The sequence below is a fragment of the Neoarius graeffei genome, chromosome 13, assembly GCF_027579695.1.
Source record: "Neoarius graeffei isolate fNeoGra1 chromosome 13, fNeoGra1.pri, whole genome shotgun sequence".
In the NCBI taxonomy this organism is placed as follows: domain Eukaryota; kingdom Metazoa; phylum Chordata; class Actinopteri; order Siluriformes; family Ariidae; genus Neoarius; species Neoarius graeffei.
Window position 1 is genome coordinate 20,515,742 of NC_083581.1, and position 110,056 is coordinate 20,625,797.

Here is a 110,056-nt window from a genome sequence, read left to right on the forward strand (position 1 = left end):
TACCCCGCCTTTCGCCCGTAGTCAGCTGGGATAGGCTCCAGCTTGCCTGCGACCCTGTAAAACAAGATAAAGCGGCTAGAGATAATGAGATGAGATTAAAAAAAAATCCCTGACTAAGAAATAATTATTTTTCATGAAATCACCTGTTCCACAAGTATTGGCACCCATGACAATTCCTAGAAAATAAATGTAATTGAAGCATTTCTCTCATTTCTACTGTAGTTTATAAAGTTGATCAGAGTATCTAGGAACCTTTAATTAGTAATTCATCACATCACTCACTTACAACCATAAACTTAACCGTCTTGAGTTTGCTAAGCAGTACTGGGACTTCAACTGGGACGGTGTGCTTTGGTCAGATGCAACCAAGATAGAGCTTTTTGGCAACAAGCACTCTAATACATCACAAAAGATGAGTATGTGGAAAAGCACCTCATGCCCACTGTGAAGTATGGGGGACGATTGGTGAAGCTGTGGGCCTGTTTCTCTTCCAAAGGCCCCGGGAACCTTGTTAGGGTGCATGGCATCAGGAACTCTTTGAAATACCAGGACATTTTAAATCAAAATCTGGTGGCCTCTGCCCGAAAGCTGAAGATGGGTCATCGCTGGGTCTTTCAGCAAGATAATGACCCTAAACATGTGGCCAAATCTACACAAAAATGGTTCACCAGACACAAAATCAAGCTCCTCCCATGGCCATCTCAGTCCCCAGACCTCAACCCAATTGAAAACCTGTGGGGTGAGCTGAAGAGGAGAGTGCATTGGAGAGGACCCAGGACTCTGGATGATTTAGAGAGATTGTGCAAAGAGGAATGGTCGAATATCCCTCTCTCTGTATTCTCCCATCTTGTGAAATGTTATAGGAGAATATTAAGTGCTGTCTTGTTGGCAAAAGGGAGTTGTACAAAGTATTAACATTGGGGTGCCAATAATTGTGGCACACATGATGTCGTGTAAAAGAATTATTTCTTAATGTCAGATTTTTTTCCCACTGAATAAATGCACTTGAATTAAAGATTGGATTTTTCTCTTTTTTTGCATTGTTGTCCTATATTATTTAAAAAAAAATGAATTCATTAGAAGCCTAAGAACATACCTTAACGAGGGGTGCCAATAATTGTGGAGGGCACTGTGTATATATATATATATATATATATATATATATATATATATATATACGAGTGATTCCACGCTTATGGGTACTGAAATGGGGACATGAACTTATTCACCTAAAACCATTTCTTTTTTTACCATCAGGTCACAAAACATGTAATCTTTAATGAATGATATGTTAAAAGATAACTTTAATTTTCTGAGATGTAATAAAAACATATTTATATGCCAAAGTCAAGCCTATGAGTTCCAAAATGATGTCTGTTACATTACTTCTGTTACGACTGTCCATCTTGCGTCTGTTACAAATTAATTACAATCTAGCTATATACCATGTTAATCTTATTGAAAGAATGTGTATGTTTATTCTACTACACATGTTTATTAATTATATGTGCTAAAACATCACCTTCCTATGTTTCAAAAAGTAATTCTACATTGTTAAAATTGAGAATATATATATGTCCACAACACTTCTGTTACGTTCTGACTTTGGCATATAAATATGTTTTTATTACATCTCAGAAAATTAAAGTTATCTTTTAACATATCATTCATTAAAGATTACATGTTTTGTGACCTGATGGTAAAAAAAGAAATGGTTTTAGGTGAATTTTTAAAAATCAGTTCATGTCCCCATTTCAGTACCCATAAGCGTGGAATCACTCATATATATATATATATATATATATATATATATATATATATATATATATATATATATAAACACAGAGATGGTTCTAAAGATAAAAAAGGATGGATCAGCAGTGCATATTCCAAAGAATGGAGTGAGTGTTAAGAAAACTGGTGGCAATATTGTTGGCCCTGAAATGGGTAAAAGAAATTGCAATAAACAATACAGTCATAATGTCAGACTGTTATTCAGCACTAGAAAGTATTCAATCTGGTAAATCATTTAGAACAGATATAATCAATTAGATCTTTATAACATTGCTTAAAATGGATTCCAAGGGCATATCAACTAGTTTTCTTTGGATACCTGCTCATGTGGGTGTGGAGGGAAATGAACAGGTTGACAAGCTGGCTAAGCAAACTCTTAATAATAAAGAAATAGAATTGCAAATCCCAATAAGTAAAGCAAAGGCTAAGATTTCTATTAAGACCTATGTAAAATCAGTCTGGCAGGAGTATTGGGATGGCAGTGAAACAGGGAGACATCTATATAACATTCAGAGACAGGTTAATACTGGAAGGATAGGGGGCAGGAGTCCGAGAGAAGAAAATATTATCACCCTTTTAAGAATAGGACATACAGGAATTAACGTTTCTTTAAACATAATAGGCAAACATCCTACTGGAATATGTGAACATTGTAGCAATCCAGAAACTGTAGAACATGTATTACTTCACTGCAAGAAATATGAAGATGAGAGGAATTAGCTTTTCTATCACTAAGAATGGTAAAACAATTTCACATTACCTGGTTTATTAGGGATATATATATTTATATATATATTTTTTGCCTAATATCTCCTGTTCCGGGGCGGCACGGTGGTGTAGTGGTTAGCGCTGTCGCCTCACAGCAAGAAGGTCCTGGGTTCGAGCCCCGGGGCCGGCGAGGGCCTTTCTGTGTGGAGTTTGCATGTTCTCCCCGTGTCCGCGTGGGTTTCCTCCGGGTGCTCCGGTTTCCCCCACAGTCCAAAGACATGCAGGTTAGGTTAACTGGCGACTCTAAATTGGCCGTAGGTGTGAATGTGAGTGTGAATGGTTGTCTGTGTCTATGTGTCAGCCCTGTGATGACCTGGCGACTTGTCCAGGGTGTACCCCGCCTTTCGCCCGTAGTCAGCTGGGATAGGCTCCAGCTTGCCTGCGACCCTGTAGAAGGATAAAGCGGCTAGAGATAATGAGATGAGATCTCCTGTTCCACACTCCAGCCCAGTCGCTGGCGGTAATACACCTTTAAGTCGGTTTGCCAAGTGCCATCAAACCTTAAAGAAGAAGAAGTGACGTCAGCAGAAGGCAGAGTGAACAGACGGATGAAAACAAGGAAGTAGCCAGGAAGCGAATTTTGTGTTTTAATTAATTTGTATTCCACGAAGAACAATGAACAACAAAGGTGGGTTTGTGTACGTGGTCTTCTCTACACCGTCCTAACTGATGAGTTAGTCACATCCTACCCTGGCTTTAAGGCCACTCTGAGGGGTAGCGGGATTGTTAGCATACAAACATCTCAGTCCAATAGCATTATGTATTTCAGTTCACTTCTTCACACGAAAACGATTTATAATCTAATGTCAATACATCCGTACAGATCTACTTTGTTTACAGTTTATTTTAATAATGATCAGACGAAATTCTTGCTGGCGTTGTGAATAAAAAGGTGACCGTGAACATGGCTAATTAGCTTACTAGCTAATCAAACTCTGACGCTACAGTTTGAGTTTTACTAGCCTGCTATAGGCTAGTGCTAGTCATTGGTTTTTTTTTTTTGTTTATCTTGACTGAAAGCACAATTTTCAGGTTTAATTTGATGTTGATTGTCAGCTCAGTGACGAACCTGGTTTTTTATTGCTTATTTAATTTGTATTTGTCCGCAGTTTAGGATTTAGGCCTAATGTAATATATAAAATAATGGATAAATTCACATATTCCCATTAAAGGAAATATCTCGTCAAAGCCCTACAGTAAACTGGCTGACCCTATGAAACTGTAAAACGCAGCCTTAAGCATAACTAGAGCAGCGGCTACAATTATCGACACCTTAACGATCTTTTAAGAAGAAAGAAGAAGAAACCTTTGTCACATACACACTTAAAGCACAGTGAAATTCATCCTCTGCATTTAACCCATCTCTGAAGCAGTGAACGCACGCACACACCCAGAGCAGAGGGCAGCCACACTACAGCGTCAGGGGTTCGGTACCTTGCTCAAGGGCACTTCAGCCCAAGGCCGCCCCACATTAACCTAACTGTATGTCTTTGGACTGTGGGGGAAACCGGAGCACCTGGAGAAAACCCACGCAGACACTGGGAGAACATACAAACTCCACACAGAAAGGCCCTCGCTGTCCACTGGGTTCGAACCCGGAACCTTCTTGCTGTGAGGCCATTGTGCTAACCACTACACCACCGTGCAAAAGTAGAAGAGACTTTCAATACATAAATTGTGCATGAATAATTACTCAAACTTCCACTGGGGGGGAAAAAAAAAAAGAGAGTTGATTCCCGATTACTTAGCGTAATCACGTGATACCGTTCCAGAATTATCGATATCCAGATGATTGATTAAAAAAAAACCCGGTATGTGGTATTAAGTTAACAAAATATAGTTTTTATTTAAAAATTGTTTTACATAGGCTTATATTTAGTACAAAATATATTTTATATAAATATATCGACGGACGCACAGCTTGTGAACAGGCAAGGCAGGCAACTGCTTGGGGCCCCCTGGCCCAGGGGCCCCCCGAGAGTCGGGGCCCGAGGGCTTATTTATTTTGTTTTTTATTGTTTTTATTGTTCTTTACCATTGTATTTTCACATTTTGAATTTTAAAAAACTTTGGTTTCATACATTTTTCGTTGGTGTCAGATTATTTATAACATATTGGTGATGAACACTGGTCAGAAGGGCCCCCTGGAAATTTTGCTTGGGGCCACAACAGACTCTAGAATCGCCTCTGTATATCGATGTCAGTGCTTATGTAAATGAAGTAATTCTAATGTTTGTAAACAAACGAAGTGATAATGCTTAACCTGTCAAAATCTTTGTTCCACTTTCTACCCACTTTCGAAGTATTTTCATAGATCATATTTTGTTCATCATTTGTTGTTTGTATTAATTTCTAGTTTTGTAGTTTACTAATAAATGTCAACAGGCAGTTGACATTGTACAATTTAATTCTGGTCTAATTCTATTTATTGCAATAGGATTCCAAATACTCTATAAGCATTCCATTATGAATCAGAAAAAAATTATAAATCACGGCACTTTTATTTTCTTTTAAAATACTTCATCTACTTCAACAATGTTACACAAAGACTGATACATAAGTTGTAAATGTCACTTAATTCCACAGGGTGTTGATAATGGTGGACACCGGTGAAAGTGATCACTATTATTGACACCTCACGTGACTTCTCAAACGCGTGTTTAGATACAAAATGGTGACTGTCAAATGAAAGAGTAAGAAACAAAGTAGGTTCCGACAAAGAGATCAAATTCACTGATGTTTTCATGATAAGTAAAGCCTGTCCATGATCTTTCCACCATGCTTGCTTGCAATGATAACGTCCGGGTTTTCCTCAAATTGCTGATCGTGCTAAAAAAATTCCATCTCAGGTAACAAGCTGTGTCATCAGACAAGATGATCAAAGGGTGAGAGAGTATTCCGGTTGATTGATTAACCAATAATAACTGTTGTAACTGAAACTCACCTTTTATAAAATTTGTTTTTTATCGGTAAATCTGAAAAGATGTTGATAATTATGGACTGTCGATAATTGTAGCCGCCACTCTATTTTGCTGTCATAGCTATAGACTATTTTATTATTGACAATATCTAAAATAAAATGAGATCACTTTAGGACCTTGTTGAAAGGGCCAGTGAATTTATTCTCAAACTTAATTTAAGTAAAAGTAGTTGCAGATTTCAAAAATCAAACTTTCATTTTTGGAGACCAAATAGTCTAGGGTTTTGAGAAAAATGAATTTTCTTTAAAATGTCAGATGGGCTTCCTGTGGTGGTGGTGGTGATGTATGCGATGACGTCATGTAGCAGTCGTTTGGAGTAACTCAGCTCTTTACATTGTACTTTTTGCTAGTTTTATAAGTATTTTACTGAATTTTAGTTTTTAAATAAGTCTGTCTCATTGTGTAACACACAAATGCAACAGTGATGCTCAAAAGAAAGCACAAGCTGGAACTAGACTACATTTCCGCAGAGAAAATGCCAACTGTGCTCGATCAGCTGGAACAGTCTGTCACTGACAGAAATTGGATCAGGCATGAGACCTCGCGCTGCAAAATCTTTTTTAGATGATCTGTATGGTGCTGGTTCTGGGTAGATTGAGTGAGTGTGTGTAGTGTGTATGGCTGCACGCTCTAAAATCTCAGTTTAAAATGGCTTAACTCGCAGTGCAACATGACACTTTGTGCTTAAAAATCTTTTTGTACATGATCTACATGGTGCTGGGTAGATTAACGTAGTGTGGCGTGATTTAAAACAAGATTTTCGGGGGCAAAGCGTGCAGCATGACTGTTTTCTCCCGAAACTCCATTCATTTGAATGGGATAAAAATGAATGGAAGTGAATGAGGGGGAAAGGGATCAGTGAAAAGAAAGGAAAAGACAAGTGTAGGTCAGAACTGATTGTATGTATGTGTGGGGGGGGATCTGGTCTGAGGTATAACATGAAGTTTGGTGGTTCTCCAGTGAAGTGTGTCTGAGCAGGACAGTTCAATTTGTGAGCCCCATTCATTCTCTGTGGGGGGAGAAAAAAAAAGAACAACGAGAGAATGGGTGCATCAATCCAAAAACTGTATACAAGCACACTACACCGGTTCAGGCTGGATGTGTCAGAGTTGGAACGGTGTCTGTCTGTTTTTTTTTTTAAGACAGAGTTCTCATTTTACAGGTCTCTGTGCTATGCAGCTTAGACAATTCACTTGGGTGGACTCATGGCTGTTTGGGTGGGGAAAACAGTAAGGAGTTATTAGTGTGCTTGCTAAGCACAAAGCACCGTGAAGCACACTATTGTTCTTAAGTTTACTTTGTTATTATTATTATTATTATTATTATTATTATTATTATCCCCTCCTAGAACTGCCACCTTATTGTGGTGGAGGGGTTTGCATTGCTTGAATGATCCTAGGAGCTATGTTGTCGGGGGCATTACGCCCCTGTTAAGGTCTTCCAAGGCAGACAGGTCCTAGGTGACAGGCCAGACCAAGAGCAGTTCACCAAAACCCTTATGGATAAAAGACCAAGGACCGTGATGTTGCCCGGTATGGCGCAGCCGGGGCCCCACCCTGGACCCAGGCCTGGGGTTGGGGCTCGTATGCGAGCGCTTGGTGGCCGGGCCTTTGCCCATGGGGCCCAGCCAGGCTCAGCCCAAAGCGGTGACGCGGGCCCGACCTCCTGTGGGTTCACCGCTCACAGAGGTAGCTGTAGGGGGCTGGTGCAGTGTAGATTGGGTGGCAGTCGAAGGCAGGGGCCTCGATGGCCTGATCCCCAAACACAGCGACTCGCTGTTGGGACATGGAATGTCACTTCGCTGGGGGGGAAAGAGCCTGAGCTTGTGCGGGAGGTTGAGAGGTACCGTCTAGAGATAGTCGGGCTCACCTCCACGCACAGCTTGGGCTCCGGAACCCAGCTCCTCGAGAGGGGCTGGACTCTCCACTTTTCTGGAGTTGCCCATGGTGAGCGGCGGTGGGCTGGTGTGGGCTTGCTTATAGCTACCCGGCTCAGCCGCCATGTGTTGGAGTTTACCCCCATGAATGAGAGGGTCGTCTCTCTGCGCCTTCGGGTCGGGGAGAGGGCTTTTGCTGTTGTTTGTGCCTACGGGCCGAATAGCAGTATAGAGTATCCGGCCTTCTTGGAGTCCTTGGGAGAGGTACTGAGAGGTGCTCAGACTGGGGACTCCATTGTTCTACTGGGGGACTTCAACGCTCACGTAGGCGACGACAGTGATACCTGGAGGGGCGTGATTGGGAGGAACGGCCTCCCCGATCTGAACCCGAGAGGTGTTTTGTTATTGGACTTCTGTGCTAGTCACGGTTTGTCCATAACGAACACCATGTTCGAGCATAGGGGTGTCCATAAGTGCACGTGGCAGCAGGACACCTTAGGTCGGAGGTCGATGATCGACTTTGTCGTTTCATCTGATCTCCGGCCCTATATCTTGGACACTCGGGTGAAGAGAGGGGCTGAGCTGTCAACTGATCACCACCTGGTGGTGAGTTGGATCCGCTGGGGGAGGAGGAAGCCGGACAGACCTAGAAGGCCCAAACGTATGGTGAGGGTCTGCTGGGAACGTCTGGCCGAGCACTCTGTTGGGGAGGTCTTTAACTCCCACCTCCGGGAGAGCTTCTCCCAACTTCCGAGGGAGGCGGGGGACATTGAGTCTGAGTGGACCATGTTCTCTACTTCCATTGTAGATGCGGCTGTTCGGAGCTGTGGCCGCAAGGTCTTCGGTGCCCGTCGTGGCGGCAATCCCCAAACCCGGTGGTGGACACCGGAAGTAAGGGATGCCGTCAAGCTGAAGGAGGAGCCCTATCGGGCCATGTTGGCCTCCGGGACTCCTGAGGCAGCTGACTGGTATCGGCAGGCCAGGCGTGCCGCAGCTCGGGCAGTTGCGGAGGCAAAAACTTGGAACTGGGAGGAGTTCGGTGAGGCCATGGAGGAGGACTATCGGTCGGCCTCGAAGAAATTCTGGCAAACCGTCCGGCGCCTCAGGAGGGGGAAGCAGTACTCTGCCAACACTGTTTACAGTGCAGGTGGGGAGCTGTTGACCTCGACTGGGGACATTGTTGGGCAGTGGAAGGAATGCTTTGAGGATCTCTTCAATCCCACCATCACGTCTTCCATTGAGGAAGCGGAGGCTCATGACTCAGAGATGGACTTGTCCATTACCCAAGCCGAAGTCACTGAGGTGGTTTGCAAGCTCCTCGGTGGCAAGGCACCGGGGGTGGATGAGATCGGCCCTGAGTATCTCAAGTATCTGGATGTTGTGGGGCTGTCTTGGCTGACACGCCTCTGCAACATCGCGTGGTGGTCGGGGACAGTGCCTCTGGAGTGGCAGACTGGGGTGGTGGTCCCTCATTTTAATAAAGGGGACCGGAGAGTGTGCTCCAATTATAGGGGAATCACACTTCTCAGCCTCCTCGGGAAGGTTTATTCCAGGGTACTGGAGAGGAGAATTCGGCCAATAGTCGAACCTCGGATCCAGGAGAAACAGTGCAGTTTTCGTCCTGGTCGTGGAACACTGGACCAGCTCTATACCCTTCATAGGGTGCTCGAGGGTTCATGGGAGTTTGCCCAACCAGTTCACATGTGCTTTGTGGATCTGGAGAAGGCATTCAACCGTGTCCCTCGTGGTATTCTGTGGGGGGTGCTTTGGGAGTATGGGGTTCGGGGCTCTTTGCTAAGGGCTGTCTGGTCCCTGTACGAACAGAGCAGGAGTCTGGTTCGTATTATTGGCAGTAAGTCAGACCTGTTCCCAGTGCATGTTGGACTCTGGCAGGGCTGCCCTTTGTCATTGGTTCTGTTCATAATTTTTATGGACAGAATTCCTAGGCGCAGCCAGGGGCCAGAAGGAATCCTGTTTGGGAACCACATGATTTCATCTCTGCTTTTTGCGGAGGATGATGTCCTGTTGGCTTCTTCAAACCAGGACCTTCAGCATGCACTGGGGCAGTTTGCAGTCGAGTGTGAAGCGGCTGGGATGAGAATCAGCACCTCCAAGTTCTCGACCGGAAAAGGGTGGCTTGCCCTCTCCAGGTTGGTGCAGAAGTCCTGCCTCAAGTGGAGGAGATTAAGTATCTCGGGATCTTGTTCACGAGTGAGAGAAGGATAGAGCGTGAGATCGACAGGCGGATCGGTGCAGCCTCTGCAGTGATGCGGTCGCTTTACCAGTACGTCGTGGTGAAGAAGGAGCTGAGCCAAAAGGCGAAGCTCTCGATTTACCGGTCGATCTATGTTCCGACTCTCACCTATGGCCATGAGCTTTGGATAATGACCAAAAGAACAAGATCGCGGATACAAGCGGCCGAAATGAGTTTCCTTCGCAGGGTGGCTGGGTGCTCCCTTAGAGATAGGCACAGTCACTCGGGAGGAGCTCAGAGTAGACCCGCTGCTCCTCCACATTGAGAAGAATCAGCTGAGGTGGCTCGGGCATCTCTTTCGGATGCCTCCTGGACGCCTCTCTGGGGAGGTGTTCCAGGCATGTCCCCCTGGGAGAAGGCCCCGGGGAAGACCCAGAACACGCTGGAGGGACTATGTCTCTTGGCTGGCCTGGGAACGCCTCTGTGTTCTTCCCAAGGAGCTGGCCGAGGTGTCTGGGGAGAGGGAAGTTTGGGCTTCCATGCTCAGACTGCTGCCTCCGCAACCCGGCCCTGGATAAGCGGAAGAAGACGAGACTATTATTATTATTATTATTATTATTATTATTAATTCACCTGTTTTTTGGCATGTTACTCCTTCTACAGCTTTTGAGATCTCGACACTGTTCCAACTGTGACACGTCTGGACTGAACCATGTCTCACGCACTCTGTTAATCTACCCAGCACCATGTAGATCATGTAAAAAAAAATTAGTGTGACGTGTCATGTCACACTGCGAGTTGAACCATCTTAGAGCGCACAGCATTACGCTCCACTACAAACACACACACACTCTCTCTGTGTCTCTCTCTCTCTCTCTTTTTTAATCTACCCAGAACCAGTACCATGTAGATCATGTAAAACAAAGATTTATAGCACGAGGTCTCATGTCTGATCCAGTTTCTTTCGGTAACGCTCTGTTCCAGCTGATCAAGCACACTTGGCATTTTCTTTGTGGAAATGCAGGCTAGTTCCAGCTTGTGCTTTCTTTTTAGCATCATTGTGGCATTTACATGCTACACAATGAGGCATACTTATTTAAAAACTGATAACTTTTTGTTAAAATACTTGTAAAACTAGCAAAACTATGATGTAAACGGAGAATATAAACAGTTGAGTTACTCCAAGCAACCGCTATATGATGTCATAGCATACGTCAAGCCTGTCTGGCATTTTAAAGAAAATTAATTTTTCTCAAACGTTTTGGTCTCTGAAAATGAAAGTTTTGATTTTTGAAGTCTGTGACTACTTTTACTTGAAATAAGTTTGAGAATAAATCCGCTGGATGATCCCTTTATATATTACAGTATAGTTAATAGTAATACAGGAAGGGAAGATCTGATGACCCTGGAGGGATGATCTGACCTTGAGCAGTGAGGGCTCCATGGGGCCGACAAAACTCACTGACTCTTCTTAGCTGCTGTTAATGTAGAAAGAACATTTAACAATCCTGATCCTGCAGTTTAATGTTCAGGGCTCACCTCAGCACTGCTGCTTTGGATACAGTCCCCTTTGAAAGTATTGGAACAGCAAGACCAGTTCTTTAGTTTTTGCTAGAAGCTGAAGACATTTTGTTTTGAGATCAAAAGATTAGATCAGAATTTTCATTTCATATTAAGATGTGATTACTTAGAACGTGGCACTTTTTATTTAAATCCACCCATTTTTCAAGTGATCAGAAAAAATTGGAACTTGTGGCTGACAGGTGTTTCTTGTTGCCCAGGTGTACCCTGATTGATTGATTGATTTAAATAATTACTAGTTCCAAATGTGTACTTTTGGTTTGAACCCTGGGTTTCACCTGTGAAGACTGGGTTTTTATTTTATTTTTGTTAAAAAGGATAATCCAACATGTAGACCAGAGAGCTGTCTATTGGACAAAAGCAAGCCATTTTGAAGCTGATAAAAGCAGGAAAATGGATCAGAGCCATTGCACAAGCATTGGATATTGCCAGTATAATAATTTGGAATGTCTTGAAAAAGAAAGTACACCTGCGGTTTCTAACAGCCAGACATTGAACAGGTCAGCCAAGGAAAACGGCAGCAGTTGATGATGGAAAAATTGTGAGATCTGTCAAGAAAAAGCCCAAAAACAAGAGTCACTGCCATCACCATCAACCTCCACAGGGCAGGAGTGAAGGTATCACAATCCACTGTTTGAAGAAGACATTGAGAGCAGAAATATAGAGGCCATGCCACAAGATTCAAACCTTTCATTATCGATAAGAATCAGAAGCCCAGACTGGAATTCGATAAAAAACACAGATGAGCCAGAGAAGTTCTGCAATCAAGAATTTAAACCTCAACCAAAGTGTTGGAAAGGCTTTTGCCACCAGATTTGGCACATAGACTATGCTTGGCACCATAACCTGATATTAACTAACAAGATCATTCGCAACTTTGTAGAGCTACTGAAAACAAGAAGTGAGGCAATATATCAGCAAGAGCTTGACCTATTGCCATCAAATATAGTAGGATGGTCCCAACAGCTTTTGGTCTCCCTCTGCCTCTAAGGCCCAGAAAGTGCTCAGACTGTTAATCATAGCTTGCAGCTTTTGTTTTTATGTATCAATCTCTTTGAATTCTCTTTTCAGTCTCCCCAAAAATCTCCAGGAACGTTCCATTACGGGTAACTAAGGCTAATTACAGAAGGTTCCAGTTTAATCCCGGAATGTTAGCAACCCTGGATGTACTAAGCACGTTAACATGTTGCTTAAATTTTAGCTAGTTTCTAATCTACAGTTTCTGTCTCAGCTGAAATAAATGGTAGAAACTAATGTAATATTTGTCACACTGATTTCTGTGAGCATAGCCACTGACTTTTCTAGGTCTCTCGGTCCATGCTTGGATTATGTTCAGTGCTTGAGTTTGCATAGACAATACCAATTTAGACTGTTTATAATTTAGCATTTATCCCAGTCTTTAATTTACAATTTATTAATATTTATTTTTGTTTTTATATTATCAACCAAATGTCTTCAATACAGCACAGAATTGTGGTGTCTACTGTTACTGAAATAAATTCCTGATTGTGTCCATGCAGGGTCATATCCACAACAGGCTGTGTATCCTCAGCAGAGCACAGCACCCATATACCCTCCTGCTATGCAAGTGCCACCACCCCAGGTACCCCCATACACAGATGCCCCTCCTGCCTATTCTGAGGTAAGTAACAAGCAGAACTCGACACCAGCTTTGTGGATGGGGATGCCTCCACCACCAGCGAGTCTGGTCCTTTTGTGACACATTTATATGCCTGAAATACCCTTAAACTACACTTCAAACAGGAAGGGAGAAAAGTTATTTCAGACATTTGAACTTGCTTGGCCCTCTTTGGATCAATTCCAAAGTCTAGTCAGTTCATCTGCTGCTTACAATCATAATTCAATATAAATACAACAAATGTTTAATAACTTGTTCTTGAGATCACATTAAGAAGAATCTCACATTAACTGAAGTACAGACTGATGATGGCCGAGATCGTAGATAGCCAAAATCAGGCCTTGAGTTTAATACCAGTATGTAAGTAACATCTCTGTTTGACAAACAGGAAAGTAGCTATTGAAGAAAACCTTTTTCAGACATTTAACCTTGCTGTGACTTAGACCCTCTTTGGGTATCTAAACAATTGATCTCCTAGTTACAGTGAAAATTCCAAATTAACCCTACAAACATTCACCTAATTGTTCGTGAGATATCGTACTAATGAAAATCTTGGACACATGGACTGATGGACAACCTAAAAACAGTGCAAAATATTTGAAAATACAATCATGGCCAAAATGGAGAACGTACATAGGCTATAGTGGATTTATTCTGTTGGATAAATGACATTCTGCACTGAGCTTATGATGTCCTAAGTGCCAAAATCTAGTAAGACTAGGCCCATTTCTTAGATGTGATAAAACTTGGGTATAATACAACCCCGATTCCAAAAAAGTTGGGACAAAGTACAAATTGTAAATAAAAACGGAATGCAATGATGTGGAAGTTTCAAAATTCCATATTTTATTCAGAATAGAACATAGATGACCTATCAAATGATTAAACTGAGAAAATCTATCATTTAAAGATAAAAATTAGGTCATTTTAAATTTCATGACAACAACACATCTCAAAGTTGGGACAAGGCCATGTTTACCACTGTGAGACATCCCCTTTTCTCTTTACAACAGTCTGTAAACGTCTGGGGACTGAGGAGACAAGTTGCTCAAGTTTAGGGATAGGAATGTTAACCCATTCTTGTCTAATGTAGGATTCTAGTTGCTCAACTGTCTTAGGTCTTTTTTGTCGTATCTTCCGTTTTATGATGCGCCAAAAGTTTTCTATGGGTGAAAGATCTGGACTGCAGGCTGGCCAGTTCAGTACCCGGACCCTTCTTCTACGCAGCCATGATGCTGTAATTGATGCAATATGTGGTTTGGCTTTGTCATGTTGGAAAATGCAAGAGACGTCGTCTGGATGGGAGCATATGTTGCTCTAGAATCTGGATATACCTTTCAGCATTGATGGTGTCTTTCCAGATGTGTAAGCTGCCCATGCCACACGCACTAATGCAACCCCATACCATCAGAGATGCAGGCTTCTGAACTGAGTGCTGATAACAACTTGGGTTGTCCTTCTCCTCTTTAGTCCGAATGACACGGCGTCCCTGATTTCTATAAAGAACTTTGAATTTTGATTCGTCTGACCATAGAACAGTTTTCCACTTTGCCACAGTCCATTTTAAATGAGCCTTGGCCCAGAGAAGACGTCTGTGCTTCTGGATCATGTTTAGATACGGCTTCTTTGAACTATAGAGTTTTAGCTGGCAACAGCGGATGGCACGGTGAATTGTGTTCACAGTTAATGTTCTCTGGAAATATTCCTGAGCCCATTTTGTGATTTCCAATACAGAAGCATGCCTGTATGTGATGCAGTGCCGTCTAAGGCCCTGAAGATCACGGGCACCCAGTATGGTTTTCTGGCCTTGACCCTTACACACAGAGATTCTTCCAGATTCTCTGAATCGTTTGATGATATTATTCACTGTAGATGATATGTTCAAACTCTCTGCAATTTTACACTGTCGAACTCCTTTCTGATATTGCTCCACTATTTGTCGGCGCAGAATTAGGGGGATTGGTGATCCTCTTCCCATCTTTACTTCTGAGAGCCGCTGCCACTCCAAGATGCTCTTTTTATACCCAGTCATGTTAATGACCTATTGCCAATTGACCTAATGAGTTGCAATTTGGTCCTCCAGCTGTTCCTTTTTTGTACCTTAACTTTTCCAGCCTCTTATTGCCCCTGTCCCAACTTTTTTGAGATTTGTTGCTGTCATGAAATTTCAAAATGTCTCACTTTCGACATTTGATATGTTGTCTATGCTCTATTGTGAATACAATATCAGTTTTTGAGATTTGTAAATTATTGCATTCCGTTTTTATTTACAATTTGTACTTTGTCCCAACTTTTTTGGAATCGGGGTTGTACAAAAACATCAGTTGTCACATGGTTTTGATAAAATACTGATAGCTAGAAGTAATTAGGGTGGCACGGTGGTGTAAGTGGTTAGCACGGTCACCTCACAGGAAGAAGGTTCTGGGTTCGAGCCCAGTGGCCTTTCTGTGTGGAGTTTGCATGTTCTCCCTGTGCCTGCATAGGTTTCCTCCGGGTGCTCCGGTTTCCCCCACAGTTCAAAAGACGTGGTTAGGTTAATATGGGACGGCCTTGGGCTGAGGTGCCCTTGAGCAAGGCATCTAACTCCCAACTGCTCCCCGGGTGCTGTTAGCATGGCTGCCCACTGCTCTGGGTGTGTGCGCTCACTGCTCACGTGTGCGTTCACTGCTTCAGATGGGTTAAATGCAGAGAGGAATTTCACAAGTGTGTGATGAATAAAGTTGTGCTTTCTTGCTTTCTTTCTTAATTACACTGCTCACAAAAATTAAAGGAACACTTTTTTTTATTGGGCCTGGCATGAAATCAGTTAAACCTGTCTGATAATTTTCTGGTTGGTTAAGCAGCTGAGGGCATCGTTAATCACTTTCAGCTGTATTGGTGTTCATGGAATTAACAACAGGTGCACCACAGTGGCAACAATCAGAAAACCCTCAAAACAGGACTGGTTTTACATGTGGAGGTCATTTCAAGTTTCTCCCTCTTGATCTTTTTTGGCTGATTTTTCACTCGTGCTGGTTTTGGCTTGAGTAATTATCTCTACTGGCAGTATGAGGCGATTCCTTAACCCTACAGAAGTTGCACAGGTTGTCCAACTTCTCCAGGATGGCACATCCACACGTGCTGCAGCAAGAAGGTTTAATGTGTCTCCCAGCACAATCTCCAGAACATGGAGGAGATTTCAGGAGACTGGTGGTTATTCTCGGAGAGCTGGACAGGGCCGTAGAAGGTCCTCAAGCCATCAGCAAGACCGATACCTGCTCCTTTGTGCAAGGCGGAACAGGCTGAGCACTGCTCGTGCCCTACAGAATGACCTCCAGAGGGCCACTGGTGTGAATGTCTCTACCCAAACAATCAGGAACAGACTTCATGAAGGTGGCCTGAGGGCCCGACGTCCTGTAGTGGGCCCTGTGCTCACTGCCCAGCACCGTGGAGCTCGACTGGCATTTGCTGAAGAACACCAGAATTGGCAAGTCCGCCACTGGCGCCCTGTACTTTTCACAGACGAGAGCAGGTTCACCCTGGGCACCTGTGATAGACGTGAAAGAGTCTGGAGAAGACAAGGAGAACGTTATGCTGCCTGCAACGTCGTTCAACATGACAGGTTTGGTGGTGGGTCAGTGATAGTCTGGGGGGGCATATCCATGGAGGGACGCACAGACCTCTACTGCCTAGGAAATGGTTCTCTGACTGCCATAAGGTATCGAGATGAAATCCTTCAACCCATTGTCAGACCCTACGCTGGTGCAGTAGGTCCTGGTTTCCTCCTAATGCACGACAATGCACGGCCTCATGTGGCAAGAGTATGCAGGCAGTACCTGGAGGATGAAGGAATTGAAACAATTGAATGGCCTTCACGATCCCCTGACTTAAACCCAATAGAACATGTGTGGGACATTATGTTTCGGTCCATTAGGCGCCGCCAAGTTGCTCCTCAGACTGTAGAACAGCTCAGGGATGCCCTCACACAGATCTGGGAGGAAATGCCACAAGACACCATCCGTCGTCTCATTAGGAGCATGCCGCGATGTTGTCAAGCATGCATACAAGCTCGTGGGGGCCACACAAGATACTGAAAAGCATTTTGAGTTGCAGAAATTAAGTTTTTGAAAAAAATGGACTAGCCTGCCACATCTTCATTTCACTCTGATTTTAGGGTGTCTACACAATTGAGCCCTCTGTAGGCTGAAAACTTTTATTTCCATTAAAAGACTTTGCATCCTTTTGTTCCTAAGACATTGCCCTGTCGATATTTGTATAGATATCCAACTTCATATTGAGATCTGATGTATCTAATGTGTTTCTTTAAAGTGCTCCTTTAATTTTTGTGAGCAGTGTATTTTTTTAAAATTCTAGGGATTTACCTAACTGATTAATACTTGCACACTCGATTTTCATCCTTGAAAATGCAACACTGCATTCTGTAATTATGGTGAAGTGCAATATTTTTATACCACTTAACTGTTATGGTGTAGGAGTCATTTGAATAAATAGCTTAATTGTGAACTTGGTATCTTCCTCTTTCCTCTACAGATTTATCAGCCAAGGTATATGCACCCACCCCAGGTTACTGGGCAGCTACCTCCAATAACCACTGCTTACCCTGCAACTCAGATGTTTGTGCCCATGCCCCAGACTGTGCCCGTTGGCGCAATGACCCCTAATGTTCCCATGGGTTACTACCCCATGGGACCCGTGTATCCTTCAGGCTCCACAGTACTAGTGGAAGGGGGATTTGATGCTGGAGCTCGATTTGGTCCTGGTAGCACTGCTTCCATACCTGTGAGTACACCCATAAATAAATTTATCATAAAATGAAAACCATAGTGAAATGAATGATAATGTAAAAACACACCATCATGTTTTCAGGTTAACAAATGATGGTTATGTAAATTTCTCACACCACACGATGTTCTGGGTTGGGTTTAATGTAATACTTTTATTCTTTCATATATGAATTCTATACACTGTCTGGCCAAAAAAAAAAAAAGTCAGACTCCTTGGACCACGACTTTTTTCCATTGCTCTGGAGTCCAATTTTTATGCCCCCTAGCAAACTGAAGCCTTTTCTTCAGATTATCTGCAGCCACACAGCTGTTTAATCCCACTCGTGTGAGTTCTCATTACATTGTGTGGAAATGATCACAGTTTCACTATTTAAACATTGCTGTGAGTTCTCCTGTTTTGTTTTTTTTTTAATTTATATATTATTTAAAAAAAAAAAAACAATTCGACTTAACAAAGCGCAACTGATCGCCAATCTTGAACAGTCAAATTTTTTTTTTTTCCGGCCACGTTTCTCCCATGAAGTTGATGGTTCATCATTATCCTTCCAGGTTTTAATGTGTTGGGACAATTCCAGTCATTTCAGCTCAGCTCTCCTTAGTTGTTTTCTTTGCTTGATGCAGGCCAGTAATTTGACCTCCTTGAAACACAGTAACATCTTTTCCATGACCACGGGATACGTCTTCCAACATGATTGTTTAAGAAATGAGAAGCTACTCACTGTATTAGTTAGGATTAAAAGAATTGTTGGAGCTGAAACACATTAGGGGTCATCCATCATTATCATGAGTCTACAAAGAGTAGACTTTTGAGCAACCCCCCCCCCCCCCCCCCCAAGTGTACATTTAACGGACAAAAAAAATGATGGATCTGCGTGGAATAGGAATTCAAAATAAAACCATGTCTTGTATTACTTTTTATTAAAATTGAATGACAGGACAATACAATGATTCACAAGAGAAGAAAAGAAGACACAATACGGGTCCAGAAGTTTTCATAGAAAGCAGGCGATTCATTATTCAGTCCCCCCAGGCCTTTTTTGTGATTGTTGCGGGCTAAAATGTCTGATGTTGCGGGGGGTTTTCCAAAAAATTGTGATGAAAGTCGCGGTGTTTTTTAGGTTTTTGTTGCGATTACATTGCAGGAGGAAGTGAAAGTGGCGAGAAATTGTTGCGATTTTCTCTTTTTGTGATTAAAATTGAGTGATATGTTAAATATTAAGTTATTACTGAAAAACTATTGATTAAAAAAACAAAGACACACAGAAATGGTCCTATAAACATCTTTACCAATATAAAAGATTACCAGGACTACAAAAATGCAGAAAAATAGGCTTCACTTATCCAAATGCACCTGTTGGTTCAAAAGTTAAAGTGCATAGAACCTCACAGCACAACATGAAGTTACCTTAAAATATAACATAAATGCCACAGCTTTCATATAAGAAAAAAAAACTATTAATACTAGTACTGTGTGCAGGCAGTCTCTCCTGAAGACTAAATTAAACAATAATGATAAACTAATAAAATAAATGGCTCAGGCTTCATAGAAGAAAAAAAAACAATTTGAACTGAATCTCACAGTATGATGCTGAAGCTGCCTAAACAATGGAAAATAAAATACCATTTTGGCAAAAATGTTGGCATCCATTAATTTCTTGTATTAAGTAAAAAAAATAATGCAAAGTGCACACAGTCCTTCACTGTAAACATAACACTTTCAGTAACAGAATTTAAGCCTATATAAACACTGACTCGCGCATGCTGCTTCTTTTGAACGTATACACGGAAGTAAGCAGTGTTGCCAGATACTGCTGACGTTTTCCAGTCCAAAATATGTTCAAAACCCGCCAAAATGCACTTGAAACCCCCCAACTGGGCGGGAAACCACTCAATCTGGCAACACTGGAAGTAAGGCGGAAGGTAGTTTGTCGACGTCACCTCAAGACGACGCCAACGATTGGTCAAATTTGCGGGAAAGTTGCCGTGATTGGATATAATTGCAACACCGCCCTGAATTCGCGGGGATTGGTTGAATTTGCGTTGAAGTTGTAAATCTCAACATCGCGAAATCTTGGAGGGTCTGATTTCTGAAAATTAGGAACTGTCTTTTTAAGGGGAGCCGTTGCCTTTTGGCTTTGAAACGTTCGTTTTTGATTCTTTCCAAGCAGCCTGTCCTGCCCTAACTGCCTCCTGCCGCTTCTCAGATGAATGCAGGAAACAATAAATGTTTAAAAACTGCTCGTACTCGTTTGAAGGAGTCTTGTGAATAGCGGTATTTCTGCTATTCACAAATTTGTAAATGTGGTCAAAATCTGGGTCAGCCATTGTTGTTGTATTGAAGAAAGAAAGCGTGTTGAGCTAGCTGGCAACACCGATGTGGCGCGAAATTTTTAACATGGCGGCCGCCGATTCGCACATTGACGGATCATCATTTTTTCATTTTTAAAAAGTGTACGCCTGGTCATTAACCCCCTCCCCCCTGCATACAGTTTGTACGCTTGTGATAATGATAAATTATGGATGACCCCTTAATCACTGCAGTAATTATCCAGTCAAAGGCTCTTAAGTGTTTCAATTGTTTAAATCCAAATGGTGACTTTTTTGGGGCCAGACAGTGTAATTATGCATAACTTTTATAAACGCTGTTTTACAAGGCCATAATGTTACCTCATTTGCTTGTTCCGTTCAAAATACCAGCCCCCTCCTCCTGGACATGCTCCAAATGCAGCACAGCTGGCAGCAATGCAGGGTGCAAATGTGGTGATGACACAACGCAAGAGCAACTACTTCATGGGTGGTTCAGGAGGGGGTTACACTATTTGGTAACAGTGAGAAGGAAGTGATTGGACCTTGACTTTTCCCCTTGTCTGGTGGTCTCTCTCTCTCTCTTTTTTTTTTTCCCCCCTCTCTCTCTCTCTCTCTCTCTCTCTCTCTCTCTCCCCCTTCTCTCCTGCCCCTTCAGGGCAGCTTGGCTATGCCATGATAGTGATACAACAGAATGTAATGTTTTATAGTCCCCACTAACAGGACAGTCCTTTGTTGATATCTTTCAGTTTAAAATACATGATAAAACACTGCAAACTTCTTTTAGACCACGTTTGTTTATGGTTGGAAAACACATTTTTAGTTAATTTCTATCTATGTGGCAGATAAATGTTTTTTTTTTCATGTTCAACCACACATTTACTACTATTGTTCTTAAGTTAGCTCTGCCCCATCATTTATTTACACGTTGTAGCTATTAAAATGGCTTCTAATAATATATTTATTTTAATGACATACAATAACAGCAGTTATATAGTGGAATATTTTACCCATTCTAATTAGAGTACTGTACTTCTGGGAAAGATGAGAGAAATAGACTTGGCTGTCAAAATTGAGAACCACAACTTTAATATTACAGATTAAAATGCAGTAAATAAGCCCTCATATTCGATTCAGAATGTTGGTTGGCTTTTTAATTATGTCCACATCATGTCGGATACCCAGAACTGTATATAATCCTTGTTTAACTTTAGTTTAGTGAAAGTTTACTTCTCCCAAAGGGTTTGTTCGTCACAATTTAATTTCTTTAGCATTATTCTCAACGTTGAATTAATCAGAAGTTTAGAGGTTAAACAAGCCTTTTTTTTTTAATAAAGAATGTGCTTAAGCACATCAAACAGTTATTTCTCCCTCTAGTGAACATTGAAATGTATAACCAAGGAGCGGTTGTACCAAAGATCCGGATTAGAATGCACTAAAAGCTTTTAATGTGACTTGACATTCTTCTCTGAATAATTCTGCACATTATGATAAGTGATAAACATATCAGAAACATATTGATAACTGCATCATGATGGTTCTGCATGCTTTTTGCACTTTTATTCAAAGCTATTTTGTTTTAATAAAGATTTATCAGCAGTAATTTTTAGAAATACTACACATTAATGTGCACTGTCAACCAACTCTGCAATGTCAATTTTTTTTTTGTATACTCATGCTTTATACATGCAAATACAGTGTCTGTCATTAAATTTTGTTGTGTGGATGCTTTTTCAAAGTTGTTTCATTACATACCTTCCACTGCAAATACATACAGATTCTTATATGGTTTTCTGATCCGTTTGTTGTCTGCTGGGTTGACGCAATTACTTGTAACAGATTGGAACTGATGCTTTTCAATTTCAATATTAAAATCAAGCAATGGACTTGATACCAACTATCTATCAAAGAGATCCTAATGCTCTAACCATTAACCCCACCCAGAATACTGAATATGCATCTGTAGCAGGAAACCAGTTTTGTACATAAAATGCACCAATTTTACTAGCTGTTCAGCTGCTTGTACTGTGAAAGTATGTACTGATATTTAGCTCATTATACAGACCACCTCATGTTTTGTTAGTGTTCATTTCAGTTTTTTCCTGAAAACTTGCATTTAACAGCAGCTCTACTGGGTATCCGACAATAGGTCAGCCACATGATTGGCTGACTGGATAACTGCATAAATGAACAAGTGTACAATATTTAACAACCAATAGAACAGGTTGTTAAATATTTTACTCTGATGTATACATCATTTTAAAGAGGTTCATGCTAAAACAGCATAAAAGGCAGCAAAGGTTTCAGACCTGCACATGATTATAATTAGCATTGGAAAGAAGCATTTATGCAATATACCAAGATCACCAGTACCCCATACTCGTGACTTGCAGTGTGCATTTATGGGATCTAATATAACAAGGTTCAACAAATAACTGGAGTTCAGGGAGTTGTTTTTTAAATAGGTGGGTTATATTTAATATTTTTAAAAAGGTAAAACTCTACAATTACCACTAAGGTTTTTTTTAAATAATTACTAAACCTAATTAACAATAAAAGCTATTTTGGAAATTTAAACAAATTCTATAAAAGTTATTTTTTACTCAATGTTTTGATATTCATCTAAATGGTGATATGCTGCATGTTCTCCAGGACAGCAGACATCAATACTTTAAGTATATTTAGGCAGTAGCACATATCACCATTATATTCACACTCCATCCACTTTATTAGGGACATCTGTACACCTCATTTATGCAGTTATCCAATCAGCCAATTGTGGCAGCAGCACAGGGTAAAAATTCATGCAGATACAGGATAAGAGCTTCAGTTAATGTTCATATCAAACATCAGGATGGCTAAAAGTGTGATCTCTGACTCTAACCATGGCCTGATTGTTGGTACCAGATGGACTGGTTTGAGTATTTCAGAAAGTGCCAATCTCCTGGGATTTTCACACACAACAGTACATAGAATGGTGCAAAAAACATCCTGTGTGTGGAAGGTCTACAGCCTTGTTGATGAGAAAGGGATCAGAGGAGAATGACTAGACTGGTCTGAGCTGACAGGAGGGATACAGTACATTACCTCAAATAACCACTCTTTACAACCATGGTAATTAAAAAAGCATCTCAGAACGTACAAAACAGCAAACTTTGAGGTGGATAATCTACAAGAGCAGACGACCACAATAGGTTCCAGTCCTGTTCGATGTATTGTGCATGCTGAGATGCTTTTCTGCTCACCACAGTTCCAGAGTAACTATGAGTTACTTATATCCTGCCTGGTAGCTTAAATCAATCTGGCCATTTTCCTCTGACCTCTCTTCTCAACAAGGTGTTTCCATGCAGAGAACTGTCACTCAGTGCTTTTTGTTTTTCACACCATTCTGGTAAATTCCAGAGACTGCGGTGTGTGAAAATTCCAGATGATCGAGTTACTGAAAAACTCAAACCAGCCCATCTGACACCAACAACCAAGTCAAGGTTAAAGTCCCTGAGATCACATTCTGATGCATCGTGTGAACATTAACTGAAGCTCTTAACCTGCATCTGTATGATTTTATGCACCATACCGCTGCCACATGATTGGCTGACTGGATAACTGCATAAATGAGCAGGTGTACAAGCATTCCTAATAAAGCATGAACTTAACTTTCAATCTGATATTACAGCTTGATTATTGTCCTACTATTCAAAAAAAAAATTAGTTACTAGTGGGATTGCAGAAGAAAAAAACCCTGACATTAAGCACCAATTTTTGTGATTTATAGATACAGGAAGGGTGGCACGGTGGTGTAGTGGTTAGCGCTGTCGCCTCACAGCAAGAAGGTCCGGGTTCGAGCCCCGTGGCCAGCGAGGGCCTTTCTGTGCTGAGTTTGCATGTTCTCCCCGTGTCCGCGTGGGTTTCCTCCGGGTGCTCCGGTTTCCCCCACAGTCCAAAGACATGCAGGTTAGGTTAACTGGTGACTCTAAATTGACCGTAGGCGTGAACGTGAGTGTGAATGGTTGTCTGTGTCTATGTGTCGGCCCTGTGATGACCTGGCGACTTGTCCAGGGTGTACCCCGCCTTTCCCCGTAGTCAGCTGAGATGGGCTTCAGCTTGCCTGCGACCCTGTAGAACAGGACAAAGCAGCTAGACATAATGAGATGAGATGAGATAGATACAGGAAAATAAAAATAGACTCAATGCACAGTGTTGTCATAAGCTGGATATGTGAGTGAGTGTAATATTTTTAATAATAAACAGCCTTTAAAATAGCTTACGCATGCACAGAATAAAAGGATTCTCAAAATACCTTTTTTGTGTTTTCTTTTAGTGAGTAAATATCTAGTGTTTTGGTGGTAGTGATGGATTGCTGGATTTGGTTAGGTAACAACATAACCAAGTACATGAAGCCACAAATGCACAACTTAATATTTTCCTATGTTCCAATTCTAGCTTCACATTTGCAGACAATGCAGATGGTGTTGTACATGCAGCAGCCACACCTGAGGTAAATATCATAAGATGTCAGTCTTTGTATTTCTGGTTGTATAATGTTACATGGCTGTCAGCATCACTGGGTTGTACTGTATTAATTAAATATACACAGGTGAGAAGAAATTTACATATGCTCACCATAGACATGAATGTCATGTTAATATTGGGCTGTCAGTGATTTCTTTGAACTGGTCTTTTCCTGGGGAAGAAAGATTGTACAACATACATCTTTAAGAGAGAAAACAAGGATTCGGTGCACAAGTTTTAATTTATTTTAGGTTTTCTGAAATGAACACCGGGTCAGAATTATACACACAGGTTCAAAAATTTACATACACCCACACGGATTATTAATTCAGTGGTGCTGAAAGTTCCAAAATGTCTTAATTTGCCAAGGCATCTTAACTTCCTGTTATTGATGATGACTGACTCCATCTGGTAGCTTCTTTGTGTCAATATAAAAAGGGTTTGTTGGACAAGTACAAGTTATTGGGAGGAGAAACCACTTTGTCAAGGTCTAGAAAAAGACCCAAACTGAGAGGAAATTGGTTTGGATGTCCAGGAACCACCAAGGCCAGGCCTGTCATGAACTGTAAGCTGCTGAAACACTGTCTACAGTCAAGAGAGTTTTAAATCATCATGGACCGAGAGGCTGCCATTCAAGAAAGAAGCCCCTGCTCCACAACTGACACCTTCAAGCTTGACTAAAGTTTGCAGCTGACCACATGGATAAAGAAAAAGCCTTCTGGAGTAGTTTTCTGGTTTAAGTTGTTTAGCCACAATGACCACCATTTGGAGGAGTAAAGGTGAGGCCCCAAGAACACTGTATTAATTGTTAAGCATGGTTAAAGTGACTGAAATAATGAAGGACAACAACCTTAGAATTCTTCAGCATAACCTCAAATCATCAGCAAATTTTTTTTTTAAACTTGGACAAATTGTGTGTTCCAACAGGATAATGACCCCAAACGCATCAAAGCCGGTTGTGGATAAAGCAGGTTAACATTAAGCTTAAAACAAGTCCTGACCTCAACCCTATCAAAAAATATGTGGCCTGTGCTTGAAAGTAGCATCCATGCCAGGAAACATAAAAATTTAATTGAACACTACCAATTCTGCCAAGAAGAGTGGGCAAATATCTAACCAGAATTCTGACAGAAGCTTGCTGATGGCTACCAAAAGCATCTGGTCAAGGGGAAACTTGCTAAGGGACGTTTAACCAAATATTAGGTATGCTGTATGTATAATTTTGACCCTGTGTTGATTTTCAGAAAACTCAAAATAAATTAAAACTTGCACACCAAATTACTGGAGTTATTTTCTATTAAAGATGTATGTTGTACAATCCCTCTTATCCAGAAAAAGAAAAGTTCAAAGAAATCACTGAAAGCCCAATATTGGTTCATGCCCATGATGAGTGCATGTAAACTTCTGACCTCAGGAGTATGTGTGTCTATATAATACAGTCCCCTCTGAAAATACTAGAATGGCAAGGACTATTCTGTTATTTGTGCGAGACACTGAAGACATTTTGGTTTGAGATCAAAAGATGAATACAGGACGATCGATCAGAATTTCAGCTTTCATTTCCTGATTTCATTTCCTGACATCTAGACACCTTAAATAACTTACGACATGACACTCATTTTTCAAGTGATCAAAAATATGTGAACATGTGACTTACAGATGTTTCTTGTTGCCCAGATGTGCCCTGTTAGATTGATTGACTATGTATAACAGGGTGTCCCAGAAATCTCCTTACATGGGGGAAAGCAACACTTTTTAGCAAAATGTTTCCCAAAATGTTTCATACTTATACAGTCCCCCCCCCAGATGGCCTTGAAAGTACACACCCACAAGTGCCAAGTCATTTGCTAATGTGAAAGTAGGGTCAGCCACATAAGAAAAAAGCATTTATAAGCGAAAATTACCTGCCTTGTGAACAAAAATGTTTGAGAATGGTGTTGTGTGCTTATACGCCAAACATGCTCAACTAACTTGTGTATTTAACAGAGGTGGTGGTTTCATTGCATCTCACCACCACCAACAGGTCTCGGGTACATAAATAAATCTGTTGCACAGAGAGAAAAGGTTTGCTACACTATCTGACCAACTTACTGTGCTTCTGATACCGGTACGTAATTATGCATCATGATGTTGATAAAATGCCAAAACAAAATGCCCAATCATTGACTTAATGTAAACTCCTTAGCACACAGTCTGCACAGTGGCAATGCTCTCTCAGCCACAGCTTCATCAATCTTCTCAGCAAAAAAAAACCTATCGTAAATGTCATATCCATTCAGTATGACCTTCACTGCCAATGTATCCTTGGCAATCTGCATTACTTAAATGAAGTACTCCTTGTTTTCAGTGACTGTGTCATGGTAGACTCGGTCTGGGTCCACACCTGGCGCAGCCTCTCCTGCTGTCCTGTAGATGCCTTTGTTGTGACACAGGTAGCGATACAACAGGTACACCAAGGCAGCCAGTGTACACAAGACCAGCAGAATCACCACTAAAACAAACATGGAGGCAACAAAAGTCCTATTGGCATACAAAACACTAAACTGAAAGAATACAGACACTTTGTGGTATTACACAATTTAGATTTTAAAAAAAAGGGTAACAGCTAAAAATTCTGTAAAAATACATGCAGGAACAAAACCTCCTGCCAAATGAATTTGTCACAGAGCATGTCATGGTTGCTTTTTTAACTGTTTGTGCGAATCAGTACGACTTTGTTAAACTGACCATTTTCTGTGTAAAGTTTTATTAAATAGATAATATCAGGCTCCAACATGACATTTATCCAGAGAAGTAACTCACCTACTATGACAGTATGGTTTGGGGCTTCAGTTGTTGGCACTATTACTGTGACTTAAACAGGGGAAAATGTCAGTGTTAAAGAATCTACACATGTAGATTTGAAATTAGAAGGATTTTTAGGACAGGATAATAAACAATTTAGGCATCATGACAGTAATGAAATGAATTCCCTTAATTTCCTCTCCTTTCTTCTGTTAACACACATGGTGTTGCTTTATATAAGTCGTTTAATGTTCAATTTAATGCATATTTCTACAATAAGCAGGATTCTGCATTTGGGACACATGAATGTGTTGTGTTTACTTTTATCTTTGTGAGGAAAAATAATCACTTACTGTTTAAAGGTGATGATGAAGCCATGATGAAAAGTATTAACACCTAAACCTATACAAAAAGCAAGACAAGTAATAAATATGGATTAACTTCAGTGAAATGGAACATTTTAAATATGTGATTTTGCAATTTCTATAAAAGGAAAATGTGTTACAGCCTACTGCAGAAAATATGACATTGTTATTCATTTCACTTCACCTTAAGAAAAAACAAGCGATGAAACAGCCAGCTTTGTTTCTCTTAACATCTTTTAGACAAATCGAAACTCCACATGTGTAGCAGCTGTAGTAATGACACTCACACAGACTACAGTACTGTAGGACTCACTCACAGACTGTGGCACTGACTCTCACGCAGACTACAATACTGTAGTACTGACTCGCAGACTGGCACCGACACTCGCACAGACTGTAGTACCGTCAAGTCAAATTTATTTGTATACCGCTTTTAACAATAGACATTGTCATAAAGCAGCTTTACAGAAAATTAAAGGCTTTAAATATGAGCTCATCTCATCTCATTATCTCTAGCCGCTTTATCCTTCTACAGGGTCGCAGGCAAGCTGGAGCCTATCCCAGCTGACTACGGGTGAAAGGCGGGGTACACCCTGGACAAGTCGCCAGGTCATCGCAGGGCTGACACATAGACACAGACAACCATTCACACTCACATTCACACCTACGGTCAATTTAGAGTCACCGGTTGACCTAACCTGCATGTCTTTGGACTGTGGGGGAAACCGGAGCACCCGGAGGAAACCCACGCGGACATGGGGAGAACATGCAAACTCCACACAGAAAGGCCCTCGCCGGCCCCGGGGCTCGAACCCAGGACCTTCTTGCTGTGAGGCGACAGCGCTAACCACTACACCACCGTGCCGCCGATATGAGCTAATTTTATCCCTAATTTATCCCCCAATTTATTACTGTTTCTCATGCAGACTGTTGTACTGACACTCATGCAGAATACATTACTGTTGTACTGACTCACAGACTGGCACCGATGCTCACGCAGACTGCGGCACCGACTCTCATGCAGACTGTAGTACTGACAATCAGACTGCAGTACTGACGCTCACACAGACCGTGGCACTGACACACAGACTGCGGCACTGACACTCGCACGAAATGCAAGTGTGACACACGCAGACTGTTGTACTGTCTCTCGCGCAGACTGGAGTACCGACACTCATTCAGACTGCATTACTGTCGTACTGACTTGCAGACCATGGCACCGACACACAGGCAGACCAGAGTACCGACTCTCGTGCACACAACGGCATTGACGCTTTCACGCAGACCGTGGCACGACACACAAGCAAACCACCACCCTGACACTCGCGCAGACTGTAGTACTGTAGTACTGAATCACAGACTGCGGCACCGACACTCGCAAAAACTGCAAGTATGACATGCAGACTGAAGTACTGTAGTACTGACTCACAGACTGTGACACCAACACTCGCACAGACTGCAATTATGACACTCAGGCAGAATGTAGTCCTGAACCTCATGCAGACAGGAGTACTGTAGTACTGACTCACAGTCTGCAGCACCGAGACTCGCTCAGACTGCGGCACCAACACACAGACCGTCGTACAGAATGTAGCACTGACACTCCCACAGACTGAGGCACTGACACACATGCAGACTGAGATACCGACACTCACGCAGACTGTAAGTACTGACACTCGCGCAGACTGTTGTACCTTCTCTCATGCAGACTGCAGCACCGACACTCGCGCAGACTGCAATGCTGACTCTCACACAGACTGCGGTACTTTAGTACCCAGTCACAGACTGTTGTACCAACACTCGCGCAGACCGCGGCACTTTAGTACTGACTCATAGACTGTGGCACTGACACACAGACTGTCACACTGACTCACTGTCATGCTGATACACAGACTGTAGTACTGACACTCACCCGGACTGGAGCACCAACTCCCACGCAGACTGTTCTACTGATACACAGACTGGACCATCGACGCTCACGCGGACTGCCAGATGCGCAGCTTATGAACAGACAAGGCAGGCAACTGCTTGGGGCCCCCTGGCCCAGGGGCCCCCCCGAGAGTTGGGGCCCGAGGGCTTATTTATTTTGTTTGTTATTGTTTTTATTGTTCTTTACCATTGTATTTTCACATTTGGAATTTAAAAAAACTTTGGTTTCATACATTTTTCGTTGGTGTCAGATTATTTATAACATATTGGTGATGAACACTGGTCAGAAGGGCCCCCTGGAAATTTTTGCTTGGGGCCACAACAGACTCTAGAATCGCCTCTGCGGACTGCAGCACTTTAGTACTGACTCACAGACTGCAGCACTCAAGGGCGCAGATGGCACTGGGGGGACATGTCCCCCCCAGATTTATAGTGACCCCTACCTGCCCCCCCCCCCCCCCCCACCGTCCCTACGTAAGGCACCAAACATGGGTAGAAAAAGTGAGGATTAATGTTCCGTTAGTTAGGCTAACTTACATTGCAGCACAAAGTTGAAATGGCAGCAGCAGTAGCCTTGTCTGTGATCAATCCACATTACACCGATTCAAGAAGGGGAAAGGCTGGAGCAGATCCTTACAGAGTTGGGAAAGCAAGGTGTTCAATTTTCCACATAATTCTCGGTTAATAACACTGCACAGCTCATCCATTTGATAGCAACGGTGTTTCTGCTACGACTAATGGTGCGTTCAGTTGTATTCGTAAGTTGGAAGTTTGAAGTCGGAAAAGCATTGAAATCTAGCATCTACCAGCATAAACGTTGGGGTTTTCGTTTCATTTCATTAACTGTCCAATTTTTTCGAATTCCATGTTCCATGATGTCCCAGTTTTTAAACTGGGACGTGGCGGAGAGATGTTTTTGGGACCTACTGAGTCTGCTTCTAGACGGTAAATTTGTTTGGCTGCAGAGGGAAATTTTTTTTTCGATCAGTTTTGTTTATTGGAAAAAATACTTTTTTATTTTTGTGTGAATCTGTTGTTCAAGTGTTTATACTTCTGTTTTCATACACATTTTATGTTTCTAATAATTTACATGAAGGCACGAGTGTGAATCATTTCAATTTTATTTTATTAATTTTTGGACATTCCCTTTTTGTTAGAAGTTACAGTTAAAGTTTCTGTGATGAGATTCTTCATCCTGCTGAGATCAGCAAATGTTTAAATAAAACATGCAGAAGACATGAAGTTTTGGAGTGTGATTAACATACCAGACAAATAATAATTTGATCATGTATGGCTAGTGTTGACCAGGTAGGCCTTTGTCTACCAATGTTCATTCAGTTAGAAAACTCACAAGTCTAATGTATACTGAAGCTTCAGTATATATATATATATATATATATATATATATATATATATATATATACACACACACACACACACACACACAAAATGGAATCATTTGCTGACAGCTCAGTCCCCCCCCCAGTTCAAAAATCCTATCTGCGCCCCTGGCAGCACTGACACTCGCGCAGACTGTAGCAGCTCACAGGCCACATCACCGTATAAAACTCAGTTTCGAAGGAATGAAGCATTAGTTTGCGAGTGACAAAATCTCCCTTCCTCGTAATTACAAGAAGAAAAAAGTATAAAGCTCTAAACATAAAAACAGAGTGAGAGCGCAGTGTGTATCTCTCTTATTCCAGAGTCAAAGTGAACAGGAAGCGAACAGGAGGTTACACGGCGCAGGTTTACCAGCTTCACACCAAACTTACCTGACGGAGTGTGTGGTCGTCCAGAGGCATTTGTTCAAATCGATCGGTTATTTACTTCATTTCAGAGTTCTATGACGTTTTAAAAACAAACATTTCACGAAATAACACTTATAAATAAAGATACAATGAAAACAAACTCGTGTGCGTGCTAGTCGAGGTGATCTTTCGCGCTGTGTCCGGAACAATGAAGCTCTGAAACAGGAACGCGCGCACGCGCGCACGTACACACACACACCCTGTTAACCAACAGTTAAACGAACCTTAGAAAATCACTACCAGTTAATAATGGGTAACTAAACAACTATGTTAAACAGGTAATTAAATATTCTGTTAATAAAGAGGAAGAATCGAGATAAAGAACATGCTACTAACCAGTGGAAATATTCAAATTTATTAAATAATGAATAATCAGTCTTTTATCAGTGCACAAGTAAAAATCACATTTGTAACTAAGTGTATTTAGTACAGGAGCATAAACACCCAACACCCAAACTGACTTTAAAATGAAATCAGGAGACAACAAAACAGAGGAAGAAAATATTCTAATCAGTCAAAAATTAATCAGATTTATCATGAGAAAGTAAAGGGCTAAGTTTGATTTGAGCAACAGGTTGATTTGCATTTTGTCCCATTCTTGTTAATAATAATAATAATAATAATAATAATAATAATTAATAGGTGGTGTAGTGGTTTGCGCTGTTGCCTCATAGCAAGAAGGTCTGGGTTCGAGCCCCGTGGCCGGCGAGGGCCTTTCTGTGCGGAGTTTGCATGTTGTCCGCGTGAGTTTCCTCCAGGTGTTCCGGTTTCCCCCACAGTCCAAAGACATGCAGGTTAGGTTAACTGGTGATTCTAAATTGACCGTGAGTGTGAATGGTTGTCTGTGTCTATGTGTCAGCCCTGTGATGACCTGGTGACTTGTCCAGGGTGTACCCCACCTTTTGCCCGTAGTCAGCTGGGATAGGCTCCAGCTTGCCTGCGACCCTGTAGAACAGGATAAAGCTGCTAGAGATAATGAAATGAGAGATAATAATAATAATAGTAGTAGTAGGTCTCATTTGGTTGACAAGTTTGGAGTTAGATTAGATTAGATAAAACTTTATTGATCCCTTTAGGAGGGTTCCCTCAGGGAAATTAAGTATAGTAATATCCAGGTAGGTGAAGTATATTTGGTTTAAATGCAGTTCATCCCTATGAAAAGAAGCAACAGATGTAAAATAAATACCTTGACTAACTAGTAAGCATTCATATTATCGTACATTGAATATTAACCAAAATGAACGGTTTAGCTTCATATACTGACCTTCTTCTATACACTGAAGACAGTCCTGTGTTTCAGAATGTTTCTTCCTTAATTCCATGTATTTGATTCTTTAGGGCATTTTCCTTAAAAACAGAACAAAAAACACACAAACATTACAAAGTAGAAGGAAGAGCTATTTTTATATCAGGACACAGAAAAGGCAGTTAAGGATTTTCTTGCTTATGTACCTACCTTGCAAGAGACTCCAGGTCCTTCTACATTTGCTTTGCAATTTGTGTCTCTTCCATGTTCCATTCCAGAGCCAGATTCATTTAGCTCCTCAAGATGGACGTTGTGTTCATGATCTTCACTGGGTAAGGCCTGAGTATTAGCTCTTTCAGAATGATTTATGTTCAGATCCAGCTTGTTCTCATCACCAGTCTCTGCATACAAGTCACCATCCTGATCTAAACCCATCCTTTCTCCATCCTGCTCTGAGGCTGGCAGAGGTTCCCTTGCTTCTCTTTCAGTACCTTCATTCTCTTGTTTTGCTTCTTTGTTTGTCATGCTGTGCACACTTTCAGAAGCCTTTGTGTTATCTGTTACAGGTGCAGGTGTAGTGGAAGGTGTTTTCTCTGCTTCCGGGATGTCTTCACTTGTGGAACTTGCATCTGTCTCCTTAACCTCACTATTAGTGTTCTTTGGGGGCTTTGGTCTAGCAGGACTGGCCAGGACCCCTGGGCTGTTAGGCTCATATGGGGCCTTGTCAGGCCTGAAATTGGAAGTATGTTCTCTCCTGCAGCAGCAAAAATATTTAAAATTAAATATAAATAGGTAAATTTAAATTGTATTAATTAATGTAATTTTAATAAGCTGATGTATTAAACTGCATAATTACTCAAAGTAAAATATGGCCATTCAAAAACAAAGAAAAATCAGCTAATATTTGCCAAAGAATTTAACAAAATTACTTTTCCTTTTACCTCAGAGTACCTCGAGAACTGTAGCTCATGTGGAGCTCAGAGAAGCTGGCTCTCAGTGATCTGGGAGACAGTGCATCTTTTAGTGACCTCCTCTTCAGTGTCCCACTGCCAAAAGAAACGAAGAGATTCATATGATACATCTCAGGAAATGTGACAATTCACGGACTAACGCTTGACAAATTCACTTCTGACATGTACCCGGACATGCATGTGTAACAGAGTTTAGCTGTTGATTCCACTTGACACAGTGACAAGCAATCAGATTTGCTGTTACATACAATATGTATCATGGACACTCACTGGTTGCCATGGTTCCCCTCAGCACATAAATACTGGCTGTGACGTTACCTCAGTACCAGTACGTGAGGATTGAGCCCATGGTAGGTTACTCAAAGCACAGCACTGTACTGAAACTGTGAAAATAATGTAATGCAATAACACAGCTAAAATTATATTATACTGAAGAAGGTGGCGAACACATTGCACTTAACAGAATGAGTCAAATTGGTTGTGTATTGTTGTTACATATTGATACGATAGTTAGCTACCTTAGCTCAAAGGCTAAGCTAATATTTGCTAATTTCTTCCCATGAAGCTGTGCCGAGAGACTGCTGTATATGAACGTGACCAACCAGTGGGTTTCCTTGCTGTCCTACAGGTACATATGTTTATGTTTGGGTTTATGTTTGTTTATTAATTATTTATGAATAATCTGGCCAGTACGTGAGGATTGAGCCCATGCTGTGCCGAGAGACTGTTGTATATGAACGTGGCCAACCAGTGGGTTTCCTTGCTGTCCTACAGGCAATAAAAGTGCATTTAAACACTGAGAAAGTGTCGGCCTTTGTCACAGAAACACAACACAATGCAGACAGCGGTTACACATGCACGTGACAATTTTCAAGTATGGTTCAGAAAAAAGCAACACACCGGCTGAAGTTCTTCACCACAAAGTTCTTGTCAGGATGCTGGACTTTTAGGTTCATCATGATATTCTGTAAATCCTTGTTATTCTAGAGGAAACAGTTTTAAAAATATTTTATTCCCACAGTGGCTGAGGGCACACACAAAAATGACAATGTGAAAATTCAGCAGAACTTGAAAACATCTGAATTTACCTGAGACATTTCCTTATAGAAGATTTCTCTCAAGTTTGAGACAGCTTGGAAGACTGTTACATAACATCCAATGCGACTGTGAGAAGGGAATTACAGTGCAAACATTGTTTTTAAACTGTATATACTCCCATTATTTTCTAAGAGAAAAAAAAGACAAAATCATTTCTTGTTATTAAATCCACAAGTATGACCATTGGTGTTGTCACATCTCACCTATCATAGAGAATGGGCAACTCCTCTTTCAATTCCCTGTTCATGTCCTCAAAGATTGATTTGGTCATTTTCATCTCTTCCTGAGCCTGTAAAAAATAGACATATTCCAGGATTTAATCAACACATCATCTTCTTAACACCTCTTTAACAAACTGCTTCTTAACACCTCTTAACAAACCCCAACTGCAATGACCTACTCATTGTGCGGAACGAGAAAGAGAAGAACATTGCTGTAAAGTTCTATACATAGATGTAACATTTAGGGAGCTCATCTTAATGTCATTGCTGTTGTATAATTGTTACTTTTTTGCTATATAATGAAGCCTCAATAACAACTTAGTTGAACAATAATAACTTAGTTGAAATCAGGTTTCTTGAGGATTACCTACAAAACTTAATAAATATGAATTATCTGAAATGCTTTTGAAGTAACACAATAGAAATTAAAGTCCAGTTACAGATTAGCAGAATAATTCAGCACACCAAAGCTCAGCTTAATCATTTTTCTGGTTCCTGAGAAACAGCTATTTGAACTTAACTCTGCACACTGTCAAGGTCCATACCCCAAACTTTGCTTCCTTCTACATACAAATGGGCTGAAGATGCCTTTCTATACAACCAGTACTCAGTTACAGCTTGTTACAGCTAGTAAATCAAGCTCCGCCCACTTGGATTGATGTGCAAACATTATGGCCGCCACATGCCAATCCCAGCAGGTTTTTGATACAGTATTTTGACATCAAGATTGTGAAGACAGGCCAAAATTCCTAGGACTGTTTTGCAAAAGTAGGTTTGGCATATTAATCAGATTATAACAAATGTAATGTTAGTGGAGTAAACACATTAAACTAAAAAATAGTTTTCACCTTAGGACTTATTTTCCAAGAGATGTGCTTGTTTTTGTGTGCACAAACAATGAATAGTGCCCCACAGAGACTAATGTGAGTGAGATTGTATCACATGGGTTGCACTGTCTTTCAGAGTGTGTTATTGGTGTTAATGGATTAAAGTAAAACTGTCCCTGAATCTTGCTCTACAGATGCACTTTGGATAGCTTCACATTGAAAAAATACAGATTTTAGACAGAATGTCTAGATGAGAATTCATATAGCACTTGAAAAATGTTGGGTTCAAACAAAAGGTGCCATGTTTTGTTTAGATGTAAATTACAGAAATTGAAAGCTGAAGTTGTGATCTATCGCCTCATGTTCATCTTTTGATCTCAAACCCAAATGTCTTTAGTGTATAACAAAAACAAAAGAATTGGCCTTATTGTTCCAATACTTCCGGAAGTGACTAAAATTTTTTAGGGTTTCAGGCTAAACTTTTGGTTCTGTCATCTGTCCTTTTGTGTAATTTGTGCATTAATGAGACAATGTGTGCGATTAACTTTTAATCTATTAACTTTCAGTTTCTCCTCCAAATGCATTTTAGGGGAAAATAATGATAGAGTGGGGCGGCACGGTGGTGTAGTGGTTAGCGCTGTCGCCTCACAGCAAGAAGGTCCTGGGTTTGAGCCCCGGGGCCGGCGAGGGCCTTTCTGTGTGGAGTTTGCATGTTCTCCCCGTGGGTTTCCTCCGGGTGCTCCGGTTTCCCCCACAGTTCAAAGACATGTAGGTTAGGTTAACTGGTGACTCTAAATTGACCGTAGGTGTGAATGTGAGTGTGAATGGTTGTCTGTGTCTATGTGTCAGCCCTGTGATGACCTGGCGACTTGTCCAGGGTGTACCCCGCCTTTCGCCCGTAGTCAGCTGGGATAGGCTCCAGCTTGCCTGCGACCCTGTAGAAGGATAAAGCGGCTAGAGATAATGAGATGAGATAATGATAGAGTGCTATAAATAAACCACTCCCCATTACTAAACACGCATTGAGTCTGTAAACCTATTGATTAACAATGTTGTGAAACATTGGGGATAGATTAGGGATAAAATTAGCTCATGCTTAAAGTCATTCAAATTCTGTAAAGCTGATTTGCAACAATGTCTATTGTTAAAAGCGCTATAAAAAATAAACTTGAAACTTGATTATGGAAATATCACCAAAACGGGCAAGAATATTGGAGCTCAGAACTAAGGGGTGTGTCACTCTATGTAATTGTGTAACATGACACTCAAAATGACAACTTGCATTGATTTTTCTTTTACTTTTGAAAGCTGGGGGACCCTAAAAAGTCTAAAGTCTCCCAAATGAGCATGCAATGTCATCACTGTCCGTTATGACAGTTGACTTGCTGAGATCATCAAAGGCACAAAACCGACACCCATTCTCAGCACTGATCAATAAGCAAGAATCCTGCATTATCATTTACGTTGAAGCCAAGCTCATGTATATAGTGGTGGCCAGTGATTTGGTGATTTAACACAAGGAGTGCTATTCCAGTGGAAACTCTGCTGGAAAAATAGCAGAGAAGAAAACACAGCACTCCTTTTGGCAACAAAGTTTGTGAAACTGAATTAGTTAGTGAGTAAAAAACAAAACATTAACCCTAATATGGCTTGCTCTGACCCTAGTCTGCTCCTGATAATCCTACAACAAATTAAAACTACTAATTATTCATGTACTTGCCAGAGTGAACATGATAAGGAACTATGAAGAGATGAGGTAGCTTAGGATTTATGTTCGAAAAGGTCTTTATTTTGTCAGTAATAGCACTGAAAACCTGAGTTCAGAGCAGCCTCCAAATATGGCCGCTTCGGACTACAACTTCCAAGCACCACTGCACCCCTCATCTCCGAGATACTAGGAAGTGCATCTGTTTCCCATTTCCTCGTAATTACTTCCCTATGTAAGCCCAGCATTCACAAATACTGACTGCCAAGTATCGTTCTGTGCCCCCGTGCCTGATCATACCAAGCCTTTTGGCTTTCTGCCTGACTACCAGTGCTTTTGACTTTGTTTACATTTATTTCTGACTTCGTTTACTCGCCTGCCCTTTGACATTCTATTTGCAAATCGACTGACCCTTGTCCGACCATGACTTCAGATTGCTGTTTTGGATTTGGTTGCCAGTTCGTGACACACCCGCTCTCCCCTGCGCTTGCATCTGTAAGTGCCTGCACCCTGACAGGATACTTTGCCAGCAATGGATGCAGCAGAGGAAGCAAAGCAGACTGCTCTCAGTGCTCAGGGGTGACTGTTAGGAGAACATCAGCAAATGATAAGTGCACTTAACACCAGAATGTTGCAATTAACAGCTGTTGTTTTGCAGGCCAGCCTGACACGCCCTTTGTCCTCTTCCAGTGCAGCCCTGATGGTTCCATGACCCGAGAAGTATTCTGGGGGAGTTTCAGACTGTAAAGAATTTCTTCTTCAAAGCTCATTATATTTCACGAGTGGGTTAGTGCTGTTTGGGAGCATGGGGGCAAACACACCAGCTCGTATGATGAGGGTGTCAAAGTTGGTGAGAACCTGCTAACCATCAGACAGGGAGATAGGAGAGTGGCCAATTACGCGGTAGAATTTCGCACACTATCAGCCAGAAGTGGCTGGAATGAGCCCGCTCTCAAGGCCACCTTTCACCAGGGTCTGCGCCCTGAAGTGCTCACTGAACTGGCATGCCACGATGAACAACTCGTTCTCAACTCCCTCATCAACCCGGCCATCTGCCTAGGCCACCTTCTTAGAAACCGACCCTTGTTACAGTCACCTCCAGCTCTTCTTCCTACTCCGGCATCCCTGAGTCTGATGGAGGTCTCCCATGCTCGCTTGCAATGCTCAGAGAGTTGCAGCAGAGGAAGCAAAGCAGACTGCTCTCAGTGCTCAGGGGTGACTGTTAGGAGAACATCAGCAAAGGATAGGTGCACTTAACACCAAAATGTTGCAATTAACAGCTGCTGTTTTGCAGGCCAGCCTGACACGGCATAGGAGGCATAGTGAAGGGCTGTGCTTTGATTGCGGTGAGTCTGGCCATCTGATGGCCAAGTGTCCTGTTTGCCCACCAAACCCTAAAAGGGAGGATCTCACCCGTCAGGAAACCTGTCCATCCAGTCCAGTGAATCATGAATTTGTTCCCTCAGTCCGTTCTCTCAACATGCCAGTGCTGTTAAAGCTACCAGACTCGACCCATGTTCTCTCTGCCTTCATAGACTCAGGAGCAGAAGGGAAATTCATCAGTATAAATGCTTTCATCTTGGGGTTCCCATGACTCCAGCTTCACAATCCTCTAATATCCTGGCAACACAGATTAATTCTGCAATGGTCCCCATCCTGCTTCCAAACTGCCTGAAAATTCCACAAGTCTCTCTTTCATCCACCTCTGTGGAGAGCCCACTGCCAGGTACCTTGTTATTATGACCTCAAGAAAGTTTTCAGCAAGGGGAAGGCTAGTGGCCTGTGTCCTCACCGAACCTATGACTGTGCTATAGACCTCCTCCCATGTACGACTCCACCTCGCAATTGCATCTACCCTCTGTCCATCACCGAGGAGTGTACAGGAGGCACTACAACAGGGGTACATTAGGCCATCCATGTCTCCAGCTTCAGCCAGCTTCTTCTTTGTGGAAAAAAAGGAGGAGGTCTTCGCCTCTGCATTGACTACCAAGGTTTAAACCAGATCACAGTCAAATACCCCTATCCATTCCCCCTGGTGCCTTTGGCCTTGGAACAGTTCAGATCAGTGAGAATATTCACCAAGCTGGACCTTCGAAGTGCTTACAACCTGGTCAGAGTTCGGGAAGGTGATGAACGGAAGACCACCTTTAGTACAATGTCCAGGTACTTCGAATATTTGGTAATGTCTTATAGACTTTCTTGCACTCCCAGCATCTTCCAGTGTTTGATCAACAATGTACTGAGAGACATGCTGGGATGATTCGTCATTGCTTAGATAGACGACATTCTAATCTACTCCCCTAATGACGTCTCACATCACAAACATGTAAGGTCAGTACTCACCCGATTATTGGAGAATCACCTCTGTGTAAAAGCAGAAAAGTGTGAGTTTTATGTTCACCAGGTCTCCTTTCTTGGGTACATCATCAGCGCAGATGGACCATAGCAAAGTGTCGATGGTCACTTCCTGGCCCACACCCACTACCATGAAGGAACTGCAATTCTTCCTGGGGTTTGCAAACTTTTTTTTTTAAGGATATTTTTTGGGGCTTTTTTCACCTTTATTGGATAGGACAGTGTAGAGACAGGAAATGAGCGGGAGAGACGGGGAGAGATCAGGAAATGACCTCGGGTCAGAATTGAACCCAGGTCCCTGGATTTATGGTATGGTGCCTTATCCACCTGAGCCTCTCCAGAATCCACAGCACATCCAACCATGTTTCAGAACCCATGCCTATGCTACCACCCAAATGCTTCTTGCATGCCATTTCATAGAATGTAGATTGAGAAATAGCACAATTGCAACCTCCAAATCCACAAGAACTGTCTTCCTGGACTCATGTATGTGCCACCGCGATTTTGAGGTCAACTTAAAAGCCCACAAAAGACCACAAACGGAGGCCATCCACATCGGATCTGCTTTAATATCAACAGATCTTTGATTAAGGTACGTGAATCTTTTCATCATGGCACACCTTCAGCCTGTTCAGTGTGCTGAGTGCAGGATGTTTAGTCATTCTTCCTCCATTGCTAGCGATAGCTTTATTTGTGATAAGTGCAGGTTAGTTAGCGCTCTGACGAAGAAGATTATAGTGCTAGAAGCGCCCAGAAGTGCCCAGGCTTTGGAGGAGGTCAGTGAGCGTAAGAACAGTGTAGTTTCTGTAGAGGAAAGTCTGGATGCCCTAGGTGGAGTTAGTAATCCGCCAACTCTGGCATTAGAGCCCTTACAGTGGGGCGAATGGATGACGGCTCGTTGGCATAAGCATAGAGCCAAAGCTACTGCTGAGGCTTGCCCACGGGAGCACCACTCCTCTCTGCATCACGTGTCGAACAGGTTTGCTGTCCTTAGTGATGCACCCGCTGAGAAACTTGAAAGAGCTCTGGTTATAGGGGACTCTATCATACGGCATGTGAAATTAGCTCAGCCTTTAGGGGCACCAGCAGCTTTAGTGAGGTGTATACCAGGAGCCAGGGTGCCAGACATAGCAGGTAATCTTAGGGTCCTAGGCAAGCACAGGTTCTCAAAGATAGTTATCCATGCAGGAGCTAAGCATACTCATATAATGTATGTAGCCTTGAAAAATAAGTCTACCCAGTTAATTCCATTGCTTATTATTTACAGGCCCCCGGGGCCATATTCTGAGTTTCTTTCTGAATTTGCAGATTTTATCTCAGATCTGGTTATTTCCGTAGACAAAGCTTTAGTTGTCTGAGATTTTAATATTCACTTCGATAACCCAGAAGACCCTTTAAAAACAGCGTTTGTGTCCATCTTAGATTCAGTCGGGATTAAGCAGAATGTCATAGGACCGACCCATAATGGTGGTCACACCCTTGATCTAATACTAACATTCAGATTAAACGTAGACAATATAGTCATACTTCCACAGTCTGAAGTTATCTCAGATCATTGTCTCATCTCATTCAAAATATGTCTGAGTAATAATATATGCACCTCACCACGCTACTGTATTAAACGTACTTTCACGTCAACTACTGCACAGAGCTTTATAAATGATCTCCCAGAGCTGTCAACTTTGATTGGGTCACTGTCAGCCCCTGCAGAACTTGATCAGGCAACTGAATGCTTAGAGTCAACATTCCGCCATACTTTAGATAATGTAGCTCCTCTAAAAAGGAAAATGGTCAGAGACAAAAAGTTAGCACCCTGGTATAATGATGACACTCGCACATTAAAACAGACCACTCGAAAATTGGAACGTAAATGGCGTCAAACAAAATTGGTAGTGTTCAAATTAGCTTGGAAGGAGAGCTTCCTGAAGTATAGAAAAGCTCTTAGTGCTGCGAGATCAACATATTTCTCCTCCCTAATAGAAGATAACAAAAATAATCCTAGATTCCTATTTAATACTGTAGCAAAATTAACCAGGAATAAGTCCACTATCAAAACATGCACACCTGCAGTATGTAGTAGCAACAACTTCATGAATTTTTTTTAATGACAAATTGAGAATATCCGACAAAAAATTCAAACTACTAATTTAAGGTTAGACAATGAAAGTGACCTTGTAGTTAACAATATAACTGTATCAGATCATCAGTTAGAATGTTTTACTCCCCTAAAAGAAACTGAATTACTTTCATTAATCTCTACATCAAAAGCCTCAACTTGCGTACTAGATCCCTTACCGACACATCTATTCAAACAGATAATGCCTGGAGTAATTGAACCGCTTCTAAAAATAATAAATTCTTCTCTTATGATTGGCTATGTACCCAAATACTTTAAACTAGCAGTTATCAAACCCCTGATTAAAAAACCTGACCTTGATCCCTGTCAGCTGTCCAATTATCGGCCAATATCAAACCTCCCCTTTATCTCCAAGATCCTTGAAAAAGCTGTGGCACAGCAGTTATGCTCATATTTACATAGGAATAACATCCATGAAATGCATTAGTCAGGATTTAGACCTCATCGTAGCACAGAGACAGCACTGGTTAAAGTAGTAAACGACCGGGGGTGTCGTGGCTCAGGTGGTTAAGGCGCCATACCATGAATGCGGGCGACCCGGGTTCGATTCCGGCCCGAGGTCATTTCCCGATCCCTTCCCGTCTCTCTCTCCCGCTCATTTCCTGTCTCTACACTGTCCTATCCAATAAAGGTGCAAAAAGCCCAAAAAAATATCTTTAAAAAAAAAAAAAAAGTAGTAAACGACCTACTGTTGGCGTCTGATCAGGGCTGTGTCTCGCTACTTGTGTTGCTTGACCTTAGTGCAGCATTTGATACCATTGATCATTCCATTCTTCTGGATAGACTAGAAAATGTTGTGGGAGTTAAGGGAATGGCCCTCTCCTGGCTCAGGTCTTATCTAACTGATCGTTATCAGTATGTTAATATAAATGGTGATATTTCTAGACGTACCGAGGTAAAGTTTGGTGTTCCACAAGGTTCTGTCTTGGGTCCACTGCTTTTTTCTCTATATATGTTACCTCTGGGCGATATTATTTGTAAGCATTGTATTAGTTTCCACTGTTATGCTGATGACACACAGTTGTATGTCTCTGCAAAACCTGATGAGAGACACCAGCTTAATAGAATTGAGGAATGTGTTAAGGACATTAGACACTGGATGCTTATTAATTTCCTTCTGCTTAACTCTGACAAGACTGAAGTACTTGTGCTAGGACCACATACAGCTAGAAGTAAGTTTTCTGATTACACAGTAACTCTGGATGGCCTTTCTGTTTCTTCACGTGCAGCAGTAAAAGACCTCGGAGTGATTATTGACCCCAGTCTTTCATTCGAAACTCACATTGATAACATCACCCGGATAGCTTTCTTTCATCTCAGAAATATTGCAAAGATAAGAAATTTAATGTCATTGCATGATGCAGAAAAACTAGTCCATGCTTTCGTTACCTCCAGGTTGGATTATTGTAATGCCTTACTCTCTGGATGTTCCAATAAGTGCATAAACAAGCTCCAGTTAGTTCAAAATGCAGCAGCAAGAGTCCTTACTAGAAAATATGACCACATCACGCCTGTCTTATCCACACTGCATTGGCTCCCAATCAAATTTCGTATTGATTATAAAATACTACTATTGACCTTTAAAGCACTAAATGGTCTCGCACCACAGTACCTGAGTGAACTTCTGCTCCTCTATGACCCGCCACGCCTACTTAGATCAAAAGGTGCAGGCTATCTGCTGGTACCTCGTATAGTGAAGGCTACATCAGGGGGCAGAGCCTTTTCTTACAAAGCCCCACAGTTATGGAACAGCCTTCCAAGTAATGTTCGGGAATCAGACACAGTCTCAGCATTTAAGTCTAGGCTGAAAACATATCTGTTTAGTCAAGCCTTTTGTTAATGGTGTTTATGAGGTAAAGGAGTAGATCTGGAGGGTCCTCAGACATAGTGTTTTGGTAAACTGGGATGTATGGATGCTGTCAGTCCCCACTCGCTTGCTCACTCGAGTTTGTTGACGGTGTAGTGGCTGGCTGCTTTATGTCCCGGGGCTCCCTCATGCCTGTGTTACCTTCTGGCTCTCTCCTTTTAGTTATGCTGTCATAGTTAGTTGCCGGAGTCCCTGCTTGTACTCGGTGCAATATGTATACTGTTCCTACTTATTCAGGTGACATTGGGCATACCTAACCACCTGTGTTTTCTTTCCCTCCCCCCCACCCCAAATCTGTCCCTCTGAGTTACATGGAGTCAACAGGAAATCTTTTGTTGGAGACGGTGGAGACCTCGACTGGCTATCGTAGCCTGCAGGGAATCGGCCGTCAGACATTCTGTCGCATGTCCCAGACCCGGTGAAATGTAACTGAATTGTCTTGGCCAGCCATAAGGGTCCCATCTGCATCTCATCATTGCTGAGGAGTGTGCTCCCATCACCCAGTCAAGCATCCAGCCAGAGCAGGTCATGATATATTTTACCATATTAACATGCCATTGTGTGTTATGCCTGATGTAAAGACTCTCGTCTCTGCGAGCCTACCACACAGATTTAATACTTGTCATTTTTAGGGCATACCTAACAACGTGTTTTCTTTCTCTCTCTCTTCCCCCCCCCCCCCCCCCCCATCTGTCCCTCTGAGTTACATGTTGATCCTGGGATTGAGATGCTGGCCTCTTCTGCCCCTCGGACCTGCTTGATCCATCCTGGTGCCCTGTGTCTGGTCGGAGTTTTATCGCCCCACTACTGTGAAGGACGGCCCCATGAGGACAGTTGAGGGTTATACCTGTTAAAACTGTTAATATTATAGTCAGGCTGTCTGTTGTTGCCCAAATGAGGATGGGTTCCCTTTTGAGTCTGGTTCCTCTCGAGGTTTCTTCCTCATGTCGTCTGAGGGAGTTTTTCCTTGCCACCGTCGCCACAGGCTTGCTCATTGGGGATAGATTAGGGATAAAATTAGCTCATGTTTTAAGTCGTTCAAATTCTGTAAAGCTGCTTTGCGACAATGTTTATTGTTAAAAGCGCTGTACAAATAAACTTGATTTGATTTGATATATGCCTTCGCCAGTCTGAGGTTACGAAGAGTAACTTTGGAGAGGTGTTTAAATTAGCGAAGGCGATGTCTGATGCTGTAGTATGCTCTGGTCCCATCCCAATGCGGCATGGTGATCCAGCTTACTGCAGGTTATGGTCGCTGAACTGCTGGCTGTCCAGGTGGTGCTCTGAAAACAGTGTGGGCTTTATGGATAATTGGGCTAATTTTGAGGGCACTGCTGGCCTGTTAGGGTGGGACAGTATCCATCCCACTTGGGAAGGTGCTACTCTCATTTCCTGCAGCATAGGTCATAGTCTCTGAACAGGCCTAGTTAATTTCTGACAATCCAGAGTCAAGGCCAGAGAACAGATGAACAGGCTAAACCGACTGTCTGCTAACTGCACAGAGTCATCACTCAGGGTCCACAACATCGAGACTGTGTCTGTTCCCCGAGCTCAACAAAAAGGTAGAAATATTCAGAGAGTTTGTTCCAGCAACCTAATCAATATAAAATTAGATCTGCTGACTGTACAGCTGCTGCCAACACCTTTGATCTAAAGGTGGGGCTATTAAATATTAGATCTCTTACATCTAAAGCGCTAATGGTTAATGAACTTATTACTGATCAGGAGTTTAATGTACTTTCTTTAACTGAAACATGGATTAAGCCAAATGAATATAGAGCATTAAATGAAGCGAGTCCTCCTGGATACAGTTATATACACCAGCCTCGTCTAACTGGCAGAGGAGGAGGTGTTGCAGTTATTTATAATGATTATCTAGGTGTAACACAAAAACCTGGTTATAAATTATAATACATTTGAAGTTCTTCATTCTCATATAATGTATGTTGCCTTAAAAAATAAGTCTACCCAGTTAATTCCATTACTTATTATTTACAGGCCCCCGGGGCCATATTCTGAGTTTCTTTCTGAATTTGCAGATTTTATCTCAGATCTGGTTATTTCCTGAGACAAAGCTTTAGTTGTCCGAGATTTTAATATTCACTTCGATAACCCAGAAGACCCTTTAAAAACAGTGTTTGTGTCCATTTTAGATTCAGTAGGGATTAATCAGAATGTCATAGAACCAACCCATAATGGTGGTCACACCCTTGATCTAATACTAACATTTGGGTTAAACGTAGAAAATATAGTCATACTTCCACAGTCTGAAGTTCTCTCAGATCATCATCTCATCTCATTCAAACTATGTCTGAGTAATAATATATGCACCTCACCACGCTACTGTATTAAACGTACATTCACGTCAACTACTGCACAGAGCTTTATAAATGATCCCCCAGAGTTATCAACTTTGATTGGGTCACTGTCAGCCCCTGCAGAACTTGATCAGGCAAATGAATGCTTAGAGTCAACATTCCGCCATACCTTAGATAATGTAGCTCCTCTTAAAAGGAAAATGGTCAGAGACAAAAAATTAGCACCCTGGTATAATGATGACACTCGCACATCAAAACAGACCACTTGAAAACTGGAACGTAAATGGTGTCAAACAAAATTGGTAGTGTTCAAATTAGCGTGGAGGGAGAGCTTCCTGAAGTATAGAAAAGCTCTTAGTGCTGCGAGATCAACATATCTCTCCTCCCTAATAGAAGATAACAAAAATAATCCTAGATTCCTATTTAATACTGTAGCAAAATTAACCAGGAGTAAGTCTGCTATAGACACATGCATACCTGTAGTATGTAGTAGCAATGATTTCATGAATTTTTTTAATGACAAAATTGAGAATATCCGACAAAAAATTCAAACTACTAATTTAAGGTCCGACAATGTAAGTGACCCTGTAGTTAACAATATAACTGTATCAGATCATCAATTACAATGTTTTACTCCCCTAAAAGAAACTGAATTACTTTCATTAATCTTGGCATCAAAATCCTCAACTTGCGTACTAGATCCCTTACCTACATGTCTATTCAAACAGATAATACCTGAAGTAATTGAACCGCTTCTAAAAATAATAAATTCTTCTCTTACAATTGGCTATGTACCCAAATCCTTTAAACTAGCAGTTATCAAACCCCTTATCAAAAAAAACCTGACCTTGATCCCTGTCAGCTGTCCAATTATCGGCCAATATCAAACCTCAGATCCTTGAAAAAGCTGTGGCACAACAGTTATGCTCATATTTACATAGGAATAACATCCATGAAATGTATCAGTCAGGATTTATACCTAATCATAGCACAGAGACATCTTTGGTTAAAGTAGTAAACAACCTACTGTTGGCATCTGGTCAGGACTGTGTCTCGCTGCTTGTGTTGCTTGACCTTAGTGCAGCATTTGATACCATTGATCATTCCATTCTTCTGGATAGACTAGAAAATGTTGTGGGAGTTAAGGGAACGGCCCTCTCCTGGCTCAGCTCTTATTTAACTGATCGCCATCAGTATGTTAATATAAATGGTGATATTTCTAGATGTACTGAGGTAAAATTTGGTGTTCCACAAGGTTCTGTCTTGGGTCCACTGCTTTTTTCTTTATACATGTTACCTCTGGGTAATATTATTCATAAATATTGTATTAGTTTCCACTGTTATGCTGATGACACACAGTTGTATGTTTCTGCAAAACCTGATGAGAGACACCAGCTTAATAGAATTGAGGAATGTGTCAAGGACATTAGACACTGGATGCTTATTAATTTCCTTCTGCTTAACTCTGACAAGACTGAAGTACTTGTACTAGGACCACATGCAGCTAGAAGAAAGTTTTCTGATTACACAGTAACTCTGTATAGCCTTTCTGTTTCTTCAAATGCAGCAGTAAAAGACCTCGGAGTGATTAATGACCCCAGTCTTTCATTCGAAACTCACATTGATAACATTACCCAGATAGCTTTCTTTCATTTCAGAAATATTGCTAAGAAATTTAATGTCACTACATGATGCAGAAAAACTAGCTCATGCTTTCATTACCTCCAGGTTGGATTATTGCAATGCCGTACTGTCTGGATGTTCCAATAAGTGCATAAACAAGCTCCAGTTAGTTCAAAGTGCAGCAGCAAGTGTTCTTACTAGAACTAGAAAATATGACCACATCACCCCTGTCTTATCCACACTGCATTGGCTCCCAATCAAATTTCGTATTGATTATAAAGTACTACTATTGACCTTTAAAGCACTGAATGGTCTCGCACCACAGTACCTGAGTGAACTATGACCCGCCACGCCTACTTAGATCAAAAGGTGCAGGCTATCTGCTGGTACCTTGTATAGTGAAGGCTACATCAGGGGGCAGAGCCTTTTCTTACAAAGCCCTGCAGTTATGGAACAGCCTTCCAAGTAGTGTTTGGGAATCGGATACAGTCTCAGCATTTAAGTCTAGGCTGAAAACATATCTGTTTAGTCAAGCCTTTTGTTAATGGTGTTTATGAGGTAAAGGTGTAGATCTGGAGGGTCCTCAGACATAGTGTTTTGATAAACTGGGATGTATGGATGCAGTCAGTCCCCACTCACTTGCTCACTCGAGTTTGTTGACGGTGTAGTGGCTGGCTGCTTTATGTCCCAGGGCTCCCTCATGCCTGTGTTACCTCCTGGCTCTCCCCTTTTAGTTATGCTGTCATATTTAGTTGCTGGAGTCCCTGCTTGTACTCAGTGCAATATGTATACTGTTCCTACTTATTCAGGTGACATTGGGCATACCTAACAACCTGTGTTCTCTCTCTCTCCCTCTCTCTCCCCCCTCCCCCCAAATCTGTCCCTCTGAGTTACATGTTGGTCCTGGGATCGAGATGCTGACCTCTTCTGCTCCCCAGACCTGCTTGATCCATCCTGGTGCCCTGTGTCTGGTTGGAGTCTCATCGCATTGCTCCTGTGGAGGACGGCCCCATGAGGACAGTTGAAAGTCACACCTGGAGGATGCTCTGGACTCTTACAGTAATGCTTTTATGGCTGAGGACTACAGTTGATTTGCTAACTTTAGGACTGCAGTTGTCATGAACAGTTTTGCACTCAAGTTTCCATCAATGAAGAGTTATGACATCAACGAAACTGACTTCATGTTAAAACTGTTAATATTATAGTCATGCTGTCTGTTGTTGCCCAAATGAGGATGGGTTCCCTTTTGAGTCTGGTTCCTCTCGAGGTTTCTTCCTCATGTTGTCTGAGGGAGTTTTTCCTTGCCACCATCGCCAGAGGCTTGCTCATTGGGGATAGATAAAATTGGCTCATGTTTTAAGTCATTCAAATTCTGTAAAGCTGATTTGCAACCATGTTTATTGTTAAAAGCACTCTACAAATAAACTTGACTTGACTTGAAACTTGAACTCATCATCTGGGCCCATTCTTCTCCAGCCATGGGGCACCCCAGCAGTCACAGAACCTATCAACTCCTCAGAAATAAGTATTGGTGGGAAAACATGATTTCCAAGATTAACCACTTTGTTTCATCCTGCTCCACCTGTACCCAAGCAAAGGTGCCATGGGCCCCACCTGCCAGGAAGCTCTGTTCACTCGTGGTGCCTCAACAACCCTGGTCACTTAAAGCCATTGACTTCATCACTGACCTAACTTGATCCCAAGGTAACACAGTCATCCTTGTGGTTATAGATCACTTTTCCAAAGCCCTCAAACTCATTCCTCTGTCTGGCCTACCCATGGCATTCAAAACCAGAAGTTTATGGACAGATTAGGGGTATCTGTGAGCTTAACTTCAGGGTACCACTCACAATCCAATGGCCAGGTGGAACATGCCAACCAGGAGGTTGGTTGCTTCATCAGGATATTCTGCATGAGGAATCAGAAGGATTGGGCACAGTGTGGGTGTGCTGTGAATGCCAACTAGTAAATCCAGTGGCCACTCCAAAAGTGCCTTTGCGCCCTCTCCATCTAATTGAGACCCCCTTTGAGAGAATTAGCATGGATCTCAGTCAGCATGGGGATATTGCTTTATTTTAGTCCTGGTAGACTATGCAATGCAATATCCAGAAGCGGTGCCTCTCCACAATATTTTAGCACGCAGTATTGCGAAGGCACTCTTCCGTATTATCTCCCAAGTTGGGATTCCCGAAGAAATCCTGACTGACCCAAGGCACTACATTTATGTCATGCACACTTTGCAAGCTGTATGGGTTATTGGGAATTAAATCCATCCACATCAGCATCTGTCACCCACAAACGGATAGGTGGAATGGTTCAATCAGACACTTAAAAATTTAATTTGGAAGTTTGTAAGCTAAGATGCATGTAATTGGGATAAATGGCTTGAGCCCCTGTTAGTCATGGTATGAGAGGTCCTGCAAGCCTCCATGGGATTTTCCCCATTTGAATTGTTATATGGGTGTAAGCCTCATTGCATTTTGGATGTGCTGCAGGAAAATTGGGAGGCGGGACCTTCAATTAGCGAAAATGAAATTCAGTACATTCTTGATCTGCGTGCAAAGCTCCACACCCTCACGCACTTAACCCAGGAGAATTTACGGCAGGCACAAGAACATCAAGCCTGGCTGTACAACAGGGGTACATGCCTTAGAGAGTTCACCCCAGGAGATAAAGTGCTCATATTGCTCCAAATTGGTCGCCAAGTGGCAAGGGCCCATCAAGGTCACATGGCGAATTAGGGACATTGACTATGAGGTGAGGCGAATGGATAGGGGCAGCACACTACAAATATACCACCTCAACCTGTTAAAACACTGGAATAAGGGAGTCCCTGTGGTGTTGTCATTGGTAGTTCCGGAGAAGGTGGAGCTGGGGCCAGAGGTAAAAACAAAAGTAACCACTCAAACCGCTCTGGTTTCAAACCGCACCCACTTCATAGAACACCACATTGAAACACCCCCAGGGGTGGTGGTGCTTAGTCACCAATACTGCTTGCCTGAACACAAAAAAAAGGTGGTTTGAGACGAACTCAAGGCCATGCTCAAAATAGGCATAATTGAGGAGTCCCACAGTGACTGGAGCAGCCCAGTGGTCCTAGTCCCCAAGACCGACGGGTTGGTCTGGCTCTGTGTGGACTATAGAAAAATCAATGCAGTGTCTAAATTCGATGCATACCCAATGCCTCGCACTGATGATTTGCTTGATCGATTAGGCACTGCTCATTTTTATTTGACACTGGATTTGACAAAGTGATATTGGCAGATCCCCTTGCCCCTCTATCCCAAGAGAAAATGGCCTTTTGCACACCATTCGGATTACACCAATTCATCATGCTTCCTTTCCGGTTATTTGGGGGCTCCCGCTACGTTCTAGCAGCTCATAGACAAGATCCTCTGTCCACATGCCACCTATGCTGCGGCCTGTCTAGACAACATTATTATACATAGCAATGATTAACCACAGCACCTAGAACACCTTAGGGCTGTCCTGGAGTCGCTGAGGCATGTAGGGCTCACGGATAACCTGAAAAATTGTGCGATTGGGTGGGTGGAAGTACGGTATCTGGGTTTCCACTTGGGTCATGGGCAGATGTGTCCCCAAATTAACAAGACTGCAGTGATTGTGGCCTGCCTGAGGCCCAAGACGAAAAAGGGGGTGAGACAGTTCCCGGGGCTGGCTGGCTACTTTTGCAGGTTCATACCTAATTATTTGGATGTCACCAGCCTGCTGACTGATCTCACTAAAAAGGGAGCACCAGATCTGGTCCAGTGGATGGAGCAGTACCAACAGGCTTTCACCAGTGTAAAAGCTGCACTGTATGGGGGGCTGCTTTTACACTCCCCTGACTTCTCTCTCCCTTTTATCTTGCAGACATATGCATTGGCTAGAAGGCTGGGGGCCATTCTGTCCCAGGAGGTGGAGGAATGTCTGATGCTGTACTTCAGTTATAAGCTCTCAATGAGTGAAAGTAAGTACAGCACCATTGAGAAGGGGTGCCTAGCCATCAATTGGGTGGACCTCACCCTCCAGTACGACCTGCTGGGGCACCCTTTCACCCTCTGTTCAGACCACGTGCTGCTCCAGTGGCTCCACCGCATGAAGGATGCCAATGTGCAGATCACCCATTGGTATCTTGCCCTCCAGCCTCTTAAATTCGAGGTGATCCACAGGCTGGGGGTGCAGATGGTGATGGCGGACTTTGGGGGTGCAGATGATGATGTCCCATTTTGGGGGGAGTCTGCTGCAGGCCAGATGGCTCCCCGGCCTGAGTCAGGCAGTGGGAGTATGTAGCAGCAGGGGCATGGCCAAGCATCGGTTTGTGAATGGAGGGTGGGGCCAGGGAAGGTGAGTGGCAAAGTCATTACACCTGTTGACAATTAATGTTGTGTGTGTGTTTTTGCAGTGATGACGCAGGATAGAAAAGGAGGGAGAGAGCGAAGGTGAAGAAGCTGTCCCAACCAGAGCACCTGTCTGTGTGTGTGTGTGTGTGTGTGTGTGTGTGTGTGTGTGTGTGTGTGTGTGTGTGTGTGTGTGTGAGAAATGTGAATGAGCAAAAGTAGAGCTGAAAAGCTACACAGAGAGCAAGAATAAAGTCTGTGTTAACATCATATCCTGCCTGCTGCGCTTCAGCACCCACATCAAGGACTTACTACAGAAACATTTCTCCTTCCATGTACCTCTGCTAAACAAATTAGCAGCATTATGTCTCAAATCACATGCTTAGGCACTGTTTAAGACCATTATTTAGTACATACACTGACCAGTTTTCCTATTACAGTTACTTTTTGGATTTTAAAAACCTCTCATATAAACAGTTTTGCAAACCATTCTTCTGGATATTTTAGATTAGCAAATACTAGGTCACAGTTGTCCATTTGAAACAACATGACAGACATGACAGTAATCACAATGATGGCAGAAAGTTTAAGACAGTGCTCATCAGTGTGTTTAACATCGCTGTGTAGGAAACTCATCTCATCTCATTATCTGTAGCCGCTTTATCCTGTTCTACAGGGTCACAGGCAAGCTGAAGCCTATCCCAGCTGACTACGGGCAAAAGGCGGGGTATACCCTGGACAAGTCGCCAGGTCATCACAGGGCTGACACATAGACACAGGCAATCATTCACACTCACATTCACACCTACGGTCAATTTAGAGTCACCAGTTAACCTAACCTGCATGTCTTTGGACTGTGGGGGAAGCCGCAGCATCCGGAGCAAACCCACGCAGACATGGGGAAAACATGCAAACTCCACACAGAAAGGCCCTCGCCGGCCATGGGGCTCGAACCCGGACCTTCTTGCTGTGAGGCGACAGCGCTAACCACTACACCACCGTGCCGCCTGTGTATGAAACTACTAAACATTTTACAGTTCAACTCAGAAACCTGACAGTCAGGGCAGATTGTTCAGATGGGCCAACTACTGAAAGTTATTTTTAAATATTCCAAATGTGCATAAGATATGAAGTGTGCGTGACCAATGCCGCTCATGTTAACACTGCTTCTTCATGTGCAAAATCATGCACCAAGTATAAACCAGCTCCTCTGCTTCGTGTTGGGCTGTATCACACCATCTCAGTGTAGAGGAAATGTAGATAACAACACAACACTTCCCTCTAGACTGGTCAGTCAGTGCAAGCAATATTCCTTAGATTTTTAGTCACTTACATTACATATGTTCAATTGGCAGGTGTTTGGCACAGTGGTGCAGTGGTTAGCACCATTGCCTCACAGCAAGAAGGTTCTGAGTTCAAGCCCAGTGGCAAATAGGAGCCTTTCTGTGTAGAGTTTGCATATTCTCCCTGTGTCCATGAGGGTTTCCTTCAGGTGTTCCAGTTTCTCCCACAGTCCAAAGACATGCAGTTAGGTTAACTGGCTACTCTAAAATTGACCGTAGGTGTGAATATCTGAGCTATGTTCCATGATCAGACACAAGTAGTATGGCGGCACCTTTGTATGCCTTCAACTCGGCCATGTTGAAATGCATCCTTCGTATTTCAGCTATTCAGCTGCAAGAAAGGATAAATAGCTGCTCCAAAAAAAATTTATGTCACTGGCCTGATAATTTGTTCGAAAGTTACAGATTTCCAATATTATAAAACTGGAATAAAAAAAACAAAACAAACAAACAAACAAAATGTAGGGTGGTCAAGACTTGGGGTTATACCAGCCTCTGGGGTTGCTCAAGCTTAGTGCTTGTCCCAAGCCCGGATAGATTGGGGAGGGTTGTGTCAGGAAGGGCATCTGGTGTAAAAACCTATGCCAAATCAAATATACGGATCATGATGATCCGCTGTGGGAACCCCAAATGGGAGCAGCCAAAAGAAGAAGAAAAAGAAGTCAAGACTTGCAGAAAATTCAGTTTGGGCTCATTTGCTCATAAAGGCAGGGAACCTCTGACATAAATGTTCCACTAAAATGGACTCTTAATGTACCTTATTTATCTTGATGTCATCTCTCTTTTTGGCATTCTGCAGTGACTCCAGGTGATGGCGAGTAAAATCATAGTCCACAAGTTTTCTGCCTCGTTTGGCAATTCTTTCCTGAGGCACACAAAATTTACTTTGAAATGGAAATTAAAAACTCTGAAAAGATCAATATAAACTGTTGGATGCATGTGTGTGAATGTGTGTGTAAAGATGAGTAATTACCCTCATATCTGGGAACTGGCTCATGTAAGATTCTATTGTGAGTAATGCCTGATCTCGCAGTTTTGCCTCATAATCATTCCATAGCAGGTCTTCTCCCTTTTTTGAAAAAGTTACATATGAGAAGTAAATATGATTCTTGCTGGAAAGGCAACAGTTTCATATTCTGTGTCAAAGTTTGCATGAGGATCACCTCGACAACAGCCCCAAGGTCCTCTGCTCCTTCCCAGCCAAGCTCATAAGCATCGAACAGAGACTGAAAAAGACGACTGGATGCATCTCGCATCACTGTGGAACATACACTATAGTTTCTCTATGCCCGTGAGGATTCCATTTTAATTAATCATTTACATCAGGGGTCACCAAACTACGGCCCGCGGGCCAGATCCGGCCCGCCACCCCCCTTTGACCGGCCCCCCAGCCCCTCTGCCCCCCATCACTTGAACCGGCCCTATGAGGCAATCCCCAAAAGTGGTCATGGCCTATTTTTTAAAATTGCTTTTTGGCAAATAATAACATGTCTGCATCTTGTATTTTGTTGATTTTATCAATTAAATTGATATTTAGTTATAAAATGAACTATTCATATTTTCCGAATTTTCGTCATATGCTCGCAATCAAGCAGTGACAGGCAGCGCATGCGCAGAGAACTGTCAGTGTTCAGGACAGCAAAATGGCGAGCGGTCAGCAAAAAGCTGACAGAGAGTGCAGAGTTTTTAAAGAACAGTGGACCACCGAATATTTTTTCGTTCAGTGTAAGCAGGGTTCGAATTATAAATTTGACCCTATGGGGGTCTCTATTTAAAAAAAAAAAAAAGCAATGCATACTCGCTCTCCTGGACCAGCGCACTTTTGCGCACTGCAGTGCACAGCTTTTACACACAGGCGCGCGCATGCACGCACGCACACACAGTGTTGCGCGCATATATATATATATATATATATATATATATATATATATATATATATATATATATATATATATAACAAATTATATATATAATTATATATATTGTTAAACAAAGGAAGATCGTTGTGAGATAGAGGACAAGTCTTCTTCGGACTTAACTTCACATTCGATTTCGCAGGCTGCAAATTTCAGTTTGCGCGCATAGTGGTGTGGTGGTGAAGTACAGCCGTACATGTTGCGGTTTAATAACACGTTCAATACAAAGTTATGGCTGCATGGTGATCGGAAATGAAATGAGTTTTATTTATATTTATATGGTGATATAGGCTATTCAAGCTTATTATGGTGATATATGACGTATTTGAGAGACTTCCACAGAAAATTAAGTTTGCTTCTTTCATGGGAGCCTGAGGGAATGGGAGCTCAGCTCCCATTGGCTCCCACGTAATTCGAACTATGAGTGTAAGGACCGTGCAGTTTATCTTGTATGTAAAGAAAGTGTGCCGGTTTTCAAAGAATATAATCTGCGTCGTCACTACGAAACCCGCCACAAAGAGTATGCTAGTTTGCGAGGGCAAACAAGAGAAGACAGGATTCGGAGGATGAAATGCGGACTGGCTGCACAACAGAATGTATTCCTTCCCCAAACCCAGATCAACCAGGCTGCTGTCCGAGCTAGCTATAAGGTAGCTCACCTACTAGCTACCCATGGAAAGCCGTTTACTGATGGGGACTTTGTTAAAGTATGCATGCTTGCTGTGGCCGAGGAGGTGTGTCCCGACAAGAAGGATGCGCTCGACGCGGTGAGTCTCTCTGCACCTACTATGACCAGGCGAACCGAAGATTTGGGGGACAACGTGTATGACCAGCTGAATGAGAAAGCGTCAGAATTTGAGTTTTTTGCTTTGGCCATGGATGAGAGCAATGATGTGCAGGACACAGCACAACTGCTGTGATCTATTGCTCATATTATTATAATTTCACTGTTTTTTAAAAATTATTTATTTTATAGGCCTATTTATTTGACCTTTATTAAGTGCTGCATACAATTATTATTTATATTATTAATAATATCAACAGGCCTACCTACAATTTATAATTTTCCACTCACCTTTGCCAGTGTCAATCACCTCAACTAGGCAGATGTTTCTTACCTTGACAGCTTTGATGTTATTTTTATTAGAAAACAAATAAATGGAATATCTGTGGTATTTCAAATTAAAACAAAGTGTGAAGACTCAATTACTACTTTTGCAAACCACTAGTAAAGATAAACAAATATGTGCCAGGAATCAAGTGTTGATATAGTAGTGGGGATATAGTAGTGGGGATATAGTAGTGTGGGTATAGTAGTGGGGATATAGTAGTGGGGATATAGTAGTGTGGGTATAGTAGTGGGGATATAGTAGTGGGGATATAGTAGTGGGGATATAGTAGTGCTGATATAGTAGTATGGATATAGTAGTGGGGATGGCCGTGCCAGGCTAGTAATCTCTACTACACAATGAGGCCTGCTGGTGGTCATATTTGTCTGGGTCATACAATTCTATGTGATATAGCTGACCCGACCCCGGCCCCCCATCACAGTCAGGAACGACAATGTGGCCCCCAGAGAAAAAAGTTTGGTGACCCCTGATTTACATCATTGATGTTTCAACACTAACAAAGGTGTTATGAAGGTCCTTTTGATTTAATAACTGAATAAAATTATTAAATATGGTAAGATATAAATAAGTTTCTTTTATTTGCTTTCATTCATGTTCAAACACATTACCTTAACTTAATAGAATGCATGATAATGTAAATCTTATATTAAAGAGCCAAACATCTTCAAAGAACTCTATACTCGATGCTATAACAAACCTCTCACAGCATTTAAGTATGCCTTAAGGTCCTTGTATATTCTGTGTCCATCACTCTGTAAAAATAAATAAATAAATAAATAAATACACCATAATAGCAACCCATTTAAGTATTTCTTCTAAATCAGGTCTTATGTTCATGATACATTTTATTGAGTACCTGCTGATCTTGGAGGTTTTGTACACATGTTTCAAACTGTGCATCTCTTGTCTCCTCAGATTTACCAAACTTCTGTAAAACCTGCCAGAGTAGCAAGCAAATCGTTTAGGAGAGTTAGATACGCTTGACTGTATTTGTATGGAATGGTTGTTGTGGCTCAAAGAGGATCCTTGTACAACCTTGTGTAATTATAGGAGGTGTTTTCAGTGTAATATGATTTAGTCTGTTGCAGATAAAGGTGAAATGTTTACTAAAAGAGAAGTTGAATGTTGACATTGGCTGTACTGCTGTATGAAGATAAAAGCTACAGATAAAATGATATTCACACCGATATATTGCCTTTTGCTCCATTGGTAAAAATTGAACTGCTCTGGGAAATTTTGTATGTAATATTACAAATGCTTAACTATCAAAACACTGTCCTAAAGTAATTAAAATGTTAGCTAAAGCTCTTGTTAGCAACAGCACTACTGATAATTGAATAATGTGACTCTTACCTTCTCCTGTGCACGGCTGAATTTTCTCTGGACCTGTCTGGTGAACTCTCCTGCACCTCCCTTTGAATGGAGACTGGTGCTACTTTTTCTCTCAGCCATGATTTCCAAACTCTTCTCAACACCTGGTTTTGCTCTCAGGAACACTGATATATATAGCAAACCTTTCAAAGGATTTTGAGTGAGGTGTAAAGTAAGCATAAAGCCTTGGCTTTCTTTTTGATATCTTTTAAAGGTACTTATATTACTCTGTCATGGTAATAAACAATAAAAACCCTTATCTTCACCAGTCATAACTGTGGAATTTCTACACAGATGTGTTTCACTGATAATAATAGTATACAGCACAAGTGCATGAGGATAATAGTCTGCAGATAGTCATCTGCAGTAGGAAGTGGTGTCTGTTGGAGAGGACGTTCACAGCACATGCACCTACAAGCACATTTCTGCTCAACTTCATCTTGAAAATATACAATAAACACACATCATACAACACATGGTACAATACATTATTAATAGCCATAGTCGGATCACTAGCAAAGTGTGTACTGTTGATGTGGCCGTCCAGTTGGGCTTGGTGTCTGCTCTAAACATGGAAACGCTTTACAATTTGGCAGGTAAATCCTTCTGTAGCATGGAAGTGTTACGTAGATTGTCAGTGACTGATCCTGTTACGCACTGGGTTCAGCAGTGAACAGTTTTTAATCTGTGGCCTGGAATAGTAATAAAATAACTACCATTTTACAGCTATATAAGCTGCTGCAACATGACCTTAGACACGTCTCCACCCTCTGGACTCCAGCCCTAATATAGAGAGCCCTAATATAGTGATGCTATAGTAGTGATTACATTTTTATCTTGACTCTGCTTAAGTGAAACATTTCTGAACTTAAGCTGAAAAAGAAACATACACACTTCTGTAAGCTCAGGAGAGGAGTGACAGACACTAGTCCTTGATGACCTTGGCCCTACACCTTCCAACTCATTTATCAAGGGCATTATGTACTGCAGCTGGTGTGTTAGAAAAAGGAAAAGATTGTGGACTATTTGTACCAGAGTCCTGTGCTCCCTGCACTCTTTTAGCCTCAGCTTTATTAAAACTGTCAGTAAGTTGTTCCCCCAAAACAGTTCTGCTTAAAACATTTTAGGGTACAAATATTATCAACCAAGCAGTTAGATGATCATTAAAATTGAAATGTAGGCAAATCAGACAATCCATAACTAAAACCATACTGGACTGCTACTTTTTTCACTGACTTTTACTTGGCAAGTCTTCCATTTAAAAGCAGTTCCATAATGTTGGTTTGATCCCTATAATCATTTATTTAAAGATGTTATCTTACCTGTCAGCACTGTGTTTGCATGGCTCTAGTCAATCCAACATTTCAAGACAAGAGCTTCGTGTGTTGTCCCTACCCTTCCAAAGATATGCGCCCTTTGAAAATCCTTGGACTTTGGAACCAATTGTCTACAGTTTCTTGGGTAAAATATTCAGTGAGCATGCCACACCAGGCTGACATGAGGAGTGGTTATTACATCATATAATATTAAAAAAAATCTGTATTGATCAGCTTTATTAAAACTGTTCTACCTCTGAAGGGTCTGAAACCTTTATAGTGCTTGCCCACCTGAGACTTGTCGAACTGTTTGGGGTCCGGAGAGGTGGGGTGGGGGAGGGAGTATTCAGGACACCTGAGGCAAAGTATACTGTACATACATATAAACCATATGTTCAACCAATCAGACAAAAATAATGTCGGGCAACATTGTGGATGCTAATGTGCTAATGTCCAAATGATGACAAATAGGACAAATGAAGTCACATTAAATCAATAATTAATTCCATTCAGGTTTGGTTAATAAGTCAGTGAGTAACTTGCTTGGACTTGGGTTGTACACTCAGGATATTTCTCTTCCTCTGGATCGTGAAAAAGGACAAGGCCATAGAATAACAATGTCAGAGTTTGCCCTGGGATATTCTTTGTGCATTGGACCCTGAAAGGAATCTGAACCATTATATTACACATATTTTTATGTTTATGTTCAGGAAAGTAGAGCAGTTTTTAGTTGGGCCAGTCATAATTTTATCATAAAATTTACTGTTAAACCAAGTTTTTGACTTGTACTTAGAAGATGGGCTGTGATTATCTACTGTGCATTACATTAGACTATGCCATAATTAACTGTACTGTTTATGAAAATGAGTTAAAATGCATATGCAATATGTGATGCAAAATGTGAGCTTCAAATTACACAAATGCAATATAGTTTTAACACAATATATGTGTTTGTAGGTTACTCAGGTTGTCAAAAGGATTAAAATCTCGACACTTACCTCCCTTCTTTTGCTATCTTGCTATCCCTATATACAGTGGTGCTTGAAAGTTTGTGAACCCTTTAGAATTTTCTATATTTCTGCATAAATATGACCTAAAACATCATCAGATTTTCACACAAGTCCTAAAAGTAGATAAAGAGAACCCAGTTAAACAAATGAGACAAAAATATTATACTTGGTCATTTATTTATTGAGGAAAATGATCCAATATTACATATCTGTGAGTGGCAAAAGTATGTGAACCTCTAGGATTAGCAGTAAATTTAAAGGTGAAATTAGAGTCAGGTGTTTTCAATCAATGGGATGACAATCAGGTGTGAGTGGGCACCCTGTTTTATTTAAAGAACAGGGATCTATCAAAGTCTGATCTTCACAACACATGTTTGTGGAACTGTATCATGGCACGAACAAAGGAGATTTCTGAGGACCTCAGAAAAAGCGTTGTTGATGCACATCAGGCTGGAAAAGGTTACAGAACCATCTCTAAAGAGTTTGGACTCCATCAATCCACAGTCAGACAGATTGTGTACAAATGGAGGAAATTCAAGACCATTGTTACCCTCCCCAGGAGTGGTCGACCAGCAAAGATCACTCCAAGAGCAAGGTGTGTAATAGTCATCGAGGTCACAAAAGACCCCAGGGTAACTTCTAAGCAACTGAAAGCCTCTCTCACATTGGCTAATGTTAAGGTTCATGAGTCCACCATCAGGAGAACACTGAGCAACAATGGTGTGCATGGCAGGGTTGCAAGGGGAAAGCCACTGCTCTCCAAAAAGAACATTCCTGCTCATCTGCAGTTTGCTAAAGATCACGTGGACAAGCCAGAAGGCTATTGGAAAAATGTTTTGTGGACGGATGAGACCAAAATAGAACTTTTTGGTTTAAATGAGAAGCGTTATTGTAGCGGGTATTGAGTGTGGGTGGAGCACAGAGGACGGCAGGACAGCGTTTGGAGGCAGACAAGGTGATTTATTCTTACAACTTTTCAGTCTAAAAATCTTAGTTATTCGTTTGTTTATTCACACACACACTCGTCTGGTCCCGGGTTGCGCTCCCTCTCCTCTCTCTCTGCCTCCTTAAATAGGGAGCGGTTACTGGGAAAACCCACACACAAACACAGGTTAATTATCCTCAGGTGTCGCGATTCTGCCACTCACCTTCCCCGGCTCCACCCTCCTGTCACAGACCGGCGCTTGACCACGCCCCCGCTGCCACATACCCCCACCGCCCGACTCAGGCCGGGCGCTCGTCCGGCCGGCAGCCGACTCCCCCCCCCCTCGACGGGAGAGGAAGTCCGCCACGACCATCTGCGCCCCCGGCCTGTGGACCACCTTGAAGTTGAAGGGTTGGAGTGCCAGATACCAACGGGTGATCCGCGCGTTGGCATCCTTCATGCGGTGGAGCCACTGGAGGGGCGCGTGGTCCGAACAGAGAGTGAAAGAGCGCCCCAGCAGGTAGTAATGGAGGGCGAGGACCGCCCACTTAATCGCCAGGCACTCTTTTTCAATGGTGCTGTAGTGCCCCTCACGCACCGACAGCTTCCGGCTGATATACAGGACCGGGCGGTCCTCCCCCTCCACCTGCTGGGACAAAACGGCCCCCAGCCCTCTGTCCGACGCATCGGTCTGCAACACAAAAGGGAGAGAGAAGTCAGGGGAGTGTAAAAGTGGCCCCCCACACAGTGCAGCCTTTACCTCAGAGAAAGCCCGCTGGCACTGCTCCGTCCACTGGACCGGATCTGGCGCCCCCTTTTTAGTGAGGTCAGTCAGCGGGCTGGTGACGTCCGAATAATTAGGTATAAACCTACGATAGTAGCCAGCCAGCCCCAGGAACTGCCTCACCCCCTTTTTGGTCTTGGGCCTCGGGCAGGCCGCAATCGCTGCCGTCTTATTAATTTGGGGACGCACCTGCCCGTTGCCCAAGTGGAAGCCCAGATACCGTACTTCCACCCGCCCAATCGCACACTTCTTCGGGTTGGCAGTGAGTCCCGCCCGCCTCAGCGACCTAAGGACGGCCCTCAGGTGTTGTAGGTGCCGCTGCCAATCATTACTATAAATGATGATATCATCTAGGTAAGCGGCGGCATAGGTGGCGTGGGGCCGGAGGACCCTGTCCATCAGCCGCTGAAATGTAGCGGGCGCCCCAAACAGCCCAAAAGGAAGTGTGACGAACTGGTGTAAGCTGAACGGTGTGGAAAAGGCCGTTTTTTCCCGGGATAATGGAGTCAAGGGGATCTGCCAATATCCCTTCATCAAATCCAGTGTCGAGTAAAAGCGAGCCGTGCCTAGTCGATCGAGCAGCTCATCAATACGAGGCATTGGGTACGCATCAAATTTAGACACCGCGTTGACTTTTCTATAGTCCACACAGAACCGGACCGAGCCGTCGGCCTTGGGAACCAAGACCACCGGGCTGCTCCAGTCACTGTGGGACTCCTCGACGATGCCCATTTCGAGCATGGCCTGAAGTTCTTCCCGAACCACCTTTTTTTTGTGTTCGGGTAATCTATAAGGACGGCTCCGCACTACCACCCCCGGGGGCGTCTCTATGTGGTGTTCTATGAGGTTAGTGCGACCGGGCAGGGGCGAGAACACATCCGAAAACTCGGCCTGCAACTGGGCGACCTCCGTGAGTTGGGTCGGGGAGAGGTGGTCTCCACAGGGGACCGGAGAGGTACGCGATGCCAATGACCCTTTTTGGACCTCCGGCCCCAGCTCCGCCTTCTCCGGAACTACCGACACCAACGCCACGGGGACCTCCTCGTTCCAAAGTTTCAGCAGATTGAGGTGGTAGATCTGTAGCGCCCCCTCCCTGTCCGTTCGTCTAACCTCATAGTCGACGTCCCCGACTCGCCGTGTGACCTCAAAGGGTCCTTGCCACTTGGCGATTAATTTGGAGCTCGACGTGGGCAACAGGACGAGTACCTTATCTCCCGGAGTGAACTCTCTAAGGCGCGTGCCCTTGTTGTACAGGCGGGTTTGCCGTTCCTGGGCCTGCCGCAAATTCTCCTGAGTTAGGTGGGTGAGCGTGTGGAGTTTTGCACGCAGATCCATAACGTACTGAATTTCGTTTTTGCTCGGTGAAGGTCCCTCCTCCCAATTTTCCCGCAGTACATCTAAGATGCCGCGCGGCTTACGCCCATATAATAATTCAAACGGGGAGAACCCCGTGGAGGCTTGGGGGACCTCTCGCACTGCAAACAACAAGGGTTCGAGCCACTTATCCCAGTTACGTGCGTCCTCACTTACGAATTTTTTGATAATATTCTTGAGGGTGCGGTTGAACCGTTCAACTAAACCGTCCGTCTGTGGGTGATAAACGCTGGTGCGGATCGGCTTAATACCCAGTAGCCCATACAGTTCGCTCAGTGTTCGTGACATAAACGAGGTGCCTTGGTCAGTCAGAATCTCTTTCGGGATTCCAACCCGGGAGATGACGTGGAAGAGGGCCTCCGCAATACTGCGTGCTGAGATATTGCGAAGAGGCACCGCTTCCGGGTATCGCGTTGCATAGTCCACCAGAACCAATATAAAGCGGTACCCTCGTGTTGACCGATCTAATGGCCCGACGAGATCCATCCCAATCCTTTCGAATGGGGTCTCGATTAATGGTAGGGGGCGCAAGGGCGCTTTTGGAATGGCCGCTGGATTTACTAACTGGCATTCGCGGCACGCCGTACACCACTTACGGACGTCGCCGCGAATCCCCGGCCAATAGAACCGGGCCATTATCCGGGCGAGTGTCTTATCCTGCCCGAGGTGTCCAGCCATGGGATTAAAGTGAGCCGCCTGAAATACCAATTCCCGGCGGCTCTTTGGAATTAGCAATTGGGTGACTCGCTCTTTCGTCTGAGTGTCCTGCGTCACTCGGTATAACCTATCCTTCAAAATGGCAAAATAGGGGAAGGACGGGGTGGCGCCCGGCGGGAGCGTCTGACCATCGATTACTCTCACTTGGTCAAACGCGTGTCGCAGAGTCTCGTCTCGCGATTGTTCCAGTGGGAAATCCGCGAGGGATTCCCCAATAGAAAGAGGAGGGGCCGGTGGCTCCTCACTCTGTCGCGGAGATGACGTAGACGGCTCTGCGACCGCAGCTCCAGCCAAAGCGACACCGGGACCCTCCCCTGTTAACCGGCAGGACCCACTCTTTATTAGGCGTGCCATTAAACCCCGAAATCCCGGCCAATCAGTCCCCAAGATCAAAGAGTGGGTAAGGCGAGGATTAACCGCCGCCTTCACTATCGATTTCTCCCCTCTGAAATGTATGTGGACCGACACCAACGGGTAGCTGTGAATATCCCCGTGCACACACAACACCTTCACCCCTTGTGCTCCCCCCAATGCCTCGCCTTGCACCAGGCTTTGGCGGATTGAGGTCTGATTGCAACCTGAATCCACCAACGCCTGATATGTAGCCCCTTGTACACTTACCGGTATGCGATACGCTCCGGCCCGATCGAGGGCAGCCTCTGGCGCGTCGGGGATCCGCACCACCGCCCCCACTTCCATCGCTGCACACTGTTGCTGCAGGTGGCCCGGATCCCCACAGCGCCAGCAAACCGGCCCGGGCCTTCCCTCTGCAGCTGTGTTCTGGGGCTCACTCACCTGAGGGGGGGGAGAGACAGACACAGAAGGGAGAAACGGGAGGGCACCACGGGGGCGGCGGGCCGGCTGGGGTGGAGCCGGCCCCCGCCTCCGCGGTGGGGGAATGGGGCAAGGACGGGACACGGGAGGAGGGGGGGGAGAAAGAGAGAGAGAAGAGGAGAAAGAAGATGCTGTCGTCCGCTGTCCTGCTGCAGGAACAGCCGCCAGATGATCCTCCGCCAGTCCCACGGCCTGATCCAGCGACGCCGGGCGGTGGCACTGGACCCACTCCGCGGTTCCAGCTGGTAAGCGGGCGATGAACTGCTCCAGCGCCACCTGGTCGATGATTCCCTCGGCGTCGCGATCTTCGGCCCTCAGCCACCGCCAGCAGGCGTCCCGGAGCTGCTGGCCGAACGCGAACGGGCTGCCGACTTCCTCCATCCGCAGCGCGCGGAAGCGCTGGCGCTGCTGCTCCGGCGTGCGCCCCACGCGCTGGAGGACAGCCCGGCGAAGGTCGGCGTAGGCCAGCCTGCGATCGGCGGGGAGCTGTAGCGCGGCCAGCTGCGCCTCTCCCGTCAGGAGGGGAAGGAGGCGCGCCGCGCGCTGCTCCATCGGCCACCCCGAGGCTTCGGCGACCTGTTCGAACAATGTGATAAAAGCCTCGGGGTCGTCCTGCGGGCCCATCTTGGTCACGGTGAGGGGAGACGGGCCCGCGGCCGGGGCGCTGGTGGACCCCGCCGACGCGAGGAGACGCCGGAACGCCTCTCGATCTTCCTGCTGGGCCAGCACCAGGGCTTCGAAGCGGCGCTCCTGCTCCTTTCGGAGCGTGACAAGTGCCTGGTGCTGGCTCTGCTGAGCCGTGGCGAGGGCGTGGACCAAGTCCGTGAACGGGGAGGATTCCATGGGGCTGCTGTGTTGGTGCTCCACCTGTTCCCGGGTTTTGGCACCACTGTAGCGGGTATTGAGTGTGGGTGGAGCACAGAGGACGGCAGGACAGCGTTTGGAGGCAGACAAGGTGATTTATTCTTACAACTTTTCAGTCTAAAAATCTTAGTTATTCGTTTGTTTATTCACACACACACTCGTCTGGTCCCGGGTTGCGCTCCCTCTCCTCTCTCTCTGCCTCCTTAAATAGGGAGCGGTTACTGGGAAAACCCACACACAAACACAGGTTAATTATCCTCAGGTGTCGCGATTCTGCCACTCACCTTCCCCGGCTCCACCCTCCTGTCACAGACCGGCGCTTGACCACGCCCCCGCTGCCACAGTTATGTTTGGAGAAAGGAAAGCACTGCATTCCAGCATAAGAACCTTATCCCATCTGTGAAACATGGTGGTGTCAGTATCATGGTTTGGGCCTGTTTTACTGCATCTGGGCCAGGACGGCTTGCCATCATTGATGGAACAATGAATTCTGAATTATACCAGCGAATTCTAAAGGAAAATGTCATGACATCTGTCCATGAAGTGAATCTCAAGAGAAGGTGGATCATGCAGCAAGACAGCAACCCTAAGCACACAAGTTGTTCTACCAAAGAATGGTTAAAGAGGGATAAAGTTAATGTTTTGGAATGGCCAAGTCAAAGTCCTGACCTTAATCCAATGGAAATGTTGTGGAAGGACCTGAAGCAAGTAGTTCATGTGAGGAAACCCACCAACATCCCAGAGTTGAACGGAGGAATGGGCTAAAATTCCTCCAAGCCGGTGTGCAGGACTGATCAACAGTTACCGCAAACGTTTAGTTGCAGTTATTGCTGCACAAGGGGGTCACACCAGATACTGAAAGCAAAGGTTCACATACTTTTGCCACTCACAGATGTGTAATATTGGATCATTGTCCTCAATAAATAAATGACCAAGTATAATATTTTTGTCTCATTTGTTTAACTGGGTTCTCTTTATCTACTTTTAGGACTTGTGTGAAAATCTGATGATGTTTTAGGTCATATTTATGCAGAAATATAGAAAATTCTAAAGGGTTCACAAACTTTCAAGCACCACTGTACTCTGTGTGTGTGTGTGTGTGTGTGTGTGTGTGTGTTTTGACTATTTTCGACATTGTAGAACAATACTGAAGACATCAAAACTATGAAATCTCATTTGGAACATACAGTGTGGCAAAAAAGTATTTAGTCAGTCACCAATTGTGCAAGTTCTCCCACTTAAAAAGATGAGAGAGGCCTGTAATTTTCATCATAGGTATACCTCAACTATGAGAGACAGAATGAGAAAAAAAATCCAGAAAATCACATTGTCTGATTTTTAAAGAATTTATTTGGAAATTATGGTGGAAAATAAGTATTTGGTCAATAACAAAAGTTCATCTCAATACTTTGTTATATACCCTTTGTTGGCAATGACAGAGGTCAAACATTTTCTGTAAGTCTTCACAAGGTTTTCACACACTGTTGCTGGTATTTTGGCCCATTCCTCCATGCAGATCTCCTCTAGAGCAGTGATGTTTTGGGGCTGTCCCTGGGCAACACGGACTTTCAACTCCCTCCAAAGATTTTCTATGGGGTTGAGATCTGGAGACTGGCTAGGCCACTCCAGGACCTTGAAATGCTTCTTACGAAGCCACTCCTTCGTTGCCCGGGTGGTGTGTTTGGGATCATTGTCATGCTGAAAGACCCAGCCACGTTTCATCTTCAATGCCCTTGCTGATGGAAGGAGGTTTTCACTCAAAATCTCATGATACATGGCCCCATTCATTCTTTCCTTTACATGGATCAGTCATCCTGGTCCCTTTGCAGAAAAACAGCCCCAAAGCATGATGTTTCCACCCCCATGCTTCACAGTAGGTATGGTGTTCTTTGGATGCAACTCAGCATTCTTTCTCCTCCAAACACGACAAGTTGAGTTTTTACCAAAAAGTTCTATTTTGGTTTCATCTGACCATATGACATTTTCCCAATCCTCTTCTGGATCATCCAAATGCTCTCCAGCAAACTTCAGACGGGCCTGGACATGTACTGGCTTAAGCAGGGGGACATGTCTGGCACTGCAGGATTTGAGTCCCTGGCGGCATAGTGTGTTACTGATGGTAGCCTTTGTTACTTTGGTCCCAGCTCTCTGCAGGTCATTCACTAGGTCCCCCCGTGTGGTTCTGGGATTTTTGCTCACCATTCTTGTGATCATTTTGACCCCACCGGGTGAGATCTTGCGTGGAGCCCCAGATTGAGGGAGATCATCAGTGGTCTTGTATGTCTTCCATTTTCTAATAATTGCTCCCACAGTTGATTTCTTCACACCAAGCTGCTTACCTATTGCAGATTCAGTCTTCCCAGCCTGGTGCAGGTCTACAATTTTGTTTCTGGTGTCCTTTGACAACTCTTTGGTCTTGGCCATAGTGGAGTTTGGAGTGTGACTGTTTGAGGTTGTGGACAGGTGTCTTTTATACTGATAATGAGTTCAAACAGGTGCCATTAATACAGGTAATGAGTGGAGGACAGAGGAGCCTCTTAAAGAAGTAGTTACAGGTCTGTGAGAGCCAGAAATCTTGCTTGTTTGTAGGTGACCAAATACTTATTTTATTGATGAATTTACCAATTAATTCATTAAAAATCCTACAGTGTGATTTCCTGGATTCTTTCCCCCCATTCTGTCTCTCATAGTTGAGGTATACCTATGATGAAAATTACAGGCCTCTCTCATCTTTTTAAGTGGGAGAACTTGCACAATTGGTGGCTGACTAAATATTTTTTTGCCCCACTGTATATGGAATTATGTGGTAAATAAGAAAGTATTTAAAAAACCAAAATGTTTGATATTTTAGATTCCTCAAAGTAGCCACTTTTTCATCAGCACTATCAGCATTATCTTAACCAGTGTCATGAGGTAGTCACTTGGAATGATATAATATGAAGTACTACAGTTGTGGAATAGGGCTATTTACTGTATTTTTTATTATTTACTATTTACTGTTTGATCTCAAATACATTAAGAAGGCAAGAAACTCATCCACTAATTAACTTCTGATGAGGCACACCTGTTAATTGAAAAGTATTTCAAGTGACTACCTCATGAAGTTGGTTAAGACAATGCCAGTAATGTGCAAACCGTCATCAAGGTAAACACTGGATACTTTGAAGAATCTAAAATATCAAACATTTTGTTTTTTAAACACATTAGATTAGATAAAAAATTATTGATCCCTTTGGGCGGGTTCCCTCAGGGAAATTAAGATTCCAGCAGTATCATTACAGAGAAACAGAGAAAATAAATAGAGAAAACTTCTAGATAAATTAAAATAAATTATTTACATATACAAATATAAAAAGAATAAGATATGGGGAAGGAGGAAAAAAAGGTGGGCGGCGGCAGGAGAGATATTGCACTTTATAAAGAAGAAACCTTTATTCGTCACATACACACTTCAAGCACAGTGAAATTCATCCTCTGCATTTAACCCATCTGAAGCAGTGAACACACGCACACAGAGCAGTGGGCAGCCACACCAGAGCACCCGGGGAGCAGTCAGGGGTCAGGTACCTTGCTCAAGGGCACCTCAGCCCAAAGCCGCCCCACATCAACCTAACTGCATATCTTTGGAAACCGGAGCACCTGGAGGAAACCCACGCAGACACGGGGAAAACACGCAAACTCCACACAGAAAGACCCTTGCTGGCTGCTGGGTTTGAACCTGGAACCTTCTTGCTGTGAGGCAACCATGCTAACCACTACACCACCGTGCCGCCCACCGTGTTGTTATATTGCACAATGTCCGGTATTTCTTATTGTTAGGCTAGGCTACTGCTCCTTCTCATCCTCTGTCCTCCTGTTACCCCCCCCCCAGAGAGGAGTTGTACAGTCTGATGGCATGAGGGACAAAGGAGTTTTTGAGTCTGTTCGTCCTGCACTTGGGAAGAAGCATTCTGTCACTGAACAGGCTCCTCTGGTTGCTGATGACGGTGTGCAGAGGGTGACTGGGATCATCCATGATGTTCAATAGTTTGTCCATAGACCTTTTCTCTGCCACCGTCACCAGAGAGCCCAGCTTCATGCCAACCACAGAGCCGGCCCGCCTGATCAGTTTGTCCAGCCTGGATGTGTCCTTCTTGGATGGGCTGCCCCCCCAGCACACCACGGTGTAAAACAGGACACTGGCAACCAAAGACTGATAGAACATCCACAGGAGTTTCCTGCAGATGTTAAAGGACCGCAGCCTCCTAAGGAAGTATAGCCTGCTCTGTCCCTTCCTGTATAAAAGTGTTTGGTGTTGCAAGTCCAGTCCAGCTTGCTGTCCAGCCACAGCCTGAGGTACTTGTAGGAATCCACAGCCTCCACCTCGACTCCCTCGATCAGAACTGGTCGTGACCTTGGTCTGGACCTCCCAAAGTCAATGACCAGCTCCTTGGTCTTTGAGGTGTTGAGCTGCAGATGATTCCTGTTGCACCACACAGCAAAGTCCCTCAACAGGCTCCTATACTCCTCCTCTCTGTCGTCACTGATACACCCAACGATGGCTGTGTCCTCGGCAAACTTCTGAATGTGACACAGCTCCGAGTTGTAGCAGAAGTCCGCGGTGTACAGGGTGAAGAGAAGAGCCCTGGGGTGCTCCGGTGCTGCTAATCACAGTGTCAGACGTGATGTCCTTCAGCCTGACGTACTGCGGTCTGTTAGTGAGGTAGCTGGAGATCCAGGTGACCAGGCAGGGGTCCACTCGCATCCTGTTCAGTTTGTCACATTGACCACATAATTCCATATATGTTTCATATGTTATTTCATAGTTTCAATGTCTTCAGTGTTGTTCTACAATGTAGAAAATAGTCATGATACAGAAAAACCTATGAATGAGTGGGGGTGTACAAACTTTTGACTGGTACTGTCAGCCAATAAGAAGAATCTGAGGTTATCATGAGCACAGACTTTGGACTGAACAGTTGAAGATTAGGGAAAAAAAATCACCTGGTCTTTTTCCAGTTTTCATCTGTCCATGGTGAGTCTGTGCCAATGATAGCCTCAGATTCTTCTTCTTGACTGACAGAAGTGGAACCTGGTGTGATTTCCTGCTGTTGTGACCCTCCACCTCAAGGTTTGATGTGTCGTGCATGTTGACATGCTTTTCTGCTCACCCCAGTTATAAAGAGTGATTATTTGAGATACTGTATACCTTCTGTCAGCTCATTCTCCTCTGATCTCTCTCATCAACAAGGTGTTTCAGCCTGCAGACCCTCCACTCATGGGATTTTTTGTTTTTTGCACAATTCTGTGTAAATTCTAGACATTGTTGTGTGTGAAAATCCCAGGAGATCAGCAGTTTCTGGTGACTGGGCTTTGCCACAGAAATGATTGCTGACCAGAAGAAATTGAATTAGGTACCGGAGCCTCCAGGCCCACTCCACAAGACTGCTAAACAGCTTCATTCACCAGGCTGTCAGGATGCTGAACTCTGTCCACTACCTACAGTAGGGCAAAAAAAGTATTTAGTCAGCCACCAATTGTGCAAGTTCTCTCACTTAAAAAGATGAGAGAGGCCTGTAATTTTCATCATAGGTACACTTCAACTATGAGAGACAGAATGGGGGGAAAGAATCCAAGAAATCACATTGTAGGATTTTTAATGAATTAATTGGTAAATTCCTTGGTAAAATAAGTATTTGGTCACCTACAAACAAGCAAGATTTTTGGCCCTCACAGACCTGTAACAACAACTTTAAGAGGCTCCTCTGTCCTCCACTCGTTACCTGTATTAATGGCACCTGTTTGAACTCGTTATCAGTATAAAAGACAGTATAAGTATAAAAGTCCACAACCTCAAACAGTCACACTCCAAACTCCACTATGGCCAAGACCAAAGAGCTGTCAAAGGACACCAGAAACAAAATTGTAGACCTGCACCAGGCTGGGAAGACTGAATCTGCAATAGGTAAGCAGCTTGGTGTGAAGAAATCAACTGTGGGAGCAATTATTAGAAAATGGAAGATATACAAGACCAATAATAATCTCCCTCGATCTCTGGCTCCACGCAAGATCTCACCCCGTGGGGTCAAAATGATCACAAGAACAGTGAGCTAAAATCCCAGAACCACATGGGGGGACCTAGTGAATGACCTGCAGAGAGCTGGGACCAAAGTAACAAAGGCTACCATCAGTAACACACTACGCCACCAGGGACTCAAATCCTGCAGTGCCAGACGTGTCCCCCTGCTTAAGCCAGTACATGTCCAGACCCATCTGAAGTTTGCTGGAGAGCATTTAGATGATCCAGAAGAGGATTGGGAGAATGTCATATGGTCAGATGAAACCAAAATAGAACTTTTTGGTAAAAACTCAACTTGTCGTGTTTGGAGGAGAAAGAATGCTGAGTTGCATCCAAAGAACACCATACCTAATGTGAAGCATGGGGGTGGAAACATCATGCTTTGGGGCTGTTTTTCTGCAAAGGGACCAAGACGACTAATCCGTGTAAAGGAAAGAATGAATGGGGCCATGTATTGTGAGATTTTGAATGAAAACCTCCTTCGATCAGCCAGGGCATTGAAGATGAAACGTGGCTGGGTCTTTCAGCATGACAATGATCCCAAACACACCACCCGGGCAACGAAGGAGTGGCTTCGTAAGAAGCATTTCAAGGTCCTGGAGTGGCCTAGCCAGTCTCCAGATCTCAACCCCATAGAAAATCTTTGGAGGGAGTTGAAAGTCCGTGTTGCCCAGGGACAGCCCCAAAACATCACTGCTCTAGAGGAGATCTGCATGGAGGAATGGGCCAAAATACCAGCAACAGTGTGTGAAAACCTTGTGAAGACTTACAGAAAATGTTTGACCTCTGTCATTGCCAACAAAGGGTATATAACAAAGTATTGAGATGAACTTTTGTTATTGACCAAATACTTATTTTCCACCATAATTTCCAAATAAATTCTTTAAAAATCAGACAATGTGATTTTCTGGATTTTTTTTCTCATTTTGTTTCTCATAGTTGAGGTATACCTATGATGAAAATTACAGGCCTCTCTCATCTTTTTAAGTGGGAGAACTTGCACAATTGGTGACTGACTTTGCCCCACTTTTTTGCCCCACTGTACCCCCTACCCCTGGTCTGTAACACATTCATTCACACAAGAAAACTACCTCATCCGTTTGCACATCACACCACAAACATTAGCATTACTCATCTGTTTGCACATCACACCACAAACATTAGCATTACTGCTGTACTGTATATGCTGCTATTGCTCATTTGCACTACTGTTCATATACACCTCATAAGCTACTCTTCTAGTACCTTCTCCATTATTGTACTGTATTGCACTACTGCTATTTTGTACATTGTTTGATTTTAGAGTGTATTTTTTTTATCTATATTATCTATATTTATAAATATTTATATATATTGTTTTCTTAATTTTTTTTGTTGTGTGTAATCTTTATCTGTTTTTAAAAAAAAACAAATTACACACAACAAAAAAAAATTAAGAAAACAAATATATATATATATATATATATATATATATATATATATATAGATAGATAGATAGATAGATAGATAGATAGATAGATAGATAGATAAAATGTACTTAGGCTGGGCAGACACTGTGCGATTTTTGGCCTGATTTTGACACGATTTTCACTCATGCGACTATTTTGGAGATCGGGCCGATTTTTGGCTCAATCATGCGTCTCAGATCGTGTAGTATACATGGAGTAACGACAAGCGATTAACACCTCACGACCTCCTCCCGATCGATCGGATGAAAATCAAACATGTTTGAAATCCTGGTCGCCCATCGTGAGGCTATCGCACTGTTGAAGCAGTGTCACGAGCCGATTTACCTCAACCTGTCACACTACACATGCGCGAACACAGATACGGAAGAGAAAACAAACACTGAGCAGCACTTCCGGTCTCCTCTTTTTCTTCACGTTTAGAGATGGGATTTATGGCTCTTTGATGGGATCCGCATCTTTGTGATCCGTTCTTTGAAAAGAGCCGTTCAAAAGACTGGCTCATTTGGCTCTTTTTTTAAAATATTTATTCAGTTTTAAGAAGACAGCGTCTAAAGAAGCCAGATCCCTCTGCTTAGACAGTGACATCAATATTTCTGGACATACCTTTTATATAAAGCAACCTAGACTTACATTATTGTAACCCCTAAACGCTCATAAATAACCATTAAAAAACAATGAGGGCTTCAATGAATGTCCATGCAGAATGGCTTTTCTGTAAAAAAAAAAAAAAAAGAACCCACTCAAGAACATAGTTATCAACAACGCAAGAATATTTTATAGAAAAACACTTGTTTTACAAAAATATTTAAGTCTGAGATACAAAATAGATACAACTAGACAAACAGATAAATAAATAAAATACACACAAATAGAACAAACAAAATGACGATAGAATAAATTAAATGAACGTCCGTGCAAAGTAGTTTTCCCACAATATTATCATTAATATCACACAACAACATTCTATCTGAAACACAGTACAGAAAAAGAACGACAGAAAGAACGGCTCCCCCAGCTCGAGACTCGGTTCTCATCATTCATGCTTAGGAGCCGTTCAAAAGAATCGGTTCGTTCGCGAACGTCACAACACTATTCACGTTGCAGTTCTGGATACAAGAATCTGGAAGTATGGAAGTACAGTGTGAGCAGTCAGATCGCATCCTAGCATCAGATCGTATAGTGTGAGAACAGGAATCATAAGCTGCGTGCTGTTTACCCCTGCGATTCACTCATACAGTGTGAGCAGCAGCTAAATACCGCGATTGAAAAAGAAAAAAATAAAAATAAAAAATCGCACAGTGTCTGCCCAGCCTTACTGGATATATAGTGAGTTGACAATAAAGAATCTTTGAATCTTTGCAGTACAACACATTGAAAACAGGCCCGGCGCCAGGGGGCAATTAGAAATCGCAAGGGGGCAAATATTTTTCATATAGTGTGTAGTAGTGATGGCGGTCTGACAACGTGTTTCAAACAATTAACTGCGCCAACCACAAAACCACGGCCCCGAAGGTTGTTTTAGTACGGGAAAATCATGTGACATATTACCAGGGCAGTTGCGCTTTATCAACCCCCGTGCCCACCTGTTAACCCTCCCCTCCAATTTTCTCACAGACACGCGTTACAACCGGAAAGATGCCAAACATAAAACACACACAAACCTACAGGCAAGTCCTTTAAATTTAAAATACATACAAGTAGCTCCGCGGCATGAAAACAAAACGTCAATGCAAGTCTAAGGTACTTGGCTCGGCGGCCAAAATCATAATTAAAAAAAAAAAAAATCAACAGACCCCGCAGCTGCACCAGTAATAGCCTTCTTGACTCACACCGAGTCAACGCTAACCACTTAATCCGCGATCCCAGTTTAGGTGTGTTGGGGACAAAACACTCTGAAGTGATGAATTTTCATCCCCGCTGCATGGGGGGTGACGTCAACGACACATTCTTACGCTATTTGCACACAAAGCGGACCATATATGAACACATACACCAACATAAACGAAGATAAACTTAGCCTACAAAGAAAGAAAATGGATTCACAATATTGTGATTGAATTCGTTTAATTCTTGTCCTTATCACAGGTCTGTGTGTGCGCGGCTGTGTCAGCATTTCACACATACACCCACAATAACTAGTAGTCCCCAGTAGTTAGGATTGATACATATGTCTAAAACAACCAGATTTGTTCTACCGTGCCAATTTTAGTAGTGATTTATGTGAAATGTATTTTTCTGCAATGCGCAACCACTTAATATTTCGTATTTGAAAATGCAAATTATTAATACGTCTATAATACATTATATTTTCATAAGAAAACAATTAAGTGATCTGAGTCTCCGTTGAGGGGGCAGGTCTGTAGCCACGAGGGGGCGACGCCACGGGCGCAGATAGAGGGTGGGACGGGTGGGATTCGTCCCACCCAGATTTAAATTCACCTCGTTCGGTCCCCCCCACTTATAGGGAGGAAAAAATGTCTATGCTGTCTTTCTTTGCATAAGGCAAACCTCACGGAAAAATCAAAAGACTAATTACCATTCGGTTTATTGAGGTGCACAGCAGTGTATACGTAGTTGCAACAACTCACATAAAACAAAACAAAGACTGATATTCGGTTGGTTGAGCTGCGCAGACTGCACAGGTTGTGAGCTCGAGCTTGGTTGCTATGGTTACCCACAGCAAGTTTGACAGGCATATCGGGGTTGGTTTGCTGGCAGCTTTGTCCCCCCCAGTTTTTTGTCCCCCCCAGTTCAAAAAACGTATCTGCGCCCCTGGGCAACGCCCCCTTTTGCCCCCCCCACGGCGCCGGGTCCAATTGAAAAGCTGGGATTTTTTTCTTTTAAAATTGGAAATAAACAAAATGTTTTAGAATTGTGAAATATTTAAAACAACGAAGTAAATGTTCAATATCTTGAATGTTTAATATTCAAGTTTCTGCCCTATTTCTATGTAGGTCCCTATTTAAATGTAAGCAGATCTGTAAAATTGACCATGTTAACTGCTTTGGACAAAAGGTCAGGTTTTCCTCATGTCTAATATCTTCTATTGAAGCGTGCGATCAGACAATGTTCAGATGGATTTGATCTAAAATGGATTATAAAATTTTGCACAAATATGGAGTCCATGCATCTCAAGTGCACACTGTCATTAAAACAATGAGGGGAAGCCTGGATGTACATAGAGCCTGTGATATACAGTGTGTGTGTGTACCTGTAATTTAAAAGATTTTTTAAACACTTTGAATTCATGGTAAAACTTTTTTCTTTTTTAAAGCCTTCTGAAGATTTAGAAAAGGTATTGAACAACAAGAGGGCTCTGAAAGATGTGGAGAAGCTGATCCCTCACCACCAGACCTCGTCACTGGACCCTCATCACTGGAGCCTCATTCTGCATTGCATCCAAGAGTGTCATTGTTGCAATCATTTAAGGCGGGTAGAGCACAGAAGCACGGCAGGCCAGAACTGAGATCTCAAACTCTTTATTTTATGTTATTTTACTACTCTCCCAGTCACACACACACAAGCGTTCTGGTTGGGGAGAGCTCTCTTCCTCTGCTCTCTCTCTCTCCTTTTTATAGGGCGTGGTCACTGGGGAAGACACACAAACACAGGTTAACTAACATCAGGTGAAGTGATTCTGCCACTTACCTTCCCTGACTCCGCCCTCCGTTCACAGACCGATGCTTGACCACGCCCCCGCTGCCACATACCCCCACCGGCCGACTCAGGCCAGCGAGCCGTCCGGCCTGCAGCCAACTCTCCCCCCCCTCCCTTGACGGGAGAGGAAATCCGCCACGACCATCTGAGCCCCTGGCCTGTGGATCACCTTGAACTTAAACGGCTGGAGTGCCAGATACCAACGGGTGATCCGCGCATTGGCATCCTTCATGCGGTGGAGCCACTGGAAGGGCGCGTGGTCCGAACGGAGGGTGAAAGGGCGTCCCAGTAGGTAGTAGCGGAGGGCGAGGACCGCCCACTTGATGGCAAAGCACTCCTTCCCTATAGTGCTGTAGTGGCCCTCACGCACCGACAGCTTCCTGCTCATGTACAGCACTGGGCGGTCCTCCCCCTCCACCTCCTGGGACAGAACAGCCCCCAGCCCCCTGTCTGACGTGTCCGTTTGGAAACCAAAGGGGAGAGTGAAGTCAAGGTAGTGGCCCCCCCACACAGTGCAGCCTTTACCTCAGAGAAAGCCCGCTGGCATTGCTCCATCCACTGGACCGGATCTGGTGCCCCCTTTTTAGTGAGATCAGTCAGCGGGCTGGTGACATCCGAATAATTAGGTATAAACCTACGATAGTAGCCAGCCAGCCCCAGGAACTGTCTCACCCCCTTTTTGGTCTTGGGCCTTGGGCAGGCTGCAGTCGCTGCCGTCTTATTAATTTGGGGACACACCTGCCCATTGCCCAAGTGGAAGCCCAGATACCATACTTCCACCCGGCCAATCGCACACTTCTTTGGGTTGGCTGTGAGACCTGCTCGCCTCAGCAACCTAAGGACAGTCCTCAGGTGTTGTACATGCCGCGGCCAGTCATTACTATAGATAATAATGTCGTCGAGGTATGCGGCTGCATAGGTGGCAAGCTGGACCCTATCCATAAGCCGCTGGAACGTAGCGGGCGCTCCAAACAGCCCAAAAGGAAGTGAGACAAACTGGTGTAAGCCAAACGGTGTGGAAAAGGCCGCTTTCTCTCGGGATAATGGAGTCAAGGGGATCTGCCAATATCCCTTTGTCAAATCCAGTGTCCAATAAAAATGAGCCGTGCCTAGTTGATCAAGCAACTCGTCAATACGAGGCATTGAGTATGCATTGATTTTAGACACCGCGTTGATTTTTCTATAGTCCACACAGAACTGGACCGACCCGTCGGCCTTGGGAACCAAGACCACCGGGCTGCTCTAGTCACTGTGGGACTCCTCGACGATGCCCATGTCGAGCATGGCCTCGAGTTCTTCCCGAACCACCTTTTTTTGTGTTCAGGCAGTCTGTAAAGGTGGCTGCGCACTACCACCCCCGGGGGCATCTCAATGTGGTGTTCTATGAGGTGGGTATGGCCGGGCAGGGGCGAGAATACATCAGAAAATTCTGTCTGCGACTGGGTGACCTCCGTGAGTTGGGTTGGAGAAAGGTGGTCTCCACAGAGGACTGGAGCAGTGGGCAATGTCAATTTTACTTTTTGAGTGTTCTGGTTGGGGAGAGCTTTCTTCCTCTGCTCTCTCTCTCTCCTTTTTATAGGGCGTGGCCACTGGGGAAGACACACAAACACAGGTTAATTAACATCAGGTGTAGTGATTCTGCCACTTACCTTCCCTGACTCTGCCCTCCGTTCACAGACCGACGCTTGACCACGCCCCCACTGCTACAGTCATCTTTCCTTTATTTGGAATGTTATGAAGGTAAATAAACCATCATTGTCTAAACTCTCTCTCTCCCCTGAGACAGGGCACTGTCTCTTAGCTAACTGAAAATAAAGGTGGAATCAATTGGGTGTTCATTTTCATATATTTTGTGTTTAAAGTTCATTCATTCATTCATTATCTCTAGCCGCTTTATCCTTCTACAGCAGGGGTCACCAAACTTTTTTCTCTGGGGGCCACATTGTCGTTCCTGACTGTGATGGGGGGCCGGGGTCGGGTCAGCTATATCACATAGAATTGTATGACCCAGACAAATATGACCACCAGCAGGCCTCATTGTGTAGTAGAGATTACTAGCCTGGCACGGCCATCCCCACTACTATATCCATACTACTATATCAGCACTACTATATCCCCACTACTATATCCCCACTACTATACCCACACTACTATACCCACACTACTATATCCCCACTACTATACCCACACTACTATATCCCCACTACTATATCCCCACTACTATATCAACACTTGATTCCTGGCACATATTTGTTTATCTTTACTAGTGGTTTGCAAAAGTAGTAATTGAGTCTTCACACTTTGTTTTAATTTGAAATACCACAGATATTCCATTTATTTGTTTTCTAATAAAAATAACATCAAAGCTGTCAAGGTAAGAAACATCTGCCTAGTTGAGGTGATTGACACTGGCAAAGGTGAGTGGAAAATTATAAATTGTAGGTAGGCCTGTTGATATTATTAATAATATAAATAATAATTGTATGCAGCACTTAATAAAGGTCAAATAAATAGGCCTATAAAATAAATAATTTTTAAAAAACAGTGAAATTATAATAATATGAGCAATAGATCACAGCAGTTGTGCTGTGTCCTGCACATCATTGCTCTCATCCATGGCCAAAGCAAAAAACTCAAATTCTGACGCTTTCTCATTCAGCTGGTCATACACGTTGTCCCCCAAATCTTCGGTTCGCCTGGTCATAGTAGGTGCAGAGAGACTCACCGCGTCGAGCGCATCCTTCTTGTCGGGACACACCTCCTCGGCCACAGCAAGCATGCATACTTTAACAAAGTCCCCATCAGTAAACGGCTTTCCATGGGTAGCTAGTAGGTGAGCTACCTTATAGCTAGCTCGGACAGCAGCCTGGTTGATCTGGGTTTGGGGAAGGAATACATTCTGTTGTGCAGCCAGTCCGCATTTCATCCTCCGAATCCTGTCTTCTCTTGTTTGCCCTCGCAAACTAGCATACTCTTTGTGGCGGGTTTCGTAGTGACGACGCAGATTATATTCTTTGAAAACCGGCACACTTTCTTTACATACAAGATAAACTGCACGGTCCTTACACTCATAGTTCGAATTACGTGGGAGCCAATGGGAGCTGAGCTCCCATTCCCTCAGGCTCCCATGAAAGAAGCAAACTTAATTTTCTGTGGAAGTCTCTCAAATACGTCATATATCACCATAATAAGCTTGAATAGCCTATATCACCATATAAATATAAATAAAACTCATTTCATTTCCGATCACCATGCAGCCATAACTTTGTATTGAACGTGTTATTAAACCGCAACATGTACGGCTGTACTTCACCACCACACCACTATGCGCGCAAACTGAAATTTGCAGCCTGCGAAATCGAATGTGAAGTTAAGTCCGAAGAAGACTTGTCCTCTATCTCACAACGATCTTCCTTTGTTTAACAATATATATAATTATATATATAATTTGTTTATATATATATATATATATATATATATATATATATATATATATATATATGCGCGCAACACTGTGTGTGCGTGCGTGCATGCGCGCGCCTGTGTGTAAAAGCTGTGCACTGCAGTGCGCAAAAGTGCGCTGGTCCAGGAGAGCGAGTATGCATTGCTTTTTTTTTTTTTTAAATAGAGACCCCCATAGGGTCAAATTTATAATTCGAACCCTGCTTACACTGAACGAAAAAATATTCGGTGGTCCACTGTTCTTTAAAAACTCTGCACTCTCTGTCAGCTTTTTGCTGACCGCTCGCCATTTTGCTGTCCTGAACACTGACAGTTCTCTGCGCATGCGCTGCCTGTCACTGCTTGATTGCGAGCATATGACGAAAATTCGGAAAATATGAATAGTTCATTTTATAACTAAATATCAATTTAATTGATAAAATCAACAAAATACAAGATGCAGACATGTTATTATTTGCCAAAAAGCAATTTTAAAAAATAGGCCATGACCACTTTTGGGGATTGCCTCATAGGGCCGGTTCAAGTGATGGGGGGCAGAGGGGCTGGGGGGCCGGTCAAAGGGGGGTGGCGGGCCGGATCTGGCCCGCGGGCCGTAGTTTGGTGACCCCTGTTCTACAGGGTCGCAGGCAAGCTGGAGCCTATCCCAGCTGACTACAGGTGAAAGGCGGGGTACACCCTGGACAAGTCGCCAGGTCATCACAGGGCTGACACAGACAACCATTCACACCTATGGTCAATTTAGAGTCACCAGTTAACCTAACCTGCATGTCTTTGGACTGTGGGGGAAACCGGAGCACCCGGAGGAAACCCACGTGGACACGGGGAGAACATGCAAACTCCACACAGAAAGGCCCTCGCCGGCCCCGGGGCTCGAACCCAGGACCTTCTTGCTGTGAGGCGACAGCGCTAACCACTACACCACCATGCCGCCCGTGTTTAAAGTTACTTTTTAAAAATAAAGTAAAATTACCACCTTGACTGATGCTGCTGGTGACTAGTTTAAGTAGCCTGGCATGTTAAAGTTACCTTAGTAGTTTGTTATCTAGGTAGCTAACATTATAAAAACTGGTTCTCTGCAAATATTATCTAACTCTCATCCAATTCAACTCTCATACGTACCTGAAATACTGAACTGCATCTCATGCCAAAATAATACATGTAAATTACCGACAAATTCTGCTCTGTAAACTAGCAGCATTGCTATAGCTTACCTACCCTTAGCAAAAAGTAGTATACTTAAAGTTCATTTTATTAAGTATGCTTCAGTATAAGTATAGCAAGTATACTACAGACCATGTACTTTTAGTGTACTAGAAAGTATACAAATTTAATACTTTTTCAGACTAAATTGGAACATTTCAAGTTTATAAAAGTATACTTTAAAGTTCATTTTAAGTTTACAAAAGTACACTTTAAAGTATACAAGTACACTCATCTATATACTATCAATGTACTTGGTATATCCCTCTCGTATGCTTAACCCTTTGATGCAAAACATATGCACACCCCTTCTAATGCACAACATGGGTCAAAAATGAACCGCATTCATTTTCCAGGTTATTTCATGCTGACTGAGTTTTTCTTTGCTCTATCTTTTGAAATCAATTTATTTTATGATTGAATATTCCAAATATTCTTTAAATATCTTGTTTTTAATTACCATAAATCATTAATTTAATTTTTTCTTTCCTACTTTATGAACAAAAATACTTTTTATATTACTACACATGGGTCATCCAGGGCGGCACGGTGGTGTAGTGGTTAGCGCTGTCGCCTCACAGCAAGAAGGTCCTGGGTTCGAGCCCCGGGGCCGGCGAGGGCCTTTCTGTGTGGAGTTTGCATGTTCTCCCCGTGTCCGCGTGGGTTTCCTCCGGGTGCTCCGGTTTCCCCCACAGTCCAAAGACATGCAGGTTAGGTTAACTGGTGACTCTAAATTGACCATAGGTGTGAGTGTGAATGGTTGTCTGTGTCTATGTGTCAGCCCTGTGATGACCTGGCGACTTGTCCAGGGTGTACCCCGCCTTTCGCCCGTAGTCAGCTGGGATAGGCTCCAGCTCGCCTGCGACCCTGTAGAAGGATAAAGCGGCTAGAGATGATGTGATGAGATGAGATGAGATGAGATGGGTCATCCAAGTGTGATTTAAAATTAAATGTCTTAATACTATAATAATAATAATAATTTGTTTCAAGTAATTTCTTTAGCAGTGAATGGGGCCAGTTATTTATTAACTATGTAGTTAGCTAAGCCAACTACAATAAAATTAGCTAACTAAAGTAGAATATGTCAACAGCTAGGTAGCTAATAGTAATTACTTGTAACTTTCTGACAAGTAATCTACTCACTCTCAAAGTAACCTAAACATAATAAATGTTTTTCTAAGGTAATGTTAGAACAATTGAAAAACATAACTTACATGTATTAGATGGGCAAAGGGCGCTGTGCTGAGCTGTGAAATGTCTGACACAACCACAATTCACAGTTCCCACCAAACGCTGTAGTAAATGCATGCGGGTCGTTTCTGACCCATGTGTGTAAACTTGATATAGAATTACAAAAGTTGTGCTTGTTCATAACTTAAGAAAGGAAAAATAAAAATGATGATTTGTGCTAAACAAAAACAAGATATTTACTGCATATTTGGAAAAGTAAATGACAAAATGAATTTATTTCAAAAGTATATCATCGAAACACTCAGCCATACATGAAATAACCTGGAAAATGAATGCAGGTCGTTTTTGACCCGTGTTGTGCATTAGAAGGGTAGTGATACAAAAAGGGTTTTTATTCAAAAAGTAAGAAAGGAAAAAATAAAATAAGGATGTATGATGATCAAAAGCAAGTTAATTGAGGAATTAACTTGCTTTATTATTCAAAGCAAGCTTTATTAGTTATTTCACTAGTTTACTTGTTATACTTTAAGTTTGCTTGGCATATTACTTGTAGCTTACTATTTATATACTGGAAATATACTCCTTAAAGTATTCTTAAAGTTTACTCATACTGTATGTACACAAGAGTGTGATGCATTTACAAAATCACAAGACAGAATGTTGAAAACAAGTTTGATATATTTTCAAACATTTCAAAAACAAAGACCTATGAAATCAAGTCCTTCCTTACTGGAGAAATTGATCAATAAAGTCAAGTCAAAAGTTTTTCTGTTTTTGTGTATGATTTTAAGGTACATAAAGATAATGCAATTGAGCACACATACTATATACTGTAAAGTTTTAAACTCCAGCATTATATTATATTAATATATAAATTAAATGTTAAGCATGAGTCAGTGACTTGACCTTATTATGCACTTGGAGCAAGATATACTAAGTATTAGTACTTTGTGGCAGAAAAACGTAAAAAGTATACTAAAGTACAAGTTTTAGTATTAAAGTATAAGTCTTAGTATTAATGTACTTAGTCTTAGACTTTTGTTTATACTTTTCAGTATAAGCCAAGTATATTTCACTATACCAGTGATTCTCAAACTGTGGTACGCGTACCACTAGTGGTACGTGGGCTCCATTCTAGTGGTACGCCAAAGAATCACTTAATTAAATATAAATAAAATTAAAAAAAATAAAATAAAACGTGAAATACTATCCATAATATCCGAATGGATGAAAAATATCTTATCAACTGATGACAAGAAAATGAAAGGAGATACAAATTAAGTTAATAATTTTAAAAAGTTTGCAAGTGCTTCTAGGTAGCCATACGTAACGTACGTACGCATTCCCACCGGTTCCGCTGACAGACGGTTATCTGCCATTGGTAGACTAGGCTGTGATGGGAAAAGGTGGAGGTGGCTTTGCTAATTATGACGAGTACGACAAAATTACTGTCGTGGCTTAAATCCGCGAATGGGAGCGTGGATCAGGAGAGAGGGAGAACTGAAGAGGACGTGTGTGAGCCGAGCGCAGATGCTAACGACAGTGGCAAAACCAGCCCCAGAACTGCTAGCAAACGGCAGAAACCAGTGAGGAGGAAGTATGATGAAAAATACATAAAACTGGGATTCATTTGGAGCGGGACAGAGGAGCTGCCCAGGCCGCAGTGTGTTGTATGCGGGGACGTTCTGAGCAATGAGTCCATGAAACCATCGCATCTCAAACGGCATCTTACAACCAAACACACAGCACTAAAGGACAAACCAATGGATTTTTTTTTTTACGAAAACGTGATGAACTGAAGCAGTCCAAGTCCACCATTCTGTCCTATGGTACACCCGTAGCCAAAGCACAGGAAGCTTCATATCGTGCCAGCCTCCTGATCGCCAGAGCCGGTAAGCCGCACACAATCGGGGAACTGCTGTGTTTACCATTAGCCAAAGAGATGACACGTATCGTGTGGAGAGAAAGCTGCCAGAGAGTTAAACTTGGTGCCGCTTTCAAATGACACCGTGTCAAGGAGAATAAATGACATGGCTGACGATGTTAAAAAGACACTGATTGAGCGCATTAAGAACAGTAGATATTTTACCATACAGCTTGATGAGACTACAGATGTTGCAGATTTGGCCAATTTATTTGATTCATTATTTAAGTACAGTGTTTTATTTTCCTATATTTAAACAGTTTACTGTTCAAAGTACTGTGTGTAATGTTACAGTGGCCAACAATATTAAATATACTTGTTAAATAAAACCTCCGCCTTCTTTTTAATGAATACTTAGGTCTACTACGCTACTGTATTTTAATGTTGGTCATTATGGTGGTACTTGGAGAGCCAAGTATTTTCTGAGGTGGTACATAGCACATTGCAGTAAAAAACCCTTACATGCGATGATCTCTCCAGTAAGCTTCTCTGGAGTGGGGAGTTGAAGCGCTGGGCTAGGAGGAGGCTCGGAGCATGCTAGGAGAGTCTGCAATATCATAGATGTGAGCTGCGTCATCCGAGTGTTGAGGTTGGCGAGCATCTGTTGATGTTCTCCTAGCAAATGCCCCTACGCGTTTAGAGTAGGACCCTGTTTAGGACCCTCTGCTACATCCATTATGTCGAAGTATCCTGTGAGAGTGCAGGCACTTACTGATGTATGCGCGGAGGAAGCAGATAAGCAGACTGTCAACAAAGCCAAAACGCGTGTCTGAAATCGGTGTCGGTAAACTAGCAAGGGTCAGGCGATCGGCGAACAACGTGACGTGGAAAAGACAGAGCGAAAATGGAGAGGAAATAGCAAAAGGTCAGGAACCTCTAGAGACAGTCATAAAAGATACAAGGCTCGGTATGTACTGAAATGGCAGGACGATACTTTGCACTGGAGTGGTGTGAATGAGTGTCTTAAATAGTGGAAGTGGTGATTAAGGAAATGCGTGACAGCTGTAGTTCAGTAGGCTGGGGACAGAGGGCGCTGTGTGTTATGGGAGTTGTAGTCCTGAGTGTTTGTAGTCTGCTCCTTCACACCGGGATTACTGACAATAAGCCTGGCAAACTTGTGCCTATTTTTTTTTTTTTACAGTTTTTGTTTTGCATTTGAAATGAACAAATGAAATGATGTTGACCAACAAAACATGAAATATCTTAGGTTCATTCATAATACTATTTATAAGCATGGTATTAGCTTCCACTGTTATACTGATGACACACAGTTACATGTTTCAGCAAAGCCAGTTCAGAGACACCAGCTTAAAGGATACTCACAGCAAAAAAATAAACATAGGCAAGAAATATTACATATTTTGCACAAATGTATTTTGACTACCCTGTATTGTCACACTGTGTCACATAAAGCAGTGCTTTAAAATTCTTTTGCATTCCTACTAACTTAAGTTCCACTTCAGGGCACAGCCATATTGCCATTCTGTGGGTGGTGTCAAAGGTCTGCATGGTGTAGAATCATTGATAGGCTTCCTGTATCTTGATTGGCTCACTGCTCCTGACACTGCAATGTAGCCAGATGTACAAAATATCATTGAGATTTTAAAATATCTTGTAGTGCAAAGCCTATGGTTGCAAAAACAATAAACATGGTAAAAAGGGAAAGCTTTTTTTTCTGTGTTCCTCATTACTAGCCCTAAATTTCCCCTGTCCCAACTTTTGTGGAATGTGTTGCAGGCCTGAAATGCAGGAATGGGTGTATAAGTGTGAGAGTGCAGGCACTTACTGATGTATGCGTGGAGGAAGCAGATAGGCAGACTGTCAACAAAGCCAAAATGTGTGTCTGAAATTGGTGTTGGTAAACTAGCGAGGGTCAGGCAATTGGTGAACAATGTGATGTGGAAAAGACAAAGAGCGAAAACGGAGAAGAAATAGCAAAAGGTCAGGAAACGCTAGAGACAGTCAGAAAAAGATACAAGGCTCGGTATGTACTGAAATGGCAGGATGATACTTTGCACTGGAATGGTGTGAATGAGCGGCTTAAATAGCGGAAGCGGTGATTAAGGAAATGCGTGACAGCTGTAGTTCAGTAGGCTGGGGACAGAGGGCGCTGTGTGCCATGGAAGTTGTAGTCTTGAGTGTTTGTAGTCTGCTCCTTCACACCAGGATTACTGACAGAACCCCCCTGAGGAGCTACCTCCGGGAGCTTACACTCTTTCTAGGACGACCTCTACCTCTGGGTGCTGGCTTGTTAGGATACTGGGCGTGAAACTCTTGCTTCAAGATTGGGTTGAGAATGCCCTTGGACTTAACCCAACTTTGTTCCTCAGGTCCATATCCTTCCCAATCTACCAAGACTTGATTTGGCCTCCTCGTTGTCTGGAGTCAAGGATCTTGTTTACCTGGTAAATTGGGTCTCCTTCAAGGTTGAGTGCAAAGTGTTCCTGGTCTGGTGAGTTGTGGGCAAGGGGCCCTGGGATAGCAGGTTTGAGGTGTGAAACGTGGAACGTAGGGGATATTCGACAGTGAGGTGGGAGTTCAAGATGGCATACCATCTTGAACTCCCACCTCACTGTCGAATATCCCCTACGTTCCACGTTTCACATCTCAAACCTGCTATCCCAGGGCCCCTTGCCCACGTCATTGATTCGGTGCAAGACCTTGAAGGGCCCGATGTAGCATGGCTGGAGCTTCTTGCAGGTGTTGGCTTCTCTCAAGTTCCTTGTGGAACCTGGACACACCCTGTCACCGGGGCGGAAGTCGGGAGTCTCACCTCTATGTTTATCTGCATACTCCTTGTATTTGGCACTGACTGCTTCCAGACGCTGGTGGACCTCCTCCCAGATGGTTTGACTTCATCGAAACCAGTCTTTGATGCCCTGTACTTGGCTGGGTGTGTCATCCCAGGGAAACAAGGGTGGCTGGTAGCCAAGTATGCACTGAAACGGTGTTACCTGGGTGGCTGAGTGTTTGAACGAGTTTTGTGCATACTCGGTCCAAGGTAGGAAGCGCGCCCAGTCCCCGTGGTTGCGCATGCAATATATTCTCAGGAAGCAGCCAATCTCCTGGTTTGCTCTCTCCACTTGGCCGTTAGACTGGGGGTGGTAGCCAGACATGAGACTTACTGATACTCCCAACCTTTCCATGAAACTTGCCCAGAATTGAGAGATGAACTGGGATGAACTGACTATATCTTCAGGGATGCTGTAGTATCAGAAGACCTGTTGAAATAACAGCTCAGCAGTCTGAGAAGCTGTGGGGATGCTGGGTAAAGGGATGAGTTTCAGAGCTTTTGAGAATTGATAGTTACCATTATGGTGGTATTCCCTTGAGAGGGTAGGAAATCTGTGATAAAGTCAATCACCAGATGTGACCAGGGTCTTTGTGGAATTGGTAGAGGGCATAACTTGCTGGTGGGGGGTGGGAGGTGGGGTGTTTCTCAGGACCTTTGCTTGGGCGCATTCAGAGCATTAGGCAGTGAACTGATTGATTTCGGACCACATGTTCTCCCACCAGTACCTGTTTCTTAGCATTTGGTGAGTACATCGGCTGTTGGGATGTCCCATGGTAGGAGATGAGTGAGCCCAGGTGATGAGTTGACTGTGTAGGTGCTTGGGCACATAGAGAAGACCAGGTGGGAGATGAATGGGGTGGGTTCGGGGCTGAGACTTGCTTATTTCTTAGTCCAGTTCCCAGGTAATGGATTGCATGAAACAGTGTGATGGGATGATGGGATGAGAGCTAGAATCTTATTGAGAAGGACTGAAAGTTCTGCATAATGCATCTGCCTTGGTGTTTTTGGAACCTGGATGGAAAGAAATTGAGAAATTGAACCAGGTGAAGAATAATGCCCACCTGGCCTGCCTGGGGTTTAGCCTCTTGGCCTTTCAGAGATACTTGAGGTTCTTGTGGTCCTTGAGGATGATGAAGGGGTGCATGGCTCCCTCTAACCAGTGCCACCATTCTTCAAGGGCTAATTTAATAGAGAGCAGCTCTCTATTCCCCACATCATAATTCCTTTCTTCTGAAGTTAATTTTTTTTTAGAAAAAAAGGCTACAGGGTATAGCTTCAGTTTCTCCCCAAAGTGTTGTGACAGGATAGCCCCTATCCCGGTGTCGGATGCATCTACTTCCACGGTGAAAGGCTTAGTGGGGTCAGGGTGTTGGAGTATGGGGGCTGAGGTGAATGCAAGCTTAAGTCAACCAAAGGGTTCCTTGGCCACAGAGTTCCACTATAGGTGCTTGGGGCCCTTCAACAGTGTGGTTAGGCAAGCTACTAAAGAATTGAAACCTCGAATAAACTGGTGATAAAAGATCATGAAGCCTAGGAATCGTTGGAGCTCCTTTACAGACTTGGGTGTAGGCCAGGACGTGATGGCTGCTACCTTGGAGGAGTCCATGCACACTCCTTCGGCCCTAATGATATCACCAAGGAAGGAAATCTTGTTTAGATGCAGCTCACACTTCTCGGCCTTTACATAGAGGTTGTTCTCTAACAGTCGCTTGAAATGGTTCTGACGTGTTCCTGGTGACTCTGGACATCTGAAGAGTAAATCAGGATATCGTTGATATAGGTTGATATATTTGTCGAGCATGTCCCGTAGCACATAGTTGATGAAGCACTGGAACACGCTGGGTGCCAAAGAAAAGCCATACGGCATGACCTGGTATTCTAAGTGCCCCGCGGTCATGCTGAAGGCTGTCTTCCATTCATCACCCCTCCTTATTCGGATCAAGTTGTATGCACTTCGTAGCTCGAGCTTTGAAAATATCTTAGTGGATCGAAGCTGTTCAAGAGCTGCTGGAACCAGGGAAAGAGGATAAGGATACTTTACGGTGACCTGGTTTAAGCCTCTGTAGTCAATGTAAGGCCTCATTCCACTTCCTTGTTTCTCAACAAAAAAGAAATCAGCCGATGTGGGTGACTTGGAAGGCCGGATGTATCCCTGTTTGAGAGCCTCCTGAATATATTCCTCCATGGCCGCCTGTTCCTTTTGGGACAAGGGATAAATATGACCACGTGGAGGAGACATACCTGGCAGTAAGTTGATTGAGCAATCGTACGGCCTGTGAGGAGGTAACCCGCAGGCCTTCCCCTTACTGAAGACTTCTGCAAGGTCTAAGTAACAATCCAGAATATTGTCTATGGAGTCGGATTGGGGGCTCTCTACAGAGGTAGAAACTACTCTGATCTGAAGGAGAGAGAGGCAGTTCTGGAAGCATGTGGGTGACCATTGAAGAATTTCCTTGTTTTGCCATGAAATCAATGGATCATGTAGCTGCAGCCAGGGATAGCCAAGGATGATGTCATGATCGATGGTGGTGGTTACATAGAGTGATATGAATTCTTTGTGTAAAGCTCCTATTTGAATCTGTACTGACTGTGGGCGAGTGGTGACCAGTCCATTGCCTATGGGTCCTCTACTGATTGTCTTGATACTGACTGTGCTGTGCAGGGGGATAGTAGGCAGGTCGAGGTTCTGCACAATGGCACAACTGATAAAGCTCCCCTCTGCCCCTAAATCAACAAAAGCAGATAAGACATGAGTGGAGGACCCTACCCTGAGTTGGCCTGGGATGGTAAAAGATTTAGAACTGAATTTTCTCACCGGACTTGTGGAGCTTACAGGCCTCTCTGTTGGGGTCTCTCAGGCTGGTTGTATGGGACATTGCTGGATGCTATGCTCAGGGCTCCCACAGTAGAAACATAACCCCTCCTTGCGCTGCCTAGCATATTCGGCGTGGGTTAGATGGGTGCGTGAGACCTCCATGGGTGAGCCATCCTCCATAGACTGGGCAGATTTGGTGTTGAAGTGGATAGGTAGTCGGTGCTTTAACAATTGGTCGAGTTGAAAAGCTAAGTCAATGAGGGAGTCCAGAGTGAGGTTCTATTCTCTACAAGCCAGCTCACTAACGATCTCTGGACATAGGCCTTGGTGAGAGACCGCTTTCAGCACTGGATCGTTCCACCCACTGGCAGCTGCTAGTGTCCTGAATTCCAAGGCATATTCAGCAACACTTCTGGAGCCTTGGGAACTGGCGAGAAGACTCTCCAACCTCTGTCCCTTCTGGTTCATGGTCAAACACCCTTTTAAACATAGTGAGGAATTGTTCATAGGACTTGGTTTGCTCATACCCCTTATTCCAAACTGCGGTGGCCCAGCGAAGTGCTTTGCCTGAGAGAAAAGATATAAATTTCGCAATCTTGTACTCCTCCGATAAATGTGGCATGGTGGAAAAATACATAGCACATTGCAGTAAAAAACCCTTACATGTGATGATCTCTCCAGTAAGCTTCTCTGGAGTGGGGAGTTGAAGCGCTGGGCTAGGAGGAGGCTCGGAGCATGCTAGGAGAGTCTGCAATATCATAGATGTGAGCTGCGTCATCCGAGTGTTGAGGTCGGCGAGCATCTGTTGATGTTCTCCTAGCAAATGCCCCTACGCGTTTAGAGTAGGACCCTGTTTAGGACCCTCTGCTACATCCATTATGTCGAAGTATCCTGTGAGAATGCAGGCACTTACTGATGTATGCATGGAGGAAGCAGATAAGCAGACTGTCAACAAAGCCAAAACGCGTGTCTGAAATCAGTGTCGGTAAACTAGCAAGGGTCAGGCGATCGGCGAACAACGTGACGTGGAAAAGACAGAGCGAAAATGGAGAGGAAATAGCAAAAGGTCAGGAACCTCTAGAGACAGTCATAAAAGATACAAGGCTCGGTATGTACTGAAATGGCAGGACGATACTTTGCACTGGAGTGGTGTGAATGAGTGTCTTAAATAGTGGAAGTGGTGATTAAGGAAATGTGTGACAGCTGTAGTTCAGTAGGCTGGGGACAGAGGGCTCTGTGTGTTATGGGAGTTGTAGTCCTGAGTGTTTGTAGTCTGCTCCTTCACACCGGGATTACTGACAATAAGCCTGGCAAACTTGTGCCTATTTTTTTTTTACAGTTTTTGTTTTGCATTTGAAATGAACAAATGAAATGATGTTGACCAACAAAACATGAAATATCTTAGGTTCATTCATAATACTATTTATAAGCATGGTATTAGCTTCCACTGTTATACTGATGACACACAGTTACATGTTTCAGCAAAGCCAGTTCAGAGACACCAGCTTAAAGGATACTCACAGCAAAAAAATAAACATAGGCAAGAAATATTACATATTTTGCACAAATGTATTTTGACTACCCTGTATTGTCACACTGTGTCACATAAAGCAGTGCTTTAAAATTCTTTTGCATTCCTACTAACTTAAGTTCCACTTCAGGGCACAGCCATATTGCCATTCTGTGGGTGGTGTCAAAGGTCTGCATGGTGTAGAATCATTGATAGGCTTCCTGTATCTTGATTGGCTCACTGCTCCTGACACTGCAATGTAGCCAGATGTACAAAATATCATTGAGATTTTAAAATATCTTGTAGTGCAAAGCCTATGGTTGCAAAAACAATAAACATGGTAAAAAGGGAAAGCTTTTTTTTCTGTGTTCCAATGCCAACAACCGAGCAACATAATCAACTTGCTAAACAGTGGCTACACAACTTGGGAACAGGTCACACTTCAGAAACACTCTCCTTTGGTAAAAATTCTGTTGTTTGTGAGGACCATTTTGAGACTGATTGCTTTGAATGCAATCCAAGCTCTTGGGCTACACAGGTTGCCTAATGGCCCTTTTCCACTACCCTTTTTCAGCTCACTTCAGCTCGCTTCAGCTCACTTCAGCCCGACACGGCTCGCGTTTCGACTACCAAAAACCAGCACGACTCAGCTCGCTTCAGCCCTGCTTAGCCCCTAAAACTCGCACCGTTTTGGAGTGGGGCTGAAGCGAGCCAAACCGTGCCGAGTGAGGTTGGGGGCGTGAGCAGACACTCCCCTGTGCACTGATTGGTGAGGAGGAGTGTCCTCACATGCCCACACACACCCCGCGAGCACGCTGGGATCTGTAAACACTGCAAACCCGGAAGGAGAAGAATTACGAGAATTTCTGAAGCCTTATGCGCCTCGCCTCATCTATACGCTCTTGCCAGTATCTGTTGGCATTGTCGGTGACAACAAGCCACAGCACCAAGACCAGCAACACTAACGACTCCATGTCCTCCATGTTTATTGTTTACTATTCGGGTTGTGAGACTACCGCTGAAAAGATCACTGAATCAGTGACAGACAGAGCATCGTGGACGAGTTCGCGGAGCGCAAGGCTCGTCGTATGCCCTTCAAATAATGCGCGCAGTAGGCTATTGATGTTTTATTATGAGCCATGTACAGTATGTCGCCTAATGTTTTTTTGTTTCTGAGTTACATGTTCGTTTGAAGGACTTAATGTACAAAATAACATAGTTGCACCCCGTAGTGTTGAAATTGGTAAACACAGTGCATTCAGTGAGGTTTGCACCGCCCTCCTTTTATTTCTGACTCTTCCTGTCACCGTTGCAACCTCTGAGCGCTCATTCGTATGCCCTTCAAATAATGTGCGCAGTATAGGCTATTGATGTTTTATTATGAGCCATGTACAGTATCCTAATGTTTTTTGTTTCTGAGTTACATGTTCGTTTGAAGGACTTGATGTACTAAATAACATAGTTGCACCCGGTAGTGTTGAAATTGGTAAACACCGCAGTTGCGGACATTTTGTAGCCTAAAATGATGTTATGATAAGCTTTAATAAAGGGCCCGGTCATTTGCCCCGGCCCGGCTCTGACTTGTTCCGCCACTGTCACTGATGTCACTGTTTGCGCTGCTTAACGACATCACATGACGTCCACCCACTTTCGCTAACTCCACCCAATGTGTCCACCCACTTCCAGCCAGCACGGTTCAGCGCGGTTGTAGTCGAAATGCAACTCCAACAGCCCCACTCAGCTCGACTCAGCTCGACTCGGCACGGCACGGCTCAGCCGCGTTTGTAGTGGAAAAGCGGCATTAGACTCAAACCCGATTCTGTGTCAACAATATTCTGACACTGGCCATGGAAAACGGATTCAGGCCATGCAAGCCAATTAACTAGAACAATATAGACATCCAAAGCTTACAGTGGTGCTTGAAAGTTTGTGAACCCTTTAGAATGTTCTATATTTCTGCATAAATATGACCTAAAACATCATCAGATTTTCACACAAGTCCTGAAAGTAGATAAAGAGAACCCAGTTAAACAAATGAGACAAAAATATTATACTTGGTCATTTATTTATTGAGGAAAATGAGCCAATATTACACATCTGTGAGTGGCAAAAGTATGTGAACCTTTGCTTTCAGTATCTGGTGTAACCTGCTTGTGCAGCAATAACTGCAACTATACATTTCTGGTAACTGTTGCTCAGTCCTGCACACCGGCTTGGAGGAATTTTAGCCCATTCCTCCGTACAGAACAACTTCAACTCTGGATGTTGGTGGGTTTCCTCACATGAACTGCTTGCTTCAGATCCTTCCACAACATTTCGATTGGATTAAGGTCAGGACTTTGACTTGGCCATTCCAAAACATTAACTTCAACCTTCTTTAACCATTCTTTGGTAGAACGACTTGTATGCTTAGGGTCATTGTCTTGCTGCATGACCCACCTTCTCTTGAGATTCAGTTCATGGACAGATGTCCTGACATTTTCCTTTAGAATTCGCTGGTATAATTCAGAATTCATTGTTCCATCAATGATGGCAAGCCGTCCTGGCCCAGATGCAGCAAAACAGGCCCAAACTATGATACTACCACCAACATGTTTCACAGATGGGATAAGGTTCTTATGCTGGAATGCAGTGTTTTCCTTTCTCCAAATATAACACTAGGCCTGTCATGATAACAAATTTTGTTGGATGATATATTGTCTCAGAAATTATTGCGATAAACGATATTATTGTTGACGTCTTTTCAAGACAATTTTATGCCACTAGTAAAATAATAACGATCATGCAAATACACCCTTTCGAAGAACAGTAAACTTTAATTAAGTCAACTTATTAAAAAATACGTAAAAATTATATAAATTTTTAGGTAAAAAATATATAAATATAAAGAAATAAAACAATCAAACAAAACCACTCACAACAAAAACAAAAAATAAAATACAATCTATGGATCTTAAAAATGGCACTTAAGTAAATATTAACTTGGCACAGGGTAATAAAAAGACACTCTTTTCTTCACAGGCAACATTCTGCCAATCCAGTTTCTCAAAGATTAGCACCCAGATAAATAAAAAGTGCAAATTAAAGGTATTGCAAGCTGTCATTTGGATAAAAGTAACAACAATTAGAATGAGATAACATGTAGGCAAGGGCGTAGGTTTGGTATTCACATTGGTGGGGACATAAACCCAATGCCAACCCCCAGTGGCGCCACCTTCAGGTCAACATTGGAGGGTCACAATATTTTGCTCTGTTGTGTTCCACCAAAAGAGTATCCATCATCTCTCCAAAATCCAGACTTTTAAAATTTGAAGTTCAGAACTGTAGTGTAGGTGCAATTGGTAATTGAGTGATCAATCTCATTAAATCTGAAGGTTAATAATTAAAATTGAATCAGTCTCATTTGAATCATACCATTGAATCATTCTCATTGAATCAGTCTCATATTATCATTAAATCACTCATGGAATCAGTCTCATTAATTAATACCATTAATTTTGGTGCTTAATAATAAATTACCAAACAGCTAAATTATGGTATATTCCAAATTATTATGATCACTTACCATATTACATAACTCATATGCACCTTTGAATTCTTTGAGATTGGGTACTTCAAAGATATTGGAACACAAATAAATACACAGTTTCAATAATAAATGAATTTATTATAACAAGATAAAATGAATAATGGCAGTTGAAATATATATAAATATGATATATACTTGATGAGCGTGTGTGTGTGTGTGTGTGTGTGTGTGTGTGTGTGAGAGAGAGGCCTTGTGTGTGTGGCCTACACAAAAGAATTAGCTCTGGTAGCTAACTCCACGTGTGTTTGTGGGGGGAGGATGATGACCTCGTGGTCCCTTGAGATAATACAATTAGCCCTGGATGCTAATGAAACAAAAGAATTAGCCGTGTGTTTAGCTAAGGTGTGTTTGTGAGGCCTGTGGCCATGTGTGGAGACACGGATTAGCCTTGTGTCGCTAGCTAAGACAAAGGGATGCTAGCTAAGGTGTGTTTGTGTGTGTGAGGCCTGGTGAGCTAGCTTTGGTTGCTAATTAGACAAAAGAATTAGCCATATGTGGCTAGCTAAGGCCCAAGGATCCTACCTCGTGGAGTTAAGACAAAAGGTGTGTATGTGAGTGTGGAGGAGGGCCGCCATGTGTTCCCTTGAGACAATACACTTAGCTTTGGATGCTAATGGGACAAAAGAATTAGCCGTAGGCTAATTTCACTAGCTTATAATAGTACTAAATCCACTGAAATCTTGATGGGGTCAAGATGTGTAATAAGGAAACTGAAGATGTTAGTAAGGAATAAAGAGAAGCATGCACAGCCTATCTATTAAACAATTGAGAGATTAAAACAAAATGATACAATCATCAATTCAACATGCTGCGTGTCTACAGTGTAAACAATTAAACCGTTCCTGAGTTTAAATTCACACTACTTCAATAAAAGCTAATTCCTAAGACTAGGTTTTGCCCAAAATGCCAGTCTCTTACTTCAGTATCTCGCCCTTTTGTAGAAAGCAGAGAATTCTTGGAGAGGCTGAGTTTCACAGGAGCTCGTGGAGCATGTCTGTGGAAAGCAGAGAATTCTTGGTCCGACGCTTCATAGCTCGTGGGAAGAAAGTCTCTGATCAGACAATGTGCACAGAGAATTAAAATTAGAAGGATCCGGTCGCTTCTAATTTTAAATTAACTGCTTGGGCTGCAGTTTGTACGTGCCGGTACTTGATAATAGAAATACAAACCGGTTGTAACTCATCTGAGTTAGATCGCGCGATTTTGGATTTTTACTGTGGCCAGGGGTAAACAAAGAAATCGCGCTGAATCGGGGATCTTGCAAGAAAGACGTCTGTTCTTGGGTTTGCTCGGCAGAGCAAGCGATTCCTCCTTGTGTCCAGGCAGCTGCTCCAGATGGAAAGTATGGCGGATTTCCGGGTTTCTTATGCCTTCATGGAGGATGTGACATTGGTGATCTTGCCCCCGCGTGACACAGGTCAACGCGGAAGCTGGTGATGGGAAATGTAGTTTCTTAAAGAGACGGGCTGTTGTAGTTCTTAGACGGATGGTACCTACAGTAGTAATTCATGAATAATAATAATAATAATAATAATAATAATATGCAATTCATCTGATTTATTGCAAATCTTGCATGTGATGATGAACTCATTCTACCAATTTGCAAATGTGTTTCTCATCTCATCTCATTATCTCTAGCCGCTTCATCCTGTTCTACAGGGTCGCAGGCAAGCTGGAGCCTATCCCAGCAAATGTGTTTTACAAGCGAATAATGCATTGACTGTCGGGAGAGTGTATGTTTTTTTCCCCTCATAAATGGAATTAAAACATATACGGAGCCTTAAACACTGCGTTCCATTAGGCTGGCAGGGGGAGTAGGCTATCTTCTGTGTGATCTTTAACTAGTTTTAGAATGCTAGTTTAAGCTGATATGTGATTGATCTAATGGTAAAACAGGATGAGGGCTCTAGAACTTTGACACGTTGAAAGGTTACAATTTTACTTGGCAACAGAATGTATCTGAATTCTGATTGGTTGTTGTTATATTATTGCCCTTTTGTTGTCTTCTTGAGCCCAGAGTGGCGATGGGACGGAGAGGAGGGAGTAACAGGGTTCTACAAAGAAAAGTTTTTAGCCTACTGCTTTCAAATGAACCCCCTCGAAAACCAATCAGTTCAGCGTATGTATGTACTTCGTATATGAAGTTTTCAAAAAAGAAGCAGGAGTAACCAAAAATTTCTGATCAAGAAGGTGGAGGCTGTTATGCTTATTATGTGAAAATGTTTTATTTGATTAACAGGTGTCTGGGCCATGAACAGTGTCCACATCACCATCGGATTGTTGTTTATGTGTCATGTTACATGAACTTGGTCAGGGCTCTGCAGGTCTTAACTGAAGCACTTCAAATAATAATAATAATAATAATAATAATAATGAGGGTTTATTATACATGTTTTAGCACAGTGAAATACAACATGTTTACATTACTGTAAAAAATTTACAATAAAAATAATTATATATTATGTTACATACATTTTATATAATTTATATAAAAATTAAGGGTTAGCGGGCTGCTAAAGTTTGCAGGCACTTCACAAGCAAGACTAGGTGCAATATTAGCCAACATTAGCACAATTTGATATGATTTAATAAGGTCTTTGTGACCTTAATGAACACCAGTTGTTGTCAGTATCAAGCCGGATTGTTATTTACATGCCACACAAACTTAGAAAACAGTCATATTTGTATGTTGTCGTTTTTACACACTGAATACGAACTGTTGTTAACTGATTAATTTTACTAGCTAAACTAACTTTACATTCCTCAAGGACAGCTTGCTAGCTAGCAGCCGGTCACTGCACTGCAACCGCACTTGCTAATTGACATGGTAGCCAAACATGCTTGTTGTTTTCACGATCATGCCCCCAGAGTGAATATTCATGAGCAAATTTTGCGTGGTGTTTTGCCCAGTGGAAACCTACAGTAACCATTCGTGTATCGTGCACGAAGCATGATTTTTTCTCTTTTTTTCTTTCTTCAATCAGAAATATTGGTAGGGACATATCAACCGTCGTTTGATATTGGTAGGGACACGTCCATACCATCCACTCCATACCCAATTCTATGCCTATGGTCTGTACAATGGAGCAATGTGTTGTTGTCTTTTCCCCATTCAGGGGATACTCTGGCTGGATAACTGTTGCATGCTGAGAGGCCGCGCGAGATGACAGAAAACAGAGCCGTGTTTTATTCAGTCAGTGGGTCAAGATAATACTCTGGCAACTTCCCTCTGTAGATTTACAGTGCATAAATGCCATAATTGCGTAAAAAAATTACCGAGTTAATTTTCATTTACTGTATGATAAGCCGATATCTCAAATATCGCGACAGGCCTACACAACGCTTCTCATTTAAACCAAAAAGTTCTATTTTGTTCTCATCCATCCACAAAACATTTTTCCAATAGCCTTCTGGCTTGTCCACATGCTCTTTAGCAAACTGCAGACAAACAGCAATGTTCTTTTTGGAGAGTAGTGGTTTTCTTCTTGCAACCCTGCCATGCACACCATTGCTGTTCAGTGTTCTCCTGATGGTGCACTCATGAACATGAACATTAGCCAATGTGAGAGAGGCCTTCAGTTGCTTAGAAGTTACCCTGGGGTCCTTTGTGACCTTGCCGACTATTACATGCCTTGCTCTTGGAGTGAACTTTGCTGGTTGACCACTCCTGGGGAGGGTAACAATTTCTTCCATTTGTACACAATCTGTCTGACTGTGGATTGGTGGAGTCCAAATGGCTTAGAGATGGTTTTGTAACCTTTTCCAGACTGATGAGCATCAGCAGTGCTTTTTCTGAGGTCCAAAGAAATCTCCTTTTTTCGTGCCATGAAACACTTCCACAAACGTGTTGTGAAGCTCAGACATTGATAGATCACTGTTCTTTAAATAAAACAGGGTGCCCACTCACACCTGATTGTCATCCCACTGATTGAAAACACCTGACTCTAATTTCACCTTCAAATTAACTGCTAATCCTAGAGGTTCAGATACTTTTGCCACTCACAGATATGTAATATTGGCTCATTTTTCTCAATAAATAAATGACAGAGTATAATATTTTTGTCTCCTTTGTTTAACTGGGTTCTCTTTATCTACTTTTAGGACTTGTGTGAAAATCTGATGATGTTTTAGGTCATAATTATGCAGAAATATAGAAAATTCTAACGGGTTCACAAACTTTCAAGCACCACTGTGTGTGTGTGTGTGTGTGTGTGTGTGTGTGTGTATATACATATAAAATGCCTGCCTGCTGGCATGTAGGCCAGTTACAAAGGATGACCACTTCTGTCTGTCCTGGGCCAATTTCTGTACTGTGGTTCAGGGTCTTCATTTCTGACTCTACTGTGTGTCGTCAGGTGTTTTTGGGTCGCCCTCTCTTACGCCGTCCTTCTGGTGTCCAGTGTAAAGCATTGCCTTTGCTAGATATATACCTTTGTGAGGACCATATAAAGGTATATAGATATACCTTTAAAGTGGTAGGCATGTTGTGTCAATCAAATGGTGCTAATGCGCCAAAAATCCATTTTAATTCCATCTTGTAATGTGACAAAACAGGACAAATATCAAGGGGGATGAATACTTTTGCAAGATGCAAGACTCTCTCTCTGATATATATATATATATATATATATATATATATATATATATATATATATATAATCTCATCTCATTATCTCTAGCTGCTTTATCCTGTTCTACAGGGTCGCAGGCAAGCTGGAGCCTATCCCAGCTGACTATGGACAAGAGGCGGGGTACACCCTGGACAAGTTGCCAGGTTATCGCAGGGCTGACACAGAGACAAACAACCATTCACACTCACACCTATGGTCAATTTAGAGCCACCAATTAACCTAACCTGCATGTCCTTGGACTGTGGGGGAAACTGGAGCACCTAGAGGAAACCCACACAGACATGGAGAGAACATGCAAACTCCACACAGAAAGGCCCTCATTGGCTGCTGTGCTCGGACCCAGGACCTTCTTGCTGTGAGGTGACAGTGCTAACCACTACACCATCGTGCTGCGTATATGCGTGGGCACTGCCTAAATGCAGAGCTCCCAATGAGTGTAAAATGTATTAGTAAATAATCCCACATTATTTTTTAAAAACAATAAGCGCTGGATAAAAACCCATCTATCTTATGTAAATAAAGATACAAATTTTGTTGTTTGGTGGTCAAGTGTTTATGAGATATGTTGCCTTGCAAAATGATAAGTTAAAGGTTATTGCAGTTTTGTTATTGCACTTCATGTGTGAGGTTATACAGTAAGTCATGTGTTTGCAGCATTCACAGTTCTGATGACTCAGGGAAATAAACTGTTTTGAGTCTTTTTGTTTTGCTTTTCAAGCTCTTGTAGCGCCTCCCTGAGGGCAGGAGAGCAAACAGTTTGTGACCAGGGTGAGAATTGTCCTTGATGATTTTGCTGGCTTTGCACTGCGAGTTTCCAGAGAAGGCAGGGGCCATCCAATAATTTTCTATGCTGTTTTGATGACCTTCTGGATGGCTCTTCTGTCTGCTGCTGAGCAGCCAGCATACCACACTGTGATGCAGTATGCCAGCACAGTCTCAACATTGGCGTGGTAGAATGTCACTAGCAAATTCTCTTTTAGTTTGGCTTTCTGTCGCAGCCTCAGGAAGTGCAGCCACTGCTGGGATTTCTTAACCATTGCCTGAGTGTTTAACAACTTGGAACTGTCATGTGAGATCATCGTCCCCAGGAACTTGAAGGTTCACACCCTTTCCACTTCTACCCCATTTATTAGGAGTGGGGTAGGTTAATCTCTGTCTCCTGAAGTCGATAACCATCTCCTTGGTTTTGCTGGTGTTCAGTGCCAGGCTGTTGTTTGCATGCCATAGGGACAGCTCCAGCTCATTCCTATACGCTGACTCATTACCTCCTGTGATGAGACCGATGTTGTCCGCGAATTTGATGATTGTGTTTGTGGTGGATGGGAGTGCATTCATAGGTGTACAAAGTGTAGAGGAGTGGGCTCAGAACGCAGCTTTGTGGAGAGCCAGTGCTTAGTGTGATGGTGGAGGAGCTGTGGCGGCTGATTTTAGCAGTCTGAGGGCAGTTGGTGAGAAAGTTTTTTATTCATGCACAGGTTCATGGGGGAAAATCCAGACTGTACAGCTTTTTCACTAGTCTGTTATGGATGATTGTGTTAAAAGCTGAGCTGTAATCAATAACGAGCAACCTAACATAGGTGCTGGGGTGTTCCAGGTGGCTCAGTGCAGTGTGGAGGGCTGTGTTGATGGCATCCTCAGTGGATATGTTTGCTCTGTATGCAAAATGGTAAGAGTCGAAAGTTGTAGGGAGACAGTCTTTGATGTACTGTGCCACCAGTTTTTCAAAGCATTTCATGACCACTGATGTAAGAGCTATTAGACTGTAGTCATTAAGACTGTTGATGGCTTGTTTCTTGGGGACAGGGATAACAGTAGCTGGTTTTAAGCAGGATAGGACTGTGGCTTGTGACAGGGAAAGATTGAAAATCTTTGTAAGGACCCCCGAGAGCTGGTCAGCACAAGCTTTGAGTACCTTGCTGAGTACTCCGTCCAGTCCAGCAGCTTTCTTTTGGTTCACTGTCTTGAGCACATGTCTCACTTGTGCATATACATGAACACATGTACACACGGAGTTTCTATATATAATATGCTGCTTACCGATTTGTGAGTTCTCCACCGGGTGCTCTCCATCTCACATCAGGCTACCATACTATCATGCTACATGCGACACACAGGCCTGTACATAGGCCATTTTCAATGCAGGCTTGTGTACAACATATGTTTCCAAACCAGATTTATACATGAAATGTAATGATTGTGCCTTTACTGTGTCGCATAAAAGTTTGTGCTCTATACAACATTCAATGTTAGTTTTCTGCTTGGCACACTTTCACCTTTCTTCCTGCCTTCCTAACTTTGCACTTGCAAAGGACCACTGATTTCATCATTAGAATCATCTGATGATTTGCTGCTGAAATCATTGCAGATGTGGATGGTCCTTTTTCAGAGGTTCATACAGATACCTGGTTTCTCCGCTCTACATACTGCCTCGAAGATAATGCTTTTTCATCTTATTAAATTCAGGCTAACAAATATGTTTACACTGGCTACACTTAACTATCGGTACCTGGCTATCAACAACTTGATGTCACATCCTGGACGCCATATTGGCTATCAACAACTTGACACCACATTCTGGACGCCATGTGCAATAAAGCTTGACGTGCTTTTGGACTTTTAAGTACTTAAAGTTCTGGCTGCACTTGTGTGCATTATAATTAAGGTTTGTATTATCGATATCAATTGAGTTTAAATGCTGTACAGGTATGCTTTATTAAAATTGAGGAATGTACAAAGGACATCAGACAGAAGTACTTGTACTAGGACCACATGCAGCTAGAAGTAAGTTTTCTGATTACATAGTAACTCTGGGTGGCTTTTGTTTCATCATGTGGCATAGTAAAAGACCTTGGGGTGATCATGGATGCCGGTCTTTCATTTGAAACTTATGGAGATAATATCAGTCCCCCCAGGATTTCGCGGGCCTTTTTTGTGATTGTTGCAGGCTAAAATGGCTGATGTTGGGGGGGAGGTGTTCCAAAAAATTGCGATGAAAGTTGCGGTGTTTAGGTTTTTGTTGCGATTACATTGCGGGAGGAAGTGAAAGTTGCGAGAAATTGTGATTTTCTCTTTCTGTGATTAAAATTGAGTGATATGTTAAATATTATTACTGAAAAACTATTGATTTAAAAAAAACAAAGACACTGAGAAATGGTCCTATAAACAACTTTACCAATATAAAAGATTACCAGGATGACAAAAATGCAGAAAAATAGGCTTTACTTATCCAAATGCACCTGTTGGTTCAAAAGTTAAAGTGAATAGAACCTCACAGCACAGCATGAAGTTACCTTAAAATATAATATAAAAAAGCCTTAGCTTATGAAATATAATATGAAAGCCTCAGCTTTCATGTAAGAAAAAAAAACTATTAATACTAGTACTGTGTGCAGGCAGTCTCTCCTGAAGAATAAATTAAACAATAATTATAAACTAATAAAATAAATGGCTCAGGCTTCATAGAAGGAAAAAAAAAACAATTTGAACAGAACCTCACAGTATGATGCTGAAGCTGCCTAAACAATGGAAAATAAAATACCATTTTGGCAAAAATGTTGGCATCCATTAATTTCTTGTATTAAGTAAAAAAATAATGTAAAGTGCACACAGTCCTTCACTGTAAACATAACACACTTTCAGTAACAGAATTTAAACCTATATAAACACTGACTCGCACATGCAGTGTTGCCAGATACTGCTGACGTTTTCCAGCCCAAAATATGTTCAAAACCCACCAAAAAGCACTTTAAACTGCCCAATCTGGCAACACTGCGCACATGCTGCTTCTCTGGAATGTATACACGGAAGTAAGGCGGAAGGTAGTTTGTCGACATCACCTCAAGACGACGCCAACGATTGGTCAAATTTGCGGGAAAACTGCAGTGATTGGATATAATTACAACACCGCCCTGAATTCGCGGGGATTGGTTGAATTTGCATTGATGTTGCAAATCGCAACATCACGAAATCCTGGAGGGTCTGATAATATTACTAGGATAGCCTTCTTTCATCTCAGAAATATGACTAAGATAAGAAATATAATGTCACCACATGATGCAGAAAAACTAGTTCATGCCTTTCTTACCTCTAGGCTGGGTTATTGTAATGCTTTACTGTCTGGATGTTCCAATAAGTGCATAAACAGGCTCCAGTTAGTTAAAAATGCAGCAGCAAGAGTTCTTACTAGAACTAGAAGATATGACCACATTACCCGTCTTATCCACACTGCATTGGCTCCCAATCAAATTTTGCATTGATCATAAAATAACCTTTGACCTTGACCTTTAAAGCACTGAATGGTCTCATGCCACAGTACCTGAGCAAACTTCTGGTCCTTTATGACCTGCTATGCCTACTGAGATCAAAAGGTGCAGGCTATTTTTTCATATCTCATATGGTGAAGGTTACAGCAGGGGGCAGAGCCTTTTCTTACAAAGCCCCAGAGTTATAGCATAGCCTTCCAAGTAGTGTTTGGGACCCAGACACAGTCTCAATGTTTAAGTCTAGGCTGAAAACATACCTGTTTAGTCAAGCCTTTTGTTAACTTTTTATTAGGTAAAGGAGTAGATCTGGAGGGTCCTCAGGCATAGAATGTTTTGGTGAACTGGGATGTATGGATGCTGTTGCCCCCCCCACTCAGGTTTGTTGACGGCAGACTGGCTGGTTGCTTTATGTATCAGGGCTCCCTCATGTCCATGTTACCTTCTGGGTCTCCCTTTTAGTTATGCTGTCATAGTTAGTCTTGCCAGAGTCCCTACTTGCACTCAGCACAAAATGTACACTGTGTCAACCATTATGTGACAATAAACATACCTAACAATAAAAAACAGCCTGCACCTTTTGATCTCAGTGGTTAGCACGGTCGCCTCACAGCAAGAAGGTTCTGGGTTTGAACCCAGTGGCCGGCAAGGGCCTTTCTGTGTGGAGTTTGCATGTTCTCCCCGTGTCTGCGTGGGTTTCCTCCGGGTGCTCCAGTTTCCCCCCCACAATCCAAAGACATGCAGTTAGGTTGACGTGGGGCGGCTTTGGGCTGAGGTGCCCTTGAGCAAGGTACCAAACCCCTGACTGCTCCCCAGGCGCTCTGGGCTGCCCACTACTCTGGGTGTGTGTGCGCGCATGTGTTCACTGCTTCAGATGGGTTAAATGTAGAGGATGAATTTCACTGTGCTTGAAGTGTACATGTGACGAATAAAGGTTTCTTCTTTCTTCTAACAATGTGTTTCCGTCTCTCTCAAGTTACATATGCTACTTCTAAGATACCAGTGATGGCTTCTGCTCTGCCTAAACCCTCCTGATGCTCTGTTCCTGGTTGGAGTCTCACCACCTCATTCCTGCTGATGGCCCCATCTGGACAGCCTAAAGATGCACTTAGGGACCATGATAACTTTAGGACTGCAGTTATCAAGAACAGTTTTGCACTCAAGTCTTCATCAATGAACAGTTGATATCATCAGCAAAATAGACTTCATGTTAAAACTGTAATGAATTTCCTGGTTACACAGTTGTACTTTGTGACTACATAGGACATAGTTATAGAAGCGAGTAATTTATAAATCACACTATCTGTTGTGCCCTGTGATGACCTGGCGACTTGTCCAGGGTGTACCCTGCCTTTTGCCCATAGTCAGCTGGGATAGGCTCCAGCTTGCCTGCAACCCTGTACAACAGGATAAAGCAGCTACAGATAATGAGATGAGACTATCTGTTGTCACCAGCTGAAGATGGATTACTTTTTGAGCCTGGTTCCTCTCAAGGTTTCTTCCTCATGTCGGCTCAGGAAGTTTTTCATTGCCCTCATCAACGCAGGCTTGATCATTAGGGATACTGTGGCAACAGGGGCATGGTCAAGCATCGGTTTGTGAATGGAGGGCAGGGTTGAGGGAAGGTCGAATGGCAAAGTGAATGCACCTGTTATCAACTGATGTGGCGTGTGCATCTCTCTTCAACAGTGATGGCAGAGTGGTGAAAATGAGGGGGAGAGCAAGGAGATAGCATCTCCCACCCAGAGCTTGTGTGCGTGTGTAAAGACAATGTTAAGCTGGAAAGCAAATTTAAGAATAAAAAGGACTATGTTGAACATCATTTCCCACCTGCCTGCACTTTAGTGTTCCACCCCCTCCAGGGAAATACTACACTGGTGCCAAAAGCCAGGAATACTGAAGGGAACCACCCATGGAGTCCTCTCCGTTCAAAGACCTCATTCATGCCCTCGCCCCTGCCCAGCAAAGTCAACATCAAGTGCTGATCGCCCTGTGCAAGGAACAGGAACAGTGCTTTGAGGCCTTGCTGCAGGCTCAGCAGGAAGATCACCAGGCATTCTAGCACCTACTCATCAGTGGGGCCCTTGTCTGTTACATCCACATACCTCTCCCATGTCACCCTCACAAAGTTAGGGCTTCACGATGACCCAGAGGCCTTGCTCATGCTCTTTGAGCAAGCTGCAGAGGTGGCTTGCCAAGTAATGAGCGGTGTGTCTACTGCCGCTCCTGACCAGGGAAGCCCAGCTCACCAGCTCCCTGTCTACAGTTGGCTCAACTATGCCGACCTAAAGTGAGCCATCCTGCAGTGTCCGCTGCAGCCCGGAACACCACCATCAGCATTTCTGCACAATGACTGGAGGAGGGTGGCTGGCCGTTCACATCTTGCCGGCGGTGGCTGAGGTCAGAAGACCTTGATGCTGAGGGGATCATTGATATGGTGACACTAGAGCAGTTCATTGTGCGGCTGTCAGAAGGGACAGCAGAGTAGATCCAGTACCACCACCCGCCATCACTGGAACACACCATCAAGTTGGCAGAGAACCACCTGGCAGCAGTTCCAGTGACAAGGGGACATCCTGCCTCTTCTCTCCCTCCACCCTCTCTCCATTCCCACACCACGGAAACAGGGGCCGACCTCCCCTGCAGCTGGCTCACAGAGTCTGTCATGTCCCCCCATTCCCCTTTTGTATCCATGTCTTCTCCCCCTCAGGTGAGTGATCCCCAGATTGCTAGTGCAGAGGTGAAGCCTGGGCCAGTATGCTGGTGCTGCATACAGCCTAGGCATTTCCAGGACCAGTGCCAAATGGTAGAGGTGGGGATCATCGTCTGGATCCCTGATGTACCAGAGACCACCCTCAATCAGGCTGGAGTGTATTGTATTGGAGTGTACTGGTGAGTATTCAAGGGGGTACATATTGTGCGTTGGTGGATTTTGGCTGTAATCAGACCTCAATCCACCAAAGCCTGGTTCAAGGTGAGGCACTGGGAGAGAGCACAATTTGTGACGGTCCAATGTTTGCACGGGGATTTTCACGAATATCCACTTAAGTCCATTCACATCCAATTTCAGAGAGAAAAACAGCGTACAGACGGAAGTTAGCCAGCGCCTCACCCATCCACTGATTCTGGAGATAAATTGGCCGGGTTTAAAGGTTTAATAGAGCGTGTAGTAGTGGGCAGGTCCTGCAGTATTGCTTCACAGAGGGATCCCAGTGTCGCATTGCCTGGGGAAGCTCTCTCAGAGCCATCCACGTCAGCACTGCATCAGAGCAATACAGAGAAAGGAGAGCAGCCAGTCCCTCCTCTCTCTCCCTCTCCGGGATTCCCTCAAGGATTTCACCTTAGAACAAATGTGAGACGAGACTCTGCATCATACAGAGTGAGACTAAGTGAGAGTAGTTGATGGTCAGACTCTCCAGCCAAACGCAACACTTTCCTTCCCATACTTCACAATTATTAAAGATGTGTTGTACTGAGTGATGCAGGACACTCAGACCCATGAGAAAATAACCCAGTTGTTAATCCCAAGGAACTGTAGGGAACTCCTATTCCATGCAGCTCACTTTAACCCTATGGCAGGACACTTAGGTCAGGATAAGACATTAGTGCAAATAATGGCCCACTTCTATTGGCTAGGGATTCACAGCAATGTCCATAGGTGGTGTGTAGTGTGCCGCAAATGCCACCTGGTGAATCCAGCAGCCACTCCAAAAGCACCTTTATGCCCTCTTCTCCTGATCAAGACCCCTTTGAAAGAATTGGTATGGATCTAGTTGGGCCATTAGATCAGTCGACACGAGGATATCACTTTATTTTAGTTCCAGTGGACTATGTAATGTGATAGCCTGAAGCAGTCCCACTGCATAACACACAATGTAGCAGAGGCCCCATTTAAAATGATCTCCCGCGTTGGGATTCCCAAAGAAATCCTGAGTGACCAAGGCACTACACATTCATGTCACACACACTTTGCAAACTCCGAGTTATTGGGAGTTAAATCCATTCGCACCAGTGTTTATCACCCACAGACAGACAGCTTGGTTAAATGGTTTAATCAAACTCTTAAACTTGATATGCAAGTTTGTAATTGAAGACAAACATAATTGGGACAAATGGCTTGAGTCCCTGTTCGTGGTACAAGTGTTTCCACAAGCCTCCACAAGGTTCTCCCCATTGGAATTATTATATGGGTGTAAGCCTTGCACCATTTTGGATGCGGTATGGGAAAGTTTGGACGAGGGACCTTCAAACAGTAAAAATGAAATTCAATACATTCTTGACCTGCGCGCAAAGCTCTGCACACTGTTACTTAACCCAGGAGAATTTGTAACAGGCACAGGAACATCAGGCACAGCTGCACCATAAATGCGCATGCCTTAAAATTCACTTTGGGAAATAAAGTGCCCATATTATCCACTTCAAGTTCAAAATAACTCACTAAGTGGCAAGGGCCCTTTGAGGTCACATGGTGAATCAGGGACATTGACTATGAAGTGAAGTGAATGGATAGGGGTGGGGCATTACAAATATACCACCTCAACCTACTAAAACATTGGAATAAGAGGGTCCCTATGGTATTGGTAGTTCTGGAGAGGGTGGAGCTGGACGTAAAAATGAAAGTAACCCCTCAAGCCGCTCCAGTCCCCTGTGGAGACCACCTCTCATCGACCCAGCTCACAGAGGTTGCCAGGCGGCAAGCAGAGTTCTCACTCCTTCCCAGCTGCACTCACCTCATAGAGCACCACATTGAGACACCCCCAGAGGTGGTGGTGAGGAGCCGCCCATACCACTTGCCCGAACACAAGAAAGCTGTGGATTGGGACGAACTCAAGGCGATGCTTGAATTGGGAATAATCTAGGAGTCCCACAGTGAGTGGAGCAGCCCGGTCAGTCTGGTTCTGTGTGGACTATAGAAAAGTCAAATGTAGTGTAGTTCAAGTAGATAATTTGAAATATCCTTGCTTGATTTAACACAAACCAAGCAGTTGATTGAAATCACAGCAATATGGCAGTGAAGAAATTGGTAAAAACTGATTCTAAAAGCTGGATCTATTAAGTAAAATGGACATAACAGACTAACAGAACTGAGTTTAACTGGATTAATTTAAGGTCAGATTAAAAAAAATTTTTAGAGATAAAAAAAATGGCCTCAAGGTCATGCTACTGTTGCAAGAAATAAATTATAAAATTTACTTTATCATTTTTAGAAAAAAGGTTTTCATACTGAATTTTATACTTGGGTAATTTCCCAATTCTTAAGTTTTTCTAAATATTTGTTACACTAAAAATGATAGACTGTTACTCAGAACATTATACTGTATACAGATGTTCACAGTGTACTCTCCATACAATATCAGAACACACTGATGTTGAGAAGATCTGAGGAGTTGTGATATTGAAGCTAAAGTGATGTACTAGGTACAGTATTACAAATGTCAAAGCCCACTATAGTCAGGATACAACATTACCTATACTGACAAAACACAAATGAAAGAATCAGTAGTGTAACGATGGTTCTAAACAAAGTTCATACTGCTATGGAATCATTTTAGGAAGTGACCATGATCAAGATTCAAAAACCACATTTAAACTAGACCAGTTCTTTTCTTTTGCTATTGTGCAGAACAAAAACAAAATAAACCACACACTAAATGGAAATATTTATAGGCTACTGTGGATGAAAATCATTAGACAAGAAAGGACCAGAATGATGCTGCTCTCAGACAGGAACAACAGAAAAATAAAATGGTACACAGTACGGTGGAAGAGAAAAAGTCAGTGAAAAGACAATTAGTTTGTCATTTTCATACAATCCAATAACAAATCAGCATAAACACTTTTTTTAAACAGAGGTAAATAACCATAGAATGACAGAAAATAGCATATTAG

The 110,056-nt window shown here is 43.0% G+C and overlaps 2 protein-coding genes and 1 long non-coding RNA gene across 3 annotated transcripts; 1 reads left to right on the forward strand and 2 right to left on the reverse strand.

The window, feature by feature from the left end:
* Positions 1–3,053: 3,053 nt before the first annotated feature.
* Positions 3,054–21,647, forward strand: dazap2 (DAZ associated protein 2). Its single transcript, XM_060937328.1, has 4 exons — positions 3,054–3,190; positions 12,715–12,836; positions 17,364–17,612; positions 20,315–21,647. The coding sequence occupies exons 1-4, from the start codon at positions 3,178–3,180 to the stop codon at positions 20,441–20,443; spliced, it is 513 nt and encodes a 170-aa protein (XP_060793311.1). The 5' UTR covers positions 3,054–3,177; the 3' UTR covers positions 20,444–21,647.
* LOC132896478 (uncharacterized) lies at positions 20,460–31,472 on the reverse strand. The gene is made up of 4 exons (XR_009656058.1): positions 31,281–31,472; positions 27,568–27,616; positions 27,233–27,283; positions 20,460–26,921 (listed from the first exon to the last, which is right to left on the reverse strand). It is a non-coding gene; the product is annotated as an uncharacterized LOC132896478 (long non-coding RNA).
* Positions 31,473–32,612: 1,140 nt separating this feature from the next.
* Positions 32,613–57,865, reverse strand: bin2a (bridging integrator 2a). The gene is made up of 12 exons (XM_060936742.1): positions 57,767–57,865; positions 57,270–57,350; positions 57,111–57,165; positions 54,531–54,625; positions 54,341–54,436; positions 54,125–54,232; positions 34,835–34,920; positions 34,622–34,697; positions 34,434–34,516; positions 33,504–33,608; positions 32,773–33,316; positions 32,613–32,663 (listed from the first exon to the last, which is right to left on the reverse strand). Exons 1-12 carry the CDS (start codon positions 57,863–57,865, stop codon positions 32,613–32,615), a joined length of 1,479 nt encoding a protein of 492 aa, XP_060792725.1.
* Between the last annotated feature and the right edge of the window lie 52,191 nt (positions 57,866–110,056).

What these genes read in the sequence shown, in the direction of transcription:
- dazap2 (XM_060937328.1), top strand. An exon ending in CCCCTCCTGCCTATTCTGAG is followed by an intron (nt 12,837 to 17,363) that starts GTAAGTAACAAG and finishes TTTCCTCTACAG; the next exon opens with ATTTATCAGCCAAGGTATAT. An exon ending in GTAGCACTGCTTCCATACCT is followed by an intron (nt 17,613 to 20,314) that starts GTGAGTACACCC and finishes TCAAAATACCAG; the next exon opens with CCCCCTCCTCCTGGACATGC.
- bin2a (XM_060936742.1), bottom strand. Translation starts at nt 57,865, where the DNA reads ATGGCTGAGAGAAAAAGTAGCACCAGTCTCCATTCAAAGGGAGGTGCA. An exon ending in ATACTTAAATGCTGTGAGAG is followed by an intron (nt 54,626 to 57,110) that starts GTTTGTTATAGC and finishes TATGTTCCACAG; the next exon opens with TGATGCGAGATGCATCCAGT. An exon ending in ACCTTGGGGCTGTTGTCGAG is followed by an intron (nt 54,437 to 54,530) that starts GTGATCCTCATG and finishes TTTTCAAAAAAG; the next exon opens with GGAGAAGACCTGCTATGGAA.